The sequence below is a fragment of the Sinohyriopsis cumingii genome, chromosome 6 (assembly GCF_028554795.1).
Source record: "Sinohyriopsis cumingii isolate HCF-2022 chromosome 6, ASM2855479v2, whole genome shotgun sequence".
Taxonomy (NCBI): Eukaryota; Metazoa; Mollusca; class Bivalvia; order Unionida; family Unionidae; genus Sinohyriopsis; species Sinohyriopsis cumingii.
This window is the reverse complement of record NC_142966.1, coordinates 109,434,712-109,578,890: the sequence shown is the minus strand read 5'-3', so window position 1 is coordinate 109,578,890 and position 144,179 is coordinate 109,434,712. Positions and strand designations below refer to the sequence as shown.

General features: G+C 37.4%; 4 protein-coding genes across 5 annotated transcripts; all 4 read right to left on the bottom strand.

Annotated features, from left to right (window-relative positions):
• Window positions 1–12,209: 12,209 nt before the first annotated feature.
• On the bottom strand, window positions 12,210–20,334 carry LOC149797699 (uncharacterized). The gene is made up of 2 exons (XM_089960791.1): window positions 20,157–20,334; window positions 12,210–12,328 (listed from the first exon to the last, which is right to left on the bottom strand). The coding sequence occupies exons 1-2, from the start codon at window positions 20,332–20,334 to the stop codon at window positions 12,210–12,212; spliced, it is 297 nt and encodes a 98-aa protein (XP_089816917.1).
• A 34,222-nt stretch (window positions 20,335–54,556) lies between these two features.
• LOC149797698 (uncharacterized) lies at window positions 54,557–61,327 on the bottom strand. Its single transcript, XM_089960465.1, has 5 exons — window positions 60,924–61,327; window positions 59,465–59,641; window positions 57,149–57,412; window positions 55,769–56,025; window positions 54,557–55,270 (listed from the first exon to the last, which is right to left on the bottom strand). The coding sequence occupies exons 1-5, from the start codon at window positions 61,223–61,225 to the stop codon at window positions 54,594–54,596; spliced, it is 1,677 nt and encodes a 558-aa protein (XP_089816591.1). The 5' UTR covers window positions 61,226–61,327; the 3' UTR covers window positions 54,557–54,593.
• A 3,904-nt stretch (window positions 61,328–65,231) lies between these two features.
• Window positions 65,232–92,306, bottom strand: LOC149797697 (uncharacterized). Its single transcript, XM_089960790.1, has 3 exons — window positions 92,035–92,306; window positions 66,423–66,682; window positions 65,232–65,911 (listed from the first exon to the last, which is right to left on the bottom strand). Exons 1-3 carry the CDS (start codon window positions 92,304–92,306, stop codon window positions 65,232–65,234), a joined length of 1,212 nt encoding a protein of 403 aa, XP_089816916.1.
• Window positions 92,307–101,349: 9,043 nt separating this feature from the next.
• LOC149797696 (uncharacterized) lies at window positions 101,350–110,934 on the bottom strand. 2 transcript variants are annotated; one of them, XM_089962622.1, is made up of 5 exons: window positions 110,450–110,934; window positions 108,480–108,659; window positions 106,937–107,200; window positions 102,855–103,114; window positions 101,356–102,334 (listed from the first exon to the last, which is right to left on the bottom strand). In XM_089962622.1, the coding sequence occupies exons 1-5, from the start codon at window positions 110,752–110,754 to the stop codon at window positions 101,847–101,849; spliced, it is 1,497 nt and encodes a 498-aa protein (XP_089818748.1). In that variant the 5' UTR covers window positions 110,755–110,934; the 3' UTR covers window positions 101,356–101,846. The 2 variants fall into 2 exon arrangements, with proteins under 2 accessions (XP_089818749.1, XP_089818748.1); XM_089962623.1 differs by lacking the exon at window positions 106,937–107,200 and having other exon boundaries at window positions 101,350–102,334.
• Window positions 110,935–144,179: the final 33,245 nt, after the last annotated feature.

Below are 144,179 nucleotides of genomic sequence, written 5' to 3'. Positions count from 1 at the left end.
GGGAGAAGGAAAGGCTACGGGAGTAAACCCAGACAGAAAATCCGGAGTGGAGCCTCTAAAGCGGCTGGGTGTCAACTACGACTTCCTTCCGGCAGTTCCTGCATCCGAACCGGTGCCAAATGTCATGCTCAGCATTCCATTGGACCCCACCAGCAAGGACCAGAGGGGGATTCCTGACGTCTGGGCAGCACAGGATCTCCATACTCCACGCCCAGAAACCAATAAAGAAGACTGCATCTATTCAATTCACAAGCTGGAACGTGCGCACCATGTGAACAGGCATCTCTGACGACCTCAGGGAGGTGGACGACACGAGGATCACGGCCATCATCGATAGAGAACTCGACAGAATAAATATCAGCATAGCTGACCTCCAGTAAACCAGCCTCGCCTTCAGCGGCTCCCTCAAAAAGGAAAACTACACTTCTTCTGGAAGGGTCAAGAACCTGAGGATCTCTGCCAGCACGGAGTGGGATTTGCCATCATAAACAACCTCCTGTCCTCGGTTGAGCCTCCCACAGGGGGCAATGAGCGTCTCTTGTCCATCCGCCTCACCACTGATTCAAGTCCTGTCAACATCCTCAGTGTCTAAGCCCCCACCCTCACGTCTTCAGAGGACACAAAGAATCAGTTATATGGGCGACTGGACGAACATATCAAAGGATGCTGAAAAGATGAACCACTATTCCTCCTTGGCGATTTAATGCTAGAGTAGGTGCGGACCACGAGTCATGGTCTACCTGCCTCGGACATCATGGCACGGGAATGACCAACGAAAACGGTCAGAGACTGCAGAAGCTGTGCACCTGCCATGACCTGTGCGTCACAAACACCTTCTTCAAGTATAAGCCACAACACAAAGTGTCATGGAAACACCCCAGGTCTCATTGCTGCCAGCAGCTCGACTTGGTCATCACCAGGCGCTCTGCCCTTAACAGCGTCCTCTCCACCAGAACCTACCACAGTGCAGACTGCGACTCCGACCACGCCCTCGTGAGCAGCAGGGTGCGCCTCCAGCCACACAGACTACACGGCTCAAAAATAAAAGGACGCCCTCGCATAAGCTCTGCGCAGATGTCGGTCCCCTCCAGGGTGAAGGAGTATGCGTCCGCCCTGGACCAGGCTATCCAGGACCTGTCAGAGCACGATGACACTGCCAAGCTGAACGCCATGAAGGGTACCATCTACAGCACAGTCATGTCCACGTTTGGCAAGAAGGAAAGGCCCAGTCAGGACTGGTTCAAATCACACCTATCAAGGATGGAACCAATAATCGAGGACAAACGAAAAGCCTTCATATTTTACAAAAAATGCCCTAATGAACGAACTCTTGTTGCTTTCAGAAGTGCCCGAAGAAACACCCAACGCATCGCTAGACAGAGCGCGAACGAGTACTGGCAACAACTGTGTGAAGGAATCCAGCCCAGTGCCGAGTCCGGAAACATCCAAGGCATGTACAGTGGCATCAAGAAGTCTCTAGGCCCTACAATGAAAGGGGTCGCCCCCTGAAATCTCAGACATGAGAGAAGATCACTGACCGTGAGCAATAGATGGTCAGATGGGTGGAGCACTACTCAGAACTATACTCCCGAGAAACGTCAGTCACCGATACAGCCCATAGTAGCATAAAGAAACTGACTGCCATGGAGGAGCTCGACAAAGTGCCCACCTTAGAGGAGCTCAGCAAAGCAATCGACTCCCTCTCAAACTACAAAGCACCAGCTATCAAATGTGAGAAACCAACATTGTTACAGCCGCTGCATGAGTTACTTTGCCTCTGCTGGGAGGAAGGAGCAGTCCCCCAAGACATGCGCTACGCCACAAAGGGCGACCACGGTGACTGTAATAATTACAGAGGGATCTCGCTCATGAGCATCGTTTTCAAAGTGTATGTCCGCATCAGGCTGCAGCTGATGGCGGACCGTGTGTACCCGGAATCACAGTGCGGCTTCAGAGCAGGCATGTCGACGACAGACATGATCTTCTCCCTACGAAAACTGCAACACCATCATGGCACGACTAACAAAGAGGGTGTGGGAAAACAAAGCGCTGACAGAGCACATCAAGATCCAAGTCTACCAGGCCTGCGTTCTCAGCACCCTTCTATATGGAAGTGAGACCTGGAGCACTACATGAGGCAAGAGCGCCGACTCAACTCATTCCATATACGGTGCTTAAAACGCATCCTGAAAATCAACTAGCAAGACCGCGTCCCACACAGCGAGATCCTGCAGCGTGCACGTACCCCCAGCATATATACTCCCTGCTGAGTAAACGCCGCCTTCGATGGCTGGGACACGTCCGACGCATGGAGGATGGGAGGATGCCAAAGGACATCCTATATGGACAGCCGGCTACTGGCACCAAAATAGTTGGCCGCCCCTCACTCCGTTTCAAGGATGTGTGCAAGAGGGACATGAAGGCATGCGACATTTCACCCGACGGCTGGGAAGTAATGGCCGAGGACCGAGGCACCTGGAGACTGACGTTAAGCAAGGGCATAGCAGTCGCTGATGCGAGGAGAGGCCAGTTGGCGGCAGAGAAACGTGAGAGAAAGAAAAGCGCGGTTGCAACTCCAGTAACTCAGACTTCCAAGTATGTCTGCACCAACTGCAACAGTGACTGTTACTCGCCCATAAGCCTGCACAGCCACAGCAGACGATGCCAACACCCCAGAGACCGACGACACTTCAAGGGCGCTATTCGCATGGTCTCTCGAGAATGAGCCGCCAATGATGATAAAGGCATCTAACGATTCTTAAAAATTTGTTGCGGTCTTAAAATTAAGTAAATGTGTATTGATTGATAAGCCAAATGAATAACATATCAATTCACATAAGGTTAAATTATTCGTGTTTACTTAAGTCTTTGCCTGTTAAAATGTTTTTTGACGGGAAAATGATTAAAATAACCCTCAAACTAACAGACTGTATCAGCATCACAAATGAGGATGCAGATTGATAGATTTTCAGAAAAGGTCTGTGATATATGCTTTTCCTGTAAAGCAAATGACTGACAAGTATATAAAAAATTGATGTATAATTCTTACATGCTCGGATGAGTTCTTAACTTTAAACATTGTACCAGAAAACATATGAAAACAGTGTGACACTAGCTGAAACAATTGACATGAACTTTGACTACCATAATGATTTTATTATAAATCTTGCGCTGAGAAATGGCGTTAACAACAACAACAATAACATATTCTGGGGTTTATAAATAATTACCTGCTAAAAGAATATGAATCCATAGGGGTTTAAATAAAACCAATAATTTGCAGCTAAAGTATTTATAATCAAAATCTAGGAAAATGACACCCATTACTGAAATACTCGGTGTTGGCCTCCATGACTTTGACATTAGTGAAGAACAGCTAATGTGATTTTTATTCCTCAGACATGAAATGAAGATAACCAGATATAATTTAGAATTTAAAATCACACACATGACTGGAGGAAAACAATTTTCAACACTGATAGAACATTTGGTTTTAAAAACTGCATTGAAGCAAACTGCAGAATAAAGTGTGGCACCATTATTAAACATGTGTTACTCGTAATTAAACCAAATGGCCACAACAGTTATCGCAAAGGGATAGTCCACGTCCTAGCTTTGGAAGAAAGCACCTATCTCTTCAAGTCTTTTATTCGAACGGAGCTGATCAAAATATAATTAGACACAACAAAGTCACCAGAAGAGTACCAGAGATACAACTACAGAATTAACTAAATAAAAATATCATAAACACTTGGCTACCTGAAAGACAGATTGAGCTAAGAAAGCTTCGTGATTGAAAAGTTAAATACTGCACTTCTTATGGGTGTTAATATATATTTGCTTTTAAGTTCTTTTTTAATGGAAGACGGTATTCACATTTGTTGTCAGTAAATACACGCTAAAGATGTCGACGTATAGCAAATGCCTATTTCCTAAAAGAAGCGGGCAAGATACTACAAGGAGTCTAATACCTCAGACTATCACATCACTACTTCCTAAAAGAAGCGGGCAAGATACTACAATGAGACTAATACTTCAGACTATCACATACGCACTGAGCAACACTATGCCCAAACATATTTAGAAATATCAATGATGAAGATATCTCCTTAGCAGGGGAGAGTATTCGTATAGTTTGGTATGAAAGTGAACGGAAATGCTAGCATTGCAGTGGTAAACGGAAATGATAGCATTGCAGTGGTAAACTGAAATTCTAACATTGCAGTGGTAAACAATACAGTAAGAATGTTTGTAAAATACATCACCATATAATACGAAAGTAATTTTGTTTTATAAAGTTAAATGCAGCATTTTCTCAACATAGAGAGATTTCAAGTTAGACATTTTAATTTTTTTTTAAAACATGACAGAACGAGGTATAATAGGTTAAAAATTTAGAATGTTTAAATCAGGATATGCTGAATCGCAATATGATCGCAGTATGATCGCATCATGATCGCAGCATGATCGCAGTATGGGGCTATTTTCGGTGTCTCGAAAAATGTATGGCATACCAACTGACTTGCGGAAGTTCTTTCACACGCGATTTTCGATTTTGCTTGAGCAATTTCAGTTGAGACAACAGTTTATGGGAAAGACCAAGTATTTATTGGATGAACAACAAAGACACACAGAAATTAGAAACGTATGTGTTAACAATTTTTACACCGATAATCACTGCAAGTGGCTTCATTTTAGAAGTACGCACGATAACATATTTCATGGTAGCGGTCTGCAGTGAAGGTATACACTTTTTAAACATTATGTAGCATGTCTCTAGATACGAAATTCATGTAACTTATTTACTCTTCTTGATGCTCAGAAACACTCAGCTAAAATCAAATATGTTTTCTACATGCATACATGGATTTGGAAGAACGCCATAGCATTTTGTGGAGTGGCTAATTGAAGTTTGTTTACACTTCATAACATAAAGAAGGAATAAAAAGATGTTTATATGAGCTCATTATGATCTGTCCATCTTTTCTCTGTGTTATGAATGTCCAAGTTGTTTTGTGTGATTGACCTTGATCCACAACTGAGGGTATAAGTTGGACTTATGGGACATATTTTAAATATACGTTTACCTCAATTTCAGTTCATGATCCTAGTTTTCACTTAAAAATTATATGATCTATCTGATTTGTGCCAGGTTGTTTGCTAAAATGCCAAGAAACAGGCTTAACAATGTTAACGAATTTGATGGAAATTTCCATTGAAAATCACCTAGGTCCAGGGCATGATCTTGTGTTATAAGTCGGGTGACAGTCTGTATATAAAAAAGACCAAGTAAACAATTATTCATTCCCTTTTTAATAAACGCATATTAGCAAGATCCGCCAACGGAATAAAGTTCGCTGTGGTTAGAAACTCTTTGCTTTTTGCAGCTGCAGTGCCAGTGTCCTTGTACAAAAACATATTTGTTGCCGAACTTCTGCTGTGTTCGTGACTTATACACGTTCAATTCATCATTGAGCTCCCGGATTTCTTCATCATTGAGCTGACTGGCGGATTTCATAATCGTTGAGCTGGTGGATTGCATTATCATTGAGCTGGTGGATTGCATCATCATTGAGCTGGCGGGAGGCAGATACTTGATTATGTTCTCAACGATCTGGTTATTAAGCTGATTTCGTGCCGTCCTACATAATTTGTCACTGGCCACTTTAATAACAGGTGGATCGGTGGTTGCCTGTATATAACCTCTTACTTCAAGTAAAGCTTCATAAGGCAGCAAGTAAACGTCTTCATCCCTCGTATATCAGAAACTCTTATTCCAGATTTATTAATCTATTTTTCCATCTACTTAAACTTCGTCAAAGAGCTTAAAGTAATCCTGAATAAACAGGATTATGCGTCCATGCTACACAAAGTTCTTTTTAGATCAGACCCCGCAGTGATATTTGACACGGATGATATTTGTTGCTCATTCACAATTTCTTCACCGCGCTTGGATAAGATAATACGCTTACATGTGCTGGTCGTTACGCGCGCGCCGTGTCTCGTTTGTAGGCGCAATTTTTTTATAACCTTCTTGTACTTGCTCTGGCTTAGGTGAAACGTTTTGTATGCTTTTTATTTCTTCTCCTGCTGCTGATTCGAAGCCCTTTGCAAAACTAAATGCAAGCGTACCAATTTTCTTGTTATGCCAGACAAGGCCGCAGCTATCCTACCAAATAGTGTTCAAAATATCTTTCAACGATTTTTTTACTCTTAATATCATGGTTACATTATATACAGACTTATTTGTTGCACCAAATGCAAATACTGTTTCATGCGCTCATTATTCAAGATCACGTTGTCTCCACATTGGTCTGTAATGGTCATTGTGGTTATCGGGTAATAAATTAGCAGAGAAGGCTTGATTGTCCGGGTTGAGATCTGGGTGGCGCATTGGAACTCGAGCTATGAATATTATAGCTATAACCACCTCTCGCATCATAAGACCTGTCAGCTGCGAATCAATACCAGAAATCAGAGTGATTTGATAGTGAGTATACTGAGGTAACTATATGGGCTATTATATCGCACCGTAAAATTATAGCTGCTTCTTCAATACGTTTCGAGTCAAGAGAAGATTTCGGGACGTGGTTATATCCAATAATTGTACAAAACTTTGCAATCGGCTTTAATACGTAAACATTTTTAAACAGATTATCCGGTATCTAGGTAATCTCATTGCAGACTTCCGTAGGTACGTTTTCGAGGTTTGCAGGTGGTAAGAAATTGTAGTCGAACAATATGTTCGGATGGATCGCTGTAGTATCTAATGCCGGTACATGATTTATTTTTTTTTATAGCAACAACCTGGCCATAATTTTCCCGCTCTCTACACTAACCAGCTATCCTCTACTAACAACCCTCTTTGTTCTCTGTTATAATTTCCAGCTTTCTTGCTAAAGAAGAGTATGTTCGTGTTGGCAAGATCCTTTCATTTGATTCAAGTCTTCAAACTACAGGGTTTCAGAATTCCTAGTAATTTTCATACGCCCATATTTAAGATTAGCACGACCGGTTTTGACATGAAGAGTTTGGCAATTTAAAAAATGTGGGTCAGCGGCAGCAGACGATACAGATACGGCAGCAAAATATTATGTTGGTATCAGCCAGTGAAACGTTTTACTATCTTCTAACGCTGTTGTCAACTGCCACAAACAGAAGGTGATTTAAGGTAGTTGAATCATCAGCGTGTGTGCAAAGCAGTTCGTACATTTTCCCAAAACGTTGCGAATTTATGAATAATTGCAGTCTTGAAACGTCAAATGTTATACAGTTTGCAGCGTACTCTCACGATTTTACAAATACTGGCACAGACGATTTTCTTTATTTCAGGTTGTTTTGTCTTTTTGCTCTCCTAGCAAAACCTGAACTGTGTTACATTCAAACTTTGACGCTTGGTGATCTTTTGAAAGCAACATAATACATATCATGTCAGGATTTTAGAGGATTAAGCGCGATTTACCAAATTGTTGTCTGAGGAAGCGCGTGATGGAACAGAATTTGACGGCGTGCTTGCCAAAACATATTTTGACGGCATTGATGCCACAAAAATGTAGATACTATTTAGTTTAAATCATGCTGAGCGACGAAACGAAGAATATTTTTTTACATGTGCTAATATAGGCTCAAAACAGATGCCCAGCTGCATGACGAACTTGATGATAATGATAAGGTCGAAAAAAAATGCATCATCAAAAAGTCAGCAAGCTTTCTTAAAAATGGAGATTACAGTGTGTGTGTGTGTGTGTGTGTGATTTCGGATTTTTAACGTAGTTTAAATAATTTCAGTGATATTGCTACGATGTCTGCAGTGTGGCATTTTATAGTGATGTCTAGTACTGGGGCATCATGCCGCAGACATGTAGCATGATGTCCCATCCAGTCACATTATCCTGACACAAGGTCAACCAGTCCTAACACTAACCCCTTAATACTGAGCACCAAGCGAGGCAGCTGTTAGTACCATTTTTATATATTTAGTATGACTCGGTCAGAGCTTGAACCCGCAATCTCCTGCATCCGAGATGGATGCTCTAACGACTAGATCTCCGGAGATGACAGTAAGAAATATAAGAAGAGAGCTAACTAATAAAGTACTAGAAAGAATAATAAGGACCAGTAAAGTCAGACGCAAAAACATGATAGCAATATATGAAAAGGACTCCCGGTGACGAGAAGCCTGTTCCTGAAGCAGAAATAACACAACCTGTAGCAGAACGTCCACAGAAAAAAACAGACGTTCCGCAGCAAGATAAGATTCCAGAGGCTCCTGAACATATTGAAAAGTTATCAATAGAAGACAAATCAGATATTGCAGCCATTGACGACTAGATACAAAACATGCCTAGCGGATATTTTACAGGTTAAGGATATCCATATAGCAAAATAATTGATCACCTTCATGAGATAAAGCCGCATGAGGTATATCCTGAGAAAAAGATCAAAAGCGAACCTTTCCAACAAAGATAAATTAGCTATTGTCATGACACCGAATTTGGGAAAAAACCATTGAGGTTTCTTATCTTAATATTAAGTCTTACTAATTGCATATATTTGATGTTGGTGAGCTCCAAGCTGCTATTGAATTTAATGTTTGATGTCATGGTAGGCATGCTTAAGGAACAAATATCGTCAAGAAAAGAAATACCATGAGGAAACTTTGCTGGCGCTCCCAACGCATCAGAATTTGACAAAGTTCTATTAAGACTTCATAAAACACAGACTACAAGAACGTATCATGATGCGCTAAAATAAAACAAAACCCAATCTTCATTCAGATATCGTCAGCAAACTAGATATAGAAATTGCTGCGTATATTATAAAAGATGAAACCTACAGATTGCAATCACATTAGCTGCCACCCCTGGAAGGAGCAGCGCGAACACCTTCTCGTGTATTTTCATTGCTATCACAAACGAACTTCATCAATAAATAGTACAGATAGTACAAGCTCCTGTTGTTTAAGTTCTATGCAATTCTGCTAGCATTAATATCTGCACATGCGCGTTCCTTAGCCATTTTCTTCCGAATATTTCTTAATTGTGATGCAGTCTGGTTTCAGAAAGGAGCAGCCAAAGGTTCAAAGCAAAAAGACTCTACGCAAGTAGATTTGCATCAAATACATAAATATTTTAAAGCAGATCATGCCCTTCTTCCGTGGCCCATCATTCAACACGGTAAATTTAGTTAAAGAATTCAGAATCGTGAGTAACGTCGTGGTTGAACAAAGTCGTATTGGTGTTAGCAAATATGGAAAAGTTTTAGCCAGTCAGCGTGAACGTTTCTTACTCCTTTGATTTTTTCAGGCAACTGTTTTCTTTTCTTATTTTTTTAATCTTGAGCTTGTGTCAGCAACCAATAGGTTGTGCTTGATCAAACAGTCGAAGTATTTCTGGTGTTATTTTTGGAGAAGAAAAACCACGAAGTGTACCAGTTCATTGTCGATTTTGGCTGGTTCCATTTGCACTTCTGGAAAAAGATTATCTCTGTTCTATTTGTTCGCTTTGTCATCTTCTGTTCTCATAAACTCTTTTGCCTCTTGCAATTATCCAGAGGAAGAGGATGGCAGAAGACAAAATAAATATCGCATTCGTAACATTCATAAACATCCAGAGAAGTCTGTAGGTCGACTACGTCTTCTGCAATTTTGTTTGCGGACATGAAAACTGTGTAGGTTACCTCTGCTAAATAAGTTGGTAGAGCAAAGAGCCTGATTTTAGTTACTCTAGTATACATTAGCAAATGTGTTGTGAGGTCACCAAAATTGCAAACAATAGTGCCACCATTTTCTAATACTTCTTCCAAGTGGGAAAATTGTTCGATCTAAACGTTGAAATCCACTTCTTCTGGATCTGCTATAATTTTTAGAAGAGTTCCAAACATCGCACTATATGAGTACAACAAAACGTATGCGTAAAGCTCTCTTGTTTGAAGTTTAAATTACACTATTAAAGTTCTACAAATCGCAAATCTCTTGATATTTTGTTTTGAGTTAGCGAAAATCAGCGAGATAATTAGTGTCCTCGATTTTCTTTTTCAGATACCATGGTGCCAACTACAATCTACTGAAGGACGTCTGAGACCTTACTTCAACTCTCACTGGATATAAAAGATTAACGGTAAAACAAGGATTCAACGGAACAAAGTCCCAAGTGGTCAATCATTATGTGCGGTCCAAGCTTTGGACACTTAAACTTCCTGTGATGGCATATTATAGTAATGACCAAGTTCTATAGTTTTTCTTTTGTTGTGTGAATATTTTTGACAGGATTGTCTTCCACCTATTTGTTTCAACAAATACTGGTTCTGAATGACCTTCCTCAGACAACATCATTAGAAGACAACAGGTAAAAGCTACACGAGCACTGAAAAAGTGTCGCTATCTCTGCTGATTATTTTCTTATTTACTGAAAATATTTGGCAGTTTCAAGCCGAATTACATTTAATTGTTCAGCGAATCATCTTATTTTCAATCATGTAGGGAAGTATATAAGTCATTTTCGACCGTTCAACACAATTTTTCTGTAAAATACCCTTACTAAGCTGGCTTTTAATACCACACTTTAATATCATCAGCGGCATTGCCTTTATAATCAACTTTTTCTTCTGTCTCGTTATAGTCTTTTCTCTTTTGTATCTCGATGGAACGAGTGAAAACAAAGATTGCATATATTTTTATTCTTATATTTTATTTTTAAATTTCAGCAAATGAAATTGCCGAATTTCATCATCAGAATGAAACTCCATATATACTAATTCAGGTAATATACTTTTGTGTCTCCTCGCGTCTTCGTCTTCCATAGGCGAAGGTCTACATACTGGCTAAAAAAAAATGTCTTACTTTCAAACATCTTGACTTCCCCCCACATGTGATGTCATTAACAAAATCGAGATCTCAAAAATGTTTGAAACAAAGTAACATTTCTACGACTCTGACTATATGCATTTTGTTTCACATGGCTAAATTTCTTTATCGGTAACAAACAAAAGGTCAATTGGAAGTTTACGTATATGCTTGACATTTATCCATACAGTCCACCATCAAGAAGTCTGAATACATATTTTTTCCGTAGGAGATATTGTTCTGTCTACCAACATAAAAGCTCGTAGATATTTTATTACCATAAATCATCATGTTAACATATTTCACTTTAATGCCAGATTCAGTTTAAATGTAGGCGTCATTAACAGGAAATATCACGTGCGCACGGGATATCCGTAGTAGTAGTAGTAGTAGTACTGTATGTGTGTGTGATCTGGATTTTTAACGTAGCTTTGACAATTTTTTCAGTCATACCGTTACGACGTCCGCAATGTGACAGTTTATAGTGATGTCTAGCACTGAGGCAACATGCCACAGACATGTAATATGATGTCCCACCCGGTCACATTATCCTGACACCAGGCCGACCAGTCCTAACACTACCCTCTTAATACTGAGCGCCAAGCGAGGCAGCAGCGAGTACCATTTTTATAAGTCTTTGGTATTACTCGGACGGGCTTTAAACCCGCGACCTCCCGCATCCGAGGTGGACGCTCTTACCACTAGGCCACCGGAGCGATCCTCTCTAGTAGTAGTAGTAGTAGTATCAGTAGTAGTAGTAGTAGTGAAGGAGCAGGCAATGCTCCTTAGCTATCAAAAAGAAAGATGAAAACATCATGGCAGAATTTTTTATAAATACATTTGATTCTATTGCTAGATTAAAACAATTTAAAACACATCATGAACACAAAATCCCGTCAACCAAACCGAATTTATCCACACCATGATTTTACATAGCCGTCAAAGAAGCCTTATTTATTAATAAACGTGAGCGAATAGCCGAGCTGCCATTCCAAACGAATAACATTCTGTCCTTCCATCTTGAATATAACGTTAGTCAGGTCTGTTTGATTACTCCCTACTCTGCTTGGTAATACCATTCACAAGGGTGTAATATTCCAGCAATTCTATTATATCTAAACATTAGAATAGCCCCATTCTTCGTTATGTCCATTTCTGGCATCAAAACATTTCCATATCGGCCTATATACTTGTCCAGAATCGGAAAGACTGGATTGGTCAGATCGGAATCGCTGCTGTAGACCGCTGAAAAGGGCTGGAGAAAGGGTTAAGGGAAGCTGCACGCAGTGGGTTCGTTCATCCACACCGCTTCACATAAGAGAATGTCAGACAAATGGTAGAACACAGTGTTTAGTGCTCTGTACGGTTAATCATTCGTAGCAGGACCGTTCACGCTTCCGAATATCCCTTTATTCTGGTCAAAAAATAGCCAAATAATGGACTTGTATGATATCAAAGTCCCGCCATGATACAATTTGGTATATCCTGAAAAAATATTGTTGCCAATACCTATTAATTATATATATATATATATATATATATATATATATATATATATATATATATATATATATATATATATATATATATATATATATATACATACATATATATACATATATATATAATTTTGTGGTTTAAAACCGCTCAACTTTTATTGTGAAACATGTTCTCATTCAAAACGTAAAACCGACTTAAAATGAAATGCTAAATAAGTAATATTTAGTTACACGATTTGTTTGCTATTCAATATAGAATCCTAGTAAATCAAATATGACTGAACAATTGTTAAAGCTACGTTTAAAATCCAAAAGGTGTTTGCATTAGATGGGTATTGTAACAGTCTGAAAACTGATCTATATCAGATAAACCCAGGACACGCTCACTCTTGGTCATTTGGACTCCATTTTGAAACTTGATCTATTAAATTCTTTTTTACATGTCACCGCGCAAACTTTGAAGTCGTAGTATTGATTACTCTTCCCCTTATTAACAAACTGCCCTTCAGCAGACTCAAATATATATTCAGTAAACTCGTTGATTCTGCTCTTGCGATTAACTTTTAATTTACTGCATACTCTAAGTAATTATGCTTTATTTGCTTCTTTTTTTCCCTTCTTTTTCCCCGTCATGCGTTGATTTTCTTCTTCTTCTTCTTCTTCTAACTTGCTCAGTTTAGTTGCTTAATAGTGTTAGCACCTGGAGTAAGGTGTTTTCTAATTATAATGTTTAGTACTGCCCGACTGTATTTAGCTGTATATGATACCTCGAGTATGACATCGATACTGACGATTCCGTTCTAAACAAGAAATATTTAAAAAAAGAAAAGGACTGCAATTTCGCATAAAATGCCCCTTTCTCTTTGCAAGCAAGCTAATTATGTTCAAAGAATATATTTCCACATAATTTGTTTTCTTGCATTGATTCAAGGATAACGTGTTCTCACTCGCACCTTGCGATGACTTTCATAGATTTTGATGTCAATTTATTCGAAATTTCAATCTGAGTCTAGTTTTCTTGTCTGCATTACAATTGTCCTTTGCAACGTCATTCTTCTTACCTGGCATGTAGTCTATGTTATGAAGTTTATACGTTCATTTTTTTATTAGTGCGTAAATGTTACCTCGATAAAATGATGTATAACATCAATATCCGTACCCAAACTTCACATAGTCGACTGGAAAAGTTGGTTTCTTTATCTGGTGATGATAAAACTGTGGATCCAAGCGATTCATTGTCTGAAAACATTCCTTGACTATATTTTCTTCCACCAGGCGCAAACTAGTTTCTGTCCTACCTTTGTCGAGGATAAACTTCATCCACTTGACCATATCAGCCCCATTCGACATAATGGCGCCTGCGGGGCTCTATTGGATGGATTTTACAAGGAATATATATATGTGTGTGTGTGTGTGTGTGTGTGTGTGTGTGTAGTTAGGTATATCTATATTATATGTTTATTTTTATCATCCTCGATTGGGTCATTCAGCAAATAACATATTAAATAGCTAATTATGTTCATCATTGTGAGTTTGTACTTTGGGATGATGTCATTTCTTTGGATTAAACATACTTGGAAGGTAGACGAAATCTTTCTGACGAAAATGATGTAATTTGAAATCAGATCAAGGGTGTCACCCTAGGCAAATCCAGGTGACTTAATTTCTGACTGGTTGGCTGCTAAAGTACCTGTCCTTTGTTCGCAAGTTAGAGCGATCCGGAAATGGTTTTTCTGCTCTTTACATTGCGCCGTAGTTCTTTTTCGTTTTATATAATAGATGATTGCATGACAATTAGTTGTTTCCAGCTTAACGTCAGAAGAAGAATCATTTATTTTAGTTGTCAATAATTATTATTTGAGATGATTTATCACTGGAATTGCAAGCTGCTAATAAACTTTGTATTAAGTAACTATTTAGGAATTGTCGTTATTCATGTAAAGACATTTGGGATTATATCATTGTGATACATCAAGACTGCTAGTACATCAAACTATTTCAGACCATTGGCACATCAGCACAATAGAATAGACTTCATTCGGAACACTACTGGATCTCATTTGGAATACTCGATGCTTTTGAACTATGGATAGAACCTTTAGGACTATTTAAGATCTCATTCTCCATACTGTAAGATATTTTTAATTTTTTTCACTTTGTATTTAAGGGAAATAATTTATTTCTTGATTTTACAAAACTTGATGACTGACACTCTTTTCTGCTACTAACTTCAGTAACAAAGAGAGAGAGAGAGAGAGAGAGAGAGAGAGAGAGAGAGAGAGAATATTTTGTTTTCCTGAGCTAACACTGGATATATTTCATTGTGTGGTACCAAAAAACGTGATATTTGAACGAGTGGCAAGTTACAATATACCGTTTTTGGTACCACGAGATGAAATATATAAGATTTTAACGCAGAAAAAAAAATTATATTGCTATTGTATACTAAATTTGCTCAAGAATCGAAGTTGAAGTTAAGAAGATTAAATTCACTCTTCAGCACAGCATGCTCACTCCTAACCCCTAACTCATTTTCATAGGCTGATCATATGAATATACGTGACTTAAGAATGCGGTAGTATTGGCTTGACGTAATCTGTCGCAGTAAATTACTTTTTTTTTCAATTTGTAAACCAGTTGACCCCATCTGAAATATAATGCAAGTCCGATTAAAAAATGTAGCAGGCAGGTTTCTCGTTGTTGTCAAGGATGTAAGGGGAAATGTCTTTGCCAAAATATAAATAATACTATCGTACAGGTTATAGATTTTTTAATTCGTACTCTACGGAGATTCGAACCCAGGTCCGCGGGTAAACGGCACCCATCGCCTCACGACTAAGCACACATCATCAAAAATGATGTTACTCAATCGGTGTTATATGCTCTCGTGTGTAGCAGACACACTCGCATGACCACCTAGTAATTAATTCTCATGTATCAACATATCATTCTGGATTTCTATGAAAGAAATCAAGGTATACATAATTAATTATAGAGAGCTATAAATATACACCAAACAAAACGAAAAGTGCTATCCCTGTATTCCTATAGAAGAATGCTTGATAATGATAGGCAGAATTATTATTTAAATACAAACAATACTATCATACAGGTTAGATAATATTTAATTCGTAGTCTACGGAGATTCGAACCCAGGTCCGCGGGCTAAACGGCACCCATAGCCTTGCCTGCACACACGAGCAATTCCCTCACGACTAAGCACACGTCACCAAAAATGATGTTACTCAATCGGTGTTATATACACTCGTGTGTAGCAGACACACTCGCATGACGACTAGTAATTAGTTCTCATGTCTAGTATACATTTATAACTCTCCATAATTAATTCTATATACCTTGATTTCTTTCATAGGAATCCGGAATGACTATACATCATATTATTATGTCTATATAAATATTCGTTGAAGCACTGTTATTATCTTTATGTATAAAGGTATATCTACAACATATCCCCAGGAAATAAGAATCAGGCTTGATAAAGATGAAAGAAATTTCAGGTGCCGTTCGAAGGCAATGCTCCATCCCATCCTCCTTGTTTCATTGCGAAGTGTCCCCTCAGCGACTTTTTCTGACTTTAACAATTTGTATCCAAAGTTTTCACACAAAAATACAAATCACAGTGAAATCAAAATGTAATTACAGTTTCTGTAATGTATTATTATTCAATGAAATATCACATCAGCATCGCGTAAAACGGTTGATGAAATGTGTATTTTACTGAAGCAAACAGGTAATTCTATGTCGGTTGGTAGGTACGTAAGTAGGTAGCTTGGTAGTTATGTATCTATGTGTGTGTGTGTGTGTGTGTGTTTGCATGTATGTAGATTTATCTGTAGGTATGTGAGACACATGCACATACGAGATAACATCAAATCGGTGAAAATCTTCTGATTTACAAGAAAAGACAATTTTCTAGTTTGGCAAAAACAATTTAACAGTCGCAAGACTTTAACTCATTTTTCCGTGCAGAATATTTTTTATTTTCGTCTGAAATGTGGGTAGGAATGCAGTTGAGGGATTACTTCTAAATGCATCCAAACTCATCAGTTTCCGATAGATGTGCGTTTAGCTATATACATGGATTGACTATTTCGTGCACGTATGTGTAGAGGGGTGAGAATCGGACTATTTGTGGATTATCGGACTATTTGTGGATTATCGGACTATTGGTGGATTAGACCCCGATTTTCATCACCTGGCCGCTTTTTACTCTAAAACACCTTTTTTATGTTATAAACGTTCATCTATTTTTTTTTTCAGTTCAAAGCGGTCTGCCTTTTGTCTAAGGACAAAATATTTAAATCGAGGACACGAATCCAGGTTCTGAAACCGATAATTTTTTACCTTAAATATCCGGTGTAAAAATGTGTCCAATATGAATTTCCGCCCGTATAAGTACCGTATAAGTACCGCTCGAACCGTGATATCCCGAACACGATTCCGATGGATTTCCTCTCCAGTACGGCGTAGTTCTTCTAAGCAGCAGACAGTTTCCGACTGCTGTACGAGACAAGCTCAGGATAGAGTGTAGCGCAATCTACGAATGTTGAAATATACCAATTTCTTTGTGCCAACGCGGGTTTTATCAGTCCAATCAAATCCTTCGCGACGCGTTGAAATGGTTCATCGATAATGGGTGTACTCCCCAAGGGGATGGGTCGATGATCCGTTTTCGGTGCCATTCTCTGACACTTGTCACAGGAGAGACAGAACCGCTTAACATCTCCATGGACCCCTGGCCAGTAGAATTCCTTGACATGAAGATCACGCGTCTTGGCAATTCCCATGTGTCCTCCCATGAGACTTTCATGCGTGAGTTTCAAGACTTCACCTCGCTTCTCCTTTGGCACGAAGACTTGTCTGAAGTGTTCGTGTCCTTTCCTGGCGTGGCGATACAAGATCCCATTCTTGTATATGAACTTCACCGCGCCATTCGAGTTTCTTTCTCCGTTCCTTCTTCAGCGTATTTATGCAACTGCGTCAGATTGTTATACAGAAATGCCTAGCGAATCAATCATCATTTTTAGACTCATGGTAACGGCCCAATCAAACACATCCTGTGGTCCAAATAGGCGTAATTAATCGCCTACGGTCACAGGTGTGAGAAAAACCATTTGAGTTTACGTTGATGAAAACCTTAGACACTGGTGTTCACAAGTTTTGTCTCATTGAAAGTGCCGTAAATATACAATTTATCACATTCTATAAAGCACGTTTGACGGTGAAGGTTAACCATATACAATGTCATGTTCTTATTCAGTCTGGTGTCCACATCGTGATATGCTAACAGTTTATTACATCAAAGCGAGTAAAACAAATTTGAAGAAGACCGTTAATAGAGCTTGTAAACTTTTCACGTTTAAAATGAAAATATCTATTCCTTAAACTCCATTTTTTCATCAGTCGGTAAATTTATAAGATTTCGTTAAACAAATGTAAATCTTATAAGGATTGTGCACAAACTTTCCGGTGTAAAGAAGAATTGATTTGCCGCTTATAACCATATAGAACTGAGATGCTTACATATTTTTTAAGAAGTATTTGTCTTATTAAATATAGTGCACATGATTTAATAATACAAAACTATGAATTCTATCTTATGAATGTACACTCGTAAAGATATTTATACATCCCATTCATTATTGCCACTGAGACTTGTTGACGATATTCAGGCTGTCTCTGAGCTGGACTTCAGCCACAATTACTTCCTCATCTCTTTCAAGGTTCACCAAAAACAATAAGATATTACGAAAAAATGGTGCCTTGTTTGCATGGTCTGTTTGTTACGGACATATAAGGTAAAGATACTTATAGTAATAATTCTGACAGGGGTAGACTTGCATTTGTATCAAATGTATAGAAAGCAGCATTTGTGTTGTTTGATGAAAACAATAGAATGTAAAATCTCCCTGTTTTCTGGGTAATGCAGATGCTTTTTGGTTACTTCCTCAACGACAGTTTGTTTACGTTAGTAATATATGAAAACGAGCCAGCCAAACATGGATGACTTTTACATGATTTATTGATCTAAGGTTTATAATGTATAGCAAAAAGCGATAAAGGTATATGAGCTATGGCAAAAGTCCATAATGTTGATTGCTTGTAATCAAATTAGAAGAAAACAATTGTGGTCTGAAGTCAGTAACTGAACTGAGTCATCGTAGCACGGCCCAGATATATTTTATGCCAAAGACCCTGACTACCTTGTTAGTCTTAACTTTGTTTTTGATGTTGTTGTTGTTGTAGGGTTCAACGCCATTTTTCAGCACATGATAGACTATACATGGCGGCCAGTTTTAACGGTGGAGGAAGAACCCGGGAAAACCCCAGAAAGAACCACCGACCCACGAGAAGCTACTGGCAAGCTTTCTCGCATACCCACATTGGCCGAATCCGAGACTCGAACCCACGCAGACAGAGGTCAGATGGCAGTGATCCGTAACGGAAAGCGCTTTAGACCACTCGGCCACTCGAGGCCCCTTCTTAACTTTGAAAATGAACACTGGTGCTTAAACCGAATGAAGATGAATACATTGTTAACGCGTTTGGAGGCTAGGCTTTCCCCCTTTAATATACGTTAATGCTGTATTATACTGCAGAAAATAGCATATTGCTTGTTTCCATAAAGAAATGTTGAAACGAACAGCAGGAACCAAGAAGAGGTAAACTTCTTAAAAGCTTATCATTGAGCCTCAAAATAATGCAAACAATGATATGACCAATTGCTAGGACAGAAAATGATGCAGATGTGAATTTCGTTGTCAACAAAAGGGCATCACATTTGAAAAGGTGTTCTCCAGCTTCTCGGCTGCCCAATATCATGTGTGTCTTGGATAGTCTTCATTCGAGGATTTTATCAATGCGGCTCATCGGTAGTTTTGCAGTTCAACTCAGAAGGTGGTTAAAATTACACAATATGCACGGTATAAACATTTTATTCATATAAATTCTTAGTCCAGTTTAAAATGTAGTGGAAGTTCCATTAATTAGCGATCAAGTTGAAATACTGACCTGGTCATCTCTTTTCTTGTAACCCAGCTAGGATATACATACAAGAACGCTAAGGTGTTTGCTAAACCGGTCTTGTTAGAAAGAATGTCCCTAAGAGTAGTCTGCAAGCCCTTATGGGGTCAATCAACTGAACAAAGTCTCTCAATATATCGGATAACTTGCTCCTCCAAAAAATGCTGATATATATATATATAGAAGTAGATGGACAGGTTTACATATTTATGTCTGCACAGAAATTTTGGCAGGTTGTATATTTCAGTCTACTTTTCATATTAACAAGATTCCCATCAGCCACATTGGACGAAATCATCGACAAACAATGACTTCTGTGTGAAAGGTTAATTCAAATATCTTCAAACTTTAACTTCTCATTGCGTATAAAACATTAATAATGTTGAAAAATATCTGTAAACGTTAAATATTTGACCAATTTGGTAATATTTTTTTATGAATTTTTCAGCAAACTTCTCATATTAACAAGATTTCTATCGACTAAGCTGGACGAATTCTTTCTCGAGAACATTAAAGACCAAGACTATTGTGACAGGGAGTTCGGCATACACGTAGTTCGTCTTATTGTGTTTTCTTTGACAACGAACGTCTTCTACACGAAATCGTAATTCTAGTATCTTTAATCTTTTTTAAGTTCTCACTATGTATAAAACATTAAATAAGTTCAACAAATTATCGAACTTTGAATATTTACTCAATTTGCTCAACATTTGTATGAACCTTTTTATCAAAGTTCGAATGTTGATGTACATACTCTTTTTCATTGTTACTCAATAGAACAGATAGTAGTACGAACATGAATGCCTTTGTCAATGAACCAATAACAAATAATGTTCCCTCATTGACCCGTCTATCAGTATCCATGTCCGCCACTCCGTATCCTTTGACCCATGTCTCGTTCCCTTTCACAACGGCAAGAGTCATGCCAGGAACAGTGTTACACTTCATTGTTCTTTCCATAAATGTATTCAGTTCATGACCATCATCAAATAATATTGCCAGGCCACAAAAATACTATCAGAAAAACAAAACTGAAGACACGAGGTATCATCTTGTCCAGGATTTCAGACTGCCAAGATTCGGGTAGATGACCTCGTTATATATCTGTTTTCACGTACCTCGGTATATCCGCGCAAACGAGATAAGATACGGGAAAGTGCAATAATGTGGTCTAGCACTTAAAAATGTGAAACGTGAAACTAGCCTGGTTCGGACTGATATACTGTTGAATTCTACTTATTCGTTTGGAAAGATCTGTGAGACTTTCTTATTAGATCCCAATAGACAATTTAAATCTTACCCAAGGTGGAGAACAAACGGTGTTGTACTTAATAAACACTTTGTATGCACATGGGTATCTATTAAGTTTTGACGAAATAAAACAACACAAACTAATAATTTCATACAGTACTTTTCTCTTATCTCAAAGATTTCAGTAAAGTGGAAAAGAAATTTATTTTTTTAAAAGAGGAAATAGTTTTCGACAAAACTTCGCTCCTTTGGGTTAGAGCAAAGAACAACTTTATTTAAGATCTGGTAAGAACCAATATGCAAGAGTCAAATGGAAATGCTACAAATCTATGCTCTTAAAATAAGTAACAGAAAATAGTGAAGACAACAAGCTTTGTAAAATTTAACAAATAATTTATTTCCCAAGACTACAAAATAAAAAAATAAGACAAAAAACTTACCGTATTGCGAATTAAATCAAAATTGTAATCCAAAAATTAAAAAACACAAATCCTATCAATGAAAAGTACTAAGTGAATCACGGTTCAAATCCCAATGAAAATCCAAGATGGAAGGTGATGACGTATGCAATAGTCAGCGTTGTATTGACCTGTCAACAGTCTCTTGTTGAATCACAGAAAATATTATTCCAGTTTTTGAATTCGGTATAAATTCCGGTAAATATCTTTGTCCAAGAATTATCAGAGTACTTTAGTATTTCCAGTCTTATGTCACGTGTCTAGGCTAGAATAAACAGTAACACAAGAAAGCGTGAAAACACCAAGCTTTGAAAAATACAATAATTTATTTCCCTGGAAAATTCTGTAAAAATGAAGGAAAAAAATGAACTTACAGTTTTATAGAATTCAATCCAAAAATAATCCAGGAATAAATTCTTTGAAGTCCTAATAACAAAATGTCTTACTGATTTCAAGTTCGAATCCCGACGAAGAATCCAAGATGGAAGACGACGACGTATGGTGTAATCTGTAATGCTGAAGCCTACAGTTCCTTGTAGAAACAAGAATTATCACTCCGGTCTTGGAAATTCAAATAAATTTCTTATAAGAATTCTATTTGATTAATAATCTCACATGAGCACATTTATTTTCCAGAAAAATAACAGAATTAATCCTTTTGAATGCAAGTAATTTGAAATAATTCCAAACAGCACAACAGACAACTTCCAATTTAACAACCCAGCTTCTATTGAGATAATTTTCCAAAATAGCAAAATAGAGGTTATATGGTGGTCAAAAACGTAAACAAGGGGTCGCGTGATCATCTTCTCGAAGGTTATAGAAGTTAAGTACTTGTTAAAGATCACGTCTACCCAGTGTGACCCTGACGAAAACCAATCATTTTACTCTAAGAAGTAAAAAATAAAAAATAATGTTTACATATTAAAGACGATGTCCCATAATGACCTCGACAACAGCCAATCATTTTAAAATAAAATAGAACTTGTTTAGATGGATGCTACAAATTTTGAGACAAGGTCAGGATTTAGATCAACACCTGGTTTTTATAAACTAACAGTCAAGGTCAAACTTTTTTCTGAAAAGTGTCATCTCTAGTGAATAAACTTACATTACAATATCATGTAATGAAAACTTTAAAAAAATTAAACTGACAAGTAATTAAATTGAAATAATTATGTATTAAATCAGATATAATTAAATCAAATATAGATAACACCAGAGAAAACAATCACTTGAAATTCAGTAATTTGAAGAAAATAAATATTCAGCCCTAATCATGACACAACATTAAACAACTTGACTTACACAAAAAGATGTTTCTGTAGGAATTATAAGCTCTGATAATCTTATTAACTTCTAATTATGTTTGCAAAATTTGTTATTGCCAGATCACGTTGTGCATCAAAAATCCCAAAATCACACCTATGATAAAAATTATGCTTTATTATACAAAAGGCTGGAAAAATATGTCGCCAAAGTGAATAATAGCAGTGATGAGTTTAAGAAAAAGCTGAATCTTTTGTCAATGTTTGGTTTCGTTACTTTAACATGAAACACACAGGCAATTTAAAACACATTGGGGTTTGTACATGAGTTGTTTTTTGTGTGCAATATTTGTGAAAGTACGTCTCCATGTGTGTTTGTGTTGTGTCTAAGTAAGGGAACATATATCAAGATCAGGGTGAATAATAATTTTAAGATCAGATGCTGATGTAGGGGCAAGTAGTGAAGTGGGACAATATAGGGTCTATGGGAATTAGCATTAAAAACACCCGTGGGACAATATGGGGTCTGTGTAAATTTAACATGGACAAAACCCTTGGGACAATATAGGGTCTAGGGGAATTAGCATTACAGACCTTTCCTGGGACTGTATAGGGTCTATGTAAATTTAACATTAACACCCCCTGGGACTATATAGGGTCTATGTAAATTTAACATGGACACAAAACCCTGGGACTGTATAGGGTCTATGTAAAATTGAAACAGGGAGGGTCTCTATTTTTTTTTTAAAAAAAAAAAATAAAAAGATAAAAAATGGGGTAGGCAATTGAAAGTCTATATCTTTTCGAGAGATTGGAGTGGCCCTGAAAAGGGTCTTTGGGTTTTATGTTAATATTAAAATATATTAACATAAAGGGCACCGCATTGGTCTTCTTCTTGTCCTTAGGCTGCGCCTGACTGCAGGACCGTAAATCAGGACTCTTTTGAGGCATCCTTGACGCTCCACATATACTCTTCGCATCCACAGACTGGTGTCTGTCCTGTAGATAACTGTTCACTTGGATCGGACATACATCGGTATGTCCGTCCTGAACATCATAGAAGATACAACGGTTGAAGATTGGACGTCGGTCCACATGTTGAGGCGCCGAGAACAAGTGAAGGAATGCAGTGAACTGCACTTATTTATAGGAAGAGAAAGGATTGAATCCAAACACGCGTTACAAAATTCAGTCAGCCCACATCCAATCCGAAGAGAGCAGTCTGTGACGTCACATGGTCGATATAGATTCGCTAGCGCCTGTGCGCAGTCAATCCATGCGACAGTTTTTTCAACACGACGGAAACTCAGAAAACGATCAATTGGGGTGTACCAGCCGTTGAGACTACACAAGGGAACCGAGACTTACTTTCAGAAGAGGTGAATTGGGATTATGTGGATTTTCTTACCTCACAAGAATTTGTTCCAGAACCTTCGTCACCTTCTCCTTCATTACCACACGTGGAGAATTTTAGACAGAGACAGAAAGAAGAATTAGAGAAATTTATGCAGCAGCAAAAGGAAGCAGAACAAACTTTTCTTCTACAGCAACAGCAGCAAGAAGAAGAAGAGGTAAGAAAAAAAAACAACAAGAAGAAGTAGCAAAGAAACGAGAGGGTGAAAGTCAAACCGTCACGGTACTCTTGGACATTTTAGCGGAGTTAAGAAGTCTGAAACAAATGTATCAGACTTCTTTATCACGACCGAAGAGAATACGACCTTCCCGAGCTAAACACTCCAGCCCTGTGATTAAGCCTACCGTACCACCCTTAGTGATTTCAACCAAATCATCATCAGAAGTAGGCCTCGGCCATGGCAAAGGCTTAAGACAGTTAAAGCTGATTGTTTAAACTCACCCCTACACCAAAAAAGGCCCTTTTCAGGGCCACCCCTATCTCTCGAAAAGAGATTGTATTTCAATTGCCAATAACTTAAAAAGCCCCATTTTACCCCTATAGTACGTGTCTGTGTATGAGTGTGTGAGTATAGGTTCTTATTTTAAAATCAAAAACCCAAAGACACTTACCTTTCATAATCAATTTATTCTTTTTTAAATATTTACAATTCAATTCACAATTCAAAACAAAACACTTTAAAAAAGTTCATAGACTTCTTCTGTCTCATTATTTACTCTCTCTGTTTTTTAAATTTCTTCACAGTCACGGTCTTTTCCTCTTCTTCCTCCTCACTTTCTTCCCTTCTTCTTTTCTTCTCCTGTTTCTTTTTTTTCACCTGTCTGCTTTCTTCCTCCTCTTCTTCCTCTTCGTCTTCTTCCTCTGAAGAATCCCTCTCTTATGACTCCTCTTGTTTCTTTTTTGGGCAATCTGGAGACCAATGTCCTTTTTTTTGACAATGATAACAGGTATCTTGACTTTTGTCTCTTTTAACCCCTGGTTTTCTTTTTTGACGGTCTGGACACTCTAAAGACCAATGCCCTTTCTTCTGACAGATATAGCAAGTATCTTGACTTTTATCTCGAAAAGAAGGAGAGTAGTCCGAAGGCTGGTCTGAAGAAAATTTTCTAATGACCCCTCGCAAAGCTCTGATGAAACGTTCGATCTGGGTAGTCTCTTCCATTGTTCTACTCGGTTTGAGAGTGAAACAAATAGTGAAAGGACAAGACTCTTACCCTTTATATACGCTGGTCTGCCATGACTATAAAGAAGCCCATGGTGTTTAAACTTCAGTCATTTGACGTTTTTCACTCAAGATGAAACGATCCAATTCATTTGAGAAGAAAGAAGAAAGTAAGAGGCAGAAACGTGATCTATCGCCTCGTACCAGAGCTGAAGTCTTGGCACAAATTTATGCCAGTGATTTTGAAGAGGACATGAGTGAACCAGAATCCAAACCCTCTAAACAAAGTTCACCACCCTTAGTTAACCCTGAAAAATACTATTCCATTCGAGAGACAGAAAAGTGCTCCTCTAGAAATGTTAGAACCACGGCTTACAAATACACGGTGAAGTTTAAAGATTTCAAGTCCGAAGTACCGTTGGAGAAAGCAGAAGGGTTCATCACCGGGGTGTGGGATTCTTTACTTACCACACTCAAGCGACAATGTCAACCCAAAGAAGACGATCGCTTGAGACTTTCCATACAACACGACGGTTTGAAATCCCCTGTTTGGATCGAGTTTAGCACCCCTGCAGAATTCACTGCTTCCAACGTCATGGACAAGATTCAACACGTACAACAATCTAATGACCAGTTTGACATCACCGATGGAAAAGTAAACTCGACATGACCCACGTCTCTCCTGCTCAAGGGACCGGACAACGCAATAAGGTGTTATTGGTGAACGAGCTTCGCAGCATTAAGCGTAGCCTCGTCCAAATTCACAACCCTCAAGACCAGATGTGTTTAGCCAGGGCTATCGTGATGGGACGAACCTATGTCAACAAGAACGACACGGTAGAAAGGAAAAGAGACTGGGAGAACATTCGACAATCGGACATTTTGATACCATTACCAGTATCACCGCATTCCTAGGATACGGTTATTACTGTGAGAAATGTGACTATGGCTATCACAATCGAGAGGAACCCCAAAATTGCGGATCGAAATGCTCAGGATGTTTGGCCTCTCCACCCTGTCTGAGCGAAGGACAAGAACCAGTGCATTGTTCAACTTGTCTGCGCACGTTTGTCAGTCCTACCTGTTGCCAACAACATTTGAAAACACAAGGTTCACAGAAAAATGTACTTGTCAACTGCTGAGATTGTGCCCCCCGTGTATACAAGGCATACTTACCAATAATCCAAGGCACACGTATGTCGAGGAAAGAAAAAATGTCACATTTGTCACCACATCGTGGACTTGGAACACCAATGTTACGTGCAAAAATACCAACCCCACCAGAGAAAGAGGACGGTCACAAGAAGAAAGGCAATTTCATCTTTTTCGATTTCGAATGCATGCAAGAGACCGGCATTCACATTCCTAATTTCTGCGTGGCTCATCGAGCGTGCGAGAAGCGCATTCAAGAACCTATTTTCAGTCATTGCCCTCACTGCAGCAAGATTCCTATTGGGCGTGAAAAAATCTTTCGAGGACCGAACACGCTAGCCGATTTCGCTCGATGGGTCTTAGCCCCATCAACAAGACATGGAGACAAGAGGACATCGAACGTTACGGAGATTGTCGTCGTCATGCCACGGTGATGGCTCACAATTTCTCCGGATACGATGGACAGTTTCTTTTGAGATACTATACGGAACATGGCACCGAACGTCCTAAAGTCACTTTCAACGGAGCCAAAATCATTTTCATGCAAGTGGGACAAGTACAGTTTAAAGATTCGATGAGTTACTTGGCCATGCCTTTGAGCCGAATGCCTAAAACGTTTGGAATGACAGAAATGGCTAAAGGGTATTTTCCTCTCTTTTTCAATACCGAAGCCAATCAACATGCCGTTCTACCCCATTTACCTGAGGCTCACTATTACGACCCTGACAACATGCGTACCGAACAACGAGAAGCTTTCTACGCTTGGTACCAGGCTCACGCCTCCGACCCTTTCGACCGTGGATGTCATCAGTCCTCAAACGACCAACTATGTCAAACGTCAATACGCGGTCAAAGCCCTACGCTGGTTACATTACTTGTGCGACAAAGAAGACAAATGGATTGAGCATGCCCGCAACGGAGGGAGCAAAAAAAACCATCGGAACGCATTCGGTCGATGGCTGGGACTTAGAAATTCCCAAGATCGTGTACGAGTTTAACGGCTGCTTATTTCACTGATGCCCCGTCTGTTACCCTGACCGTGGCACTAAAAATCAGTTTTTACAACGAACCATGGAAGACTTGTACCAGGCCACTTGTCAGCGACGCCTAAAGTTAGAACAGGAAGGATACCAAGTGGTGGAAATGTGGGAACACGAGTACGATTACCGTTTGAAAACCGATCCCGAGTTTAAACGCCTCGTGGAAAGTTACCAGTTCATGGACCCCTTGAACCCGAGGGATAGTTTGTACGGAGGAAGGACCAATGCCACCTGTTTTACTGTACCAAGCCGACGAAGAGAAAGGAGAAGAAATAAAATACTTGGACGTGTGTTCGCTGTATCCCTACGTGTGCAAATATTGTCGCTTTCCTGCAGGGTACCCGCAATTGTTCACCGAACACATCGACCTGAAAAACATTCGACAATACGAAGGCTTGATCAAGTGCAAAGTTTTGCCTCCCACGAACCGATACCATCCCGTCTTACCTCACCATTGCCAAGGCAAACTGATGTTTCCTTTGTGCCGTACTTGTGCCGAAACGTGCAACCAAGACCAGACTTGTCAGCACACCTAGGAAGAACGGGCCTTGACGGGAACCTGGGTCAGCGTAGAATTGTTCAAAGCTCTGGACATGGGATACCAACTGTTAGAAGTGTACGAAATTTGCCACTTTCCCAAGACACAACAATACCACAAGGGTGACCCTACGCAGAAAGGCATTTTCGCCGACTACGTGGATGCCTTTTTGAAACTGAAACAAGAAGCCAGTGGCTATCCGTCCTGGTGTCACACTCCCGAAGACCAAAAAACATTCAAAGAGAAATACTGGGCACAAGAAGGCATTACTTTAGATCACATCGAGAAAAACGAAGGCAGGCGATCGTTTGCCAAAGTGATGTTAAATTGTTTGTGGGGTAAAATGGCACAACGACCGTGTTTACCCAAGACGGAATACACTGGTCAACAGTGAAATCATTACTGACTTGAAAAGGCCCTAATCTGTAGTATTTTGGTGTGCCGAACACGAATATAACCGTGAAAAATTTGTATTGGCTCTCGTTTTGAAGATATTCATATACCTCATTTTCTATGTTTCACTGTGTAAATTTCTCCAGTAGGACTGCAGCAACATCCGGAATAATGATGTAACATTGCATAATACCATCATGCTCACATCATCCACAGTTGATTGCATCATTTTCTGATGCAATGCAATACTAATGCCATGCGGCTGCTGAAGTAAGTTGACGTCAGCAGTGTACTATACATGTGTAGGCCTATTATACTAATGCCAGGCGGCTGCTGAAGCTGACGTAAGCAGTGTACTATATAAAGCCCAATCAGATAGGTTCAGCATTTAAAATATTTTAGACGTTGTGCGAGACAGTTCAAGCTACTGTTACATAAAACTTATTATTTTATCCATTTACGTACAATAAAGAACAGTAATGCCTCGAAAGTGTGTTAATACCGCGGACAATTTTTGCTATGTTTGTGGGGAAGTGACATTTGCCAACCAGAAGAAAAGTATCAATTCTCAAGTGAAGAAGGCATATCATCTTTACTTCGGATGCAAGGTTGGTGACCAAGACAAGCCTTGGGCTCCGCATATATGCTGTGCTACATGTACAACACAGCTTTCACAGTGGTTGAATTGCAAAAGGTCATCAATGCCGTTTGCAGTCCCAATGGTGTGGAGAGAGCCAAGCAACCACCTAAATGACTGTTACTTCTGCTTGGTTCCTCCTCTTTCCGGCGGAATAACGAAGCGAAAGAAGTCGAGAATAGTCTACCCAAACATTCCGTCTGCATTGAGACCAGTTCCACATGGTGAGGGACTTCCTATTCCAGAACCTCCAGCAGAATATTCTCTTGATTCATCTGACGAAGACAAAGGTGAGTCGACCTGTTCTTCTCCTGGTCCATCAGCATGCAGTGATCCAGATTTTCACTGTGGTGCATCATCAACCCCACACAGAATAACACAGGAAGAACTAAATGACCTGATTCGTGATTTGGACTTATCAAAGAACAAGGCAGAATTGCTAGGATCAAGACTCCAACAATGGAATCTTCTAGAAGAAGATGTCACAATTACTGCATATCGAAAGCGCCACCAGCAATTGGAGCCTTTCTTCAGAAAGGAAAGTAATCTGATATTCTGTTCCGATATTGAGGGCCTCATGAATGCTTTAAAAATCACTCATGACCCACAAGAATGGAGACTATTTGTGGACTCTTCGAAACTGAGTCTCAAGGCTGTGCTTTTGCACAATGGAAACATTCTTCCATCTATTCCAGTAGCGTATGCTGTCCACATGAAAGAGACATACGATAACTTAAGGCAGCTACTGAATTCCATTGAGTATAACAAGTACAGCTGGTACCTCTGTGGTGATTTGAAGGTAGTTGCCCTTTTAATGGGACTGCAGCAAGGATATACAAAATACATGTGTTTCTTATGCGAGTGGGATAGCCGAGCAAGGGAAATGCACTACATGAGGAAGGAATGGACTCACAGGCAGAATGTAGCCATTGGAGAGAAGAATATCCAACACCCAGCTCTGGTTGAGGCTCAGAAAATCTTGCTACCACCCCTTCACATCAAACTAGGTTTGATGAAGAACTTCGTGAAAGCCATTGACCGGACTTTGCCAGCATTCCGATACCTGCATGAAAAATTCCCTCGACTCAGCGAAGCAAAGATTAAAGAGGGAGTTTTTGTGGGTCCTCAGATTCGAGAGCTTTTCAAAGATGACCGGTTCAACAACTTGCTGGAAGGTGACGCGAAACAAGCATGGAATGCTTTTCGCCTAGTTTCTACAAACTTCCTCGGAAATGTTAGGGCAGAAAACTATAAGGAACTAGTAGAAGACATGTTGATGAAGTATAAGAAACTTGGCTGCAATATGTCTCTAAAGATTCACTTCCTTCATTCCCATTTGGATTTCTTTCCTAGCAACTGTGGTATTGTTAGTGATGAACACGGCGAACGTTTTCATCAAGATATCGCAACAATGGAACAAAGATACCAGGGAAAATGGTCCACTACAATGCTGGCTGACTACTGCTGGACACTCCTCAGAGATGCTCCCGAACAGCTGTACAAGAGACAGGCGAAGAAATCTAAGATGTAGTCAATGACTTGATTTTTTATAGGTAGGCTATTACAGTTGACCTTTTACTATTGGAATGCATTTCGTTATGTAAACATTAATTTCTTGCAGATTACAAAAAAACTAGAGCCAATTTTGCAATTTGACTGTCATATTCGTGTTCAGCACATAAAAATTGATAAGAATTGACTAATTTTATTTCAGTAACATGACTTTTGTAAAAATTTGTTGTCCAGTGATATTTGACCGAACCTTCCCGCTATTTCCAGATGATTCACGACAAAACTGAATTCATGAAACACGTGGACGTCGTTCGCGAGAATTTGATCTTGGTCAATTACGAAGATCTGGACTTTGTACAAGACGATCCCTTCGGAAATGTCATCATTGCGGCTTACGTGACAGCTCATGCTCGCTTAAAATTGTACGAAGTTTTAGAACTGTTAGGGGAACGTGTCCTGTACTTTGACACCTACAGTTGCATTTACATCCATCACCCGAGTCAACATCACCCTGACATCGAAGGAGACCGTTTAGGAGCCTGGACAGATGAGCATCCCGACGACAAGATTCTAAGTTTCGTCAGTGGTGGTCCAAAAACTTACGGCTACGAATACCGGGACAAACAAGGAGAAGTGCACACAACGTACAAAGTGAAAGGATTGGCTCTGAATTATCGTACCAGTCGTGTGGTCAACTTTTTGGTATTGAAAGAAGCCTTGCAGCATAGAGAAGATGAACACTTTAAAGTGATCACCTATCAAACCAACAAGATTGTACGTTTACCCACTCACCACATCGTCAGTCGACCCTTGGAAAAAGTCTATCAAATCGTGTACCAGAAGCGAGTGCGACTTCCCAATCATTTTACCTTACCGTATGGACATGTCGTTATAAAACATTGGCTGTAAGAGGATAGCCACCAGAAGTATGACTTCACCACAGCAAGAATCCAGTGAGAACTCCAAGTTCAAACCCTACCCTTTTTCAGTCTTCTTACCTGACTATTGTGATTGTGCCCGTCGATTGCACACGTTTCAAGCATGGCCTACGGATAGGGAAGGATTACCTTCTTCGCATGTTTTAGCTAGAACAGGATTTGTCTACTTGGGACCTGAGTCTGGATTGGGATACGAAGTACAGTGTTTCGCTTGCGGACTGAAGTTACGAATGGATCTATGTATCTATAAAGACTCAGCTATTCTGGAACATACTCGATGGTCTCCGCACTGCCCTTACCTTTCTATGGCCTTTCCACACATTACACTACGGTACAATTATGACGGTACCTTAGAGACGGTACCTTCCAAAACAAGACATAAAAAAGGAACGATGTACAAGCTTGAGACTGCATTGCGACTAGTATAAAAAGGGGCTATGGTCAAGATCGATAGTTCATTGTGACTACCAAGACCAAGTGAACAAGATGAATACTTTCAGAAAAACACAAAACAAGTTCAGACAGGCACAATTCAAGTTTGGGGGCTCTGAAGTGGAATGCGATTGTGAGCCTTGCGATGGGAACGATGCTGTACGCTGACCTTAACGATGTCGTAAAGCATCATGGGAACTTTGTTTTCACTACCCCTATCATGGAAAGTGATGCTGTGCGTGTCAAACCTGAGGGATGCGAAAGCGATGCCGCTCGTCCTCTTGGACACTTTACTGGGTTTGATTTTAAAGGTGAATGTCCACCTTCACGTCTACCTCCCTACGGATGTCATCCAGCCCTGAGCAAACTCCTGTCCATGTCACCCTGCCCTCATCGAAACGAACCTGTGAAAGACGAATATTCATTCCCTGTGCGTTTGAAAATCGTTTTCAATCGTTCAAAGGAAAATGGCCTAAGTATCTGGGAGGACCGACCCCCGAAGAATTAGCCAGAGCCGGATTTTTCTACTTGGGCGAAGGGGATAAAGTCAAGTGCTTCAGTTGCGGTGTGTCACTTCACCACTGAGAACCGCAAGATTCAGCCTACCTGGAACATGCTCGATGGTCTCCCAGTTGTCATTACTTACCCTTAGTAGGACAATATATTTAAAAGGATACTTTACAAGAGAACATTCGTGCTTTGCCTGTGGAGTTGAGAGAACGCATTTACCTAGAGCTGGTCAAAATACAAGTCAAACGTAAAGAACAATTGCATCCGTTACATCACCAGATGTTTAACCACTGGTACCTGAATGCTATACAAGGACTGATTGAGTTGAAAGTGTTCCATTGGACAGACATTGATCAACGACCCCTTAGTTTTAAAAAGAATTGGTTTGGTATTGATAATTATATCTACTACATTGTAAACTTACTGCATCGAATTCCAGAGGAAGAGTTAAAGACTTACCAACATCTTTTACACAATGTCAACTTAGTGAAAGAGGAAACCTCTGAACGAATTGTAATGTGTAAATTAGTGATTAAACGATTTAAATTCGACTCTGAAGTAAAACCATGTCTGTGCAAACGGTACATTTCTTGTGTCAGAAAGAGGATTTAGTATGACCTATTCATGGATACTTTGCTAGAGAACATTCGTGCTTTGCCTGTGGAGTTGAGAAAACGCATTTACCGAGAACTGATCAAAATACAAGTGCAACGCAAACGCAAAGTTATTCATCCGTTTTTAAATTATGCTCTGTTCCAAAGTATTAGAAGACTGATTATGAGTGGATATTACATCAGGCACAAAGGTAAACGAGGCTATTGGCCACCACCCAGGGATTCCAAAAACAGTGTATATACTTATGGATACTTTACAAGAGAACATTTTGGGCTTGCCTGTGGAGTTGAGAGAACGCATTTACCAAGAGCTGGTCAAAATGCAAGTCAAACGTAAAGAACAGTTGCATCCGTTACGTCACCGGTGTTTGAACCACAGGTACCTGAATGGTATAAAAGAACTAATTCGTCAGAAATTGTTTCAGTGGTCAGACCTTGTTCAAAACTTTGAGGTCGCCAATGATCGACATGTTCATAATTTTGGTTACTTCGAGATTTACCTAGAGCAACGCATTGAGGAAGACAAGTTAAAGGATTACCAACATATTTTACGTGGAATCTACTTAGCGGAAGAGGAAACTCCTAAACGAACTCTGAAGTGTAGGTTACAGTATGCAAGATTTAGATTTCCTACTGGAGAACGAAGATGTCTGGCTAGAAAGTACATGTATTGTACCCGAGAAAAGAGAGTATAAAAAGAGGAATCCATGCCACGACTTTTATCACATGTGATTGAACAGATTCCGTGGAAGGAACTCAATGACCATATTCAAACCGTGGATCATTACCATCAATTATTACAAGAACTGTATCCATTCAATTTGGGACGACACATAGTGTGTGTCTTAGTGACTTGTTTTCTGGGATTTCGTTTACCAGCCGATTCCTTGTGGACTCTTTACGAACAGTACTTACCACACCAATGGCCTTAAATGGTCACGAAAGACTCCTTTTCCTCAAAGCCTTGCGTTTTCATCTGGATACTTCTCGACCTCAACAAGAAAAAAAGATTCATCAACTTTTAGCTACCCAAGACGTGTATGACGATGTGTGTGTAGCTTGTGACTTACACCCCCATTGGACAGATGTCCGTGCCCGGAGAAAAGGGGGTTTTGAGGCTTGGACCCAAGAAGTGGCCCAGTATGCAAGAGAGTTGTTCAAGGAAAAAAGTTACTTTTCAACCTGTGTTAGTGACAGTGCCAGAAGAAGAAGAACCCGTCACCCAGGACAGGACTATCGTGGACATGCCTGAAAGACCCTTTCGGGAAGACACTTGTGTGACCTTACCAACTATAGAACTGGTCAGAACCTTACCCAAAACATGTTGCACAGACACTTGTGTTTATTCCACGTTAATGATTTTCATGTGCCTTTTATCGTTGTACTTAAGCCCTTGGCTTTTATGTATTTTTGTCTTTCCTATTCATGTTTAAAACATTCAATAAACGTGTTCTGAAAAAAGTATATAAACTCTTGTCATGTTTGTTTTCGTGTCACAAGTGACATTCCTGCTATGGCTACCTCTGCTGTCTCTGCTCCCTCTTCCTCCACTGTCAAAGTCATCGACGAACACTTAGATCGTGCCAGTTAGGAGGCTTTGTATCTTCGCCATCCCTTTAACATGCTCATTGCTGGACCTAGCGGTTCAGGCAAAACCGAATTTGTCAAACGTTTGATCGAACATAAACATCATTTGAATGATCGTCCGCCTCATCGCACCGTGTGGTGTTACAAAGAGTGGCAATCGGCGTACAGCCTCTTGCGAGAAAGTCAAGGCGATTCCATCGTGTTTGTAGAAGGCATTCCTAAAGAAGACGACGGAATCGTCTCTGACTCCCGTCAAACCCATTCAAACTCCACACGCTTATTTACTCGTCGATTTGAAACCTACGACCCCCGATGATTTGCGATTTGTACCCACTTGTTTCACCACTGGGGCCAAGACGGAGGGCCTATCCTGTACACGTCTCCGTCCTCGACTTAACCGCACCAAAAAAAATCTATAAAAACCTCAAACACTTTTCGTCTTTCACACACAACGTCAACATGACGTCCCTTCAATCACATCTCCCCGTTAAATTGATTCGTGCCTTGTATGGCATCAGTCGAGAAAAAAATCCACAAATACGGGCTCGTGTCTTAGACGCTAGTCTCAAAGAAGTCTTACGATGGTTCACGGTGACTGCACGTCAATTACTGCAAGGGATCATTCAGATTCCTCATCAAACCAAACGCTTTTTTGATCGAAACAAAGTCGCTTTCACCCAACTGGCCGATCCCCGCACCGACAATCAAACCAAAAAACAAATCATTTTGAAACCTGGAGGGAGCGGTACTCTAGGAGGGGTCATCATTCGCTCTCTCTTAAGATGGGATCCTAATGCCCCCAAAGTTCTTCCGAAGAAAAAAGTCAAACGAAGCTCCAAGAAGAAAAAGAGCCACGGTGTCAAGACCAGGTCCCCAAGGAGACCCGTGTCTCCAAGAACTTCTCCAGTGGCGGGACCCTCCTCTTACCAGACACCACCCCGCAAAAAGAAAAGAAGCCCCCAGAAAAAGAAGCAGAGAAAAAGTCCCCAGAAAACGAAAAGTCCACAGAAAACTAGTCGCAAGAGAGGCACTTCGGCCAGGACGCAACCTTACACTCGCAAACCACGACCTGCCACGGCGGTGACCGCGTCTCCGGTAGCCTCAGGTTCATCCACTTCCCCGTTGATGACACCAAGAACTGAAGAGTACTTGGAGACGTTGATCACACCAAGAACTTCTCCGTTGATGACCCCAAGAACTTCCCCAGTGGCATGACCCTCCAATTTAGTGGCAGTGGCTGCTGCTCACAAAGTACCTGCTCCCAAAATCAAAGTTCAAGAAAGATCGGGCATGTTACAAAGTTTACTGGATTTGTCCAAGCAGGAACTGGCTCGATTTAGTCCGTTGCGTACCCCTGCACGACGTGTCATGCCTGTCCTGAAGTTAATACGACGTAAAGACAATCAGTGGCGACGCGTTCCAGTCTAAAAAAAGGTGTGTGACCGAGTGGGGGTATCAGTGTTTTGGTGCTCCTGAAGATGTCACCCTGCAGAAAACATCCCTCTTCTAAACAACCCCAAGGAAAGGAAAGGAAAGGACTGCCTCCACGTTTAGTCAAACATGGGGACATGTTATCTGTCCTGTCCAAAGCTTCTCCACCCCTACGAAAAAACTCATTCAATCAGCCTCCACAGAGGTCATCGATACAGTGTGCGAATGTTGTTTCAACGTCTTAAAAGGCACGATCCCTTTGTCCAAACACCAGAAACAATGCTTAGGCAAACATCGTCACGTTCTTCGCCAAATGGTTCAAAAGAAAATTAGCATCGGACAAAAGAAGAAGATGTTGGTCCAACGTGGAGGAATTTTACCCCTCTTGTTAGGCCCATTACTGAAAGGAGTCTTGGGAACCATGTTGGGAGGACTGATGGGAGCAAGATAAAAAGATCCTCTGAAGTCCCAAGATCTCAGAATCGACCCCTGACATCCCATGGAAGGACGAAAACTAGCTTTAGTGCCTTACAAACGATGGATGGAATACCATCGTTGGCAAGAACAACGCACCCCGCATTTACCTCCCAATCCCCATTTGAATGAGATGTCCCAGTTACAACACGAATTGCAAACCTTGATGGATCGCCAAGATTTGTCCGAAACAGAAAAATCGCAAAAGTACGGTCAACTCTTGCAACGACTGCAACACTTTCACCAGAAAGCCTCAGACGAAACAACTCTTCCCACTCTGAAAGATTTTAAGACCTTGATGAAAAGTCCAGCACCATCACCACTGCCAGTGTCCAAGACAGAAAAAGGAGAAGAAGAAGAAGGGTTTCAAACTCCACCCGAAAAAGTACGCAAGTTAACAACACCACCTACCTCCAGAATTGGATTTATTAAAAAGATGATGACCACCGGTTCTTCATCAGAAGAGAAAAAGAAGGTGAAGGCAGAAGTGAAACAAGAACCGATATGCCCTGTTCAGACATCCTCCTCCTCCTCCTCGACACCTATTGCCGGTCGCACACGCAAAGCATTACAATCCAAGAAAATACCTCACGAGAGAAAGAGTAGCATCTTCCAAGAGTGGGTGCCTTATTAACACACAAACCAACAAATGGAAAAAATCTTAGCAAGCATTTACTACGATCCCACCCATCCTGCAGGTTATGCAGGAGTTCAAAAATTGTATCGTGCTGCCAAAACGCGACTGAAAAGTCTCCGTTTACCTCAAGTGCAACGATGGTTACAAGAACAAGACACTTACACTTTACACAAACCCATTCGACGCAAGTTTTCCAGAAGTCGAACCCGAGTGGAAGGCATCGATGATCAATGGCAAGCCGATTTAGCCGATGTCTCTCATTTGGCCACCTACAATCGTGGCTAGAAGCGAGTTAGTGCTAGCCCTGCAACGAGTGTTGAAACAAAGTGGTCGTCACCCTCTTCGATGGCAAACGGACAAAGGTACCGAATTTCTAAACCAAGCTTTCCAAAAAGAATTAAAGAAACGTGACATTCATTTTTTTTAACACCGAGAATCCCGAAACCAAAGCCAGCATCGTGGAACGTTTTCAACGCACTTTGAAAGAACGTATGTGGAAATTTTTTACGCATCACCACACTCTGAAGTACATCGACATCTTACCGCACCTGGTGCAAGCGTACAACCAATCTTACCATCGAAGCATTGGACGTGCCCCGCAAGAAGTGACTCCCGAGAACGAAGTGTTGGTGTTTGAGCGCCTGTTTGGTACGTCCCCGACGAGGGCTGTCCCCAAGAAAAGTGGAGTGTTGACCGTAGGAGATTGGGTGCGCATTGGCAAAACCAAACGCACTTTCGACAAAGGTTACTTACCTAACTGGACGACCGAATTGTTTCGTGTCACTGGACGAGTGCATGGCCGTCATCCTGCTGTCTATAAATTAGAAGACATGAACGGAGAAGTGCTCAAAGGAACGTTTTATTTGCCCGAGTTAGAACGTGTCACCAAAAAAGAAGACGACGTGTAGGACATCGAAAGCATTCTCGAACGCAGAACCCGTAAAGTGGGAAAACGACTTGTCAAAGAAGTCAAAGTACGTTGGAAAGGATATCCATCCAGTTTTGATTCTTGGATCGACGCTTCGCAAGTCATCGACTATAAAAAGAAGTGACCATCATGCCCTTTCACACAGACGCAGCTACTGCGACCACTCCTTCACCCAGTTCTTCTCTGCAAGATTTACAAAAACAACCCTTGTGGGTGTGGTGTGGAGAACGTGTGCCTAAAACGCAAATCGTCTTTTTCTGCCAAATCTTCGTGGTGTATTGTGTCATCGGGGCAGCCATTGCCAATTTGAGTTTGCAACAAGGAGACAAACAATTGTGGACCATTTTACTGAGCAGTTGCATCGGTTACCTGCTTCCTAATCCCTCCCTGAAATTCACCTCGAACGGGAACAACGGGAACCTTGTGTCCAGTGCCAGTGCCAGTCACCACTTCAACAACAACGATCACATTTTGGGCGGAGACACGCCTCTGACGTCCAGTAACCCCTCAGACAGCCACAGAACTCTGGAATTATGAGTCGCCAAAACCAATTTTACTTAACCTTACCCAGTGACAGTTCCATGGAGGTGTTTCCCAAGAACACGTTGTGCTGTTACACGGCCAAATTACCTCAGGCCATCCCATTAGATCACGAAGCCAATTGGGAAGTGGCTTTGGTAGAAATCATTCACCCGACCCAAGTCCTCGATGTTCTTCCTATTCAAAATATTTTTACGGTGGAAGTTCATGACGAGCCATTGCAAAAGTTCTTGAATACCCATGTCAAATATGATCACAAAAGCTATGATGACAAAACTCAAAAGTGGTCCTACCAATTGTTCGTTCCCCCAGGCTATTATTTTAGTGGTCAACATTTGGTCAGCACCATTACCTCCAGATTTAATGTCGTGTTTCTGAAAGCTTTGGAAATTGTCAAAAAAAAAGTGTCACCCTGGAGTACCACAAAGTAACTCGTCGCTTCCTGATGAAATTTCCTGAGGGGGGTAAAATCATGTCTATTATATTTTGTCCTGAATTGTTTGACATGTTGGGTGGGGACACGGACATGAGGATGACCATGCTCAAGAAAAACGAATTGCCAGTTATTTCGACAACGATTCTTTTGCCAAGCTATTTCGTTTCCCAGTAGAACTGAACCAAGGACTGAATTTGATCTTTGTGTACTCCGATGTGGTGGAGTACAACGTGGTGGGACACACCTCCGTACCGTTACTGCGTGTCATTCCTTTCAAAGTGGATTCTGCTACGGCCGCTGACGAGGAAGGTGGAAACACTTATTACGTCCACCGCGAATTTGTACATCCTCACTATTTGCCTGTCAGCAAGTTGTATTTGGACATGGTCAACATTGCTATAAAAGTTGATCTGAGACAAAATATTACATTCACCAAAGGAAAAGTCACGGTGAAACTCCATTTTCGAAAACGGTTCTCTCACGAGTTGTAAGTCATGTATCCAGTGTACCGAGGGGTTGCTCGACACCGGGGACACGGTTTACGAGATATGTTAAAATCGATTTTTCGTTCAGTGGCCCCGGTGTTGAAACCGATGGTGACACGTGGATTGCACGCCTTGAAAGATGCGGCACTGACACACGGTAAAGAATTTCTCCAAAATGTCATCATCGACAAACAAAACCCCAAAGAAGCTTTCTTGAGGGCAGGCAAAAATGTCTTGTTGCAAACGGGTAAAGACCTTTTGGGCCGACGAGAAACACCTATAAATGCTCTGCACGCTACCGAGTCAAGCATTCAGCAAGGACAAGGCAGAAAGAGACGACGAAGAAAACACCTTTCACCAGACTTCACACTTCTAAAGCTAGAAAGGCAAAGAAAAGAAGAACCGTCCGAGACTTAGACGTTTTCGATTATTGAGACACAGAACAAAATGATGCACCGAGAGTCTTGCGCTTGTTCCAAGTCGGAACTGGATCTGTTTGCCATGCCCCCCCCCCCCCCACCATGATGACGATGCAAGAATCCCAGTGGGAAGAATTTCATCCCGTCTCCTCTTTGACGGATTCCGCTCCCATCGAGTTTGAAATCAAAGGACAGCCCGAAGATTACATCGATCTGAATAGCAGTTACTTGTACTTGAAAGTGAAAGTGATCGAACCACCCAACACTAACCTAGACAATGATGATCTAGTAGCTCCTGTCAATAATTTCACGCATTCCTTGTTTAGCGAACTGGACTTGTACTTGAATAACAAACTGGTCAGCAGCAGCATGAATACTTACCCTTACCGAGCGTACCTGGAAAATCTCTTGACGTACGGAAAAGAAGCCAAGAACACTCATCTGGATGCTTACGTGTTATGGAAACCTGACAAAGCGGCTAAGTTCAACGGCCTTACACTTGCTGGGGATGCTTCAAATCCAACGGGATTTGTAGAACGACGAACGAAAATTCATCTAAGTCGTAGTTTAGAACTGATGGATCGCTTGCATCTGGACTCTACGTGCGACGTGTGGAAGTGTTGCCTAAAGTGGGAAACGACGTCAGTCAGACGTTGAGCAGAACGACCGCCAAGTATCCGATACGAAGAGTGGAAGTGAAAACGTTCACTATTCCTGCTGGACAGCGATCCATGATCGAAGATCAACTGTTCCAAGGACAGTTACCCAAACGTTTAATCCTTGGTATCGTCAAGAATTCAGCCTTCAACGGAGCCTACCATGAAAATCCTTTTGAGTTTCAACATTACAATGTGTCCAAGATTGAAGTCAGTCGCGATGGTAAGACTTTGTGTACCCGACCCTTTGAGCCTAACTTTGGTGCCGCAAAGAATTATTTGAGATCGTACTTGTCAATGTACGAAGCCACGGGACAGTTAGGAACCAATACCAGTCACGGCATTACGAACGACGATTATGCAGGAGGCTATGCTTTGTGGGCTTTTGATTTCACTCCAGACCAAGGCAGCGACGAGGGACATTTCCACCATATAAAACCCGGCCAAATTCGTGTGGAAATTCAGTTTGCGAGTCCACTGGAGGCAGGGAACACAGTGAACGTCATCCTGTATGCAGAATTTGATAATACGATAGAAATCAACAGTTTGAGAGAAGTCATTCTAGATTATTAGAAGCCATGGAAGACTGTTATCCCTCTTTACAAAGTGGAGAAACTTTGGACATGGAATGTGAGGAGACCGTGGAAGAATCCCAAGACAAAGACGAAGAAGCCATCATGATGAAGTCAAGATGGCCGGAACAAGAAGCCCATTTAGTCTCCTGTTTTGCTACATTCCTGGCAGATATAATGAAAGAATTGATCAAGGAAGAGTGTTATGGATGTCACAACGATCATCCCAGTCAAATTCAACACGACAAATGTCTGATGTTGAGTCAAGAAGAAAAATTGGACGAATATCTGAACAAATTCGTGTTGAATGAGTGGTATAAAGGCTTGGATAAACATTCTTCTCCTCCATTAACGTCTCTGGAGTGCCGTCGCATCGAATCTCTCTTGGACCAGAATAAGAAGTCGGAGCTAAACGCCTTTTACTTGTCAGACATTTTCAAGCAAAAAGTCAGGATCGAATTGATCACTCATCATTACCTGTGAAGAAGAAAACCACACAAATCAATGGATACCTGGGAACTTTATTATCTTTTGAACCACAGTTCGTACACGGCTTCTTGGAATCCTGTCGTCTGTGCTAAAGATGAACTCCCTCATCGTAAACCTCAAGACCATCTAGCTTATGTCATCAACACGGACGACAGTCATCTCCCAGGAATCCACTGGGTAGCCGTCTACTTTCCTCATGAAGGATGTGTGGAATATTTCGATTCGTATGGATTGCCTCCTTTGGAAGACGATATCATTGACTTTATGAGAAGAAATGCTCAGACCACCCGATTCAATAATGTGAAATTACAAGGCACAGATTCCTTGGTGTGTGGACAGTATTGTGTGTATTTTCTGCATCATCGCAGCCTGGGCTATTCCTTAGAACATTTAGTGACTCATTTTGATCCTCGTTCTTCTTCTAGAAACGATGACCATTATGCTTATCTTTTGTCTCAAGCTAGGAAACGTAGTGTCCATCAATGGCCTAATGACTTCCAACAGTGGAAATCACAATTTCATTCACAACGTTGTCAGCCCTGTTCAAAATAATGTGTTAGTTAAAAAAAAAAAATTGTGATTTGAAAAAATATTTGATGTTATATTGTTGGATTATTGTTAAAAATGTTAGAGTTGTTTGTTAGTGTTAAGTGATTTTGAATAAAAACTGTTGTGTTTTGAAAAAATAAATGCTTTTGTGGTTTGTTTGGCTATAGAATCTTGATTAATGCTCTTTGACTTCTTACTATCCCTCTCATGACACTCATTGAACGGTTCGACTCGAAAACCGTGTAGGGATGTTTTCCTTCACGTCCGCGCTTTGATTTTAAAAACCGGGGTAGTTTCCAGTCTAACCATCCATTGTCGACTCATCCTCCTGCGAAGATGTGCTCCAGACTAGCTAAGCTAAACGAAGCCTACGTGAATTTGCATAGGGTCAGACACAGTCTGATATTGAAGCCTGAAGAGACAGAGAATGTGAGAATGTTAAAAGTCACTGAAGACCTGATAGAAGAGCTCTTCAGAGAAGAAATGAACAGGGAGAAAGAAGAATGGACAGAGAAGTACAGACTTCAGAAACAGCAGAGAGAGCAACAACAGCAACAACAACAGCAGCAACAGAAACCTGAACCTGACAGAGGCTTTGTCGACTGTCGTGTCGACACCAAAGAGTTCTTCTTCTCTTTCCGAAGAAGCAGACCTATCGTCAGAAAGTCTATCGTCAGAGGACGTCGCATTCTTAGAAACTAAAAGATCGCCCTAGCTTCAACTTCGCACACAAAAAAAACAACTCTTTTCAGGGCTACCCAAATCTCTAGAAAAGAAATAACAATACATTTGCCAATGTGTGTATGTAGAGTAGTGTGAATATAAACACTGACTCTTTTGTGGTGTGATTGTATGTGTTTGTGTTTGTAAGCACTCACGTACGTTTGTGTGGATAGTAGATAATGATAATGGGTTTTTTTTTTGCTGTTTGACGTGCGTGGAGAGTAGATTTGGGGTTTGATTTGATTGCTTTGCGTATGTGGATAGTATATTGAAGTGATTAATGAAAATTTTTAAATTAGTAATGGATAGTAAAAAAGTGAGTGAGTGTTTCTTTTAGATCCGCGCTTTTTTTTTGTCATGATCTAGGTAATATAACTTTTGTCGTAGGGGGATGTTTTCCTTCACGTCCGCGCTTTAACTATAAATTGAAAATCGCTAGGCAGTCTAGCTACCCTTGTTGATTGATCAACACTAGAAAATGAGTAGAATGAGCAGCAGACTGACTAAATTCATGGAACTTCAGATGCATCTGGAGTATGTCAGATGCCTCCTGAACGAGCTGGCCGCGGAGGCCCTTGTGGAAGAAGCCAGGATAGAACAGGAGGAGGAAGAGAGAAAAATGAAAGAAGAGGAGGAAAGAAAGAGAGAGATCAGGTGTCACCCTATGATGAACCCTGTGTGCAAGGTGACACCTAAGGCAAGGACATCTCCCCAGCCTGTAGCTGAACCACAGTCACAACGTGAACAACAGGAACCAGTACAGGACCCACAGGAGGTAAGGAGGCCAGTTGTTCATCCTCGAGTGTGGAATAGAAGACAAAGAAGACAGAGGGAACAAGAAGTGTTCATTATTCCGCAAACGGAGGAGTGGGATAGTGAAGCCACTCAACCCCCGTCTGCTCTTCCAACGACTCAAGTGAATTGGACCAATGATTGGAGTAGACGTTGTATCTATGGTGCCAGACCCGGAAGGTGCCATCATTAACCATGTGTCCTGGCGTTTAAAAAACAAACAGTCCTTTTCAGGGCTACCCAAACCTTTAGAAAAGAAATAGTAATCCATTTGCCAATGTGTGTATGTAGAGTAGTGTGAATATAAACACTGACTCTTTTTTCCTAGTGCGAGTGTATGTATTAGTGTTTGTAAGTGATCAAGTAGGTTTGTGTGAATGGTAGATTATGGGGTTTTGTAAGCGCTCACGTGCGTTTGTGTGGATAGTAGATTATGGATTTCATTTTAATGCTTTGCGTGTGTGAATAGTAGATTTGGGGTTTGTTTATTGCTGGTTCACGTATGTGGATAGTAGATAATATGAAATGAGAAAAGTAGGGGATGTTTTCCTTCACGTCCGCGCTTTAACTATAAGAACCCACAAGGTTCAATGTTAGAACCATTATACAGAATAACCAAAACGAAGATGGAGGTGTCACAACTGTTTAATGATTTAAGGCATGTTTATTTTTGGATGGTGGATGGGGAATATGGAGTTGAAAGGATTGAAAGAGATTGGAGGTTAAGAACAAGTCTGCACTACGTGAACGAACTAAAATTAGCCAGGGAGATGATAGAGGGATTAATTGAAGAAGAAGTGAAGAGATTGTGAGGTCTGATAAATCCCCCTTATGTCAGAGTGGGGACAATAAAAGAGGCCATGAAGAAGGTACAAGAAGTAAGAAGGTTTTTGGAAGAGATAGAACAAAGGTCAGAGTGGCCCTTTGTCAAAAGAGGTGTTGAACAATTGAAAAAAGGGGAAGAACAGATGAGAAAGGTGATAGATGAAGAAGTGAAGAAAATAAAGGAGACGTGGAGAAAAGAGAGGAAAGAAGAAGAAAATAGAAAGAAAAAGGAAGAACTAGAGGAACTGAACGTTAACTGGATGAAAATCCAGAACAAGTTCCGAGCCATGGGTCACCCGGACTGGATACCGGAAAATGAAAAGAGAAAGAAGAAGGGCATTTTGGCAAAGATAAGGGGATGGATAAAGAAGTTAAGGAGTTAGAAGAAGAAAACCAAAGGCCCTTTTCAGGGCCACTCCAATTTCTCGAAAAGAGATAGACTTTCAATTGCCTACCCCTTTTTTATTTAAAAAAAAAAATAGAGACCCTCCCTGTTTCAATTTTACATAGACCCTATACAGTCCCAGGGTTTTTTGTCCATGTTAAATTTACATAGACCCTATACAGTCCCAGGGTGGTTAATGTTAAATTTACATAGACCCTATACAGTCCCAAGGTTTTTGTCCATGCTAATTCCCCTAGACCCTATATCGTCCCAGGGGTTTTGTCCATGTTAAATTTACATAGACCCCATATCGTCCCACGGGTGTTTTTAATGGTAATTCCCATAGACCCTATATCGTCCCACTTCACTACTGGGGCACATATAAGATCCTAACAACTAATTTTCAAGCAAAAACAAACCTGGACTAACTCCCAGTTAATGCAAAGGCATATTCAACCCAGTCTGAAGGTTTCGGAAGTGGAAGAAGCTATTAGAATGTACAGAAATCATCTTAACAGAAAGCATGAATAGCAGAAAGTAAATTGGAATATATAAAATACCGGCATACTGGTAATTAGTATACTAGGAAGTTAGACGTTGACAGCTCACTAGTAAGTATTCCGTTTTTAGAGACTATCCCGAATCCATCACACTGAAGTAGCCGATTGTACCATGCGCTAAATAATCCCTTGAAAGTAATATCTTGAAACAAAACATTTATCGTGTCTATATTTCATAATTTATCATATAACAATGTTATACAAATGTTCAAAAGAAGAAATTTTCTTTAAAATTCAGATAGTAGAAATGTCGTGTCATGACGTCATCGAACTCGGAACATCAGTGTCAAGATGAATAGATGAAGTAACGAAGATTCAAAAATGAAATCTGTCAACTTCTTGGAAATTGCTACCTGGTAATTTGTCAGATTTGTACTTGGTGGGCATAATGTAAGACAAAATGGTGGTGAAGTAGCAAGTATGATACTTTGTCTGAGTGATTTGCCATCGACGATGACGACGACGATGATGATAATGATGACGACGATGACGATGATAATGATGACAAGGATGATAGAGAAAATCGATAATTTATGCGACGTATTTCAAGATAACACAGAATCTGCACAGTCATCAGGAGGAACGTTTAAGACGAACGCTTGACTAACATCAGGGTAGAATCTGGAACAACCAGCTACTTCCGATTGATGGAGTAATGTTGGAGGACTTTACAATGGGTAATGCTGGGGAAAAAAAAGACTGATCCGAAATATTAGATTAAACTGTTGGTCGTCCGAGAGTATTCCGTATGGTCAGGTGAAACAAATACATGAGAGAACAGTCATTTAGTGATGACGGGTGGGGTTTCGCTCTTGCACTCCTTGCGTATATTTAGGGTATATATATAAGGTTATTGAGACAATTGTCATCGTTTTGCGTTTGCAAAATATCAGATGTAATGTAAGTTATCTACGATCTCACAAGCATCGAATGTGTGACGCAGTTGTCAGCGAAAGTTGAATTCTGAATAAAAAACTTATTGACTCACAGCTGTTGGTAGGCGGGTGGGAGCCTCGTGTTCTTTGATTGACTCACAGCTGTTGGTAGGCGGGTGGGAGCTGCGTGTTCTTTGATTCATTGAAGCTTAAGCTTAAAACTAAGAAAAGAGCGCCCGTAGGGAAGGAACAATTCAGAGTCCAGTACGAACCACTACTGCATTTAGAACGTGATTGTCATACATTCACACTGAAATGACGTGATGGTTATACATTCACACTGAACTGACATGATGGTCAGAAATTTACACTGATATAACAACCTTTCATAACCGTACGCATCAGAACCCACCCAATCTATACTGTAAGATCGTTTTTAATTTTAATCTGGAACGCTATACAATTGTTGATGAATAAACTTTAAAATTAGCGGCATGTCCTGGGTTAAACTGGGTAAACGACTTTTAGTTTACCAGCTGGGTCCCGTTGATACGCCACTGGCAATATTTGGCAAAGTTTTACATCCAAGTGACAGGAAAATGTATCGTTAAAGATATACAATATCCACATATAGTATTATAATGTTAGAGACAGACCCTTTAATGTTGGGATGGGCGGGGGTGATGAGTAGAGTTTCTGTTGAACCTGTTTATATTTTTCAAGTCATCTCTCTCTCTCTCTCTCTCTCTCTCTCTCTCTCTATATATATATATATATATATATATATATATATATATATATATATATATATATATATATATATATATATATATATATATATATATATATTCATTTTTTCCAGATTAGGACAAGAATATTTCTTCAAGCTATTTAATTTCCAAGCCCTGTCATATACAGCCGCCACACCTCCCACCTGAAAATGTAATAGTCTCTGATTTACAAACCAATGTTTACCTAAAATTTCACGAGATTATTTATCAGGTTGCTGTTCACTTGTATTAACTTTCCATTTAGTTTATTTTTGTGGCACTTAGCGGTGACACAGGAACGTGTGCAGTTAACATGCGCAGTCATCTCTTTATCATGTAAAATTTTTCAGTTTTGCTTGTATACTTTACATTCTTTCCTTCTGTTTCATTTTTACGACAGACTCGCAGAAATATCGTTTTTATTGAATTGTCTTTTAAATATTATGAATAATAATGGAACAGGAAATTTAACTTTATTCCCCTTTTGCCCTGCAAAATTGACTCCGAACCCGAATTTTACAAACAGATCTAAAGAATGAGCTTAAATTTAATCACCAGTCGTTATAGACTTTTACAGTGGTAGCCAGATCTAAAATAAGGTCAGGAAAAGAGCACGTGGAGTCTAATCGTCATAATATACGGTAGTAGGAATTTGTTTATCAACCAGAAGAATATAACTCCAGATAATGTAACTAATTTACATTTTAAGGTATGCGGAATCAGATTCTAAACAAATGACATTCATTGCTGAGATAGTCGGCGTTGTTGAACGCCTGCATGACCTTCATAACTTTGCTTTAGTTTAGACAAGCCAGTCTGATTTATATTCATCAGGCCTGATCACCAGATATCTTTTCGAATGTAAACACGCACACATGTATTAAAAGAAAACAATATTCAACATTGATATAATAGTCTTTGAACTCTGTTGAAGCAAGCTGCAGAATAAAATGTGGCACCTTTATGAAAATTCGTTGCTCGTAAATAAAGCCAATGGCCACATCAGCACATATCATTGGAAAAAGAATTAACAAAAAAATATCTAGCTTTACAAGAAAGCGACTATCTATTCAAGCGTTTTTAATCTTATGGAGCAAATTAAATATAATAAGACACAAGAAAGCCCCGGATAAGTACCATATATAAAAGTACAGAATAAACTAAGTAAACATATCATAAACACTCGGCTACCTGCAAGAAAGATTGATATGTTAAGGCTTGGTTATTCAATATTTAAATAAAGCACTTCTCATGGGTGTCCATATGTATTCGCTTCCAAGGTGTTGTGAAATTAAATACGGTATTCACAGCTGATGTTAGCAAATAAATGCTGATGATGTCGACCTATAATAAAAGCATATTTCCTAAGAAGCGTGCAAAATACTAAAAGGAGACCAGTCCCTCAATATATCACATCAATGCATCACATGAACACCGAGCAGCACCAAGCCCAAATATGTTTAGAAATACAGTATGAATGATAAAGATAACGTCCAAGCCGAAAAGAGTATTCGTATCGTTTGGTATCAATATGAACGGAAATGCTAACATTGCAGTTGTAGTTGTTGTTGCTGTGGGGTTTAAAGCCATTTTTCAGCACACGATAGGCTATACATGGCGGCCAGTATTAATGGTGGAGGAAGAACCCGGGAAAAACCCGGAAAGAACCATCGACCCACGAGAAGCTACTGGCAAGCTCACAAACCCACATTGGCTGAATCCGAGACTCGAACCGCCGCAGACAGAGGTGAGATGGCAGTGATCCGTAACGAAGAGCGCTTTAGACCACTCGGCCACTCGGAGCCCCACATTGCAGTGGTAAACGGAGATGATGACATGGCAGTGGTAAACGGAAATGCTAGCATTGCAGTGGTAAACGGAAATGCTAATACTGCAGCGGTAGACGGAAATGCTATCATTGCAGTGGTAAACAATACAGGTAGAATGTTTGTGAAATACAAAATACGAAAGCGATTTTGTTTTATAAAGTTAAATGCAACATTTTTTCAACATACAAAGATTTCAAGTTATATATTTTAATTTTAAAAAACATGACAGAACGAGGTGTAATATGTTAAAATTTACTTCATGAGCTGCTAAATCGCAAAATGGTGGCGATTTAACAAAAAACCATCAGAAGTAGGTTTAGTGATAGTGGGCTGATACCATGACTATGAACAGGAAAACGTTGGCCTCCACCGCAGTGATGTTACTTCCTAATCAGTTGCGCATTCGGTTAATGATCAGTAAAGAACGGGAACTCCATACTTCTATGACTACATACTTGTGGAGATAATCAGTAAAATATCAGTCTATGGAACTTTAAGTAACCACACGCCTGAATATTCTAGGACGAGTTTGAAAGATATTTTTGATGTTATGCAAAAAGTATTGGAGAAAGTAATCCTGAAAATCTTTGCAACTCAGCAATACAATACAATTTCGATGATTACACAAGTTCATTCAAACATGTACCATTTGATGCGTAGCAGTAGAGACAACAGTTTATGGGAGAGATCAAGTATTTATTGGATGAACAAGAAAAACACAAATTAGCACCGTTTGTGTTACAAAAAAATGTACGCTGATAATCACTGCAAGTGGCTTCATTTTAGAAGTATGCACGATGATATATTTCAGGGTAGTGGTCTAGAATGAATGTACCAACTTTGTAAACAATCGGTAGCTATAGACTGTAGATACTCACGAAATTTAAATAACATATTTTACTTTCTTTATGCTCCAAAGCACTTAGCTAAAATCAAATAAGTTTTTGACGTGTATATATGGATTTCAGAGAACATCCAGAGTATGAAAATATATGGAGTGGCTAATTAAAGGAAAACGTTGTTCACACTTAATCTGATAATGAAGGAATACAAAGATTTGTATATTAGTTTATTAAGCTTTGTTCGACTTTTATTTGAGTTATATTATGTTCAGTCTGTAGTGTGTGATTGGCCTTGATCCATAATCTATAAAAGCCATGTTTCAAAAATATGTTTATCTCAGTTTCAGTTCGGGATATTGGTTTTCCCTACGGCCGTCCATATTCTACCTGATTTGTGTCAGGTTGTTCGCTAAAATGTAAATAAACAAACCTGAGTTTCTTTATGAATTTTATGAAAAGTTCCATTCGAAAAGACCTAGATCCAGGGCATTGTATTGTCCAATTAGTCAGGTGAGAGTTGGTATATAAAGAAGACCGAGTAAACAATTATGCATTCCTTCTTTTAATATCAGTCTTTGTGGAATCACTTTTTGTTGTGTTCAGATATAATCTGAGCGGAATTTTTTAAAATCTAATTATTCATTGGAATTACAAAGTGTTCATTGACATTTTGGACTAAATAACTATTTTGGGATTATTGTGAATTGATTCAAGGACATTCTTTATTATATCATTATGATACATAAATACTGTTGGCACGTCAGCTTATACGAGACTATTGGAACATCAGCACATTCAGTACTGGAATTCATTCGGAACTCTATATTCTAGACTTGTGATAGAACTTTAAGGATCATTTTGTTTTATTTAATTAACAAAACTGTAAGTTCCTTTTAAACATCTATATTTTTGTATTCTATGGAAATAAAAATTTTGCTAAATTTTACTAAAATTCTTTGTTTTCCTTCTTGTGCTACTTAGCTTAAAACCAAAGAGTTGTAAAATCTTTTGAACCTACAAACGTTTTATTAAAGATAAAAATGTACTCTTGATAGATCCTAAGGATCAGTTATTTTTGTTGTTAGAGTTACTGGTTGATATTTACATAAGAATCAATAATTTCTTTCTAAGTGATTACTCTGAGAATCTCGAAGACATAAAAATGAAGGGAACTAATTACAATTTATTTCTAGACATTTTTTGAAAATGACTAATATAATACAAAACAACAAACTGGAAATTAGTGGAAGCATCGCGCAAACTTCAAACTGCATCAACGTATCGTACAGATAGCACAAGCTCCTGTTGTTTATGTTTTCTGCGACTCGAGTTTTGGCCCCCTCTGTTATTTATTGTGGCCAAAATTCCAATTTATGTCAGTCAACTATACAGTAAGGGAGCTGTATATTTAAGAGAGAGAGAGAGAGAGAGAGAGAGAGAGAGAGAGAAATAAGTAAAGGTGTTGTGTTCGTTTTTTTTTTTGTGTTTTGCATGTGTGTTCCATATGGGGTGGGTTTTTCTAAGGCTCTTTTATGGGCCTTTCCACTTCGCGTGGCGCCATGTGATATAGCCCCATGACGTCATTACCTCTTACTTTCCCCATACAGATACCCTGTCCTTTTGTATATTTAAAGGCAAGGAGAATATTCTGTAAGGATTGTTTGATATTTATATATAAACACATGCAAATTAATAAGTGTTTAACGATATATTAGCCACCTCCCAGGAGATCAGGGTGGGAACGAGGTCTTAGCCCGCGTTTGCGTTAGCGCTCGTAATGAGCGCTATACCAAGGCCACTTTCTTACCCCTACTCCCTGTTAGGTATTTGTTATATAAACACATGCAAATTTATTAGTGTTTAACGGCATATTACATTTATATGTTTGTTTGTTGTTGGGTTGTTGTTTGTTTTTTTTTAAGTGGGGGGTAAATCCATTTTATATTTAATTTTTGAGAGATATCAAGTGATTTTTACTGATTTCAATTAGTCCATAATTTTTTAATTTGAAATAATTCTATCGGTTATGATGGCCTATGTTAGTCATTTTTAAATTGTTATTACCTGGTCACAGGCTATCATTGTTTTTGTAATGTAATCTGTTATCTTTATTGTTTTTTCTTCTTCGAAATTCCCGTCCAAATATAGAATATGTTTCCTTTGATATCTCTCTTTTTAACATATCTCCATAATCATTTTAATCCTGTCATCCTTCCTTCTTTGACATTGTGCGATGGCATGATATTTGGTGAAGTTGAATGTTTTACACATGCGACATTTGATTATTGTGCGAATCATCCTTCTTCTCAAGGCAGTCTCGCCTGTTAGCCACGCATTATGCAAATATTTAAATATGAGACTTTGTATTTTAACTGATCCGATGTTGGCCCAGATCATCATCATCATCTCCATTTTGCGTCTGATTAGCTGAGTTTGTAGATGGTTGGACTACGGCTCCGGTGGCCTAGTGGTTAGAGCGTCTGCCTCGGATGCGGGAAGTCGTGGGTTCGAACCCCAGCCGAGTCATACCAAAGACTTTTAAAAACGATAATAACAGCTGCCTCGTTAGGCGCTCAGTCTTAAGTGGTTAGTGTTAGGCATGGTTTCATGTGACTGGGTGGGACATCATGCTGCATGTCTACGGAATAATGCCCCAGTGCTAGACATCACTATAAACTACCACAATGCAGATATCGTAGTGATATGACTGAGAAAATGTTATTTTTTGGATTGTGTTAAAAATCCAAATCACACACCCCTTCCCCCCCCCCCCCCCACACACACACAGATCGTCGGACTCGTAGTCCAAGGGCCCAAAGTTCAATATCAACCCAGGCTTTGGGATAGTTTGCCTTGGTATAATGTCCGGAAGGAAATTAGTTCTGATTTCATCCGTATGATATGGCCAATTAAATTGTCGCAACTACCTTTCTAATCGTGCCAATCATAACCGGAAATTAACACTGGAGCTGGTGTTCTAGTCTTCTTAATTGGCAATAATTTTTGTCGTTTATCCCACCCCTGCGATTCTTGTTTTCATTATAAATTAAAATCAATACAATTATACCATTTAGATTTTTAAGAAAGCTAAGAAAGGATTTGCTACATTTTGCTACCTTAAGGCTTTTAAAAATGCAGGTAGTAAGATTTGAACCAGTCAGCTTTACAGCTGAACCGTGTATGCAGCGAATCAGCTCTTCATTCAGGAAGTTATGAATAAAAGTGTTCATGAAATTATAAGCGAGTGGACGTTTGCGCCAACACGTATACAGACTTCCCATGCCTAACCTGTAACATCATGTGTGTTTCCAGATTTGGATTCAGGAGCTGCATGCGTAGTCACCGTGGGCACCACAACTACCGTCATCGTCGGACACGATGGTCAAACGAAGAAGAAGAAGACGAAGTAGAAGAAGAAGGGCGTTTGTACGCACGTATCATTATATCATGGAATGGTTTTCAGAGATTTGTCTCGAATAAATGGGAAGCAGAAATGTACCCTGGTGTCTTCCATTGTTCTCAAATTAATGATGCAATGTTTAGTAGGGTAAAATATAACTTAAGTATCAACAATCCTCAGGGAAGAGTAACTTTGACCAGAAAACAATTTGCGTAATTCTTACGTTCTGGGCCTCATAACTTCAGTTTGATCCAATACAGAATAGCAAATACAGCTCGATGAATAGAAACCTATTTAAGGAGTAAACTGAACAATAGATCATGGCTGACTGCCGTCATGGACCGGAGTAACTGCCAGAGATAGAGAGGAGTGACATGTCGAAATTACCAATCTTGTCTCTTTTATGGTATGGTGGATAGGATCGAATGAAAAATCGAGTCATGACAGTAATCTGATGATTTTTCTGTCATTCTGCACGATTTTGTTATGGCTATTGTTGTTGTTTTGTTGGGGGTGAATGGGTCAACATTAAGCTTGTGTAAGCTACCTGTATTTTGCCCTTCATCACGCCGTCGAAGTTTTTCTAATGTGAGTTATGGAAGAAAATCTACGAGGTTTTCCTATCCGTTATCGCTAATGGCTGGTTCCATCTGCACTTCTGGAAAAAGATGAGCGTTGTTCTGTTTTTCCGATTTGTCATCTTCTATTCCCGTAAACTATTTACGCCTTCTAAATATCCAGATGGCAGAATACAAATAAATATGGCATTCGTAACATTCATCAACAACCAGAAGTGCGTCTTCAACAATTTTGTTTGCGGTCATGGAAAACTCTGAAGGTTTACCTGTTCAACAAGTTGTGTGTGGTAGTGTGTAAAGCGTGATTTCAATAATCAAATACAATAGTATACATCAGTAAAGGTGTTGTGTAGACATTACAATTGTGAACAACACTGAGTAAATGGAGGCCATCATATTTTGGTACTGCTTCAAGTGGGTAAACGGTTCCTTTAAGACGCTGAATTCCACCCATCCGGACTGCTCGTCTGTGTCCGAAAAGATTAAATCAACGCATCATAGGTCTGTCAACACAAAAGTTCGTAAATATTTTATTGCCGTAAATCTCCGCGTCACTTTAACACCAAATTCATTTTTCTTTTAGACAAAGGACATTTGCTGCAAAATAGTCATTTACGGGCAATATCAAGTGCGCACGGAATATCTCTCTCTCTCTCTCTCTCTCTCTCTCTCGTATAAGAGAGAGAGTGTGTGTGTGTGTGTGTGTGTGTGTGTGTGATTTGGACTTTCAACGTAGATTTAACAATCGCTACGATATCTACAGTGTGGCAGTTTATAGTGATGTCTAGCTCTGTGACATCATGCCGCAGACATGTAGCATGATGTCTTAGTCACATTATCCTAACACCAGGCCGACCAGTCCTAACACTAACTTCTTAATGCTGAACGTCTAGCGAGGCAACTGCTAGTAACATTCTTTTAAATAAGTCTTTGGTATGACTCGGCCGGAGTTTGAACCCGCAACCTTCCGCATCCGAGGCGGACGCTCTAACAACTACACACCGGAAGTAGTAGTAGTAGTAGTAATGAAGGAGCGGGCAGTACTTCAAAAAGAAAGATGAAAACATCATGGCAGAAGGTTTGTTATATATACATTTGATTATATGCTAGATTAAAACATTTTTAAAGCACATAATGAACACAAAAACACGCCAACCAAACCGAATTTCTCCACCCCATGATTTTACATATCCGTCAAAGAAGCCTTGATTCCTAATAAACGTGAGCGAATATCCGAGCTGCCATTCCAAACTAATAGCCTTCTGTCCGTCCATCTTGAATACAACGTTAGTCAGTTCTGTTTGATTACTCCCTCTTCTGCTTGCCAATACAACGTCCCAAGGTTCAGTTACTTCAGATTTGAACTCGTTCTCTACGCGTGTGGGATGTAGTATTCCAGAAATTCTATTACATTTAAACATTAGACTATCCCCATTTATCGTTATTTCCATGTCTGGCATTAAAACATTTCCATATCGGCCTACATACTTATCCAGAATCGGAATGACTGGATTGATCAGGTCAGAATCGATCCTTGTAGACTGCTGAACAGGGCTGGAAAAAGGTTTCGGGAAGGTGCATGCAGTGCTTTCGTTCATCCAAATGGTTTCACTCAAGAGGATATCAGACAAATAGTAGAACACGGAGTTTAGGGCTCTGTCCGATTCATCACTTGTACCAGGTCCGTTCGTGCTTCCAAAAATTCCTATATTCTGGTCAGGAAATAGCCAAATAAGGGACTTGTACGTCATCAAAGTACCACCATGGTAGAATTTGGTATATCCTGAAAAAAGACTTGTCGTTAATATCTATCAAAGTTTTTGTTGACTTATCTCATTTCGAACAGCCAATATATACATTGGGAGAGAGAGAGGTTATATGTCAACGCAAAAGTGAGGCTTAAAGCTGGTAAATTTATATTGTGAGATAAGTGCCCAATCAATAAGTAAAACCTTTTTAAAATGAATACACTAAATGAATAATATTATGTGCCTTGTTTACTTGCATCCCAAGCAATATACCCTTCTGTTTGCAAACAAGATAATTATGTGACAAGAACATGGTATTTTCACATAATTCGGTTTCTTTCATCGATTCAAGAATAACGTTTTTTTCACTCTCATTTTAGCCGTTAAGGTCAATTTATTCTAAATTTCAGTCTTGGTTCAGTTTTATTGTATGGTGTGCGATCATCCTTCGCAACGACAATCTTCTTATTGGTAATGAAGTCTACATTATGACGTGCATGCATTCATTGTTATTTTACGTGTTTAAAGGTTACCTCGATAAAATGATGTAAACCATCCATAGCCGTACCCTACCCTGACATCTTCCACCGGAAAGGCTGGTTTCTTTATCTGGAAGTCATAAAATTGTGGATCGAAGTGATTCATTGTCTGAAAACATTCCTTGAACAGATTTTCGTCCACTAGGCTCAGATTGGTTTCTGTTCTTCCTTTGTTGAGGAGGAACTTCAACCACTTGACCATGTCAGCGCCATTCGTCATTATGGCACCTGCGGGCTCTTCTGGGAAAATTCTACAAGGAATGTATATCGTGTACTGCGGATATATTAGAATGCGTACGTTAATCTGGATAGGAGATAGGAGCAGAGGTATTATTTTCAGGTATAAAAATATACTTCTGACATCTCTTCAGGAATCGAGTAACAGACTGGATAAAGATACAAGGAATTTCAAGTGCGGTTCGGAAGCAATGTTTTGTTTCATCCTTTATTACTCATTTCTAAGTCGTGTCTCGCTGACATTTTCTAATTTAATTAATCTGTATCAAAAGTTTTTATAAAAGGTGCATTTATCAGTACAATAAACGTGTAATTACAATCGTATGTAATGTTTTCTTGTTCCATGAAATTGTATCACATCAGCACTATGTACCACGGTTGTTGATTGAACGACATGTACGTATGTATGTAAGAAAAACGCACATACGAGATAGCAACAGAACGTTAAACATGAAAATCTTCTAATTTACAAGAACCGCCTGTTTTTAACTTAGGCAGAAACAATTTAGCAAGACTTTAGCTCTTTGTCTCCTAGAGATTCTTTTTCTTCGCTTGAAATGTGGGTAGGGAACGCATTTTTGGGGTTACTTCTGAATGGATCAAAACACACACGTTCCAGAGAGATTTTCATTTAGACAGGCGCTTATGTGTGTAAAAATACAATGTTGTTTTCGATTGGTTATATCGTACACGAATGTACCAAGGGAGGGGGAATCGGACCATTTTCCAAATAGACTCATATTTTTCGTGTCCTGGCCCAATTTTACTCCTTATCTGGAACTTATTCTACTTTTTGCACAGGGTGATCTGTCAATGTGCAGTCCGGAGGGTCTACTTTAGGTCTGAACCCAAAATGTTTAAAACCGTGCACAAACATGGCTAAGATAGACGGGTCTCAACATATTTCTGTTTTCGACTTTTTAACGTGAGCATAAAGTATATATTAACCTGCATTATTGTAGGACTATATCTTTCTTTGTTCTGTAATACAACCCGATTCGGTGCATCGTAGATGATGTTGACATCAGAGCTCAAATTTAGGGTATAAATCTTCTCACAAATAAACGTCGCGAGCGGGCTTAATGACTAGAAAAGGTACCTTGTAATTAAAAGAGCATATACCATAACATAACTTACTGAGACAAACTCCCAGTTCCATTCATAAGTTTTCCTTCCTTCTTCATGTAGGGTTTCGCGGTGTTTCCACCACTAATTTGAGAAGGATTTGTGAGAACTGTTGTGTTATGCATGCCAATTGGTTGAAAGAGCCTCGTTTTCACTAAGTTTTCCCACGAGTCCCCGCCCAGGACCTCCGCCACGTGACCGGCAAGCATGTACATCATGTTGTTGTAGACAAAAGTATCTCGGAAAGGTTGAATTTCTGGTAGAAATCTTAATCGTCTGAAATTGTGATTCCATTATAAAACTATAATTTAATGGAACGATGATATGAAAGGACATTTTAACTAGAAAATATATAAAACAACTTTGATCATGAAAACATAGTGTTACGTTTAGGCTTTTACAAAACGCACCAAGAAAAGAGTGAAGACAACAAGCTTTGTAAAATGTAATTCCCTAGAAAAACAAGGTAACAATCAGAATAAGAAATTACGGATTTACGAATCAAATCCAAAATTAATTAAAGAATAATCCAAGAATTAAAAAATAGAAGTTCTAGCAATAAAAAGTCCTAATGAAACTGAGTTCGAATCACGATAAAATCCAAATTGGAAGGAGATGACGTGTGCTGTGGTCAGCATCGAACTGATGTGTCAACAGTTCTTTGTTGAATCACAGAAAATAATATTCCAGTGTTTTAATTCTTTGTAAATTTAAATAACTGCCTTTGTCCAATAATTAATTTTGAGCACAAGTATCTCCAAAGAATATTAATCTCTTGGAATTAAAATAATTTGAATTTACAAAAATAATTAGCCCAAGAAAACTGGTCACAACATAAAACACTTGGATTTCTCCAGTGTTAAGGCACAGAATGACTATTCTTTCTCAATCCATCAATAATAAATATAGCTACTGTGCAAAACAGATGCCCGGATGTGGGTCAGTCCACTGGAAAAAACCATATTGATACATGTTATCTGTCACTTATTTCAAGTATGGCCACGATTTCACTTTATAAATCTTACTGTGAGAAGAAACAAAATGTTCTTTACTTCAACTCTCATTGATTTCTGACTCAAGATCAGGAACCAGGTCAGCGTTAGATACAAAGTTTATATTATTAGTGTTTACAAAAAAACAGTCAGGTCAAACTGAACTGAATTCCCGGAAAATGCCAAATCTAGTAAATAAAATTACATTGCAACATAGCATGTAATGGAATAAAACAAAATAATTAAAACTAACAAACAATTAAGCTAAATTAAATATAAATTAAAGCAAATATACATAACAATAGATTTTACTAATTGTATCTGCTCTAAAACCAACACGTCCTCTCAGCATTTGACTCATATGCAAATATCGACCCAATTATCGGAATTTCAAATATTCCAGTTCTTTACAACACCCAACACCAAGTAGACAATATTTTGCACTATCTAATTCATGTTATCCAGTCCAACACGCCTGTGTCAATATTCCATCATAGGGAGTCTGAGTACATCCCTGCCAGGCGTGAGATATTTAATTCACTATCTTGCTAATAGTTTCATTGCTTTCTTGTATTAAACGTGTCAAATCTCTACAAAACGTTAATATATTCTTACTTACGGATACTTATACAATCAATTAAGATGGACGAATGTTTATAAGAAAGCGAATAAGGTATATCAGTACGATAAAAGTGGTATGCTTTGAAAGTTTATAAACAAATTAGAAAAAAATAATTGTGGTCTGATACAGTAATTGGACTATATTAACGTAACACACCTTACGATATTATTTCATTGTTTTAAATAACACTGCTGAATTGCAAAGACCAGTGATAACAAGTTTGAAGGCTGGGTTATCCCCCTTTAACATATGTAAACGCTGTATTGCTGTGGGCAAAAATGGCACATTGTTAGTTTCTCGACATAAAAATTGAGACGAGCAATTGAAACCAAATGAAAGGTAAATTTCCTACATGATTGCCATTTGTTGTTCTAATTAAAGCAAATACGCTCAGAATGACAGTTGGTAACAGTTGCTAACTAAACAGGAAAGATAGCGATGTAGAGACGTGGATGCCTTTGTCAATCAACAGGCATAAAAGTCGGAAATACGTAATCCATGCTTTTCGGCTTTCCTATATCACCTGTGTTTCGTATAGTCTCAGTTAAAGGATTTTATTTGCATCAATGCAGTTGACCGGTAGTTTTGCCGTTAACCTCAGTAGATAATTAAAATTAAACAAATATTCAAGGCATAAACATTTTATCCATGTGAATTGCTTGTTATGTTTAAAATGCGGAGATGATCGATTAGAGATCAAGTTGAAATACTGACCTTGTCATATCTTTTCTTGTAAGCCCGCTCGGATATCCACATAGGGCCCCTAGGGTGTTAGCTAAACCAGTCTTGTGAGAAAGAATGTCCCTTAGAGTCGTCTGCGAGGTCCTTATGGGGTCAATAAACTGGAAATCGTCTCCCAATATATCGGATAACTTGCTCGTCCAAGAAATGCTGAAAGTACATACATTTAAGAAGATGGAAAGGTTTAGATATTTCTAACCAGAAATGTTGGCAGAGTGTATATTTTAGGCTGCTTTTTATATAAAGAAGATTCCCATAAAATATGCTGGACGAGGTGTTTTTCGAGAAAAGCAAAGATCAACAATAGTGTGACAGTTAGTTCCACATATGCGATATACGTATATTGTGTCCTTTCCAAAATAAACGACTTCTACACGAAATCTTAATTCTAATAACCTCAACCTTCTCACTGTATAGATATAAAACATTGAATAAGTTGAACAAATATTATTACGACTCTATGATCTTACAATAAGTAATACAAAAGAGTAAACACCAAAATGTTTGTAACTTCAACATATAATTTATTTCCCTAGAACATAAAGTGTAAAATGTAAAAATACCTTAAGGTATTGCGAAATAAATCCCAAATAGTCCTAAAATGTCAAACGTTAAGTGCTAATTCTTAAATTTCTGAACCATTTTTAGTGGTATTCTAAAGAAAATCTAACGATAAAGTGTTGATGTGCCGGTGGCGGCCTGTGTCGTAGTGATGTGCCAACAGTTTTTTCTTGAATCACAATAATACAATCCAAGAATATGTCCTTTTTTAAAATTTTACTATAAATCCAAGTCTCTATTTCCATGAATATTATTTTTAGCACGTTTTATTTCCAGAAAAGAATAACATGAATTAAATAATTTGAGTAAATAAATTCCAGCCCAAATAAAACAGTGGACACAACAATACAACTGATTCTGTTCAGATCTTATAGCGCAAAAAAAATACTATTTTTCAGTAACAAGATTTTATACTCCTCTAACTGACCTGGGTCACAATTACAAATGTTTACAAGAAAAAAATCTTATTTAAAATTGAAGGTCGGTTACTAAATATTATAATAAAGAACATGAAAAACACAATGTCCTTTATTCAGACCAAGATAAATATGTTTACTTATGTTAATAATGACCCTAATATTAAGCCCATATTCATAAAGAAAAGATTAGCTGTGTCGTAGTTGTTTACAGAATGCAAAAATCAATGATTTAGGTCAGGTACACAATGAGCTTGATTTTGGATATCGTAAGCCGTAAAATACAACTTTACATAACCCACAACATATCATGAAATATAAAAAATAAAAAAGTAACAAACAACGCAAATTAAATATATATAACAAAATATATATAACAATATGTAAACTTTAAATATTTGACCAATGTTGTGTAAAATATGTATGAAACTTTTTATAAATGTTCATGTACTTACCCTTGCCTATTGTTACTCAGTAGTACAGATAGTAGCGTTGACGTGAACGCCTTTGTCAATGAACCAATAACAAACAATGTTCCCTCACTGACAGGTCTGTCTGTATCCAAGTCCGCCACTCCGTATCCTTTGATCCATGCCTCGTTCCCTTTCACAACGGCGAGAGTCATGCCTGGAACAGTGTTACACTTCATTGTGCTTTCTATATATTTATCCAGTTTATAACCATCATTAAATAATATTGCCGCACACGGCCACCAAAATGCTATCAGAAAAACGCAATTGAAGACATGGGGTATCATCTTTTCCAGGATTCAGACTGACAAAATTCGGGTAGATGTCCTCTTTATATATATTTTCTTTCACGTGATTCAGTTCAGCGTGATAATGTGCAGGATTCCGGAGTATTTGGGTCAGTGCCTAAATTGTAATTGTGTAAACATACAGAACGTGGGATTGAATTAATAGTCTACAACAGGCAAGCAGGAAATGTACATATACTGTCAGTGTGTTCAAAAGCTATAATCGGAATACTTTTACTGCCTTAGCTAACTAGTGATGCTCCAGAACCACTAATTGTAAAATTAAAGAATACAGAACCCAATTTCAAAAAAGAAAGAAAAGAGCATATACAATGTAAGAATAGTGGAAGATGTCGATTGGCAAAATATGGGACTCTTAAATAGATTGACTACACATCCATATATTGAATCGGCTTGGTATTACAAATGCAGTGTGTCTGCCCAAAACAAAAGCCGGTCAAGGGTACAAAAGTTGCCCGTTTTGATGACATCATTGATACAATCAACCCCACTCCAGAAGTGAGATAATTTTCCACAGTGACTCTGGACGCAGTTGGAAGTATAAACCTTTTTACCATAAGTTGTGAGCAGTATTTCTTCTCGCCTATGTATATTCTGAGTTAGGAAAAGTGACTTTAATAGATGGACAAAGCCTGTAATGGGTCATTTTTAAAGAACTGAGCTTAACGCGTTCGTATTGCTCATATACTAGCCGGTGTGTGTGTGTGTGTGTGTGTGTGTGTGTGTGTGTGATTAGGATTTTTAACGTAGCTTTAACAAATTTTAAGTCATATCGCTACGATGTCTGCGGTGTGGCAGTTTATAGTGATGTCTAGCAGTGGGGCATCATGCCGCAGACATGTAGCATGATGTCCCACCCAGTTAAACTATCCTGACACCAGGCCGACCAGTCCTAACACTAACCTCTTAATGCCGAGAGCCTAGCGATGCAACTATTAGTACCATTTTTTGTAAGTCTTTGGTATGACTCGGCCCGGGTTCGAACCCATGTATATACATGTATGTATGTATGTATGTATGTATGTATGTATGTATGTATGTATGTATGTATGTATGTATGTACGTACGCATGTATGTATGTATGTATGTATGTATGTATGTATGTATGTATGTATGTATGTATGTATGTGACGAATATTACTTGGTTTCAAGTGCCTCGTTACATCAACACAATGAGATAAGATACTGGATTCCGAAGTAACTAGTTCATTGCAAGAAAGTAAGGCCTAAATTGCAATGGTGCGATTATACAGAACGTGGGATAGGCAAAGGAGGCATGAAAATGAAATCTACTATCAGCGTGTTCAAGCGTCGTAATCTGTATCAATGTACTACCTCGACCTATTTCTAATGTATGCAAGGGCATCCTCAGCTCGTTCTGAAGATTTGGGAAACTGAAAGTTGTTATTAGAATGTACAGAAATCACTTAACATCAGTATCAGAAATTAGATTGCAATATATTATTATATACCGGCAACCGATTACTTTCTTCTTTTGAATCTGTAATACGAGCGAAACACCACACACAAATCCATATCACCAGGCAATACCGTGATACTTTTATAATGTCCTCCACTCGATCTTTGCTCCATTTAATTTTCTTTTAAATCTCTTATCCCATATATCTTACATTTTATCGAAATGGTCATCTTTACTAAACTGAGCGAATGTTAAATAAAGTAGTAGCTTGATAATAGAGGTTTTGGATCTCTGTTATTAATCTGGATCAAAGCCATCTAGCCCCACCCACATGACTTTCTCCTCACAGTACATGGGCGAACCCACCAATCAAAGCTATCACGAAGCGTCTCCGCGAGAGGAAAGGTATCGAGGTAGAAAGCTTTTGCTTAAATTAGTAACCGAGCACCCTGCTATTACCACATACATGATAATAAATATATATGAGTGTAGTCCCATAATTAAAGTTATTTTGAGGCACAATTGATTGCGATTATTCTGCAATAGAGATTTATTTTGCCCGAGACTAAAATACTACTTCAGTCATAGGATTATCGATATTGACTATATTGTATATAATCTATTCTACTGATTTTGTTTTCTTTGTGTGAGAATATCTTATATCAGTTATGGACACAAAATATTTTTGCAAACATTCCTTGAGAATACTATCTTACACAATTACCGCGATATATAATACAATATAATGGCGTTAGTTCCTAGATTGATGCGTATATTATTTTGAAAAGATTTATAAGCGCGTCTAATGCCAAAATCATAATGCCTGACCAATGGAATGTTTGTAACGTCACACAGAGATGAAATCACTATTTCGCTTAAATGTGTCGTATAGATTTATTAAAGAGGCTGAGAAAATGTGCGATTTTTCAAATATGTATTCGGAGCTTCTTGAAAAAAAACGTAATCAACTTAGGAATTGTAATCTTATGACAAAATGCGTCAAGCGCCATTATATAATATTCTGCGAGAAAATATATAAAGTCGCTTACGTTAGCCGAGTCGCCAGTGAAGAACGTGGCAAAAAAGACACTGAAATGAATTGTGAAGGTAGCAATGGTCAAAAGGACAGCAAAGACAGCGAGGATCAGCATAATTAAAGAAATATTTCCAATTTTAACATACCGTCGGTAGTACCGATGCGAGAGATTTGTAAAACCCGTTCTAAGCTGAGACCATAGCTGAGATATGCTAAATCTCCAACACGTTTAGAACTACTCGTTTTAATGTTGTTATCGAAAGAAAGATGGTTGAGGCATTTATTCATAATGAGTCAGTTTAGCTCATTTGCCCTCCCCATCGACATAACACACATTTGACACAAGTTTGGGAAACTATCTGTTACTCGTTATTCAGACTACTGATTATTTAGATTGCAAGCCTGTTTATTTACAAGCCCCCAGAAATACAAAGTATTCTCTATATTCAGCTGAGTTCTCACCCTATAAAATAGAGTTTCTCTCTCTCTCTCTCTCTCTCCATATATATATATATATATATATATATATATATATATATATATATATATATATATATATATATATATATATATATATATATATATATATATATTGGGAGGGTACGTTCTTTTATGATACAGGACTGAAGCAGATCTGATTTATTTCTTATTGTCCTTTTTCTCTTTCTTCTCTCAAATGTACAAAGTAGAATAAAGAATTACATAAAAACCATTGGTTTAAACGATAACAATTATGTAAAGGATAAACATTTATAACTTCAGATCTCATTAGTGACCTTCTATAGCATGCGTTAAGATAAAATGATGGAGTACGTGCGTCGAGGGTGGAGGCGTGGGGAGGGTGCGTGGGTGCTTGGAGTTATTGGGCATATTATACATTCTCGAGTACACATGGAATTATTTTGTAGGACATTGACAGACATTTAGGGCAATAAATAATGAACGAAGGACACCATGTGATAAAAGATAAACCAAAATCGGGAAATACAAACACATTCAATAGCTGTGGTCATCCATGATACAAAAGTAAGTTATCCATAATTTTATTATGGCGCCATACTTGGTAATAGCAAATCAGAAGTCAACCCTATTAAAAACAAACAAGCAGAAATCATACCTTTTAAAAACAAACAGAAGTCATACCTGGTAATATTCATTCAGACGTTATACCTGGTAATAACCATTCTGAAATCAAACCTGATAATGACCAAACAAAAATCATATTTTGAACTAACCAGTCAGAGGTCATACTTGGACATAAACTGTTAGAAGTCATACTTAGTAATAACCACTGAGAAATCAATGTGTTTATCTGAATAGATGATGCCTTCATCATTAATAATAAATGTTACCCTGAAAGAGCGTTGATGTTTCTTTTTTGAGAAATTGATATCATCAGACATTCATTTCTTTTTCTTATGTTTTGAGCATTTTTCCAAATAATTCTAATAAGACTTTCCAGCAACAAATATTATTAGCAATGTCTGCTTAATATAGATAATATATGATATATACGTTTTCTAATCTTATTAAATAATAATAATTCCAGTGTAGATAACGCATAGTATCATAATAGAATTAACATGACGTAATTTGCTGTTGGAACTTGTGACTGATACTCGATTATTAAAATGCCAATCTCTAATGAAAGGAATAGGAGCATCTGTTGTCCAACTGAAACCCGTGGAGCTCTTCTCATCCATGTTGAAGTCAACGGGAAACATTGTTGTTTCATTGTTGGCATTACGATTGCTTAGCACAATTTCCCACGGGTCTGTCACTTCCAGCTTGAACTTGTTTATCTTGTTCGTAGGATGTAGAATACCAAAAATTCTATTGCACTGAAATCGCAGCACGTTCTCATCTTTAGTGATTTGAACATCAGGAAACACGTGACTCCCATAGTTCCCAACATAACGATCCAGGATTACATCAAATGGATGAGCTAGATCATCATTGGAAACAGGACGAACTGTTGAATTCAGCCATTTCCCTGGAAAACTGCAGGCCGTTGTAGCATTAAGCCAAGGCTCCTCTCCAAGTAAAATGTCGGAAATATAAAAGAAGATGGTTCTAAGGGTATCCATTGAAATTTTGTTCACCCCCGGCCCATTAACACTGGCGTAAATGCCTATATCCATATCAAGATATATCCAAAGAAGAGAGATGTAGGAAAACACTCCACCGCTATGCCAAACTTTCCTGTAACCTAGAAGTAAATAAATAAAAGAAGCTATCATCACATAACTGAAACAGAACGAATGCTCTAATTTGACATTACGGTATCATAATGATATAAACAGTAAAGGTTTGATTGTTATGCAAATCTTGCATTACCGATAATGCAACCAGTACACTTGAAATACAGACAATATGATCATTAAGTTTGAACGGCGTGCTAGAACACGTGTATTTAATAATAAACGCACAGCATAAAGAACCTTTTGGGATATTAACATGTGCTTCTTCAAGATCATTCCATCAAAGATCCCTTTGTGTCGACAGAGTAGTGGCTTTACCAATGTATATCCAATCTGTCTTTCTTTTCTTTGTTTGATCTCATAATTTTCAATGTGTATCATATTCATATTTTCAATACAAAATTTTGATCCCTAAATTACGGGTGATAGATGAGTTTCCTTTGATATCCACGTTTTTTGCTAGCCAAAGCATAAGAGAAACGCCAATGGCACCTTCTCCATTTTAGAAATATTTGTTACCTCTGTAAGATCCAGTAAGCCAACCGTATCCGTACCCCACTTGCATATCGTTAACTGGGAAAGTCGGCCTCCGTAAGTTATAGTCTTCCTCTATTCTGCCAGATAGATGGTTGTACGTGCCAAATGTTTCGTTCAGAAGTTTCTCCTCTACAACTTGTCTTCCTAAATGACCTCTGCCTTCATGGAGAAGAAACTTCATCCATTTCGCCATATCTTCTGCATTGGACAAGATGGCGCCCGCCGGCTCAGATGGGTGAATCCTGAAGCAATGGAGGACAGGTCAGGATTTGAAAAACTTCTTTTAATTATTATTAAGAGTTTTTACACATGCCATGTATCCAAGGCATATCATTTCAGCTCCAGACCTGCGAGTTAGGGAGTTATTTTTTAAACTGTCCTTTGTGATTGTATGCATGCTTCTGTTGAAAATTACCATTCATGTGGCTGTGGAAGATGATGTTTGCGATCACAGTTGTGTACAAAAATGTCAACAAACCTCAACGGTGACCACCAACCTATATCTGCCACGTGCTACATGCTCTGGAAACCATTACAAAGTATATACTACTGCAAAGTATCTATTGTATAACTGTCCTTTCAGCTGCTAAATTGATGAATGCAAGCATTGCTTCGGGAATTGTTCCAAGTAAATGTTTGAAAACCTTCATCTTCGTGGATATTTAAAAAATATAATCTTCGATAGAGATCCCAATCAGGTTCCAGAAAAATGCTTTTATGACAGATTGTGCTCACAAAGCTGGATATATGCATAGTTACCAGCTATAGGTGAAGAATACTAGTAAATAAAATCGGAGCAATTTATTTAGAGTCTTAAAAAGCAATTGATTTAATAGATCATGATATATTAAAGAAAAAAATCTAAAATAATTCACACTCACAGATAAATCCCAAGCTTGGGTTGATTTTTACTTAACAGCAAGACAACCGTGCGTTTATGTGGCCAATGCTACAGCAAGTTTATTAATACGTTCAACTTGGAGTCCCTCAAGGCTTAACCCTGGTCCCTTTGCTCTTTTTACTTTTCGTGAACGAATTATCGCTTCATATGAAAACCACTTTATCTGATCTAATTGCGGATAACAATCTTGCATGCAATCAGCGTTTCATTCGGTTCCCTTTGATAAAATTTAAAATAGGACATTAAAGGTAACCTAATAAATTGACTTAATTGTTTACCTCAAAAATACCGTTTTGTTTCCTTCAAAAAAAATCAAAATACTAATTTTTGGATTTTAAAAATATTTTATTTTGGAATTGTCATACTTTGGTGGGGGGGGGTACTATTATATCATTAAGTACTGCTAGTGTCGCTTTTGGATTTTAGATTTATTGTATTATATATTTCTGGCTTTTCTAATTTTATTTTTATTTTGGAAATTTTCGTTTATGGATTTTATACTTTATGCCTTTTGTTTTTATTTTGAAAATTATATATATATATATATATATATGTGTGTGTGTGTGTGTGTGTGTGCGCTGTATCAATGATATAATGATATACCACGAAATGTATAAAGTTTTCATTAAAAGGAAACGAGGCTGGCCGAGAGTCTTTTTAATGAAACATTTATACAACGAGTGGTATATCATTGATACAGCGTACATACTATGCATATATTTTATTTATATCGCATACAAATACATGCATTTGCCATTTGGACCGAGTTAGACTGACGAGATGCAACTGTATATTGACTGAGTGAATGAACTCACATCCCTGCCGAGTGTGGCCGCTACAAAATGTAGTTCCGTCTTTTTGTGCATATTCACGATCACCTTTTCATATTGATAAGTTGATTGTTTCCATTTTTGAGTTCCTATTTGTATTCACATTGTTTAAATCAACTGATGATTTATATATGAAAGATGGTTTTGATGAAGAACTAGGCCTTCAGACACGTTGATTATTGAATATTGAACGCTCATCAATGCATTGACGTAAAGGCGCAAGGAAATTAGCGTGAAATGGAATCTAAGCAAAACGACGAACCAGCAAGCGGTAATTAACACATTTTAATATATTTTTTTAAGCTGATCTAAGTAATTATTATGCTTTAATTAACTCTCTCTCTCTCTCTCTTTATCATCATCATCTCTCTGTTTGACTTAACATTTACCATCATTGTCACGTTACATAAGCGAAAATCATATATTCTCGTCTTTTCATGGATTTTCACCGTTATGTTGATATGATGATCAACAGAGACAGACAGACAGACAGAGAGAGGGGAGCCTTTGGATATTTTCATATTAGTTAATAATAATCGAGTTTTTGAACCTTATAATAGGTTTAAGAAACAACAACATCAATAAAGCCTTAAATACGTTACGTATGTGTGCCCCGTAACCAAGACATTTACCTTACTGTGTCGACCGGCAAATTCAACTTTGTATCATTGATTATATAAACACTTTAGATAGGTCCCAAGGGAAGTGTAAACATACCATTATGATGAACGATATTGTAGGTTACTTGGTGCAATTTAAGTTTCAAGTTTTTTTATCCAGCCCATTTCTTTTTCTCTCTTACTCCAGATTTCTGCATATTTCGTTCCTTGTGGATGAGAGGGAAGGGATAAACGGAAAAAGAAGGGATTGAGATTAAATTATGTATCATGTTAAATTAATTTAGGAGACGGGGTTTATTATTACTTTTTATCGTTATTTTCATACCTCACTAATGATTAATGAGTGGAAATTCGTCATTGATCTGTAGGAATAGACCCAAGAGCACACAGTTCCAAGTATGTTTATGTATGAGTATTATTGCGCCATGGGCGGATCACAATTTGATATACTAATAGTATTGGTATATCAAACTGCTTTATACAAACACTTTAAAAGCGATGCTATTTTTAATGTATGTGGTATGTATATACCACCATGTCGGCCAATACTGCGTGTCGGGTAATTCTGCGCAAGGATAAGTCATTTCTGTAAACATTGGATCACGTGCTATTTTTGGTCAAAAATCCATTTTGTATCAAGAAAGAACGATTGTACTTTAATTAAGGAAAGTGATATTCATAAAGTGTACAAAAATATCCCACATTTCAACTTGAAAATCATATAAAAATATGATTTCTAAATGTCAACATGAAGACCCTCTCCATACCTTCTAAAACCTGCAACCCGGAAAATCCTATTTACAATGCATCTTTTAGAATCATACAATTATTTACATTATATAAAAGATGGAAATGTATATCTTTAAAAATACTGCATCTTAATCCAAGTTTCCACTTTTGCAAGTTGTCCCACACGTACAATATATCGTCTGCTACCCAACGTTACGTGTTAACTTGCCGCTAGAACGCCATTTTCATGAAATTTCCCGGCGTATAGTCTGTTTCTAAATTCTTTAGTAATTTTTCCCCATAAACAAGACGTTGTAAACAGATTACATCCTATTCATTATTGTTTTTCTTGCACACAAAATTTTATTTTGTATAAAATGTTGAAATTTACTAATTTTTTTACAAGATCGGTTTAGCTTGCTTAGTAGCTCTTGCCATTTATTGGCATTGTTATGTTGAATTTTGTAAAATTAGCTAAAAACCTGACCTAATTACTAGACTGAAATGCTGACAGAAACATTCGAAAGTAATGTATTTCATTAGCAGCAGAGAGGGCGAGCAGAGCTTTTGCTGAAACGTAACTTTGAAAACTAAAAACCTCATTTTGTTTGTTACTTTATTTTTGTCGTTCTTTTTCTTCTAAATTTTGTATGGGCGTTTTCTTTAACCCATATAACGTCTCACTGAGGTCGCGCCCTCTCTGCTGCTATAATTAGATCATTATTATATATCAATAATAGCACCAGCTATGGAGTCTTATATTGCTTGCTTAGCTCGAGAGCGATTAAAAGCAATTAAGAAATTTCTTCCTGTTCGTGATTCTGTTAGACGAAAACTTCAAGAACGTCAAGAATCTCAAGTTGAATATGCAGAAGGTGCAGAAAAATTATTTAAACCAATTGTCGAACCAACCAAGAAAATTGTTACAGCAACTGAGGCAACACAAAAAGCTCTTGAAAAATTGCCTGCTGATATTGCTGGCCGTCTTCAAGCAGCTCAGCCACCACCACCGCAACCTCCTCAACCACCACCTCTGCCAGGAAGTAGAATTAATATTGCAGATAAATTTACGCCCGAGGGTATTGCCGATATCAAAGACCCAAACCAAGTAAGTGATATTGCCGCGTTTGGATATTATGAAAGAGATAAGTATGTAAAACCCGAATATGTGAGAACTATGAGATCTGCCGATTGGGTTAGGGGTGTATTTCGCATCGCTACTGATACTCCACAAATCAGATCTATGGAAGATGTTAACAATTTTAATATTTTTGAGCAGGCAGTAAGTGAGCGTGTTAAACAGTTAATACTGGAAAGGAGACAAAAAGAAGAAGAAATGAAGTTGCAACTTGAAAAAGCAAAGACAGAAAGGAAACAAAGAGAGGGGGAAGTGATGTCAAAACTTAAGGAGGTTGAACGAGAAAGGAAACAAAGAGAATAAGGACTTTGAAGAAACTAGACGAAAGAAAGAATTACGTTCTTCACCGGATAAGAAAGAAGCAAAATGGAAATCAGTCTCAGGAAAATGGGAGAAGGAAGCAGAAGAAACAGCAAGTAAGAAAGATGAAACAACTGGAAGTGGTTTTGTTACTCAAGGAATATGTCCTGACAGTGTTCTTACCGATGTAGATAGATTAGAAGTTCTGATTGGAGGAGAACGCGCTGGAAATAATCCACCGGAAATTATGAATGAAATATCTGATATTTGTCGAAGATTCTTTACTGGCGGTATTATGGATATCAATGTTTATCGTTCCCTCATCGAAGAAATTGCTGATGATTATCACAGCGACTAAAAAGACCTAATTAATCAGTATGTAATTTAAAAAAATTATTATACACAATGCACAACGTGGACCTGTAATGGTCAGGGTAGTAAACGCACGATTGCCAACTTACAAAGCGATTTACGGAGATGGACTCGGTGATACTGGTATGGGTTTAATCAAAAGGATGGCTCTAAAAGTAATACGGATTGCAAAACTATTAGGAATTAAGGCTATTGATGCTGTTCGTGATAAAGGTATCTTGTCGGTAAAGCATTTTCATCGGTCAAAGAAAGGGTATCTCGATTAGTACGAAGAAAAAAACATGACCAATAAAATTACCCAGCACTGAAGATATGCCTGCATATGTCAGTAGAATAATAGATCAAGCTGCAAATCATAAACTATCAGAGTTGGCTGGTGAAGCAGAAAGAAGCATAACGGCAAATTTAATAGCAGGAAGTGGTCTTCGTGTTAGACGATAGATAACAATTATAATAAAATGTTTAAACGTTTGTTTATGTATGATCCAGCGTTCAATACAGACGCACCAGTTCTCAAAGATGAATCGATACGTGATTATCAATTTTATTCTTATGACGCACGAGAACCAAATCAGCGGGGAGAATCGAATTACAAGTTCAGGATACAAGCAGATATTTCTTACCCGCTGAAGCATTTATTGAAGTAGAAGGTGAAATTATAAAAGCAGATAATTCTGAATTTGCCGATGGTTTTATAATCAGTTTGTTAATAACGGCATTGTGGCGTTGTTTGACAGTGCTACGTACATGATTGACGGAAGAAATATTGAAACGATTCAAAAAGACGTTGATGCTGTTACAACGATATTTGGTCTAGCAAGATATTCAAATGATTATGCAAGATCAGCTGGTCCATCAATGATGTTTTCAAAGGATATTATTGACCATCCTGACCATGGACCTAAATTATCTCCCCTTCCAACTATTCTTAAATACAGTAATAATCCGTACGGTGAAGGTTGTCATATATCACCAGGAATCGTTAATATAACTTCAACAATAGCAGTTAATCTTATATGCGATGTAATTGATGGCAGCTTTAAAATAAATCTTGAAAAATCAAATCAGGCTCAGCAAGGATATATTCTTTATACATTCATTCCGCAAATACCTCCTGGATATTTGATTGTACAAGAACCTATTAATCCTGTTTATCTACGATGTCATAATTAGTTATTGTTAAGAATAAATTTCAAACTTACTGACCAGTCCGGACACTTAATTGACCTACGTGGAGTATTTCAAATCAAATTTCAAATCTTAATGCTTTTCAACCTCAGCGTGAAAGATTTTTTTCATTCTGCATAAAATTGTCGATGAAATTCTATCAGATTTCGTAATGTTTTAGGATGAAAACCCCAGCAATTCTCTGAATGATTTATCGATAAATCAATAAATTTCTCCTTTTCCTGCTTAAAAAAAACAGCTAAAATCGGTCCAAAAACTGACCAAAGAAACCCAGGAAAAATGTCATTTTTAGGTGTGTTTTGTGAAATTTAGCGATTTATCGATAAATCATTTAGAGAATCGCTGGGGTTTTCAACCTCAAAAATTACGAAATCTGATAGATTTTTCTTGACAAAAATGACTAAAATATGTGAGATAACGATGAATTTTGACTAATTTCCGTAAAAAGTAACAAAATTCAGAATATTTCAAAAAAATAAAATCATTATCATAAAAATATTGCCCTTAGATTTTTTTATCACGCAGTCATGCAGAGCGACGGCACAAATGCATATAATTTTTGTTTTAACGACAGCACAATATATACGGGAGCCTTCTCTACGTTCAACATATTTTTTTACACACCCATAATCAGCCCAGGGAGAGTGCAAATATGTTATTATGGTGGGGTTGCGTGTTTTTTTTTCTGTTGAAGGTCGAGGTGGAGCTGGGCTCGAAATTTTATATCGAAAAATCGCGAAATATTTGCAACCATCGACACTTGTCAGCCATGGGATTCGATCACCAGACCTCAAGTATCAGAGTTCTATGCTTTAGCAATGTGCTTCGGAGACATCGGACAGATATAGAAACTCGCTGTATTAGATAATTATATATTTGTTACTTCATTGATATGAATTATGACACAGATGGTTTATTAAATTAATTACCATGACAAAATGAATTACGATCTACGCAGAAATATATACTACATAATTATCTCTCTAGGTACATAATTATCTCTCTTGGAGTAGCAGAAAAGGGGTTTTCATACTTTTCATCTACAAACCCTCACAATGACATTTTAGTATCTCATCGACATAAATCAGTTTGAAATGATAAATTGACAGCTGTATTATAATTAATTAATTACTGAATTATGAAAAAACAAATTAAATAGATAGTTAGTAAATATAAGCTGCATTACTACTTAATACCACTACCGGAGAGAGACATTTATCTCTCTTAACAATAAAAGAAAATTCTTTTTTGTTGATATTTCTTAGAGAGAGCAGATCTGGTTGTATTTACTGCGACGAAATATATAGAAGACCTGTGCATATCGAAATATTTGCCAGCTGCATTCATCAACGGGAATATTATTTCTTCGCAAGTCTCTTTATTTGCAGATTTAACTAATCTTGCTATTTTTGAATATTTACCGGTATTTCCAAATTTGCAATTCTGACTCTGCGAGATAGATCTCAGATTAGATAAATTATTATCGATTTTGATACCGTTGATATGATCGATTACAAGACCGTCTTTGAGCACACCGTTGAAACACTCGTAAATAAATATATGACCAATATATAGTTTTATTTTATTTTCCCTGATACTGAATATCAGTGCCGAATTACACCATCACGAGATGCTTCGTAGTCTCTGATAATAGGATGCGTCATAAACGTATTTTGCTCCATTTATATATAATATCATTTGCTTAAATAATAATTTGTCTAAATCGTTACTTTGAAAATCTTGTTAGATAATCGTCTACAATTTGTATAACCTTGTCACTGTCAATATTTTTATCATCATATCTCTTGAGCTCTCTGTATTGTTTTACCACCACATTGCAAACACTTTCTCATTTCTCCTCTCACTCCAACACCGCATTTTAAACACGGCTTTGATCCTAGACTTCCTTTACGAACGCTTTGCAAATGATTCATTCACGTAAGCTTTGTTACAAGGAGTCGTAGAACCTATCATTAGCCATCTGTATTTATTCTTTGTTTGATCATTATATATATATATATATATATATATATATATATATATATATATATATATATATATATATATATATATAATATTTCAATTAAAATATTTGTCTTAATTATAAATGAACGAATTTGACAGATTATCTAAGATCAAGCCTTCTAAAAATAAATTTAATCTTGACATATATTTCCTGACTTACCGATTAAAGATCTGGTTGATCCGAAGAATAAAACTTTGATTATTAAAATTCACTATATTAAGAAAGAATTTAGCAGAGATGGCGCATCTCATGTGAGGTCAACATTCAAAATCACTGATCGTGTCGACGCTACGATGAACGACGAACGAGCGGCAATTATCATTAATTATCTCGACAATCGAAAATATCTTTTTAAAGTAAAATTTGTTGTATTAGCAGAAACATACAATTAGATTATCCGTGACAAATATGATCCTGTCCTTCATAATGAAAAAATTGCCATACTGAGTAAAAATTCCAAACCAGGAATGTTGACTGTTATTGACAAACCGTATTATGAAAAAGCGGATCCTGTAACCGCATTTATTTATGGAATTTATCCGATAAATAATAACCCCAGTGTTAATAATCTAACACCGATGAAATTCTCAAAAAAAAACAAATTGTGTAGCCCAACGAGTAACGGAACATTTTACCGTTTCGACTCGTGGAAACGGTCTAACGGATAAAAGACGTACAATAATAAATGAGTGAGGAGAAATAGTTAAAGATACAAGAGCATCTGTCAAAGATGTCGCTGAGCTAGGAAAGAAACTAAAATTCCCAATAAGAGTAAAATCGATAATCGAAGAAATTATGTACGAATCAAAATATAAATCAAAAGGAGCTTCGATCGAAATTATTGACCATAATGCGCATGCATGGACTAGTGCAGTAACAATATTTCCACAAAATGGAACTGTTAAGTTTTACCAAAGAGATATATTTAATTTTATTAACGAAATAAGTAAAATCGATCCTATATCAGTATGGCTTTTCAAAGTTCTGAAGATGGAAACTATGATCAGTTTGTACGACCTAATGGCGTTATTTATCGTACAGAATCTCTCCATAAATAAACGAAAATTCTTGCGTTAAAATATACCGATGCTGCTGAACAATTACTCAGTAAATGTTTTACTGTTTCGTCAGTTGCGGCTCTTTTTGCTAGAGATAAAAATTCGTGGAAACCAACTCGGTTTCATTTTCTTAATGAAATAATATTAAGTTGTGTAGAATACGGACATATTTTATATATTTTAAAAGATTTGGTCATCCCACACGCGAAATGACTAGAGTATCGACAAACGGACCATTACCGGATTTTGACCTGACTAGATTCGCTTGTATCGAGTCATTCGAGTTTGCTAAAGGTCTTCATCTGATTTGTTATGCTTGGTTTGGCAAACTTTTTTCAGAAACAATGTGGGTACCAAAACTATTATTACCATATATGTTCGATGTAAAAATAATGATATTTCTGACAGTAAGTGAAGCAATTATATCATATCGTCAGAAGAAAGACGTTTACTTGCCACAAAAAAGAAATATTCTGATGACGAAAATCCTGATATAACTGATCATGAAAATAAAATCGCAAAAGATCTCGGCAGAAAAATAATCGGTAGATACACCCAAGGAGGATCAACTGATCATAAACGACATTGTACAAGATTAATAATGGATGATGCTGAGTTAGATTCTATAATCGTTGATACAGCGAAGAAAAATACATTTATAAGTCGTAGCAATGATAATTTATCGAACGGAACCAAATTAGGTATAATTATGAGTTATATTTATGGTGATTCACCGCAGTTTACTCATTTACGATCTTCAATGTTCGCGTACGTTTCGATAAATCTATTATCGATGATAAATACAGTTTCTAAGTTTGCTGTCAGAGTCGCTACAGATTCTTTTTATATATATAAACAATATTTAGGATTGTTGGAAAATTGAATATCGGCAATTATGCATCATGAGACGAATGGAGAATAAAAAAAGAAAATACACTTGATTATTCTGAATCCGCCCTCGTTGAAATCAAAGATATTTATTACAAAAAAAATATCAGCCATTAAAGCTATCATATGCACCGTCAGTGTACGATCCCGTGGCTAGACATAAAACAGTTTATCTTAATGGATCTGGGGGTTCTGGTAAACAACTCGTGTGATTGAACTATTTCGGAATTTTGATATGATCGTTTTAACCCCTACACACAAACTCGCAAGAGAATGAGAGAAAGAAATATTAAATGATGCACTTATCATAGATTTTTTCCGACGGAAGGGAGATAAATGGACTCCTGATCGAAAGGGCGAAAAATACGTTCCATAGATTATCGTATGGGATGAAATATGTATAATGTCGTTAGAAACATTAAAAACATTTCTTGATTGGATATTAAAAAAATAATGCTGTGATAATGTGCGTCGATCTCGGTCAACCGCCACCTTTTGCTGGATTGTCTCCGCATAAATGGTTAAAGAATTTTGTAGATTATTATGAAGAAATAGCTGATGATCATAGATCTCTTGATCCATAATTAAGAGAGTTAAAAAAATTAATCAGATTACAACCAAATAAAATTCAGCATGAAATAATGCGTGACATAATTTCCGAAACTCCTATAAGCAATTTTTGGAATTTATGGAGACCAGATGATTTGATAGTTGCAAGTAGAAAGATAGTTTGTGATACACTTCAACAAAGATTATTTATGTTACATAAAGAAAAGTTTTCAAATCTACCCGTACCATTATATTATCGACCGGTTGATACGCGACTGCAGAATATCGACTTTGATATACCGGGATCGTCAGAAAAACAAAATATTGTGTTAAATGATATCGTTTTAGTTCCTGTCAATGTTGTTGAGAGTGCGTTATATATGGACAAAACTCCATGGACCCTGGGATACGCAGTGACAATTCATTCATTTCAGGGGTTAACTATTTCTGATCCGCGAGTTCAGATCGTCAATGATTGTATCGAATGGTCAAATTTAGTTTATCTCCCAATGCCTAGAGCTACAAAAATATCTCAGTTGCGGAGGTTTATAATAGATGTTACGGAAAACACTGGCTATGTTATTGACAATGATATAATAAGAATATAAATTAGTTATAAACAGTGTGACAAAAAAACATAAGCGCGAATTTGACCTTGATGCTGAATTTATAATGATGCTAAAACAACAGCAAAATAATCATTGTGCGAGCTGTAATACAGTAATGTTGTAGGCGATACTCGAGTAATGGTCCAAAACAATTTACCGTAGAGAGAATTAATAGTAAGTTTGGTCATGCACGCGAAAATGTAATGCTGACATGTCTTGAATGTAACTAACGTCGAGGAGCTAGTTTAGTGATTACGGTGGTAAATGTGTCTTCAGGAGTTACTTGTAATTGTTCATGTACAAATCCACGTTACCACACGAGATATTTTATGTGTCGTTAAACTACAAATAGGATCAGTCGCTCTTTTTACCACCTTCAACTTCACCAGCTTCATATGAATATCTGACAGTAACATTACATAATAATGGTTGTTTAGAAAACGCATGTCGTTGTATTGGTATATGTGTTTTGTAATTGCATTAATAGGTTTCATGGCTGTTCTTCGAATAATTTCATTATTTAATGCATCTATCACTTTTGGTAATCTTGTAACCCATTTACGAGATCTCGTGTCTTAAATCATTTCCTTCGCATACTGATATCAGAATAACCGCTCATCAAGCGCTCGATTAAATCGTTCAACAACTGCCTGATCACGATGTATTGCAGTATGTCCTCGACTGATTTCGACATTATGTTTTTTCATCAGAGATGATACTGTACCAAGACATTCCTTGCCAAGATCAACCTGTAATAGTTGTGGCCATCGTAAGGGTCCTCGTTGATAAATTCGCTCAAAAGCAGCTACAACTTCAGCAGCTGATTTTGTTGGTAGTGGCTCTGCTTCTTTATATCTACTTGCAACGTCAATGACAATTAACGCGTATTTATATGTTAACTGACGTCTTCCAATTTTGATAGCATCATGTGGTAAAAACAAAATATCTGCTTGATGAACTTCATTAGGAGTGCCGACATCAAAACGTGCATGCTGAATTCGTTTAAGTGGTGGTTGTTAAATTTGCCATATTGCCCGTCGTGCTAACCAATTTACGGCGGCAAAACATGTAGTTTTTGCTGCATCAGCGAGTTTACTAATAGCTGCTCAACCCCTCCAATATCCCATTGGACTATAATTAATCGATTCCATTATTTCAATAATTGGTTGATTAATTACCGGCTCCGAATACTAGTTTACCTTTCATTGCAGATTTTATTTTAGATTTTATTTTCAATCTAGCTAATTTCTCTTTAAAAGATAACTCTTTATGGAATTTAATGCATGAATTAATTCCACATCTGCAATATGTCTTTTTTGTAAATCATTGCTTTTATAAGCAACATCATGAATATGACACGCTTTATCAATTTTATTAATCGGATATTCTCCAGGTTTTGGTTGATCCTGGTTAACAAGTCGAATATCAAGTCGGGGACCAGGACCACAATCATTATATCCTGGGAGGTGTTTTTCTCCTGGGTATTTAGCCTAAGGAGTTCCTTAAAATTTTTACATTAATGTAACAATATCACCACCATCATTACGTTGAATTTTAGGTAAAAACGAAAAAGAAATTATGTCACTTATTGCACAGTTTCCACCATATACTATTTTTCCTTTTTTTTTTAACCGTGGTTAAATCAGTAGTTTTAACTCTACAACGTAAACAATATAAATTCATGCATATTTATAATATGGATGTAATTGATTTGACAGCGACACGAAAACAAGAGCCAGTAAAACATAGTCCAGCATTACCGAATTCTATCAGAATGATAATAATTGGCCCGTCGGGAAGTGGAAAGACACAATTATTACTTAATTTGATAATGAGATGGTTAAAGTGGGACAAGTTATATTTAGTTGCACCATCAAGCTTTAATGAAAATGCAAAATTGTTAAATGATGATGGCGACATTATTAATTTTATAACTGATATTAATGAAGCACCGTCCGTAGATGAATTAGACGGGTTTATTAATAATCTCGTAGTATAGGATGATGTGATGCTGGATAAACAATCAAATCCAGCTAGAATATTTTCCAGAGGCAGGCATAAAAATACAGATATAATTGATGTTACTCAACGATAGACACAAATACCAAAAATGATCAGAGATAGCTGTAATATTTTAGTTGTATTTAACGGAGTGGATACACATACCTTAAGAAATATTAATCAGACCTGGTGCAGCGGAGATATGGACATAATTAGATTCAGAGATTTTTTTTAAAAGTAGAAACTACCCCACACTGATTTATAACAATAAATTTACACGATCCCAGAACAAGATATCGTGTAGGTGTTGATAAAATATTTGGTTGATAATTATAGCAGAAGAGAGGGCGCGACCTCAGTTTGGCGTCATATGGGTAAACAAAAACTCGCAAACAAAATTTAGAAGAAAAAGAACGACAAACATAAAGTAACAACAACAAAAATAACCCCCGCAAAAAAAACTGTTGGAAATAGACCCTTGGAGAGAAACTCTCGATAAGATAGAGGCTTTGGAATGAAGTCAGTGAACTTATTGTTTTTCGTTTGTTTGAGGTTTTTGTTTTCAACGTTACGTTTCAGCAAAAGGTCTGTTCGCCCTCTCTGCTGACTCATTTCTTTAGCCCGATGGATAAACATTACATCTGCTCAAAGCTATAGGCCGACATATCGCGTGTCATGAAAACACGTGGGAAGTATCCCGTGTGTCCAAAAATTAATATTATTTTAAACAGAATATTCTGTTGACAACTGCCTCTTTTTACATGGTAAGCACTGCAGATTTTATCTTCGTAATTTAGATGAGCAGAAATGCCCGACAGCAATATATATATATATATATATATATATATATATATATATATATATATATATATATATATATATATATATATATATATATATATATATATGTGTGTGTGTGTGTGTGTGTGTGTGTGTGTGTGTGTCTTTTCATCATTTAAAACTTTAATTTTACGCAATTGAGGTTTCTTTTTACAACCGATATGTTATTTTAAACAATTCTTCAGTTCCGTTTTGGGGCAGGAATATCCTTTTGAGAATATTGATTTCTTTCTTCAAATTCTTATAATATTACCTGTTTTTTCTACTTTAGTAATCAAAATTGCCATCGATTTAAAAAAACACAATTTGTTTATTCAAATTCTTACCATGTTTTGTATTATTACAGTAATCTATAATTTCTGGTAAAACATTTAAATATGTATTCGTGTTGCTTGCTGCAAAAGCAAACTGCATCTAGAGTGATTGAGACAAACGGGCAAAAATGTTAACTTCATACTATTTCCCCACCCTTCCTGCAACAAAAAAAACTCCAAAAGAAAACAACAAATTTAATCCATAAAACCATTTCAGATTGTGTCAAATATGAAACTCCAGGTGCAAATCCACAAAATTAAGATATGTTTATGAAGATTTCATATGCATTTAATATACCATATATTGTTTTTATCTACTTTCGCGATAATCAAAAATTTATGTGCGACCAACAAGAAAATGAATGGCGGCGAAAATTGTCCTCTAACTGAATATAAAAGTTAATGATACCCTTAACATTTTTTATGTCGGTGTGCTGACTCGTTATTTAAGATATTCTTGAATATACTCCTATATAATGTTTCCAGACATTTTTAAGCGTCATTTAAAATTACAAACAAGATCTTTGATTTCAAGTTTGAGTCCCGACGAAGAATCCAAGATGGAAGACGATGAAGTATGATGTAATCTGTAGTGTTTAAGTCTATAGTTCCTTGTAGAAACAAGAAATATCATTCCGGTTTTGGAAATCTGAACACATTTTTATAAGAGCTGTCTCGGTTCAAGAATCTCACATGAGCACACGTATTTTCCAGGAAAAAAGATTCCTTTTGAATCCAAATAATTTGAAATAACTCCAAAGGGCACAACAATCACTTTCCAGTGTAATAACCCAACTGAGATTATTTCTCCAAAACAAAGGTAATATCGTATTCTAAGACGCATTTTCGAAAATCCCCAAGTTCGAAATCGAAAAGGGGGTCACGTGAACGTATTTATATCACACACGCTTAACAAGACCTTGACGAAAACCAATCATTTTACTCTAAGAAATAAAAAATTAAAAATTTATTTACATCTTAAATCACGTAGTCCCATCATGATCTCGACAACAACCAATCATTTTAAAATAAAAAAGAACTTATTTACGTGGTTGCTACTAATTTTGAATAAAGGTCAGGATCATGGTCAACATCTGGTGCTTACTAAAGAAAACGTAGAAGTTCTTAGCAAAGAGAACTACCTTATTTTGACATGTAATGAATATATATATATATATATATATATATATATATATATATATATATATATATATATATATATATATATATATACACACAGTCCAAACTACTCTAGTGCTCGAAATTAAAGTATTTTAATATGACCGCCACCTCCACCCCGATATTTTGATCAGTGGCTGAGCGAGTCACTAACAGCCAAGGACTACTGTACATAAACAATATAAATCTGAGCAGAATCCAGGTTGCAACTGCCATTGTCAGATCTTGTCATAAAACGGACGCTTTCGAGCACTAGGCTACCGATGCATTCTAACTGTGAATCCATTTTATTTGTCTTCTCCCTGAACTCATTCTGATTCCAAAATTCATATCAATAAAACTGAATTTGCCCTTCATTATATTTTCAAGGTGGTGTGTTCGTTTCGTATCTGTCTATGCTCTTTGTCAGGAGTTCGAAAACAAATGCCAATATCTAACTGACCTAGGTCAGAGGTCGACTTATACATGAGACTTTGACGACGAATCTAACTACTTAATTACATCCACTGTTTCTAAATCTCCCAAATGTTATCTATGAATTAAGTAGAAAGACAAAGGACTTACCGGTAAAGGGAATTTGTGCTATTAATAAGTTGTCCGTTCTTCAGAACATACGGTTTAGCAATGTTGTCTGCAATAACTTGGCATGGTTCTTTCAAAAATGTTGTATTCATCATATTTAGTGGCTGTAGCAGTTTCGTTCTGGTCAGGTTTTCCCACGTGTCATTGCCAAGAATCTCGGTCAGATGACCAGCTAATGTATACATAATGTTGTTGTAGTAAAAGTCATCACGGAAGGGTTTTACTTCGGGAACAAATTGCAACCTCCTTCCAAAACAAAACGTTAAAGTAAAATAAAATAGTTGGTTTCGGTGGGGGCTGTTCATTTTAAAGGCGCTTTATCGCATTATTGACTAGGTCATGAGAAGGATTTGTGAACTAAGTGTATATTCTACACACACACACGCACACAATGCACTAAACACACACACAGAAGTGTGTGTGTGTCTGTGCGTGTGTGTGTGTGTGTGTGTGTGTGTGTGTGTGTGTGTGTGTGAAACTGCAATAAACTGACAACGAAGAGTGCGAAACTGGTATCTAGCTATCCTGAGCCCTTTCGACTTCTTAATGAGTCTTTTTCGAAGGCAAATACAAAACATAGACATGACAAACAAATAAAATAGAAAAACGGTTATGCTTGCGAAACTTTACATGGCTGTTTCTACAGTAGTTCAACCTTTTAACTCTGTTATGTGTCAACTACTTTATTTCAGCTTGTTGCTGATACTGGAAAATATTTGCATTGACCTAGAAATTGATGAGCCATAATGACATCTGTTATTTTATGTAAATTAATGTAAGCACAGATTATATCCCGGATATTTCATTGTTACAGTAGTCATAGGCTATTAGGCAAATTTAGAGAATTATTTAAAAGAAAATGTGTCAGCTGCAAAAGAGATTTTTATTTGTGCATGGTTATCTATTTCTAGTCTTCTTGGTTTAAACCTGTTCATATGTACTGTATATATTCTACACATCTCCCTACAAATCCAGTTATTTACCTGCCTAGCTTATGTTATGTTTATTTATTTAATTAGCTAAAATTTTACCTTCCTGACCGAACATGTGCTGTGTTATGATAATTTAGTCAGACTGTACTTTAAATCCAGTAACATCCTCTAATTTGGCCATGCGACTTGAAATGAGCTCAGCATTAATTATAAATTGCAAATAATTAAAACATTAATGATTTGCTAGATTACCTTAATGGAATTGCAAACATATAAAAGAAAATATTTAATCAACTATCACCAAAACAAGCAGTTTACTTTCTTTTTTGTTTTAATTTCTGAAACTTCACTAATATATCTCTTCGCACTATAGTGGTCGTCTAATGCAAGCCATGTGGTCCCTGATGTTTTATGGGTGAGTGACCTCAGCTTTTCATTTTATAGGGGTTCATTCAAAACTGAACGTGAACCTTTGTGACTTTCTGATATTATATGGCAAAATACTTTTTCTAAGGAGCAAAATGGGTACTTATAAGGTAAACAGGGTTAGCAACTACACGCTTAAGATTTTTCAACAAATAATGTGCATGTGACATATATTATTTAACATAATAACATGTTTTAAATATCGTAAGTGTTACCAGTGTTGTTGAATATTTATTATTCTATTTAAATACACGAGAATACTGTACAGTACACAAAACTATGACTTGGTTAATTTTATTATGTAGTGTGACCATTTCGTTCCGTTTAAAAGTTTCATAAATGCAAATGCTTTTACCGTGTAATTTCCGCACGTGTAAGTTCTGGTGGATAACCGGCTATCAATCCGTAGTATAGACCCGACAGTCCAGTTCGATGGGACAAAATGTCTTTCAAAGTAGTCATCGTCGTTCGGATAGTGTCCGGAAAAGAAAATCTTTCTCCTATAATTTCGGACACCTTACTGTTCCAGGTAATTCTGCAAAGAGTGACCAAACGAACTATAACGTTACATGTGTTAATACTGCCAGTTTCAACATTATAAGCCTCCAACGTTTTCCATGTCGTCGAAATAAAATAAATCATGTGAATGAATTATCCTGACAAGTTATACATCTGTTCATGGCCGCACAAGATGTTACCAAACGGATGAGATTGGAAATGAGGTCAACAATTTCTTGTGTAAAATACAAATAATCAAAAAAATATTCAATGTTACGATCTGGTCAAAGATGTGAAAAATAGTTAATCTGATGGAATACTTATTGTATACACAGTCAACGCCTCGTTGTGCGTCAGACACGTTATATTTGTAGTAATATCTTTGTCATAATTTTTATAAATTGATGTTATAATCTTTATAACTTGATGTTATAATATGTTTAACTTGATGTTATAATCTGTTTAACTTGATGTGGTAGTCTTTATAACTTAATGTTATAATCTTTACAATTGATTTGACAATCTCTACAACTAGTTGTGATAATTTGTGTAACCTGATTTGATAATCTTTATAACTCGATCTGATAATCTGAATAACTTGATATGATAATCTTCATAACATGATGTGATAACCATTATCGCTGATGTGACAGTCTGTATAATTGGATGTGATACTCTTTATTATTACTTGATAACATGATGTGATAATCTTTGTAACTGATGCGATAATCTGTATAGCTGGATGTGATAATCTGTATTATTACTTGATAACATGATGTGATAATCTTTGTAACTGATGCGATAATCTGTTAGGCTGGATGTCATAATCTGTATTATTACCTGATAACATGATGTGATAATCTTTGTAACTGTTGCGATAATCTGTATTGCTGGATGTGATAATCTGTATTATTACTTGATAACATGATGTGATAATCTGTATAGCTGGATGCGATAATCTGTATAGCTGGATGTGATAATCTGCATAACCTGATGTGATAGTTTTTATTACTTCATATGATTATCTTATAATTTAACATGAAGTTGAAGCTCGAAGCAAACACATAAATAATACATGAACACATTTCAAATCATTCTAAAAAAGATACAACGTTCTTTTTATTTTGTTGTTATTGTTATTGTCTTGCGTTAATTTCTTTTCTTTTTTTGGGGGGAGGGGTCGAAAATGTGTTTACTTTGAAGTGTGTAATCTATACTACTTTAGAAATAGATATTTGTAATTCAGATTTCTTGTAGAAAAGTTGCAATTTTTAACTATAATTACAATATTGGATTGCATCAGACAAGTTGTGTGAGAATAATTACGTTCACTTTATTCGCACTGTATTACTCAAATATCTTGAAAAGCGAGCCAAAATTGTGCTGTGTGCCTAGCAATCCTGTTATGGAATAGGGTAAATACGAAGCCCCTATTATATATTAGAGACTAGAGCGGTTTACATTAAATAAATTACATCCAATGACATATTAATCTTTGTATTTTAATTTAATGTAATTTTTGTAAATATCAATATATAGACTTTGCTATGTAAAGAATCAAATTTAACGAATGACCACTCATTTTACACGTATTCATAAAAACATCGAAACCAAGTTATATGCATTTGGAGATACATCATAAAACATAGAAAAAATAGAAACCAGCAATATAAAGGTATAAATCATTTTATTACAGGATCTAAATATAAGTGATCGTGAGGTCACGTGAGATGTCACAGAACAACACATTTTATAGGTCAAGGATAAGTTCGTATTGTCAGTTATAGTACAAGGATAGAGGCTGGTCATCTGAAGAAGAAAATATATATATATATATATATATATATATATATATATATATATATATAAACAACACCAACACGTAGAATGTGTATATATACATCCAGAAAACATTTCTTTTAAAGTGTTGGTATAAAGCAATTTGATATACCAATAATAATGGTATATCAAATTGTGATCCGCGAATGGCGCAATAATACGCATATATAAACATTCTCGCGACCGTCTGCGGTTGACTCTAGATCAGTGATGAATTTCCACACTTCGATCATTAGTGAAGTATGAAAATAACGATAAATAGTATTAATAATCCCCCTTTTGTAAATGAATTCAATAGAGTACACATTTACTTCGCAATGTATTCTGTTCCCCCTCCCCTCGCATGAATAACAGACAATTACGCAGAAATGTGGAGTAAGAGAGAAAAGGAATTTGAGTTGGATTCAAGCCTTGATATAGAAATTACACCAAGTATCCTTCAATAATATGGTTCGTCGTAATTATATGTGTGCACGTTCCTTGGGATTTATCAACAGTGTTTATCAATAATACAAAGTTGTAAACCATGTTGACATTATACGGTAAATTTCTAGGTTGTGTGGTACATATATCACCATGTCCGAGAAATTCTGCGTGTCGGGTAATTCTGCGCAACGATACGTCATTTCTTTAAACATTGGATCACGTGTTATTTTTGATTAAAAAAATCCGTTCTGTATAAAGACAGAACGATCGTACTTCAATTAAAAAATGTGATATTCATTAAGTGTACAAAAATACTCCACATTTCGACTCGAGATACATATGAAAATGTGATTTCTAAATGTCAACATGAAAACCCACTCCATGACGTTCTTGAACCGGTAACCCAGAAAATCCTATTTTCTATGTATCTTTTAGAATTATACAAATAAATACATTATGTAAAAGATTGAAATGTATACCTTAACAAAATTCTGCACCTTAATCCAAGTTTCCAATTTGTAAGAAGCTGTTCCATACGTACAAAATCGTCTGCTGCCCAACGTATCAACCTGCCGCTAGAACGGGATTCTCAAGCAATTCCCCGGCGTATAGTCTGTTACTAAATTCTTTAGTATTTTTCCCCATAAACAAGACGTTGTAAACACATTACATCCTACCCTTTGTTGGTTCTCTTCCACATAACAGCTTATTTTTTATAAAATGTTGAACTTTACTAACTTTTTTTACTAGATCGGGTTAGAATGCTTAATATATCTTGCCATTTATTGGCATTGTTACGTTGAATTTTGTAAAACTAGCTATAAACCTGACCTAATTACTCAACTGAACTGCTGACAGAAGCAGTCTAAAGTTATGTATTTCATTTCTATAGCCAGATGGATAAGCATTACATCTTTTCAAAGATGTGCTCAGAATGTTCCGACATATCACGAGTTATGAATACAAGGGGGTGGTATCACGTGTATTCAACAGTAATACTATTTTGAACATATTATTTTGGTGACAATTGCCTCTTTTCAAATGGTAAGCATTGCAGTATTTTATTTTCGTCAATTGGTCGAATTCGGTATGAAGTGTTGCTTCAATATTGGAGACGGAAACTGTGGTATCGTAGTTTACTTACTAGTTCTAACTAATAACTGCTCCCCTTAGAAGCTGCAATAGGTAGGGACTACTCCCGGAGGCAGGGGTCGCCGCGATCCATCATGGAAGCTTATTGATGTGTATTCAGAACGTGTGTGAATAAATACTGTTTGTTTAACAACTTGAGACTCCCACGTTTTCATGACATAGTGTCAGATGTGACCTCAGACGATTCAGTGAGTAAAAATGTCGAAATTCCAGGCACCGGAGAGCTTTAACTTTGGGAAGCCGTGGAGTAGCCAGATTGGAAACAGCGTTTCGCTAGCTTTAGGATCGCCACCAAACTAAATAAGGAAGATGAGGCAGTTCAAGTAAGTTCACTAATATATCCAATGGGGAAAGAAGCAGGACAAATATTTAAATCGTTTGAGTCTGCTAACGACGAAGATGCCGATAATTCTTCTGTCACGTGATTTGCGTGGATGGCATACTCCCCAGTCCAGGAAAGATTGCCGCAGTGTAGGAGCTACCTGCTCCATTAAATATCAGTGAGCTTCGTCGCACCATGGGCATGATCAACTACCTTGGTAGATTTCTCCCAGACTTGTCTACAATAATGCGACCAATTATGGACCTGCTGAAATCAGACACAGGCTGGTATTGGGGCCCAGACTAGGATTACGCCTTCACGAAAGTCAAGGAGATGCTGAGATAAACACCAGTCTTAGCATTGTATGACCCTGGCAAGTTAACAGTTGTCAATGCTGATGCCAGCTGTTATGGAATTGATGGGGCAATATTCCAACAATATGAAGAGAAACTCAAGCCAGTTGCCTTTTTTTCCAGAACACTCACCCCTGCAGAGGAAAAATATGCACAGATAGAGAAGGAGTGCCTTGCATGTGTGTGGGCCTGTGAGAAGTTTTCACGATATCTTGTTCGACTGGACTCGTACCTTTAGTGCCACTGATCAACACACATGATTTAGATAAAGCTCAGTTGAGGTGTCAACGACTGTTGATGTGGTTGAGAAGCTTCATTTCAAAGGCAGAGTATGTAGCTAGGAAGCTTTTAATAGTTACAGACAACCTTTCTCAGAGCCATCTCCTGGGACAGGAAGCCACGTACGAAGTGGAAATGGATGTTTTTATAGAGTCATTGGAGGCATGCAGGCCAAATTCCGATATGAAATTAGAACAAATAAAAGAAGGTTACAGTAGTGACCACCAGCTGCATAGTGCATTGACTTTTACCAGAAATGGATGGCCAGATAAGAAAAATCGCTGTCCCCTAGATGCACATCCATAATTTTCTGTACGCAGTGAACTCTCAATTCACCTATTTCTCTTCAGGGACAGAGTTATCATACCTACAGTCTTAAGGCCCGGAATTCTTGATAACATTCACGAGGGTCATCAGGGATTAGCCAAATGCCGTGAGAGAGCCCAAAGTTGTGTATGGTGGCCTGGAATCGCGAGAAGATCAAAGACAAAATAGAGACATATGAATTTTGTCAGATTAGGAAGCCAGCACAGAGCATGGAACCATTGAAAACAACCTCTCTACCAGATAAACCATGACAGAAAATTGCAGTCGATATTTGTGAAGCCAAAAAAGAAAGATACCTGGTAGCTATTGACTACTTTTCGCGCTATTGTGAAATTATGCATCTAACAAATCAACCTCCTAGTAGGTAACTGGAAAGCTAAAGAGCACATTTAAGGAGTGTAGAGGATTTTCGTTTGTGTCATCCCACGATGTCTCTGGACTTATGAATGATGATAAAAGTTAAGTCAAACCGACCACAGGATGAGAGAGAGAGAGAGATCAGTGGTACTGTTAATAAAGCAGAATAATGACTTAGATCAACTGTAAATGTATTAAAATATTTTAATTACCTCTTCTTGGTTCGTCATTTCGCTTAGTTTCTATTCCACGTTAATTTTCATGCGCCGATACGTGATGGCTAAGCATTCATGTGAATAGCGTAGCTAACCAAGCATTTGTAGTTTGTAGTGCTCTATTTTCATCACTAAAACCATCTTTCATGTTTAAAGCAAAAGTGTGTATTATATTGATTTAATCAATGTAAACGAAAAAAAAGAAACTAAAATAGAAAACAGTCAACTCTTAAATATGCAAAGTGATTGTGAATAGTCACAAAAAGCATAAAACTACATTTTGTAGAGGACACACTCGGGTGATGTGAGGAATTCATTCATTCGGTCAATACACAGCTGCCAGTAGTAAAACTTAACTCTCGGCAATCCTCGTTTCCTTTTAATTAAACAGTTATACATCTCGTGGTGTATCATTGATGCAGCGTAATACTGTGTGTGTGTGTGCTGGTGTGTGTGTGTGTGTGTGTGTGTGTGTCTGTGAGCGTATGTCTGTGCGTGTGTGTGCATTGTTTGAAATACGTTGGACTTTGCACCAGACTCACAATGTAAGTGAAACATTCATGGAAAATATGAATCTAAAGGTGAAAGGTAAAGGTCACAGAATAATTTGATTGTAGCTGTTAGTGTAAATATTTTGGATGGTTTCAGAAGTGTGTTTTTCTATTGTTGTTGTTCTCGGCTTTGGTCTATACGGAAAAGATAAAACATATTTCCTGTTGACTGTACAAAATGTCTAAATAGCACGGTGCGGGCTGATAGTATGTAACTACTACCATAGTTATGTCGTTGCAGGCGAAACAATAAACTATGCGCATTTCATTTGCGCATTATAATCATACTATGTGATTATAAATGCTCTTTTTACTCTTACAAAGAAAGCAAACTAGTGCCAGGAGGTAGCATTATGAATGTTAACATCAATTAAAATAGCAATTAATATATCAGCCCTTGGAAAGAATTACGAGACCATTTAACAGAGCTGATTTGCAATGCTAATCTTTAAGACCCTCATCGAACAAATCACCATTTAGTTTAAATTTAACGAAACGAAAGATGGTTGTCATAACCCGACCCTAATTATAACTTCTAGCTGAAGTTTTACGCTCCAGTTTTGTGTTTAGCAAAACATTAGTGATCATTTATGACGGATTTGTTGACACGTATATGACTTAAAATAGTCATAATCACTCAGACTGAATCCTAAACGCCTGTTTCTTCTCTAGGACATTTCACTTTGCAGATATTTGATATCATTACCGATGCCATTGGTAATTAGGGTTGTGCTGTTAAACTGGAGAAAAGAGTATATACATGATTTTGGAACTATTTCGACAAATATCAGTACATTGTCATAATTTAAAACGATACTTCATTGCTCGTCGCTTTGTTCATTTCCCTCGGGTCATAATTTTTCGAATGGCTGAGCACATGGGTTTTTTTAAGAAGTATTATAATATTTTGAAAAATCGTAAATTTTGTAAACAATCTATACATGTTTTCAGTTGATGTTCTTTGAATATAAGCAAAGAAAATAATAAAAAACGTACTAATAGCTTCATTGTATTGATTTGAACACCTTAAATTTTGTATTATTTAGAAATTCCGTCTACATACGTTTTTGACACGGTTCGCTAGGTTGATTTTCTTATTTGGATATAAAAATATATGTGATGGCAGCAAAATCTATAATAATTAAGACATGTCGTGATTAAAAGAATAAGATGGCGTTGCTAATAAGGTAGAACATGTGGATATTTGAATAACCCCGCTTGAAAATTATCCCATAGATGATATATTTCACTGAGACACGTGTCATCATTGAAATCGATGTTCATACTAGAGTCATGCTTCTATCATTGAAACATGTTTGTACCAGAGACACGTGTCAATTATTGAAATGGATGTTCGTGCCAGAGACACGTGTCTATCATTGAAATGGATGTTTGTACCAGAGACACATGTGTCTATCAATGAAATGGATGTTCGTGCCAGAGACACGTGTAAATCATTGAAACGGATGTCCGTACCAGAGATACGTGTCTATCATTGAAATGGATGTTCGTACCAGAGACACGTGTATATCAATGAAACTGATGTTCATACCAGAGACACGTGTCTATCATTGAAACGGATGTTCTTACCACAGACACGTGTCTCTTTGTACATATAAACAGATTAGTAAATTTCATAATGCAAATAAAGGCCGACTTGAATTGCAGCAAATTACGCACGAAAAACATTACACACAGTCCCTTGTGGGCATTGAAAGTGAATAAAGCTAAATACATAGGTTCATAAAGTTATTGTAAGAACGGGGATAATGATTGTTTAAAAAAGTCACTTACTCGTTTTTTGTCTCACTTCTGAAGACTGCTAGCAAAGTAGCAGTGAAGCCTTTAGTTACTGACCCAATGCTAAAAAGCGTATGTTCGTTTACTGGTCTCTCTGTATCAATATCCGCCAGTCCAAATCCCTTAGTCCAGCTTTGATTGCCGCTGACAACCGCCAAGGTGAGGCCTGGAACCTGGTGGCAGCTCATTATTTTGTTGATGAACATTTCAATATCCTTTTCTGTATCAGATTCAAATACAAGGGCTTGTAAAACCCCAAGTAACATCATAAAAACACAATTTATCAATCTTGGATGCATCGGTCTTGCAAGTTGTATTTTCTATAACCGGACAAAAGATGATTCACCTATCTCTACAGTAAGGTGTCACAGCAAGGACACAAACCTTTTGAAATAGTTCACTACGGTTCGTTCACTGCAAAGTCAAAAGTTTATGTGCCGTGAAATTTCCTAGACAGTAAGCAGTTAACTGTACGATAATGCACGGTATTTTCTGACAGTAAATTAATAAGATGATAACATCACCAACTCAGATGAGTTTCGGCGATAACCTAAACATTTTATTCGTCCCGCATCGAGCAGATTTACCTTTGGATAACCTCTTTCTGCGGACCCAAGTAAACAATTTAACACCAGCCATGTCAATAAAGTTTATTGGCATTACCGAGTAGCAGTGAACGACGGCACAATACGTAAAATCGTGTTAACAAATTTCCGTGTCATGTGAAACCGTCTTTTTGTTGCTTGCCTATATAAATACAGGACGACCATTTTATCATTGGTCATTGTTATTTAAAGCGTATACTGTACCAACTTCACTAAAACAAATCATCCGTGATTTTTCATACTTCGGGTGCGAGTGGTTTTTAATTATATCGCAATACATTTTTCCATGTGCAGTCGATTTGAATTAAAAATTTTTAGCTATTGACTTTTAAAGTTGAACTATTTTGCTTTTATTTAAATTTTGAATACTAATCCACGCGAAAATCACTTGAAGTCGAAAGCAACAGTTCTATGACTTAAAGCATTCAGTATGTGTCATGTGGACTTTGTTGTTTGGGGTAAAGGGGACTTCGTTGTCTGGGGTAAACACTATAGGTTCATTCACATTTTCTCTGTCACAATGTATGTATGGGCAAATTGAATGTACCTTTTTGATGGTCCATGCATGTTCTAAATACCGTTGGTTCTACTACTATTACTACTGATGCTGCTACTACACTACTACCACTACTACTACTACTATGAAATCGGAAGGGAATCTACATAGTATTTTATTGCAATTTGTATATTACATCTGAAATAAAACAAACGTTTTGGGGTACTCATTTCTGTGTCATCATTGTCTTTGGATTTTATGTTGACAAAGAGGGAAGACCCACATCGAACACGTAAATTTGGAATCGATGCTAAATATAAATAAGTCCTTCTTTTTTTCTTTCAGCAATAAAGAATCTGTAAAGCACGGTGTCAATTTCTGTAGCGCCTCTCCCTGGAGTTTGTATTAACATTTCATTATTGTGAATATAGAACAATCAAATCCATGGTGCTATTTGGAATCAAAATTAAAACTTTTTAAAGGTGTTTATTTCATTTTGATCGACAAAACTACAATGAAATTGAAATTTCAACAGCACCACAAGGATATTTCCTAAAGTATAGGATTTATAAGAGACACGAGCACGAAAAGAATATATAATAAACGCAGGGTATGTGCCGTTTGTATTTGCGTCTCCGTATGTAGCTTTGTTGGAATTTGGAGATTATTTGTTGAATATGGGGAGTCAGTGTTGATGGGATGTTTTTTTTTAGCCCCAGTGGTTGGCTAAATTCTATGAGCGGGCATGGCGGTGCGTTCGCGGAACTTTACGGTAGAATGCATTTGTTTTGCAAAGTGGACCCTACCTGATTTCTTAATATAGGGAATGGTGTGTATATTCTTAGGTATACGGATTTTCTTTCCATTAGGTTGGTGTGTCGTGTTATATATTGCTTGGCGTGAGGTACTAATATCTGGCTCGAAAAGGTTTGTTATTGTCATACAAATGTGAAACAAGAGAAGAACCATGCAAGTGTAGAATAGTGTTTTGCGCGGTGTGATCTTTAGGTGATTAGATAAAAAATAATGTGTTCGCATTTGCGCGTTTGATACTTTTCACTTAGCAATGACTGTTGTCTTGAGGTCCTTAGAAATAAGGAAACCATTGTTACGTATATTTGATTTAATTTATATTTGATTTCAGTTGTGTTTGATTTGATTTGTTTGTGGGTTTTGGAATCATTTTATTTTTTTTACATGTCAATCTAATGTTTCTATTTTTGACTCAGTTCCTGGCCTTGATTGAGGGTCAAGTAAACAACTTTTTCTAGGAGTAAAATGATTGGTTCTTATTAAGAACATACAGGAGCTATGTGATTTTACATGCAAACATCATCACGTCATCTGCTATTTCACAATGAGGCATTTCCGAAAATGCGAAATACTTAGTATTAATAGTGATGTTTTTAGAGAGAGAGAGACTTCATAGTCAGGGCTTTTAAACACTTGATGTCAAGTTTTCCTTTTTTGTGAACAGTATTGAAGATTTTGAGTTTTTTAATTATATGTTCATTTTTCTTCAGATTACTTCTACTCTAAAAGATTAATTAGTGTCTCTGGAAATATTATTGTATTCATACAAATTTCTTGAACAAGGACATTTCTTGAAACTTTTATTTGGATTTCCAAGACCAGAGTCTTAAATTAAAGTGCTTCTACAAGGAACTGGAGACTTCAGCACCGTACAGGTTAAAGCATACGTCATCGCCTTCCATCATGGATTCTTTGTCGTGAATCGAACTTGGAATCATTATAACATTTCAATATTAGACCTTAAAAAACTGTATTCGTGGATTATTCTTGCATTGTTTTTTAATCTGATTCTGGAAACCGTAAGTTCTCATATTTGTTCACTTTTACAATATTTTTCCAGGGAAATAAATTGTTATATTTTTCAAAGCTTGTTTTCACTCTTTCTTGTGTTACTGTTTATTCGAGCCTAAAAACGTTACAGCATGGACTATCAATCCACGCTCAAGCAGGAATGTAATATGCTCGTCATGAGACCCCTGCTGTGTAACAATATGATCGACATCATGATAGATCATGATATGGAGAACAGCTTCCATTGCAAGCCCAAAGCAGAAGCAGAAGAGTAAGGAAAAGAAAGGCTGCTGCTCTATATTTTGGATAGTAATGAGAAAAAAATGATATGTAAAAGAATGGTCTAAATATTTTGGTAATTCGTGCATAACTTGTTGGAAACTTCCAGACATAAAATTTGACCTTGGATCAAATTGAACAAATTTGGAAAGGCCAATTATTTTTTTTATAAATATTATCAAAGCTTATACTATGGTTTTGGTTTTCTCAAAGTAATTGCGACTGGAAATCTTGTGGACTCATAAATTACGGTCAGCAAGTATTTGTTACCTGGTGTTAGGAAAGTGACGAACACAGTCTACCAGTAATATGTTCATAGTTTGTCAAATGCATGAATAGGTTGCAGATGAGCCTTGGATATCTTTTGATTGGGTTTTCCGAGCATTTGACAAGTGTACAAGATCTACAGCATTTACAAACATCAATTTTAATTTTTGGCCGATACAAATTATTCAAGATCTTGTGATAAGTTATATGGACACCTAAATGACTAGCCAAGAGAGTGTCATAAGCTACACTAAGAACTTCCTGTCAATATGACTTCGGAAAAAAACAATTTGATTACAAACTGTTACTTGTGTAGCTTTAAGTTCATTAATAGCGCACTGAAACAAATGGTAGATATCAGGATCGACTTCCTCTTCGACAATGCGTGTGTGACTTTTGTCACACTGAGTAGGATAAAGAGAATGACTGTGAACTATGGATTACTGTGATCAATACCTTTTGACTGATCCATACCAGGAACAAACGTGACCTCATCATAGTCGGACCAACAGATGTGTCATCTAAAGGAATAATGTCCTCATTAACCCAGTTTAATTGAACCTGTGACGCCATTAGTTGAGAAAGCGGGAATTTAGTTGAATACACTTTGAAGATAAATCCAAACAAAAAGCAATTTTAGTATAAAAAAGATCCTGATATAACATAAATATAATAGATTTACAAGTAAATGATACGTCTCAATATTTTGTGCTGAATTAGGTCTTCTTGTAAATCGATAAAATATTGAAACGAACCGACTAATGTTAATTATCCCACTAATTCCCAGCTTAGACTTGTTAACATCAGTATTATGGCGTTGTTAGCAAAACGTATTATTTCACTGAGAGAAGGAAATTTAAGTGTCTTCGTGAAAAATCTGCCTGAATCAATTACATCGGGGAAACAGAGACTCTGGTATTTCGCTTGCATTTATCAAAGACGTCAACACAAATTCAATATAAAAAGTTAGAAATCTGGCGATGAAATGAGTGGAGACCTTATTATGATCGGAAAACGAATCCACTTGATTCAAGAGCCCATTTATGATGATGATGAGGATGAGGAGGAGAAGGAGGAGGATGTAGCAAAGCAATATGGGGATATAAAAATCGAAGATATCAAGGTCGTGATTTGTAACATCATATTGCCAAGAACTGCAACAGTGAAGGAGCCATCAAAACCAGTACCTTATGGATAATATCTATCACATGCAGATCTTAACAGGTTTTATCCCAGTCATCTCATTGGACTTTCTGGTAGATCCAGATATTGTTTCTTTTAAGTGTACACGTATGTTATCACATGGGAGTCTCTTAGTATTTGATTAGTAGCATAAAGACAATCACCGGAAGTAGATCAAAATATTATTGAAGTTAAAACGTTGGAATCTGTATATTCTTTTTTAGGATTAGATCCCAATAACAAGATACTTAATCCTTTTCCGGTTGCATGCTCGTTTCAGATTAAGAAGGACGTAAGAATAGAGATACACTGGATAAATGTTGCGAAGGAAGGGGTATTAACATTCTTTAGCGCATGCGTTTAAGATTTGTTGTTATACATAAGTGATGGATTCTGACCACGTGACGAGGTTACTGAATTTACAGTGTGATGTTGGATCGCCTGACCACTGATGCCAACATCACTAGTAATTTCACTTGTTGGTGCAAATATACGTAAAAACGGCGTTAACAAATCATTGTACATACGGAAAAATAATTTCGTTAAGATTCAAATATAAATCACCAGTTGCGACCACGCGTGTGTTCTAATGTACTCGAATCCATCTTGGAATCAATGCATTATCACGGTGAAAAGCTCACCATTGAACGCGCAGCAAGGCATGAAAACACTCAGGCATTGTTCCTACAGCGATGAAGTGGAGTTCGGCTAGAAATCCACCCAGATGCATTTTCCGTTGATTATGTTGTACCAACATTAACCCAGTCAAGAAGAGAATAATCTTCAGGATTATTTAATAAGGATAGTCTAAACAAAATGTTGGGCGAAGACGTAAGCGATCGTTTTAGAAACTGTTCAATGGTATAATCAGTATGGTTTTATTTGAACATTATACCAGGACCCAAGAACGCTCAATCCCTGGCAATTGCTGTGATTGTGTAATAGTTGTACCAGTAAAAAGAAAACGTTGATTAGAAATGCGTGTGCACGTTGCACTTGAAGAAGACTAGTCATTCGAATAATTATACTTTGCAATAACATTATTAATAGAAGAACTATGGTGATAGACCCCCAGTATTACGGACAGGAAAAAAAATCGAAGCGGAACTACATGTGTGAGATGAAATCATCAGGAGAACAGAGCTACTCTTGAAATACAAAAGCGTGTGTGTGGTTGAAGATGCTATCTGTGTAATCGCCGTTGCAACCACCATTGGTCTGGGTGTGGTGGAAATCGCAACCGCAGCGACTACCATAGCAGCACCAATCGGAAGTGTTGCCGGGCTATTTCGATAGTTACCGGCGTGGAAAGTAATGCTACAGAATAATTTCGATACGATTTCATTCACGAATGTTCATCGATTTAGAACTTTTCGCTGGGGCACAAAGCAATCTTATTGCAATCGGTACACTATATATAGTTAGCAATGGCGGTATTCGAGACCGTGTTTGGCGGAAATGTAAAACCACCGACGAGTACGTGCACATATACGGAACCGAGGAATTCGCAACCCCAAATAGGTAACTGAGTTACAGAAAGTGAAAAATAATTATCTGATTGCAATTGTATGCTATTCAACACGCTAGCAGATTTTGCTGCGCAAAATAGGTAACGCGAACAAAGATTATCCAGCTTGCTTACAAAGATTTTCCACAATTACACCGCGTATGCAAAGGATATCTGTACATGTGATGTCAGCGTTTTGACGGTGTCGCCGCACATAATCCCAATGCACGCGTGAAAATACACTCGCTTAAGACGCGCGGGTCAAATTTTATAAAATCATGGGGTACAGAAAAGCCTTCGACGTGTTTCAACTACTGGAATTTAAACCACCCACTGTGATACTACCTTTTATTCTTGTTTTCTTAAATGTACAATAAAATTAAAGAATATTTTCAATAGAAAAGTCCCTGGTTTAACAGTCAATAAGTGTGTTAAGGTGAAATCATGTCTTGCTTACAATGGTAACAATTCTATGGGGAGTCAAAATATCAATCAAATATTTCACATTTTTAGAATTATAAATGAGGCCAGAATGAAAGCAGAATAAAATATGAATATCACCAACAGTGCAACACCATACCAACAAATACTTGACATAAAAGGGCATATTCAGTAAAGCATCAGCAAATATATCTCCCCTAAAACACATATGTTTGGAACGGACAAGTTAAGAAAACCTTAATCCATCTAAGTCACGTGTTCTTTGTTTTCTTTCTAAAGGGAAGATTTGTGTTTAATGAATCTCACATTGACCAGAGGTTGCTTTAATATCTAAAACTTTACAGGAAATTATATTTTGATTGAGATTAAATTTTAATGACTACGATTATACTTCCGAAATCTCTTTGGAATAAATGGCTTCTCACTTCATAAGGGTCTTGGATGTCTATAATCTTTTCTTATATTCAAAGTGTTCTCATATAGCTCCAACTAAATCTATTAAATGAGAAATTGGAATGCACTTTTGTGAAACGGAGATACGTCGTGTCTATAAACATTTGCATGACTGATAATTTCTGGTGATCTCTGAATCGCTTCACCCTGAACATCAACCTCGAAACCGTCAAGAGTGTATATAGCACCAGATGCTTTAACGTCTTGTACACTGGACAACAGAAGCACCAACATTGAATTGTAGCTCTGATATCTGGTGAAACGTAAATTTAAAGCAACCGTATCTGGTTGGACGTAAGTTTGAAGCCATGTAAACGTAAATTAAAAGCTCTGTTATCAAGTGGAACGTGAGTTTAAAGCTCCTGTAGATCTGTCATCTCGTGGTAGCGTGAGTTTTTAAGCCATAGTAGAAAATCGTCGGTATAAATCAAAAGCAATCTTCTGCAAAATGGATACAAACGTATTACTTAAAGTCGCTCTCTACACAAATACCAAGGTAGAAATGTGGTAGAATATAAATTGGTTATTCTTGTTTGACAATGTGTTCACATGTATGCGTATTGGTAGATCCATTCGAGTTCACAAAATTGTGTTGCACTTGCATCTGATTACAGATTTTCTTTTCTTTAACGTCTTTATAGTTATTTGCTACTTTCTGTATGAAACCAAATTTGTTACTGTATTTGGTTTCTAAGGAAAAGAGTGGCTGGCATTTTATTCATAGCAGTATGAGGTTACTCATTCATCATTTCAACGACACATCCGAATGAGTACAACTACCAAAAGAGCGTAAAACCCGAATGAGTACAACGACCGAATGAGTGCAAGAACCGAATGAGTACAACTACCGAAAGAGTAAAAAACCCGAATTAATACAATCACCGAAAGAGTGAAAAACCCAAATGAGTACAACCACCGAATGAGTACAAGAACAGAATGAGTACAACTACCGAAAGAGTGCAAAATCCGAATGAGTACAATCACCGAATAAGCACAAGGTCAGAAAGAGTACTAAATTTACTTTGACAATGTTTAAATCATGTGAGCTTAACGCGTGCCCTTAATGTATTAACGATAGCAGAGTTCCAACTTTAACTTAGATCTATCCAAAGTGAGGACAAATTTAAATTCTTATGCTTAGATCTACTGGCGCACAATTCTCGTATTTGTAGTCAGCTTAGTTGGGTTTGTGCGTTAGTTTGATGTTTTACTGCACTTCAAAGAATGTACATTATTTAGTGCCGACGCAACTGGTGAAAAGTGAGCCCAAAGCCACACTAATGTAGCCGACCTGGGTTGACCGTAGGATTCAACACCCACTTTATGATCGCTTCAGGGCCGGCCTGAGGTCGATTCGACCGATTTTGATCAAATAAGGCCCTGTGCTCACAGGGCCCTGCTTGTTAGTAATGTGTAAAACGATATCTATAAAGAGATAGTAATTTTAAAGCGATGGAAGAAAATTTTAAGTTCAATATCAGATCATATTTGTTTAGAACTTTATTTCTAAATGCCGTGCGCCCAGTGGACCCCGCGTGTAAAGCCAGGGGGATGCGCCAAAATGATAAAAAAAATAGAGCTCCGCGTATGCGTAGGCCGTTCCTGTATCGCTTTTCCGGCAATTTAACCACTGAAACACCTTAGCCCCTAGTGCCACTAATAGCATCTTAAGACATGCATGAGGGCACATAAGGCATATTCTACGTCGTCAAGCTCCCATAAGTTGCCCTGGGTTTATTATACACCCCGAACCCTCAGAAGGGCGCATTGGGCCTATTATACCTATCAAAGTGCGAAAGGTTAGGACTTTCACGCATGGGGCTTATTCTACATACCTGGTAATAACTAATCAGAAGTCATACCTGGTAATAACTAATTAGAAAGCATACCTGAAATAATGAGCCAGAAGTCGTAACTGGTAATAACCGATCAGGAGTTATGTTTATTAAGAACTATTCAGAAATACAACTTATACTAACCAGTCAGAGGTCATACATGGTAATAACTAATCAAATCTTATGCATGGTATAAATAATCAGTCAGAAGGTATGTCTGTAAATAACCAATCAGAAGTCAGTATTTATTTTAAAAGGTGAAAGAGTGTTGAGAGAAATCTGTGATGTTGTGTATAAACACATTAATTTTTCCACTTTGTTGATTCGAACAAAAATTCTTAGAAGATATTTTGAGCAAAAAATAGTTATATATATATATATATATATATATATATATATATATATATATATATATATATATATATATATATATATATATATATTTGTGTGTGTGTGTTCTCTAATCTTATTAAATAATAATCATCCCAAGGTAGATAACGCATAGTATTATAATAGAATTAACATGACGTAATTTGCTGTTGGAACTTGTGACTGGTATTCGATTATTAAAATGCCAATCTCTAATGAAAGGAATAGGAGCATCTGTTGTCCAATTGAAACCGGTGATGCTCGTCTCATTAACGTCAAAATCAATGGGAAACGTTGTCTCATTGTTGTCATTACGATTGATTAGCACAATTTCCCACGGTTCTGTGACTTCGAGCTTGAATTTGTTTGTTTTGTTCGTAGGATGTAGTTGTTGTTGTTGTGGGGTTTAACGCCATTTTTCAGCACGATAGGCTATACATGGCGGCCAGTATTAATGGTGGAGGAAGAACCCGGAAAACCCCGGAAAGAACCACCGACCCACGAGAAGCTACTGGCAGGCTTTCTCACATGCCCACATTGGCTGAATCTTAGACTCGAACCGCCGCAGACAGAGGTGAGATGGCAGTGATCCGTAACGAAGAGCGCTTTAGACCACTCGGCCACTCGGGGCCCCTCGTAGGATGTAGGATACCACAAATTCTATTGCAATGAAACCTCAACAAGTCCTCATCTCGAGTTATTTGGACATTAGGAAACACGTGACTCCCGTAGTTCCCAACATAACGATTTAGGATTACATCAAATGGATGATGTAGGTCATCATTGGAAACAGGACGAACTGTCGAATTCTTCCACTTTCCTGGAAAACTGCAGGCGGTTGTGGCATTAAGCCAAGGCACCTCCCCAAGTAAAATGTCGGAAATATAAAAGAAGATGGTTCGAAGGGCATCTGCTGCAAGATTGGTCACTGACGGCCCATTAACACTGGCGAAGATTCCAATACCCATATCAGGGTATACCCATAGAAGAGAGATATATGCAAATATGACACCATTATGCCAGACTTTCCTGTAACCTATAAATAAATAAATAAATAAATAAATATTATTTAACGCCTGTTATTAAGTGACCCGAGTCGCTTGTATCAATGAAAAATTAAAAAATCGCCAGCAACTTTCGCCTGTAAGTCAAAAATAGCGCCACTTTGAAAATTCTTTCGCCTTGCTACCTGACTGAAATAGAAACCTAATGATGAGCTTTCTCCATACAGAATCATGTGTGCACAAATCGCATGAAAGAAAATGCAAACTTCTATTTCAGGTAATGTCATAATTAAGGGTAAACTGTGAACAATGAAATGAGAAATGAATTTTAAAATGTTCAGATTAAAGACTCTTTTGGGAATACAAATGTATGCGTCTTCAAAATCAATCGTGTTTCGATCTAAAATGTTCATATTCACCTGTAAAATATAATTTCTTGCTTAGTATATTACTGGTAATAGACGTAATTCCTTTGACATCAGAATTTCCTTGATAGTCAAAACATAACAGAAATGCGAACTGCCTCTTTTTTATTATATCGCTATTTGTTACCTCTGTAAGAGCCAGTAAACCAGCCGTATCCATACCCCACTTGAACTTCGTCAACTGGGAAAATCGGTTTCCGTAAGTTATACCATTCCTCTATGCTGCCAGATAGATGGTTGTATGTGCCGAACGTTTCGCTCAGAAGTTTCTCCTCTACAACTTGTCGTCCTGAATGATCTCTGCCTTTCTGGAGCAGAAACCTCACAAATTTCGCCATGTCTTCTGCATTTGACAAAATGGCCCCGGCCGGCTCAAACGGGTGAATCCTGAGACAAATCAAAATCGGTTTTGAAGTTTAAACACTATAAATGGTTTTCTTTTTTTTTTTTCTTTTTTTTTTTTTTTTTTTTTTATACAGTGATAGGTCCAGATCATATTCTTTTACATCAAAATCCACGAGATGAGCTGTCGTTTGTTTAAATTTTACCATTTATCTCATGCATGCCTATCCATGAAAATGGGACCTTTATTTATATGAACAATGGTTGTTCTGTATTCATGAATTTGCTATGTACTACATTATATGGTCATGTGACCCAAAATTTGGAAGCATAACGGGTTCATTCTGACCATCTCTGCTATTTCTACGAGAAAGAAAGTATGCCTCGGATGTATGTCGCCGGAACTTTGTTGCAAATAAGAAACCGCTGTTTAATTTGTTCGATGAATCTGCAACTTCTCGGTCGAGCCTACTTTTGTAAATAGCCGAGATGGTCCAAACAGCTACAATTGATATACAATTGGGGTATAAACCGTGTGATTAACCTCGAATTCGTGAGTGAACGATTAGAAAGCTACCCGAATGATAATATACCTAATATGACGTATCAAATAACGATCTTTTACGAAAAGATAAATATTTCCATTTTGCAGGCTGTGGCTGATGATATTCTATGTAAAAATTGACATCACATCAAATGTAAAAATAGTAGGTGGAAAAGGTCATAGGTTATATGTGACCTATAGTCCTGGACAGGACATCAGCTATATTGTGGTGAGAAAATATCCGAATGTATTATGCAAGAAAAAACTGAAAGAATAACCGTGCAGCTCACATCTCTCAGTCAGGATTTTTCGCTGTTTGAACAGCCAGTCAGTTTTATCGTACACATGCATCTGGTGTTCGATCTATGAGATTGTACATAGTGGGGTTCAGTATCGGATAAAGGTAAATGATGTGAAATAAGTTCAAAGATAAATGGAGAAATAAAATGCAAAATATATTTTGAAAATAGGCAATGGATTTTAATCTCTAAAGTATGTAAATTACGAAAAAACTTTAATTCATGCATTTCTTTCACTTAAGGATCGCTGCAAATAATCTTTAAATTTTCTAAATTTAGTAATTAACTTTAGCCAGCTATTTTTTTTTACCTGCGGATGTGTCTTCGTATACAAAAATAATGAACGTTCCATTGGGTATCGTATGTCCGGATATTATGAAATGGCATATCGATTGGAACATCGTAAGGCCAATGCATAAAAAGGAAAAGGTGTGCATGAACCCATAAACACTCAGACGTCCTGCCGATTTTTCGTCGTTCACAAATAAATGCCAACCAAAGTTCTGATTTAGAGCATTTCAACGGCTGAGCTATCCAGGTAGGTAGTTTTGTTTTTAAAAAAAATGTTTCTTTCCTTCCTGACAGTTTCTCATTATTATTTGTACTTTTCATAGAAAGTATAGAATTTGAGAGATAACAGGTGGATATTCGGAGTGAAAGGCGGATCTATCATCGCTCAGCATTGTATGTAGCCTGGATAAGTTAAGAATAAAGTGTTTCTACACAAGAATGAGTACGTTTGACATCTTAACCCTTCCATTTTATGACTCCTAAGAGCCAAATTAACTTTTACAAACAATATATATCAACGTTTTCCTTCCATTAGACCGAAAAAAAGCTTGATAATGCCTGTTAAATGATGCAATAGAAAAATAGAACAATTCACGAAATTCACACTAGTGTTAGTAAGGTCTAATATATTTTGAAACAGGTGAAGTACAACCGACGCTGGGATATTTTAAACAATTCAAAATAATTTGAACACTATTCATCCACCCCCAAAACAAATCAAATTCAAAGTCCGCTGGTAAGAAAACAATAAATATAAATACGCCAAACGTGAGATGAAATAGCAAATGTATTACATTTACTGTCACGCTCCAATAAAAAGCTAGTTTGTGCTCAAATAAAACGTGAGGCTCCAGAGACGAATTTACAAAACTTTGCCTTGAAAATAACGTCGACAGTTTTCATATTGTGCAATTGAATAGAACAATATTAAAATATACTTATGTTGGCTTCATCTACAATATATCATGCCTTACTTCTTACTTTTGCCAGAATCAAAATTTAAATTGCATACACGGAGAAGAAGTATCTCGTTTTAGGGGGCAACTATTGTCCCTTAACCGGATCCTGTTTCATTCTGCGTACACGGGATTCCACTGAATTAAAATATTTGGATTAATAAGTACTTATTATTCAAATTAAGTAAGGAGTTAAATATTTATATTTGTCTTATAATTATCATACTGTGTCATTGTGTGGGTGGTCAAAACGAAACAAACAGATAATAACTTCTAACTACACTAATAATCTTTTTAAGCAGTCATTATAAATAATAATTAATCCAGATATGTATTTTAAGAAGTGCCCAACTGTTACGTGTGTCTGTATTCTGAGTATCATCAATTTTATTTACTAACTTAATCAAGCTTTTATTTAAGTCAGTTGGGTCTATGACAGTTATATTTTAAATTCCTTAATTCAGTGGTTGGCTAGCACTATAGTGAAGTACATGTATACTTCGTTGTAGGAATTCATTCATAAGCCAAGGCCGATTGTTATAGTAAAATCAACAACTATGTCGGTCTGGTATGTCATGCTTTATTTGAATGGAGGTCATGTCAACGTAGCATATATCTTGGGAGTACATTAGTACTATGGAAATATCGCGAGCACTCAGACGTTGATTGGATAATAAATAAAAAATGAATATTGACGACCAATGTATTTTGAAAGGAAATAATACGATTAATGGTTTCATAATATTTTAATGACTAAGATTATGTCACTTGAAGCGTGTTTAGGAACCATATAATGAGAATACACACATCATGTGCTGTATTCTTCAGTTATATGCAGCTTTCATAGAATTCATTGAAAGGACGTAATTTATTTTTACGTTGAATGCAGCAGAGTGGAAATTTTTTTTATTTAAGCAGTCAGTACTTATCTTATTATGTGAATTTATTCAAAGACATCAGCGATATTCTACGTTCACGGGATTCCACTGAATTAAACGATTTGGATTAATAACTGTGACAATTCAGTAGTGCTAGCACGGCAGCACATAAGCACTTTAGAACCTTCATTCAGTTTCGAGATTAGTGAGAAATTGATAGTGCAAATTAGGATTATATTCTACGAATTCATACTATACAAGTTACTTTTAATTCTTCAATTTTTTAAAAAAGCAAATTTATATTTTGAAAAGCGATTGTTGGTTTTACCTTGTGTTGTTACTGTAGTTTAAGCCCCTAGACATAACACCCACCTCCAACCGTCACAAAATGTTAGGCATTAGGCATTTATCGTTTACGACAGTAGACATTCTTAAAGTGTAAGTTTCCTAACTTCTAGAATCAGATTCACCTGTCATCAACTGATACTCTGGAATCTCCTGACTTTGACAATTACCGTACTCATGTTGTGGTCGAATTTACTGAATGTTCCGTTTCCACAATTCAGGTAAGTAAACATTAGTATTTTCGTACCTTTTCTCAGTCTTCAAGTATTTCAGCACTGTTGTATTCGTTTCTTATCAATACTTGCATGCTGCCAGCCATGAGTTCGAATCCAAATGAACCATCAAACTGACGTAGCTCCGAGGTCAACTTTATAAGTGATAGACTTTGACGACAAAATCTAACCACTAAATACAAGAAATGTTTCTAAATCTCACAAACACTATAAAAATGGGAAGAAATTAAATTTTTCATCCAAATGTAATCTTAAAGTGGAAATAAATATTAGTTTATCATCTGCCACAAAGCACCGTAACTATAAAGACAAATGACTCACGTGTAAAGTGATTCTGTGCCAATGATAAGTTGTCCATTCTTTAGTACATACGGTTTAGCTATGTTGTCTGCAACAACTTGGGATGGTTTCTCCAAGAAAGTTGTGTGCGTCATATTTAATGGCTGCAGTAGTTTTGTTTTGGTCAGGTTTTCCCATGAATCCGTACCAAGAATCTCAGCCACGTGACCAGCCAACATGTACATGGCATTGTTATAGTAAAAGTCATCACGGAAGGATTTTATTTCGGGAACAAACTGCAACCTCCTTCAAAAAAATAAAATAAATAACCTTTTTAAGGTGGATGTTTGTGTTTTAACGGCACTTCAAACACAATATTGGTTACATCATTCCGATGAAATCGGAGCTAAGTGTCTTTCCAGAAGAACGAGAAAATTTATTTAATTTTCAGCTTTTGAAGCATCGTTGAAAATGGCGAAAATTAAAACATTTTGAAGATATTTTGAAACAGCATCTATAAATATCCAGGAGAGCAAATACAAAGACGTCTTCTCTGTAAAACCGGAATGGTTACTGTCGTTACGTGTGAGTCGCTTAAATTTTACATATGTAATTGGCTAATTTGAAACTGAACATGAATTTTTATGACTTTCTGATGACGTTTTGAAAACTAGAATATGTTAAACTTGCTCGTTCTAGTGGTAGTTTGAATGAACTCCAATGTATAGGCTAGCTGCTTGCGTGCTCATTTGAAGTCATGTGGTAATACTACGATAATATACGGGGCCCCTTGAGCCCCAGGGAGTCTGCCTGTGAAATCAGATGATAACATATGGAGCCCCTTGAGTATCGGGTGCTCTGTCTGTGAAATCAGACCATAATATACGGGGCCCCTTTGGGTTTCAGGTGCCCTGGTGACGTTGCCCATTTCTCCCTATGGGTATTCCGGCCCTGCCAAAGTGCATGGTGTAATGATCAAAACGAGCACCTTCACCTTCAAAAGGATTTAAAACAAACACGCTTCAATTCTTTTCACAACAGCGCAGGTTACGAATTTGCCTTGTTGCTATAAATATAATTTACTCACGAGCATTGCCATATTACCTATGGACAATCAGAACAAAACTGGCGTGTACACATTGTGATGTTTATGTTGAAACTATACATTATACTCAGTGAACTCTTACTCTGATCATGTCAATGTGCACCAAAAAAAAAAAATTTGAAAAGGTAATTTCGCTCAGAGAACATCAATCATTTAGATCTACTTATTGTAACTTAGCAACCATGTTACAATGTTTGTCCGTAGCGTTTAAGACACTGCTGACATGGGGCTATTTATAATCATGAGGTCATTGCGCGTGACATAACTTCCGCCTAATTCGTAACCTGCCCTATTGACATGTGACTTAAAATTGCTTGATGAAATATTTGCTTTAAATTTTATAAGCGTTTACAATTTTATTTAAAGTTCATTAATTTGTTTATTACAAAATATATGAGTACAGTACTAGAAAACATGACAGCATAGTTGACTTTGTTATTAATGTGAAAATTCGTTCCGTTTGAGATTAAATTTTTTTACCGTGTGATTTCTGCACGTGTAAGTTCTGATGGATAACCGGATAACATTCCATAGTCTAGCCCAGACAGCCCAGTCCGATGGGACAGAATGTCTCTCAAAGTAGTCATCGTCGTTCGGACATTGTCAGGAAATGAAAATCCTTCTCCTAGGATATCAGATACCTTACTGTTCCAGGTCATTCTGCAGAGAGTGAGTAAAATGTACAGTTACTTTGTGCATGTTAATTCTACCAGTATGAAAATGTACAGACCACAAACCCATTGTCTATATCATCATAATGAACTTCTGTTACGAGTCTGCATGTAAATAATTTAATTTCTACATCTGTTCATGGTTTCACAAGAGATTATTAACTTGCGGAAAATTCATAAGCAAGTACAAAACAAGCCCCAGAACACTCCATCTTCCATTTAACACCTTAAATGGTAAAAAAAAATCGCAAAACTAATGCCATTATCTTGCTAAACACAGTCAAAGCTTCAGTGTTACTCCGAAACGTTACATTTGTAGAAGCATCTACAAGAAAATAGCAATGACACATCGGTTCTATACAAGCAAAAAAAATAATTTCTTTCTCGTCTCCAAAAGTGATTACATATGTTACTCGAGTATGATATTATACCTACTTTCCCCTTGTTGAGCAAATACATGTCAGAACATGTCTTATAAGAAATCCTAATACAGATGCAAAATAGCTTTCTTCTTGAAAGCTGTTTAGTAATAAATTATACACGTAACGGACGTTAAAATCCTAACACTGACTGGAAAATTCAGCTTAAAGATCTCTAAATGCATCTAGGATGAATAGATAAAATGGACATACGTATTTAATTAACGTCTGTTTATCGTACTGTAATTGCTTTTTCTTTGAAAAGAAACGTAAATTAGGTGTCTGGAGGGTCTTAACCATAGGGTAAATGAATTCTAGCAGTAAAAATATTAGCATCCGTCAAACACAATTATAAATTAGTAAATCATCCCAATTTAATACGAAAAAAGATCACGATTATTTTTTAGAAGAAAATAGGTACTGCAACATTATTCCTTCATCTGCAATATCGATGAGCAGTTTTGTGTTTAGGACCAAACAAATGGTGATACTTTATATAGTTTTTTTTGCACGTGCATGGTATAAACATAGTCATAAATACTAAAATCGAAACTTTAAGGCTGTTTTATTTGTTAAGAAGACGATCGATCATATTTCTTCTTGTAGATGTTTGATCTCCATTACATAGGATTTGGGCACTAAACGTTGTGCAGAGAAGTAGCGAAAAAAATCTGGAATTATTTCGACAATGACCGTATATTGTCACAATTTAAAAAGGAAACCACTGATACTTCATTGTTCATAATTTTGTTCACTTCACGTGTGGCATAATTTTTAAGAATAGCTGAGTAAATGTTAATTAGGAAATAATATCACGTGTGAACAGTCGTAAGAGTTTGAAAAGGTACATGTTTCCTGTTGATGTTGTTTCATATAAAGGTAATGAACAATGAACATAAATCAAAGATATAATAATAGCTTCATCATACTGATTTTGACACCTACAAATCAGTATGGATAAGCAATTAAATTATATCCACATACGTTTTGGATTCCAAGGGGGTGGAGGGCAATTAGAACATAAAACTATCAGTGACGAAGTTTAAATCTTTGGAATGTCTCGACCGGGGTTCGAACCCGCAATTTCCCGCGTCATGAGGCGGATGCTCTAACCACTTATGCTCTCCATCACAAAATATATAATAGCTGAGTCATATCTTAATAGAAAATAAGTTAGCTTTGCTTATAAGCAGAAAATGTGTATCTTTAAATTATTTGACATGAAAATACGCCGCTAAACGATGCCTCATCCACTGATAGTGTTTTGTGGATCTTGGAAGTGAATTTAGTATACTTTAATTCAGGGAGTTATTGTAAAAACACAAATAATGTTGATTGAAGACAAAAAAATATTACTTACTTATTCTGAGTCCCACTTATAAGCGCTGATAGCAACGTAGCAGTGAAGCCTTTAGTTACTGACCCAATGTTAAAAAGCGTATGTTCGTTTACTGGTCTCTCTGTATCAATATCCGCCAGTCCAAAACCTTTGGTCCAGCTTTGATTGCCGCTGACAACCGCCAAGGTGAGGCCTGGAACCTGGTGGCAGCTCATTGTTTCGTTAATGAACATTTCAATATCCTTTTCTGTATCAGATTCAAATACAAGGGCTTGTAAAACCCCAAGTAACATCATAAAAACACAATTTATCCATCTTGGATGCATCGGTCTTGCAAGTTGTATTTTCTATAACCGGACAAAAGATGATCCACCTATCTCAACCGGAAGGTGTCACAGCAAGGACACAAACTTTTTGAAATAGTTCAACTATGGTTCGTTCACTGCAAAGTCAAAAGTTTATGTGCCGTGAAATTTCCTCGACAGTAAGCAGTTAAGTGTACGATAATGCACGGTATATTCTGACAGTATATTAATAAGATAATAACATCACCAACTCAGATGAGTTTCGGCGATAACCTAAATATTTTACTCGTCCTGCATCGAGCTTATTTACCTTTGGATAACCTCTTTCTGCGGACCCAAGTAAACAACTTAACACCAGCTATGTGAATAAAGTTTATTGGCATTACCGAGTAGCAATGAACGACGGCACAATACGTAAAAGCATGTTAAAATTTTTTCCGTGTCATGTGAAACCGTCTTTTTGTTGCTTGCCTATATAAATACAGGACGACCATTTTATCATTGGTCATTGTTATTTAAAGCGTATACTGTACCAACTTCACTAAAACAACTCATCCGTGATTTTTCATACTTCGGGTGCGAGTGGTTTTTAATTATATCACAATACATTTTTCCATGTGCAGTCGATTTGAATTATAATTGTTTAGCTATTGACTTTTAAGGTTCAACTGTTTTGCTTTTATTTAAATTTTGAATACTAATCCACGCGAAAATCACTTAAGTCGAAAGCAACAGTTCTATGACTTAAAGCATTCAGCATGTGTCAAGGGGACTTCGTTGTTTGGGGTAAAGGGGACTTTTTTGTCTGGGGTAAACACTATAGGTTCATTTACATTTTCTTTGTCACGATGTATGTATGGGCAAATTGAATGTACCTCTTTGATGGTCCATGCATGTTTTAAATACCGTTGGTTCCACTACTATTACTACTGCTGCTGCTACTACACTACTACTACTACAACGAAATCGGAAGGGAATCTACATAGTATTGTATTGCAACTCCTATATTACATATGAAATAAAACAAACGTCTTGGGGTACTCATTTCTGTGTCATCATTGTCTTTGGATTTTATGTTGGCAAAGAGGGAAGTCCCACATCGAACACGTAAATTTGGAATCGATGCTAAATATAAACCTTTTTTTTTTTTTGTCTTTCAACAATAAAGTATCTGTAAAGCACGGTGTCAATTTCTGCAGCGCCTCTCCCTAGAGTTTGTATTAACATTTCATTATTGTGAATATAGAACAATCAAATCCACAGTGCTATTTGGAACCAAAATTAAAGCTTTTTAAAGGTGTTTATTTCATTTTGATCGACAAAGCTTAAAATTTCAATAGCACCACAAGGACATTTCCTAAAGTATAGGATTTATAAGAGACACGAGCAGGCAAAGAATATATAATAAACGCAGGGTATGTGCCGTTTGTATTTGCGTCTCCGTATGTAGCTTTGTTGGAATTTGGTGATTATTTGTTGAATATGGAGAGTCAGTGTTGATGGGGTGTCTTTTCAGCCCCAGCGGTTGGCTAGCAGCAGAGTGGGTGAACAGACCACTTAACGCGTCACGTACGCTTTTTTAGACAAAAAAAATAGTGACCCTTCATAGAGGTCAATACCACGTCTACGATTATTGTTTGTCCCAAATAGAATTGTTGACAGGACCCTCTCTGCTGCTCAGTAATCCTGAGAATCATCATCTGAATCCTGGGAATCTTCATCTGAATCTTGGGAATCTTTTGTTTTGTTCTTCAAGTAATATTCAAGTTCTGATGGTGGTTTTTCTATTTTTGGATTTATGTTCTTTCTTTTTCTGTAATATATCATTAAGCTTCGATATCGATCTCCACCGCAATTTTTACAAATCTGATATAATCCTCTAACGCCGTTGTTACATCCAACAGATCTTCGTGAACCAGCATGAGGATTTTTCTTTAAAATATAATTATGTCTCCTGCAATATTCTCCACGGCATCTTTTGTTGCATTTATCTGTTGTTCCTTGAATTAACCACGCACAATTGTTCATTATATTAATGATATCTGTTTAATTAAATTTATTAATTTATCATCACCCCTTCTGCTGATGTCAATTAAAAAATTGTTATATTAAAAATAATGGTACATCCAGAATCTCATACTGCAAGAATAGCACGAGAACGATTAGAAGCAATTAAAAAATTTCTTCCTGTCAGAGACTCATTTAGAAAAAATCTACAAGCGCAGCAAGAAGCACAAGTTGAGTACGAAGAAGAAACTAAAAAACTGTTTAAACCCGTCACTGCAGCTACTGAAAAGGTTACAGCTGTCATCAAAGAAGATCTTCCGGTATCAAAACAAACAGCAGAACAAACTGAAAAAATAGCAAGAAGAACTAAACAGACAAAGAAGATTTTACGAGATCTTCCAGCTGATATAGCTGCGGCTCAGCCTCCACCTGTTGGTGAGGAAATACTTGAAAGTATTGGAAAACTTCGTACTGAAGTCGCCGACGTGCAAAAAGAACATGCACCTGAACCCGAACTAGTAGAAAAAAACGTAGAATTGATTGCAAAATTCAAAGAAGGAGTTGTTGAAGAAATTAGAAATACTAAAAGAGAACAATTACCCGAAAAAATATTAAATAGTATGTTTAATAAATCTGATATTTTAAAACCCCGTCATGAAAAAGTAAATGATGATAATCTTATTAAATATATATATCGCGTATATTACAACAAAAACAAGCTAGAGGTCCAGAATATAAAAATCTTAATAAAGAAATAAAAAAACTTAGAGAGAGACTGAAACAACCTAGAACAAGAACAACTCTCCCAGTATCAACTTCCTCCACCTCTGCAACAAATAGAACAACAACAATCTTCTTCACCGCTGTCAAAATTTAAAAAGCTATTTAGAACAACACCATCTAAGAAATCAGAAGAAGGAGCAACGGGAAGTGGTCTGGGAGATGATTTTGTTTGTCCTGATAATATCATTATTGATGTGTCACGGTTAGAAGTTCTCATAGGAGGAAAACGTGCCGGAAATAATTCACCAGAAATAATTAATGAAGCATCTGATATTTGTCGGCGATTATTTCAAGGTGGTATCATGGATATCTGAGTTTACCGAGAACTTATCGATGAACTTGTTGATGACTAGTTGTTAAATAAATGGCAAATTAAAAAAGATGATCATACATAATAATCATCGTAAACCCGTACAGGTCAGAGCGGTAAACTCACGATTACCAATCTACAGAGCTACTTACAGAGATGGACTTGGTGATGTTATTCAGGGATTATTTACAAGGATAGCTCCAAAAGCAGTACCTGTTGCAAAACAATTATCGATGAAAGCTATCGATATTGTTCGTGAAAAAGCTCCTGGAGCAATTGTCAATGTTGCTGGTAAGGCGTTCTCGGCGATCAAAGATAGACTAGCACGATTATTGCGACGAAAACGACAACCACCAGTGAAACTGGCAAGTACTGAAGTGATGCCCGCAGACGTAAGTAAAATAATAAATCAGGCTGCAAATCAAAAACTAGCGGAATTATCTAAAGAGGCAGAAAGAAGTATAACATCAAATTTGATAGCAGATCAAGGACCCAATCAGGCTGCAAATAAAAAACTAGCGGAATTATCTGAAGAAGCAGAAAAAAATATAACAGCAAATTTAATAGCAGGAAGCGGTCTTCGTCGACGATGATTTAGATCATCATTTGGAAAAATGGTAATTATAATAAAATGTTCAACCGCGAATCAGACCCAGCATTTGATATGGAGGCACCTGTCCTTAAGTATGAATCTGTACGTGATTATCAATTTTATTCCTATGACGCAAGACAACCAAATCAGCGGGGGAGAATCGAATTACAGGTTCATGATACAAGTAGATATTTCTTGCCCGCTGAGGCGTTTATTGAAGTAGAAAGTAGACTTGTAACGAATGTTGCAGCTAATACGCCATATGCTGCTAATTTGCGTGTTGGTTTTGTCAACAACGGAATTATGGCATTGTTTGATAGCGCCACATACATGATTGATGGAAAAAATATCGAATCGATTCAGAAGGATGTTGACGTTGCTACAACAATAATTGGTCTAGCGAGATATTCTGACAACTTTACAAGATCAGCCGGTCCAACAATGATGTTTGCTAAAGATATTACTAACCACGCTGATCATGTTCAGTATATTAAAATACGGACACCACGAGATACTGCATCTGATCCACAACCGGCTGACTTTGAGCACGCAGACAGACCAGGTGCTGCTTTTGATATTATAGGAAGTGTTAATGCGACTTACAACTTAGGGTTTGCAACACGCCGAGCAGCGTTGTCAGGAAATGATAGAAATTTTTCATGTGCAATTCCATTATCTCACATCTTTGGATTTTGCAGAAATGTTAGAAAGGTCATCTTTGGAGCTAAACACACAACTGTGCTCGTAAGAAAAGGTGATGATAATGATGCAATCTAGCGAGGTGCTGGTGTTGCTGATGGTAAAGTAAATATATCAAAACTTTCATTGTGGATGCCAGTAATGACTCCATCTATTGCTGAAGAACAAAAATTACTTTCTTTTATGGATTCAGGCGGTAAATCATTGCTATCATGGTTAACAGTAACCACAGATGCTATTCAAAGTAATGTTAATGGTTTATTTACATGGCATATAGCATCACAACAGGGTGTTTCTTCACCACGACATATTTTTATTGCGCTGCAAAATAATGACCGGACAAATAATCAAGAACATTCACATATGATATTTGACAATCTTGGAGTTAATGAAGTTTCCTTGCGAATAAATGGACATCAAGAACCAACTGAAGATATATTGTTAAATTTTGATCAAAATCACGTAGCGCGTGCATATCATCGCTTAATGTCATTCATGGGACGTGATCAAAATATAGATACTGGTTTGCAAATATCACAACTAGATTTTACAGGTCTATATCCTATTTATTATTTTTCGCTGGAACATCTTGATTTGTCCAAACAGTCTGTCGTTGATATACACTTTCGAGCTCGTGTTACTAACCCACCAGGTGCTGGTGCCTTCTACAGAGCAATCGCGGTCATACTCAGCGATAAAGCCATGTTACTTGAAGGTGGTAGTGGTCGAATGAGGGTCGTTGATGCACCAGTGGAAAATCTTTAATTATTCAGAAAAATATTATTTATATAAAAATGTCGTATAGTCATGTTAATGTTACTCTGACTCCCGGTCAGGTCAAAAAGCTTCAATCAAAAACCAACAGCAAATGCGGAACTAAAATATCACTAAAACGAGATCAGATAGGTGGTGGTCCAAACAAATTATCGTTGACAAATAATCAGATTAAACATTTCAATAAAGCCCTAGAATCAAAAACTGGAGTTCAATTACGTCTTTCTCCGAGCGCCATCAAAGACATGGTTAAAATAGGTGGTATATTTCCACTTCTCGCGGCTATTCCAGCGTTAATAGCTGCTGATGTTCCAGCCGTAGCAAAAGCAGCCGCGTTAGGTGCTGTTGGAACCGCTGCTGCAATGGCTCTAGAGAAAGCAACTGGAAATGGATACAAAAAAAGGGACGCGGCCTAAGATTACCGGGATCTCGCTGGGGAAGAGGTCGGAGGTTCCCACGTTAGATGTTCCAGCATCAAATTTTGATTTACTTGATGTTGCTAAAAAATTAAAAATAAAAGTCTTTAGAGGTGTTTTTATGCGAGATCAATTACCAAAACAACCAAACAAACTCGAAACAGGTATTATTAATCTCGACTCAAATTCAGGACCCGGTACTCATTGGGTATCATACACGGTTGATCCACGTGGAATCGTTTATTTTGATTCGTACGGGTTAGCTCCACCTGTTGAATTTATTAAGTATGTCGCACCACTTCACACAAGAACCTCTGGTTGTAAAGTTTGGTATTCAACGCTACCCACACAAACAATGACAGATCCGCCAATATGCGGCCGTGGGGTAATTAATGTACTCGAAGCTATATCAAAACCATCCAAACCGCCACATAAAGTCGTGCATGATTATACAACCAACCGATTCGTTGCGCGTAAAGCGTTTTAAACAGATCTTGGATCTTTAAAATATAATGGTTGATATTTTTGGAAGAAGATCTTCCCGCGTTAAGAGAAAATCCGGCGATGTTGATCCGTCGAAGTATGTGTCTAAAGATGAACTTGCTGATATCATGAATCTTGCTGGAGTTGATCCAGATGAGGTAGTTATTTTTCAAGATCGATATGGTAAACTAAAAACGAGCAATATCATATGGAATGATATAGTTCGACGAGTAGTCGGTGCAGTTACGGATAATATTCCTGTGTTTACTGACGGTGGTAGAATCAGAGATTCAAGTGTATCATTTACAACCATCAGAGATGAAATTTCAAGAAGCGTTGCTAATCGCGTGAAAAATACCGGTGACACAATGACAGGTGAACTTAGTATGACGAGTACTCGGTGCAGTTACGGATAATATTCCTGTGTTTACTGACGGTGGTAGAATCAGAGATTCAAGTGTATCATTTACAACCATCAGAGATGAAATTTCAAGAAGCGTTGCTAATCACGTGAAAAATACCGGTGACACAATGACAGGTGAACTTAGTATGAACGGAAATAAAATAGTAGTTTTAAGAGATCCAACACGACGAAGATGCAGCAACAAAAAAATACGTCGACACCGTAGATGGTAAATTATCCACGCTGCGGGCCGAGTATGACGTTCACGTGGGCGCTTTTGCAAGATTTCGCAGAAACCATCATAGAACCGCAGAAGAATTCTTCGGCACTCCGCACTCCGTTGACATGAAACTTTCTGATATCAAGACGAACATCGACACAACTAAAAAAACAATTGAAGATGTCGTAGCGGGGATTCCTGAGATCGTTAACAAAACCAGTCTGATTAAAATTCCCGGCGGGGTTACCCCCGCTGTTATTACCAACATCGTATACACAGTATCAGCGGGATTTTCAACATGGTCGCAGCAAAATAAAACTATCAAATATACCGCAACAGTCACTGGCGTGTACAGGCTGTCTGTGTTCAGTGTTACAAAATTTGAAATATTTACAACGTTTCCATGGCGCCATTCAACTGATAAGTTTTCCGGGGTTGTATCTGTTCTATTAAATAGCGGAATCGAAGAGGAATTTATTTTGGAAGCAGATGATAAGACATTAATCAGAACAGTTTACTGGTGGTGTTTGGAATTTGTAGCTAAAACACCTCAATTATTTACTGCATAAAAATATATGGACGGTGCACAATACAGATACAATCAAGCGCGTGAATGGCAGGCGGCGCTAAAAGATCAAGTCGAACAATATACGGTAAAAGTAAAAAAATATCGACGACGATTAGTTATCGTTGATGTGATTGTTTATTCAGTATCCGCTGTTGTTGCTGGAGCAGGTGTTATATTATCAGCGGTGTCAATGATGGCACCAGTAGCCGTAACTATTTGTATTTCAGCAGCAACAACGATTGCAGGTGTGCTCAATATCATCACAAAAAATATATGTACTTGCATGAATCAAAAATTATCCGATTACATGATAAGATTACATACAGCGACGGTCGCATACTCGAAGTTATCTTCGTTGTTATCAGCGAGTCTCAATGACGGAATTATATCTGATCTCGAGTTTTCAATGATGACTAAAATATACGACGAAGGCATCGGTATTAAAGATACAAGTATTAATAATGACAGAATTACTGCAGCAGATCGTGACTAATACAACTCCGTCAAAGATAACGATGATCTCGGTAAGTTCAACTAATCCTGAATTTAGTATTAATTTTCCTACTGCAATTCCAGTAAAAGAAATAGCATTAGCTCAATTACGGGTATATTACAGCTGGCCAAATATCAGATCAAAATCATTTAATGGTACACCAGCAAATAATTCGCTTGTATTTGCTAACAAGAACAAACCAGATGGTACTCCTGACTGGATAGATGTTGGAATACCCACTGGTAGTTATCAGATCGAACAAATCAATGAAGAATTTCAACGTAGAATAAAATCAATAACGGGAAAAGAAGCAAAAATATCAATAACGTTCATGAACCGACGCTGTCCTTGACGGTTGAGATACATTCTCCTGATTATGCCGTTGATATCTATCAATCCACGATAAGATCCGTACTAGGTTGGCCAGATGTTCCCCCGGTGTATGAAGGACCACCAGAACCAAAAAAATCTGATTTTACGTCAACAAATAGCTCTCGTCACGATATTGAAATGACAGATTTTTATTGGTGGTGGCGTGGATTTCGAAATTGGGATATTAGTTTGGATGATTTAATTGGTTATGGTGGTGATATATTTTCAGGTTTACCAGAAGGAAAACTTCGTCTTCATATTAATGAAGACGAAATTAAAAAAACTGTTGACAGTTCCAATCTTGATCATAAAAATCAACTAAATAAACTGCGTGAACGCCTCACTGAGTATCTTTTCGACATAACATCCCACTAGACACGAGGGGAAATTATGAAACAAATAGAAATTCTGAATTATATCACAGAAGCTATAGAACGCAATCACAACAAATTATAGATCTAATTTTAAAATCATCTCCCGCTGCAAAAAAGTTTTTAATTGATAAATATAAAATCAAGGAATCTGATATTGCAACGTTCAAATTTCCCGATTATGACCCGGACGCTCGGAGAAAATCTGTCAATGATGTCATTGATGAATATTTTCCTAAAATACTCGATGCATGGAGAAAACTAGCACCACCTCCAACTGTTTTAAGATATAATAATGATCCACATGGCGGCGGCAGACACATATCTCCGGGAATCGTTAATATAACCAGCACGATCGTGGTCAATCTGGTTTGTGACGTAGTCGATGGCAGCTATCAAATAGACCTCGGAAAATCAATTCAGGCTCAACAAGGATATATTTTATATACATTTACACCACACGTTCCCCCTGGAAGTTCAATCGTGCAAGAACCAACTAATCCTGTGTATCTGCGGTGTCACAATAATATGTTAACACGAATAAATTTTAAGCTCACAGACCACCTTAATCGCTTAATTGACATGCGTGGAGAAGAGCTTGTGATAAATATGTATGTGAAATCTTAATTAATCCAGTAAATATTATATAATGTACCAGCACGTGATTGTTTTTATACATGACAAAGAAGCACTTGAAAACGCCATCAGAATAGTGCTTTCACAAAACACAGAGCAATTTAGCGTTAATTTAGTTATTGATGAATACGGAAGCGAGGATTTCTTATTAACACAAGAACAGTTAGATGAGCTCCGCCGAGAACATATTATCGAGATCATCTGTAACAGAGATCAGATTCTAAATTATGCACACTCCTGTATTAAACTCGATCAACTTAAAAAAATAATATTTCAGAATAAATAAATATAATCACTGATGGGATAAATTACACAAATTAATAAATTTTGTACAATCTGAAATAATTCTGAAATGAATCAATCTGATGAGGTAATTGGTACTGAAAATTATACAAATCAATCAGTTTGCTAATTCTGATGGGGTGGTTGCTACTCAAAAGTATACAAATCAATCAGTGTGCTAATTCTGATGGGGTGGTTGGTACTTAAAAGTATAGAAATCAATCAGTTTTACCAAAAAATACTACAAAAAAAATATTTTATTATTATTCTGAAATATTTTATTATTTATGTAAATTAATTAATTTATTAATTCTGATTGGGTGATTGCTACTTAAAAGTATGCAAATCAATTAATTTATTCATTCTGATGGGGTGGTTGCTACTCAAAAGTATACAAATTAATCAGTTTTCCAAAAAATATTTTATTTTTTTATGTAAATTAATTCTGATGTGATATACAGTGAGGGAAATTATACTACTACTCAGGGTTGCTTTGGTCGTTACCGCTGACATAATTTTTCTTAAGTATCTTATGCGGGTACTGATTGTTTTTTTTTTGTTTCGTATTCGCTGGATAATCCCGACCTGATCTTTTCTACTGCAACAGAAAGAGGAATAAATTCATTTACTTGATCATCTTTCACCATAGCCAGTGACTGAAACATAGCTGCCTGAATCCGCTTTATGAACTTATATTGAGATGATAGAACATACTTATTTTCATTTTTAAGTTCTTCTAACGTTTCAAAATCAGATATTATTTTTTCAGGATTTATTTCATCAGATATATTAATTCCGTTTTCTTCTATTTTTTTAATAGCAGAAATAATGTCTTTGATATTTTCATGGTTCATCATATAATATATAAATCTTTAAAATAAAAAAAATTATCCCTAGAACCCCTATCGAGTCTTTAGCGAGTTAGTCGGGAAGTTTCAATGAAGAGCCCCTATCGAGTCTTTAGCGAGCTCAGATTATGGATGATTATGGATGACGAGCCCCTATCGAGTCTTTAGCGAGCTCAGATTATGAATGAAGGACGGCACAAACATATATTATGAAATGAACTTATTTTCGAGTTTTTTAGCAAGTTCATTAAGTATGAAATGAAATATATATAATGAATAATTGAATAAAAGACGGCACAAACATATACGCTCAGCAAAATCCCACCCACAATAATCAAGCTCGTGGATGATACGAAAAATATGTATCAACCACCGGTTGATATGGTGGTTCAGTTTTGCTGAGCGGGGGGAAATCGCAATTATGCGCACACCACCGACATGTTGTCAGCCATGGGGATTCGATCCTGGACCGCGAGCGTCACAGTCCAATACGATACCGATTGAGCCATCAAATCTTGTTACAAACATATGTTTCGAAAGTTAATATATATCTAATAATCATTGAAAAGGAACTAATTTCGAATATATTTACTCAAAATACAATTGTGAATTCAAGAAATAAGTTTATATGATATATTCTCACCAAACAAAGCTGAATTAAGGAATTTCCTATTTATTATACCACGCCATCTATGATAGAACATCCGGTCCAGATCATCTAATTGCTAGATTTTTCCATCCTTCCTATAAAATAACTGCTAGATTTTTCCATCCTTCCTATGACTATTACGAGATTTTCCATCCTCTCTATGACTGTTTAATGGAGAAATATATATTACGAGATTTCCCACTCGTAAATCTGTATCATAGTCAAGGGAGTATTTAGTTGTTAATATTACTCGATACAAAAATAACCACACATACGCATAAATACATAATCACACATACGTACACAATCTCGCATTATATTTCTGCACTGAACAAGGAAAATGCAACTGATTTTTAATTCCAAACACTATATACACGTATTTCTGTAATCGAGTAAATACATGCAGGATCCCTGTGCTGTACTGTAGATCTAAAATTAACCCGCCACGATCGATACAGACTAGACGCTGGATTCTGCACTCAGTAAGCTGGAATATACATGTCGGTTTTCTGTAGGTTAGATGTAATGTCTATGTGTTGCGCTGTTCTAAATGTTTTACGAAAAGAACAGAAAAATACACGAACTGTATATTTTTGTAAGTTAGAAATCATAAATCCTTTCTGTAATGCATACTGTTCAACTTGCTCTACCAGGCATCACAGACCTTGGATGCTGTATATGATTATGACAATATACCGAGGATCATAAAATTACTTCCCTTTCATGAGTCAAAAAATAAGTAGTATAATAATGACAATTTCTGACCCAAAAAATAAATATAATTCGAGTTGGTGATGATAGTTAATAATACTGAAAGGTGATTTTCTGCTTATATTTTTTTGAGAAAGCAGTTTTATGCATATTTTCTGCTACATTTTGTACTGAATATGAGTGAATATCAAAGTATTTCGCAGCAGAACATATGGAACGAAATATAATTACTTCGCCAGTTTCTGTGTTTGTAGAATTTACTACCCTCTTTCGATTGTTTTACATCTTCCAGTATTATCACATGCAGAGTTCACGCTTTGCGTGACAACACGAAGGTTGGATAAACTATTATTTTGAGGATCCCGTCAACATGATCGATCCACTAGACCATCTTTGATCACTCCGAAGAAACATTCGTAGATGAAACGATGACAATGATAATGTTTCTTCCCAACAGTAAACATTAGATAACCAGTATTAGTAACAAAACCAACCGGTTTTTTTAACCTACAATTTCTGATGACACCATTACGATCTGATTCATAGTTTGTTATTGTGGGATGTGGGACAAATATATTTTGCTCCATATATGCAATAATATTATTTGTTTGAATCATTGTTTGTCTGAAATCTTGATATATAATCCTCCACGGATTTTATAGCGTTTTCACTATTATTATTTTTTTTGTCATAATATCTTTTAAGTTCTCTGAACCGTTTTCCACCGCACTTTCCACATAATTCTGTTTTTCCTCGCACTCCAATACCACATCGCAGACACGGTATTGGTCCTAGACTTCCTCGCCGTATATTTTGTAAGTGCATCCAACAAAATTCACCTCTACAGGATTTGTTGCATCGATTTATTGAACCGATCATGAGCCATCTGCATTGAGACATTGTATATATATAATATTCTTTATTTAAATATTTGTTTTAATTATATGAATGAGTTTGAGAGAATATCCCAAACTAGGCCTGTTAAATACAAATTCAACCTCGACAGATTATCTCCAGACTTGCCAGTACGAGATCTGGTTGATCCGAAAAATAAAAGTTTGATCAATAAAATTCACGACGCCAAGAAAGAATTTTACACGGATGGTGCATCTCATACATGGTCAACGTTCAAGATTATACGCAATACTGTCAAGGACGCTACAATGAATGGCAAGCGAGCGGCAACTATCATTAGCTACATCGCTGAATACGAGGGCAATCAAACATATTTCTTTAGAGTAAAATTTATTGTACTAACAGAAACAGGTAGTTGGATTATCCGTGACAAATATGATCCTGTCCTTGGTAATAATAGAATCGCCATATTAAGTAAAAATTCCAGACCGGGTCTGTTGACGGGTATTGACAAACCGTATTATGAGCGAGCGTATCCTGTAACAGCGGTTATTTATGGAATCTATGAGATAAATAAAAAAACATAACGTTGATAAACTGACACCCATGAAATTTTTAAGGTTAAATTGTGTAGCCGAACGAGTAATATAACACTTTACAAACGCGATGCGTGGAAACGGATTAACTGATTTAAGACGTGAAAAAATAAACTCGTGGGCTGATTCAGTTAAGGATACCGGTGCTACAATAAAAGATGTTGCTGAGTTAGGAAAACTATTAAAATTTCCAATAACCGTAGCGACAATAACGGGAGAAATACTGTATGAATCAAAATATAAATCAAAAGGAGCTTCAATAAATATTATTGATCATAACGCGCACGCATGGACCAGCGCAGTAACAATATTTCCACGTGATCGAACTGTTAGATTTTACCCACCCACCCCCCAGATATGAATATGCTTGATTTTATCAACGAAATAAGTAAAAACGATCCTGTATCGGTATGGTTATTTAAAAGTAATGAAGAAGGTGGATTTGTTCAGTTTGTTAGACCAAACGGTGAAATATATCGAACAGAATTTCTCCATGACGAGATGAAAAATCTCGCGGAGAAGTTTTCCAAGTACAAGCACGCGGAAAATACTGACAAATTACTAACTAATTGCTTTACTGTTCCATCTGTTGCGGCTCATTTCGCTAGAGAAAGAAATTCATGGAAACCAACACGATTTGATTTACTCGAGGACGTACGCGCAAGTTGCGTTGAATACGGACACGGCGGATTGTGGAATACCAAATATAATTACAACGATGTTATTTCGGTTGATATGGTTGCATATTATCCGGGAAGTTTTCTAGGATACGGAGATTGTTCTGTGTACTTTAAAAGATTTGGTCACCCTACAAACGAGATGACGCGAGTGGCAATTAATGGACCATTTCCTGATTTTGATCTGACTGGATTCGCTTGTGTTGAATCATTCGAGTTTAATGAAAATCTCCACCAAATTTGTTATGTTTGGTTTGGCAGACATTTTTGTGAAAAACGTTGGGCACCTATAGTTTTATTACACTATATGCTAGATTGTGCGGTACTGACATCGTTGGTGGTTAGTGAGGCAATTATATCATATCATGCACAGACCGAAGTTTGGTTGCCCATGTCAGATTCTATCAGTATTGATGAAATTATTAGCGAGTTTAAGGAAAAATGTCCTGGTGTTTCCGAAGATGATATTATCAGAGAAGCTCCTAAAATTCTCGAGATTAAACTCAAAACCGCAAAAGATCTCGGTAGAAAAATTATAGGTAAATTTACTCAAGGTGGTGCATATGATCATAAAAGACATCACGCACGATTAATTCTAGATGATGCCGAGTACGATTTTATAATCGATGATACAACAGCGAGAAATATATTTGTAAATCGAGAAAGTGTTTATTTATCCGACGGAACAAAATTGGATACGATCGTTAGTTACATAAATGATGTATCCCCACAGTATACTCATCTAAGATCTTCCATGTTGGCTTATGTTTCTATAAATTTAGTATCGATGATTAATAGATTTCCTGAGACCGCAGTCAGAGTCGCAACAGATTCATTTTATATTTCGAGTAAATATTTAGAGTCTGTTATGAATTTTACAAGTAATGATGAACGATGGAGTTCGTGGAGAATAAAAAAGGAAATATTACACAATTATACAGAATCAGCAGATGTTCCGATGAGACATTTTTATCGTAAGGGTAATAAAATATCAGAAATGTCGAAAGCGCTGCCGGTGAGTGATCCAATAACTAGATATAAGACAGTATATCTCAATGGACCTGGTGGATGCGGCAAAACGACTCGAGCAATTAATGTTTTTAGAAATTCAGATATGATCGTGCTGACACCCACACATAGACTTGCACGGGAGATGAAACAACGGCAAGTACAATCGTGCACGTATCATAGTTTCTTTCGGTGGCGCGGGGATACATGGACTCCTGAACGAATGGGAGAAAAATATATACCTAAAATAATTATTTGGGACGAGATATGCACGGTGTCATTGGATACATTAAAAATGTTTCTTGATTGGTTGCTGACGAAACATACCACTATAATAACGTGTGGCGATCATGGTCAACCGCCGCCTTTTGTTGGACCATCTCCACATGATTGGTTAAAAAATTTCGTTGATTATTACGAAGAAATAGACGATGATCATAGAGCTCTCGATGAAAATTTAAAGGAATTAAAAAAATTAATCAGATTACAATCAAACAAAATTCAGTGTGAAATAATGCGCGGAGTAATCTCAAAGACCTAAATGAGTGATTTTTTAAATTTATGGAGACCCAACGATTTTTAGCAAGCAGAAAAATAATCAGAGACGCTTTACAACAGCAGTTATTTCAACTACATAAAGAAAAATATTCAGAATTACCCATACCGTTGTGTTATAGACCATCAGATACACGAAAACAGAATATTAATGTTGATATTCCAGGGCAGACTGAAAAACAGAATCTCGTATTAAATGGTATTGTCGCCGTTGATATCAGTGTGGTCGAAGATGCATTACGCGCTGACAAATTTCTATGGGTGTTGGGATACGCTATGACGATCGACTCGTCTCAGGGATTAACTATTTCTGACACACGAGTCTGGATTGTAGACGATCACATCGAGTGGTCAAATTTAGCCTATTTAGCGGTATCGAGGGTCAGAAAAATATCTCAATTACGGAGAATTATAATTCCTGAAATCGTTAATAAATTCAACGTCATCGATGATGATATAATAAGAAAAAAATTAATCGGATACAAACAATCTGATAAAAAAAATAAACGCGACTTTGATCTTGATGCTGAATTTATTATTGAGTTAAAACAACAGCAAAATAATCATTGTGCAAGTTGTAATTGTATAATGTTATGGCGGTATTCGAGTAATGATTCAAGACAATTTACCATAGATAGAAAAGATAATAGTCGCGGTCATACACGAGAAAATGTGATGTTGACCTGTCTTGAGTGTAATCGACGTAGAGAAGCTAGTTAAGTGATCGCGGCGGTAGTTGTGTATCCTCGGGAATTATTTGTAATTGTTCACGTGTAAATCCACGTTGAGGAGCAGCCGAATCTAATCTATAGATTGCAGGTCTACCTGAGGATCTTGTCACGGTGGATATTTTGTGTGTGGTAACACTCCAAATAGGATCAGTCGCTCTCGCTTTACCACCTTCAAGTTCACCCGGTTCATATAAATATCTAACTGTAACATCACCTAATACTTTTTGTTTTTCAGTACTTTTTCGTTGTGTTGGTATATATTTTTTTGTAATTGCATTAATGGGTTTCATGTTGGTTGTTCGTGTAATCTCATTATTTAATGCAGCTATCACGCTTGGTAATCTTGCAACCCATTCGCGAGATCTTTTATCTTGAATAAATTCCTTAGCGTATTGATATCCAAATAACTGCTCAGCAAGTGTTCGATTAAATCGCTCAACAATTGCCTGATCACAATGAATTGCAGTATGTCCTCGTCGTATTTTGATATTATGTTGTTTCATCAGCGATGATACTGGACCAAGAAATTCCTTACCAGGATCAACCTGTAGTAGCTGTGGCCATCGCAGACCACCTTGTGGTCCGAGTCCTCGTTGATAAATTCGTTCAAACGCATCGGCTACTTCAGATGATGTTTTCGTTGATAGCGGCTCTGCCTCTTTATATCTACTTGCAACATCAACTACAGTTAACGCGTACTTGTACGTTTTTCCACGCACAGTATCGTGTGGTAAAAACAGAATATCAGCTTGATGAACTTCATTAGGAACACTAACATCGAAATACGCGTACTGAATTCGTTTCGATGGTGGTAGATAAATTTGCCATATTGCCTGTTTGGATAACCACGCTTTAGCAGTAGAATGTTTAACCGCTGCTGCATCAGCGAGTTTATCAATTGCTGCTTTGCCTCTCCAATATCCTCTTGGTGAATAATAAATTAATTCCATTATATATTATCAGACCCAAACACTAATTTACCTTTCATCGCGGATCTTACTAACCAATTAGCTAATGATTCTCTGATATTTTTATTTTTTATGGAATTTAATGCATGAATTAATTTCACATCTGCAATATGCCTATCTTATAGATTTTTACTCTTATAAGCTACATCATGAACATGACAAGCTTTATCAATAGCATTTACTAGTTCCTCGCCTGGTTTTGGTTGATCCTGATTATCGAGCCTGATATCGAGTCGAGTACCAGGACCGCAATAATTATATCCTGGTAGATGTTTTTCTCCTGGGTATTTAGCCCATGGAGTACCCGGAAACTTAGACATCAAATTAGCAATATCACCACCACGCTTATTAGGTAAAAATGAACATTTCTTTCTACCGCACACAGAACATTTTCCACCATACGCTATTTTTTTATTTTTTGTTATAACTGTAGCTAAATCAGTAGTCGGAGTTTTAACTCTACAGCGTAAACAATATAAATTCATGTTATAATATATATGGATATAATTGATTTCTCAGCGACAAGAAAACGAGAACCTGTTAAGCATCATCCTGCGCTACCGAATTCCATCAGAATGATTATCATAGGACCATCTGGATCGGGTAAGACGCAGTTATTACTTAATCTGATAATGAGATGGTTGAAATGGGATAAATTATATTTAGTAGCACCATCCGTTGATGATCAACGATGTTATAAAGTATTAAAAGATTTTAACGAAAATGCAAGATTACTGGACGAAGATAATGATGTCATAGAGTTTATAACAGATATTGATGAAGCACCGTCCGTTGATGTTTTAGACGGATTTATTAATAATTTAGTTGTGTGTCATGATGTGATGCTGGATAAACAATCAAATCCAGCCAGAACATTTTCTCGCGGCAGACATAAAAATACAGATGTGATCTATGTTACTCAGCGGTATAAACAAATTCCGAAAGTGATCAGAGACAAATGTAATATTTTAGTTGTGTTTAATGGCGTAGACACACACACGCTGCGAAATAGTCATCAAACCTGGTGCAGCGGTGACATGGATATAATTAAATTCAGAAATTTCTTCTCACGAGCGCAAGCTACTCCGCATGGATTTATAACAATAAATTTGCACGATCCTAGAACAAGATATCGTGTGGGTCTTGATAAAATATTTGGATAAATTAATAAATTTAATTAAACAGATATCATTAATATAATGAACAATTGTGCGTGGTTAATTCAAGGAACAACAGATAAATGCAACAAAAGATGCCGTGGAGAATATTGCAGGAGACATAATTATATTTTAAAGAAAAATCCTCATGCTGGTTCACGAAGATGTGTTGGATGTAACAACGGCGTTAGAGGATTATATTAGATTTGTAAAAATTGCGGTGGAGATCGATATCGAAACTTAATGATATATTACAGAAAAAGAAAGAACATAAATCCAAAAATAGAAAAACCACCATCAGAACTTGAATATTACTTGAAGAACAAAACAAAAGATTCCCAAGATTCAGATGAAGATTCCCAGGATCCAGATGATGATTCCCAGGATTATTGAGCAGCAGAGAGGGTCCTGTCTACAATTCTGTTTGGGACAAACAATAATCGTAGACGTGGTATTGACCTCTATGAAGGGTCACTATTTTTTTTGTCTAAAAAATCGTACTTGACGCGTTAAGTGGTCTGTTCACCCTCTCTGCTGCTTGGATAAATTCTATAAGCGGGCATGGTGATGTGCTGCGTTCGCGGAACTTTACGGTAGCGTGCATTTGTTTTGCAAAGTGGATCCTACCTGATTTCTTAACATAAGGAATGGTGTGTATATTCTTAGGTATACGTGTTTTCTTTCCTTTAGGTTGGTGTGCCGTGTTATCTATTGCTTAGCGTGAGGTACTAATATCTGGCTCGAAAAGGCTTGCTATTGTCATACAAATGTGAAACAAGAGAAAAACCATGCAAGTGTAGAATTAGTGTTTTGCGCGGTCTTTAGGTGATTAGAGAAAAAATAATGTATTCGCATTTGCGCGTTTGATACCTTTCACTTGACATTGCATGTTGTCTTGAGGTCCTTGGAAATAAGGAAAGCATTTTCTTACGTATATTTGATTTAATTTATATTTGATTTAAGTTGTGTTTGATTTGATTTGATTGTGGGTTTTGGAATCTTTTTATTATCTTTACATGTCAATGTAATGTAATTTTGTTTACTAGGAATTCGATATTTTCCAGAAAATTCAGTTTGATCTGACTTTTTCCTTAGATACCTAATAATAGAAACACTAGTTTCTATTTTTGACTCAGTTCCTGGCATTGATTGAGGGTCAAGTAAACAACTTTTTTTGGAGTAAAATGATTGGTTCTTATCAAGAATATACAGGAGCTATGTGAGTTTTACATGTAAACATGATCACGTCATCCTCTATTTCACAATGAGGCATTTCCGAAAATGCGAAATACTTGGTATTAATAGTGATGTTTTAGAGAGAGAGAGAGAGAGATACCTCATAGTCCGGGCTTTTAAACACTTGACGTCAAGTTGTTTTCTTCTTTTGTGACCAGTATTGAAGATTTTGAGTTTTTGACGTTTTGAGTTATACGTTCATTTTTCTTCAGATTACTTCTACTCTAAAAGATTAATTAGTGTCTGGAAATATTATTGTATTCATACAACATTCTTGAACAAGGACATTTCTTGAAAATCTTATTTGGATTTCCAAGACCAGTATCTTAAATTAAAGTGCTTCTACAAGGAACTGGAGACTTCAGCACAGTACATGTTACAGCATACGTCATCGCCTTCCATCATGGATTCTTTGTCGTGAATCGAATTTGGAATCATTATAACATTACAATATTAGAACTTCAAAAATTGTATTCGTGGATTATTCTTGCATTATTTTTTTAATCTGATTCTGGAAACCGTAAGTTCTCATATTTGTTTACTTTTACAATATTTTTCCAGGGAAATAAATTATTTGTTATATAGCAGCAGAGGGGGCGAATCCCACAACTTTTAGAAGCCTCCATACGCCGAAATAAACCCTTTATAAAACGTGTTGACGTTGTTAACGCAATTGTCGCGGCGTTTTTTGTTGTCGTCGTCGTCAGAAGGGGCGCCGCCTACAACTTCCAAACGCCGAAATAAAACCGCGAGGGTGCTTCGTTGTAAACGTAATTGTCGCCGTTTTTGCTGCGTGCTGTTGTCGTCGCCCCCTCTGCTGCTCTCCAGCTGAAAATTGTATCTAACCCAACTCGAGGATATAAATTAAAAATTACTTATATTAAATAATGGTACACTCAGAATCTTACACAGCCAGGTTGTCTAGGGAACGAGCAGAAGCACTTAGCAAATATATCCCGGTGAAGGAAAAGTTTAAAAAGGATGTGCAGTTGCAACAACAAGCACAAGTTGAGTATGCAAATGAAGTAAAGGAATTATTTCAGCCCGTCACTGAAAAGGTTTTAACTGCTATTAAGGACCCCGAAGAAAAAAGAAGTCTTATTCAAGTATTGCGAGAAGAATCCGCGCTGCAACCTGCTAGACGAAAAATAATTGATCTCAAATCAAGATTTACCCCCGAGGGTATAAAAAAAGATTGAGGAATCAGCAGCTGTTCACAGTAGAAAGTATAATTTTGGTAGGTTTGCTGCCGAAAATTATCAGCGTAGAGATCAATATTTAAAACCCGAGCATGTTAAAAGTGCAAAGAAAGATACTTGGGGTGACTGGTTATATAAAATAGCTACAAACAACTACACCATAGATAAAGAAGATATTGATTTTTTTGTTAATGGGTTGAGAGAATATTATAGAGAACAAGAAGAACAGCAAGAGCAGCAAAAAATAACGCGTCGGCAGCAACTGGAGGAAAAAGAAGAACAGCAAAAGATAATACGAGAGCAAAAACAACAAGAGAAAAAGTTAGCACAAGCGCCAAAACAACCAGCAAGGAAACATCAACCTTCTCCGCAGCCACTAGAAGAAAAAGACCTTTCACTTTCTGCGCCGTTGCAACAGACAAAGAAAAAGAAACGAGGAAGACCTAAAAAAAACATAAGATACAATAGTAGTGCCGCACGTGGATGCACCTGATTCATCTCCGTCGTCACCACGGCCTGAAACTACATCCATAGGCAGACCGCCCATCTACATGCTGGATTCAACTGTTTCGCAGCCAGCAACTTCTGATCTGACGTCAAATGAAGACACATATACGTCTGATCCACTGTTTGGTCCGTTGCAACCTTCTGCTGGTTCAGATGGTGTACTTGTTCCTCAGCAATCCTTTTCAAAACCATCACAGCCTGAAAAACCATCAGGTAAAAAATCTCAACCTATTCTTACTTCTGCCTTGCGCGGGCAGCAAGCGTCGTCACCTCTTCAAAGGTATAGCAAAACGGCTGAAACTCTTCTTTCTAAAAACAAGCCGCCAGAACAACCACCACCTACTGGCAGTGGTTTTGGAATTCCTTGCCCTGATAATATTTTCAATGATGTGTCTCGGCTAGAAGTTCTCATCGGAGGAAGACGTGCCGGAAACAACTCACCGGAAATAATTAATGAGGCCTCTGATATTTGCCAGAAATTATTTCAAGGTGGTATCATGGATGCTCACATATATCAAGAACTCGTCGATGAGCTCGTTGATAGTGACTAGTATCACCGCGATTAGACACATGACAATAGCATAACATGGTCATATATAACAGACATACAACTGAGCAAGTCAGAGCAGTAAACTCACGATTACCAATCTATAGAGCAACTTACGGAGACGGACTTGGCGATACAGCTCAGCGATTATTTGCAGGATTGGCACCAAAGTTGGGTCCTCTTGCAAAACAACTATCTATGAAAGTCATTAATATTGTTGGTGAAAAAGCTCCTGGTGCAATTGTTGGCGCTGCTGGCAAAGCACTCTCGGCAATCACAGAAAGACTAACGCGACTGATGAGACGCAAACCGGTGAAATTACCAACCACCGAAACCATGCCCGCGGAGCACACAGTTATGCTTCACAGAAAAGGCCACGACAATAATGCGATCTGGCGAGGAGCTGGCGCTGCTGATGCTGGTATGGTAACAATAACAAAACTTTCACTGTGGATGCCAGTGCTAACTCCATCGGTCACAGAAGAGTCGCGACTGCTTTCTTTTATGAATCAAGGGGGTAAATCATTGATGTCATGGCTTACAGTGACCACAGACGCCGTCTCAAGTCGAGTCAGGGATGTGTTTACTTGGCATATAGCATCACAACAAGAAGTTTCTGCTCCAAGACATATCTTTATTGCGCTGCAGGATGTTTCCCGGACAAATAACCAACTAAAGTCCCATATGATATTTGACAAACTTGACGTTACTGAGGTTTCGCTGAGAATAAACGGTCAATAAAAAGCATCCGAAGATATATCACTGAGTTATGCAAATAATCATGTGGCGCGCACATATCATCGCTGGCTGACATTCTTGGCGCGTAACCTAAATATAGATACTGGCACACAAATATCACAACTTGATTTAACAAACTTGTATCCCATTTATTACTTTTCGCTGGAGCATCTTGACTTGTCCAAGCAGTCTGTTGTTGATATTCACTTCCGAGCTCGTGTCGGTGCGTTACCAGTCCCTGATCCTGCTCATGCAGCTGTTCACGGTGACTAGAGCAATCGCGGTCATACTTTCCGACAAAGCAATGTTGCTTGAAGGTATTAGTGGTCGAATGAGAGTCGTTGATGCGCCAGTAGAAAACTTGTAACAATTAGATCAATCGCGTTTATTATAAAAATGTCATACATTCACGTTAATGTCACTCTGACTCCTGGTCAGGCCAAGAAATTACAATCGAAGAACGCGAGCACATGCAGGACAAAAATAACACTAAAACACGATCAAATCGCTAATGGCGGTCCAAACAAACTGTGATTGACTAAAACACAACTTAATCATTTCAATAAGGCGAAGCAAGCGAAAACTGGGACTCAGCTTGATTTCTCTCCTGCAGCTGTCAAGAACATGGTTAAAACCGGCGGTATATTTCCTCTTCTCGCGGAAATACCAGCAATGATACCAGCTGTTGCTAAAGCCGCCGCTTTAGAAGCTGCTGAAATGGCACTGAAAAAGGCGACAGTAAAAGGATACAAAAAAAGTGACGCGGGTTAAGACTTCCAGGAACTCCGCCCTCATGGTACCCAAAACGGTTCTAAGTATTTTTACTCCGATGTCCAATTTTGATTTGCTCGATGCTGCTAAACAATTACATATAAAAAATTTCAGAGGTGTCTTTATGCGAGATCAATTACCACAACAACCGAATAATCCAGAAACGGGAATTATTAATCTTGATAACAGCGATGGTCCAGGAACTCACTGGGTTGCTTACGAGATCGATCCACGTGGAATTATCTATTTTGATTCGTATGGGTTACCACCGCCAGTTGAATTCCTCTAATACACAAAAGACATTCCCGCGCCAGTTTGGTACTCAACACTGCCAACACAAACACTGACCGATCCTCCGATATGTGGCCAACAAGTATTAAATGTTCATGATGCGATATTAGCGTCAACCAAACCACCTCGTAAAGTTGTGCACGAGTATACCACGGGTCGATTTAAACAGTTTCCTATCAAATAATGGTTGATATTTATGGAAGATCTCTTCTCAACAGAAAAGTGAAGCGCACCGACGTGGATTTATCAAAATATGCGACCAAAGATGAAATTGATAATCTTTTAAGTTTGACCGGGATAGACCCAGATGAGGTTGTTATTTTTCAGGACCGACACGGAAAACTAAAACCCAGTGATATCAAATGGCATGAAATAAGTCGTAGGGTTATTGGAGCTACTCCGGGTAACATCCCTGTGTTCACTGACAGCGGAAAAATTAGAGATTCGCTGTTATCGATTGCGGCGCTGCGAGATGATATGCAGAAAGTTGCAGTAAAAAAGACCGGTGATACAATGACAGGTGAACTCAGCGTGAACGGCAACAAAATAGTGGTTTTAAGGGATCCAACATCCCCGGAAGATGCCGCGAACAAACAATATGTTGACGCCATTGACGGTAAACTAACCACGTTGCGGGCCGAGTATGATGTTCATGTAAACGCGTTTGCAAGACTTCGAAGAAACTTTCAAAAAACCGATGATGCCACGGATAAGTTCTTTGGAACTCCTCCCGTCATCGACATGAAACTTTCTGCTATCAAAACTAACACTGACACCGTCAAACAAACACAGCAGGATATCGTAGCGGGGATTCCTGATATCGTTAACAAAACCAGTTTGATTAAAATCCCATCCGGAGTTACTCCCGGGCATATTACCAACATAGTATACACAGTATCATCTGGATTTGCAACATGGTCTCGACAAAATAATACTATCAAATATACAGCAACAGTCATTGGAGTATACAAGCTGTCTGTGTTCAGCGCCGCTAAATTTGAAATCTTCACAACGTATCCCTGGAGACATTCCAATGACAAGTTTTCCGGGGTTGTAACTATTTTATTAAATAGCGGAACCCAAGAAACATTTATACAAGCGGCGTGTAACCATGTTAGACACAATAGTATATTCGGTGTCAGCGTTAGTTGCATCTACGGGAGTATTATTATCAGCGCTAACACCAGTGGCAACAGCAATCACAGCTACCGCTGTGGACACAATTACAGTTTCAACATCAACGACAATTGCAGGAGTTGCTAATATTATCGCGAAAAAAATATCCTCGTGCGCGCTAACAAAATTGCACGAGTATGAAAAGTTAAACAGCGCGGCCACGAGCACCTACTCGAAATTGTCGTCGCTGATATCATCCAGTCTTGATGATACAACAATATCAGATTCCGAATTCGCCGAAATGGCAAAGATGTATGAAGACTACACCCGTCATTTGAAGCGACAAAAGATAAATAACAATGTCAGCGACATCGACGGAATTACTTCAACAGATAGTCGCAAATACAAGCCCAGCGCGAACATCTTTGTTAACAGTAACCTCAACTAAGCCAGAATTCAGTATTAATTTTTCAACTGCGATTCCAGTAAGCGAGATCGCGTTGGCACAAATGCGAGTATATCACAGTTGGCCCAATATCAGATCAAAATCGTTTGGAGGATTGCCAGCGAATAATTCGTTTGTGTTTGCATATAAAAATAAACCCGATGGTACACCAGACTGTAACGTCATTGGGTTACCAACCGGGTCTTATCAAATCGAAGAAATCAAAGAGGAATTACAACGTCGAATAAAAAATATTACAACAAAGGAATCCAAAATAGCACTAACTGTTCATGAGCCAACGCTGTCTTCTGCCATTGAAATAAACACCCCAGACTACGCCGTGGATATATATCAGAGTTCGATCAGAACAGTGTTAGGATGGCCTGAAGTTGCTCCACCGGCGCCACCAATACCACCAGCGCCTAAAGAGTCTGATTCTGTCACTGACAGTAAGTCATATCATGAAATTACACCATCATACAAACAACTTCTGGATGGTATAAAAAAATCAAAGTTGGATAGTAAGCTAGCCTTCGACGACAAGGACCGTATTGATTGGTATTTTACTTATGAACGACCTCCCAACGAAGTAGCTTTTGGTTTCGGTATTGGCCTAAAAGATATTATTGAATATTTTAGAGAAATTAAGAAGTTACATAAAACACAACTACAGAGGCTACGGCAACTTTTCCAAGAACACCTTTTTGATATAACAAGTTCACGCAGCGAAATCATCACGCGGATTGAGATATTAAATGAGCTTGCCGCCGACGTGGAATATATTAACCAGCGAGTAATCGAGGCAACAATTGATTACACTCATGACATAGATCGCTATAAACAACAATTTCTAGTCCATTATTTACTGACAGAAGCCACGTTGCCGAATTTTAAATTTCCCGGGTATAATGCAACCGAACTAAGAAAATCCGTCAATAATATCATAGACGAGTTCTTTCCTGATATACTTGCATGGCACGCGCGGACACTACCGGTGCCAACTATCCTCAGACAGAACAACAGCGTAACCGGAGAAGGCAGGCATGTATCCCCGGGCATCGTAAACATAACTGAAGTGGTTGCGGTCAATCTTGTGTGTGATGTCATTGATGGCAGTACAGCACGGACACGACAGTATCAAATCAAGCCCAGCAAGGATTTATTCTTTATTCATTTACTCCGAAAGATGTACCACCTGGATTTCTAATCGTGCAAGAGCCGATCAATCCGGTCTATCTACGATGTCATAATCCGTGGCTGACCAGAATAAATTTCGCGCTGACAGACCAGCGTGGCCATCTTCTTGATTTTCGAGGTGAAACACTACATATTAGTCTGCTATTGAAAACCTAGGGATTTTTCAGTGAAAAATTAATTTTATTTTATATTTCTGCAACGCTGGCAAATTCACTGTAATTTACAGGGTAATTACTAGCAAAAATCACAGAAATCGACCAATTTGCTAATTTGGAAAGGTAATTTACTAGTAAAAATCACAGAAATCGACCAATTTCTCAATTTTGATAGGGTATTTACCAGTAAAAATCATGCGAATTTAGTAAAAAGCAAAAAAAATATATTTTTTTACTGATAATTAATCAAGCAATTATTATATAAATGTATCACCGTGTAAACTTTTCATACATAATAAAGAACTTCTTGATGAAGCTATCAGAAAAGTTACCCCGGAAAAAATGAATACGGCAACGACGATTTTATACTGACTGATACGCAACTACAGCAACTAGCAAAAGATCATACTGTGATCGCGCATTGCTGTATACATCAAATCCTCTAGTATATACGCGTATTTAGATCTTAGATTTATGAATATGTACCACCACATAAATGTTTTCATGTATGACAAACAAGCGCTCGAGCAAGCAGTTAGGGCTGCATTTGCACAAGAAGAAATTAACGTTAAATTCATTATTGACGAATACGGAGACGACGACTTCTTACTAGCACAGCAACAGTTAGACAGTCTCAGACGCGAGCATATTATTTCAATTGTATGCGACAGAGATCAAATTCTCAATTATGCACACTCCTGCATTAGACCCCACCGACTAAGGAAAATACTATCTCCTTGATGAAATCAAGGCTGATGCAAGTAAAAAAAAGTGATATATTTTTTTTACTTTCAATTTCACTTCCAAGTACTAGACTTTGTCAAGGTGAGGTATTTACTTCCTTGATTTCGTCATCCTTGACTTCGTCAGCGGACATACAATCCTTTAATCTCCTTACACGAGTATTCATTATTTTTTTGTTTCATACTCTTGAGATAATTTCAACCTAATCTTTTCAATTGCACGAGACAATGAAACAAATTCATTTATGTGTGCTTCTTCTACTGTAGCCAGCGATTTATACAAATTATTCTGAATTCTTTTTATAAATCGATACTGAGCAGGAAGAATATAACGCCCTGCGCATTTAGCTTCATGTAGTGATTCAAAATCAGACATAATTGTTTCAGAATTTAGTGATATATTAAATCCGCGCTCTTCTAATTTTTTAATAGCAGCAATCACATCATTGATATTTTCATATTGATATTTTTTTAATAGCAGCAATCACATCATTGATATTTTCGTAATTCATATATATAATATTATATATTTAAAAGAAAAAAATGGACACCACATCTCCTTAAGTCTCTAGCTTATGCTACCAAACTCAAGAGCGGAAACACAACCCCCATGTGAACCCCTAACCTGTCAAATAACAGTCTAGAGAGCCCAGAGGGTGTGTTTGCGAAAGACGAGACATTCCCCGTGTTGAGCCTCTAGCTTACCCAAATGATATGCTAGCAGGTTCATATAGGGACAGTACAACATATAGTTGTAAAGCTTCCAAAATGCCACAGCATCTTAGCAAGCTTACAGTAGGACATATTATTTACACTATTATACATAATATTTACATGTATTTACATTTGTAAAGCTTCTAAAGTGCCACCGCATCTTAACAAGCTTACAGTAGGATATAGTATTTACACTATTATACATTTGTAAAGCTTCTAAAGTGCCACCGCATCTTAGCAAGCTTACAGTAGGACAGTACAACATATAGTATTATACATGTATTTACAGTAGGATATATAGTATTTACACTATTACACATAGTATTTACATGTATTTACAGTAGTAACTAAGGACGGCACAGACAGATACGGGGTTATATTCTACGCCCAACAAAGTTGCACACCCTCCCCCAAAATCAATCCCGCGGAGTGGCAAAATGTCACCTCGTCAGGGTGATAACGCGGAAAGTTGTGCAACTTTGTTGGGTTTCGAAACCCCGTACATAATTCGGACGTTATAGTATATAAACCGACTGATACTTGGAAATTCAAAAATAGCTCACTCGGTTTTTCGTATTTGTTTTCTTAAATATAATCGCAGAAAAAATACAGATGAACCATAAAACCAAACGAATATAATAAAACAAGGATTGTATCTGTGAAAAAAAAAATATTATTTATTGTACGCCCGCCCGTGATGATAGTTTTTGATAAAGTCACCTTGACGAAGTCAAAGGGGAAGTAATTGGAGACCGTGTTACCTGTACACGGAGAACTGTTTACCCGTTTGTAGTACATATCGTTAACAAATTCTGAACTGAATTTAAATTCTGAATCTGAAAAATACCTGTACTTGTAAACGCGGAAGTGTTATAGACTGTACAAAATAATAATTATATACCGCTCTGGATATTGCACAATCTCAAGGAGTGTTGCGCAACACTTCCTGATGAAATCACCTTGACAAGGGGAAATAATTGTATCATTGACTTTTACACAGTCGCTGTAGAGCTTTCTCCATCTACATAAGAAAATATGATCCGGCTATCAAGCTTGAACGAAAATGATGATTTGATTATATTTTCTGCAACACGTTGAACAGAACGCGAGTTAATACCGAAATACTTGGCAGCTGAGTTCATCGATTGAAATATTTTCTCTTCACGGGTACTTATGCTAAAAGATCTGACAGCTCTTCTTGCAACGCTCTTAAATTTACCAGTACCTCCTGGTGCAGAATTTTCACTCTGCGTGATGCCTTGTAGATTAGATAATCTATTATTAAGTCTTTGTCCATCAATGTGATCAATTACAAGACCGTCTTCGATCTTCCCCAAGAAACACTCGAACACGAACCTGTGATTATAATAGCTTTCATCCCCAGTTTTGAATCTAAAATAACAGAAGTATTAACAACACCAACTGGTTTTCTCAACCTGCAATGTATGACTATTTCCTCACGATTCGCTTCGTAATTCTTAATGATAGGATGTGAGACAAATTCTTAGCTCATTTATATAATAATATATTTGTCTAATTTATAATTTGTCTGAAAACTTAGTTAAATAATCGCGCTCACATTTCAGCGCAACATCATTATTTTTTTTTGTTATAATATCGCTTAAGTTCACGGTATCTTTTTCCTGCGCAACTTGCACATAAATGTGTTTTACCCCTGACCCCAACACCACATCGCAGGCAGGGTATTGGCCCTAAACTCCCCCTTCGGACGCTTTGGGAATGGTTTCCGCAGAATTCTTTTCTGCAGGATTTGTTACGAGGAATTACGGATCCTACTTGAAGCCACTTGCATTTATTTATTATACAATATTTTCTTATTTAAATGTTTGTCTTAAATATAATATGGAGGAGTTGGAAAGATTATCTGGCATCGGGAAAGCTTCCAGATTCGATCTTGACAGACTAACCCCTGACTCGCGGAGACGGGCCCTGACTGATCTGTTCGATATTATCAGGAATGCCAAAAAAGAATTCCGCGACGACGGTGCATCTCACGTGTGGTCGTCATTTAAAATCATACGCGATATTGACAGAGTCAATGTCGCTGACACTGTCAAGGACCCTACAATGAATGATGCACGAGCGAAAACAATTACTGATTATTCTTTGATGAACAGAAATATTTTTTCAACATAAAATTTATTGTGCAAGCAGATTCCGATACGTGGATTATCCGTGACAAAAATGACCCTGTCCTTGCTAATGGAAAAACCGTTCTGTTAAGTAAAGATTCCAAACAAGGAATGCTGACTGCGATTGATGAACCATATTACGCTCGAGCGTATCCTGTGACCGCGGTCATTTATGGAATCTATCCGATAAAAAAAACAAAAATCAATAAACTCACCCCGATGAGATTGTCAAGGTTGAATTGTGTAGCCGAGCGAGTAATGGAACATTTAAAAAATGCAATGCGTGGAAACGGTCTAACTGCGTTAAGACGTTCCAAGATAGCAGCGTGGGCTGAGCGAGTCAAGGATACAGGAGCATCAATAAACGATGTTGCCGAGCTAGAAAAGCATTAAGATTTCCCATAACCGTAACAACGATAACAGAGGAAGTATTATACAAATCGAAATATAATCGATACGGAGCTCCAATAAATATCATTGATCATAACGCTCACGCTTGGACTAACGCAGTTACGATATTTCCGCGGGATCGTGTTGTGAAATATTATCAGGGAAATATATTTGATTTTATTAAACAAATAAGTAAAAACGACCCTGTGTCGATGTGGTTGTTTAAAAGTTCCGAAGATGGCAAGTATGATCAATTTGTAAAACCCAGCGGTGAATTATACCGGACGGAATCTCTGCAACAACAAATGAAAAAACTCGCAGAGAAATATTCAGAAAACACTGAGCAGTTATTAACTAATTGTTTTACAGTTTCTAGTGTTGCTGCTCACACCGCTAGAGAAAGAAATTCGTGGAGGCCAACCCGAAGTGAGTTTCTCGAAGACATACAATTGAATTGTGTCGAGTATGGACACTGCGGTTTGTGGAATACCGAGCATGACCACAGCGAGATGATTTCCGTGGATATGATTGCATGTTATCCGGGAAGCTTCCTCGGGATGGGCGAGTGTAACGAATACTTTAAAAAATTTGGACATCCCACGAACTCGATGACACGAGTTGCTATAAACGGTCCTTTACCCAATTTTCCCCTGACAGGATTTGCTCATGTGACGTCGTTTGAATTTGCTAAAGAGCTTCATCCGTGCTGTTATGTTTGGTTTCGCAGACACTTTAGTGAAAAGCGTTGGGCACCAATAGTGCTATTGCAATATATGTTTGACAGCCGAATACTGGTATTGCTGACTGTCAGTGAAGCAATTATATCATATCGACCGCAGACTTTGGTTTGGTTACCAACACCGGAGTGTATCAGTCTCGATGAAGTCATTGAAGAATATGCACAAGAGTGTTCAAATACTCCCATGGATGTCATTATCGGTGAGGCTCCTAAAGTTCTTAAGATTAAACTCAGCAATAGTGAAAAAACAACAAAAGATCTTGGTAGAAGAATAATCGGTAAATTTACTCAAGGTGGCGCATATGATCATAAACTACATCACTCACGATTGATTATCGAAGACGCTGAATTAAATTTTATAATTGCTGATGCCACTGCGATAAATATATTTTGTAATCGGGAGGACGCGCTCTTGTCCGACGGGGGAAAGTTAGGCACAATTGTAAGTTATATTAATGGAGAATAGCCTCAATACACACATTTAAGATCTTCGATGCTGGCTTATGTTTCTATAAATTTGCTATCAATGATAAATCGATTTCCCAACACTGCAGTTAGAGTTGCAACGGATTCATTTTATATCAATAAAAGATATTCAGAATCACTGGCTCGTTTTACAAGCAACGATGAATCCTGGAGTTCGCGGAGAATAAAAAAGGAAATGTTACATGGATATTGTGAATCCGCTGATGTTGCTATCAAAGATAATTATTGCAAATCAGAATTATCAGAAATGTCGAATGCACCATCTGTGTATGATCCAATCACCAGATACAAAACTGTTTATTTGATCGGACCGGGTGGGTCTGGTAAGACAACTCGAGCGATTGAATTATTTCGAAATTCAGATATGATTGTATTAACACCTACACACAGACTTGCCAGACAGATGAAACAACGAGGAGTTAATTCTTGCACTTATCACGGCTTTTTCAAATACAGCGGCGGTGTATGGACTCCAGATCGAATGGGAACAAAATATATTCCTGAGAAAGTAATCTGGGACGAAATAGACACAGTGTCGTTAGATATATTAAAATTGTTCCTGGATTGGCTGCTAACAAAGAATACAGCTGTGATAATGTGCGGCGATCACGGTCAGCCACCACCCTGTGTTGGTCCATCTCCGCATTTATGGTTAAAAGATTTTGTTGATTATTATGAAGAAGTATCTGATGATCATAGAGCACTTGATGCAACGCTGAAGGTATTTAGAACATTAATCAGATTACAACCAAATAAAATTCAATGTGAAATCATGCGCGAAATGATTCCTGAAACTTCAATGAGCGACTTTTGGAAAACATGGAAACCAGACGATTTGATACTGGCAAGTAGAAAGATAGTTAGAGACACACTTCAACAGCAGTTATTTCAATTACAACAAGAAGAGTTTCCAATGTTGCCAACGCCGCTGTGTTATAGACCAGCTGATACGCGGTTACAGAATATAGATGTTGATATTCCTGGACAGACCGAGAAACAGAAATTAGTATTGAATGATGTTGTGCTAGTTGATGTCAATGTTGTCAAAGATGCACTGCGCATGAGTAAATCCCCGTGGACGCTAGGATACGCAATGACAATTCATTCATCTCAGGGACTAACTATCAGTGATACAACTGTCTGGATCGTTGATGATCGAATCGAGTGGTCAAACTTGGTTTACTTGGCTGTGTCCAGAGTCAGAAGAATATCTCAACTGCGAAGAATTGTCTTGGAAGAGTCAAACGCTGATAGCGATGAGAACAACAGTGACATAATAAGAAAAAAATTAGCCGGTTACAAACAGAGTGACAAAAAAAATAATCGCGATTTCGACCTTGATGTTGAATTTATTAACGCGTTAAAACAACAGCAGAATAATCACTGCGCGAGCTGTAATTGTATAATGTTATGGCAGTATTGGAATAAACACCCAAAACAATTTACGGTAGACAGAAAAGATAACAATCTTGGTCATACACGCGATAATGTGATGCTGACCTGTCTTGAATGTAATCGACGTAGAGGCGCCAGCGCCTTGGGTGCTAGTTAAGTGATCGGGGTGGTAATTGTGTGTCCTCGGAAATTACTTGTAATTGCTCACGTGTGAATCCACGTTGAGGAGCAGTTGAATCCAGCCTGTAGATTGCTGGTCTACCAGTGGATCTAGTTATGTTAGATATCTTGTGTGCGGTAATACTCCAGATAGGATCAGTCGCTCTTTTTTTACCACCTTCAAGTTCACCTGGTTCATATAAATATCTCACAGTGACATCACCCAGCGCTGGCTGTGCCGAGAAACCACGTCGTTGTACAGGTATATGTTTTTTAGTGACCGCGATGGCAGGTTTCATGT

Excerpts from the sequence above, each read along its gene's own strand:
- LOC149797699 (XM_089960791.1), bottom strand. The coding sequence starts at position 20,334 with ATGAAGTGTAACACTGTTCCTGGCATGACTCTTGCCGTTGTGAAAGGG. Across the intron at positions 12,329-20,156 it reads ACTACTATCTGTTCTATTGA|GATATACCAAATTGTATCAT; the intron begins GTAACAATGAAA and ends ATATTTTTTCAG.
- LOC149797698 (XM_089960465.1), bottom strand. The coding sequence starts at position 61,225 with ATGATACCCCATGTCTTCAATTGCGTTTTTCTGATAGCATTTTGGTGG. Across the intron at positions 56,026-57,148 it reads GGAACTGGGAGTTTGTCTCA|AATTTTCCCAGAAGAGCCCG; the intron begins GTAAGTTATGTT and ends CATTCCTTGTAG. Across the intron at positions 55,271-55,768 it reads GTTTACATCATTTTATCGAG|GATATACCAAATTCTACCAT; the intron begins GTAACCTTTAAA and ends GTCTTTTTTCAG.
- LOC149797697 (XM_089960790.1), bottom strand. The coding sequence starts at position 92,306 with ATGTTACTTGGGGTTTTACAAGCCCTTGTATTTGAATCTGATACAGAA. Across the intron at positions 66,683-92,034 it reads AGAAGTGAGACAAAAAACGA|GATTCACCCATCTGAGCCGG; the intron begins GTAAGTGACTTT and ends CCATTGCTTCAG. Across the intron at positions 65,912-66,422 it reads GCTTACTGGATCTTACAGAG|GTTACAGGAAAGTTTGGCAT; the intron begins GTAACAAATATT and ends ATTTACTTCTAG.
- LOC149797696 (XM_089962622.1), bottom strand. The coding sequence starts at position 110,754 with ATGCATCCAAGATGGATAAATTGTGTTTTTATGATGTTACTTGGGGTT. Across the intron at positions 107,201-108,479 it reads ACACGTGCAGAAATCACACG|GAGGTTGCAGTTTGTTCCCG; the intron begins GTAAAAAAATTT and ends ATTTTTTTGAAG. Across the intron at positions 103,115-106,936 it reads GGCACAGAATCACTTTACAC|GATTCACCCGTTTGAGCCGG; the intron begins GTGAGTCATTTG and ends GATTTGTCTCAG.